Raw genomic sequence first — 144,179 nt, 5'->3', positions numbered from 1 at the left:
GTTTTTTTTTTTATTAATCAATTACCAAATTAAAATCTTTGTTTTCAAACTTTACAACTGGACTTCTTTGTCAATATACAGCCCAGTTGCCAGCAGTCACTCAAGAGCAAAATTATATGTAAATAAATGTTAAAACTAATGAAATATTACCCAGCTTTCTTATAAAAACGCTTTCATCCCTTAAAAATATGACGTAATCACCCATTTCACTTATTCGTGTTTATTTGAAAATTTCTAAATTCGACACTGATTTGTTATTTACACAGGTTTGTAAAATCTTAAAACTTAAATCGAGACTAAAAAGATAATGTTTCATGTTGGGAAACTTATTGTTAGATTTACTTCTGTTTTATGTACAACTGTAAGTTTGTGCTTCCAGCAAACTTTCATGTCTTAAAACTCCAGAACCATAAAGCTCTCAAAATGAAAATTTTTATACATTAATACTTACAGGTCAAAGCTCTGCCTGCCTTAAAAAAATAATACATTTCTGATATTTATGAATGCTTTTTTTTTCTGAATTTTGGGTTTCAAGTAGGAAGTGTAGCAAAAGCCCTGAAATGCTAAAATCACCCACAAGATGGTGACAAAAGCTGCTCAAATGAATGGCAAAGTCTTAACTGTTTATTCATTGGGGAAGTTAACGTCTGGCAAAAATAAGATGGGCTGACTGCAACAAAATCAACTTTCAGTTGCATCCCTCACTTTTGTGCACAACTTCACTGTTACAAATTGTTGTATTATGTTTTGTAGTATTTTGTAGATTTTGTAGTATTCTGAAAATTTTGTTTATTTGTATGGTGTTAACGTGCTTTATAAGCAAAATAAAATATTAATATTATTAATAATATTACATACCTGATATGAAAGGCCACATTTGTTTGCAATGAAACTGGTTTCAGGTTTGTCATGGTGACACTGGGCGTGGCTTGTGGGCTGGGTCATTAGCGCTTACATTTTTTCAAAGTTTTTAAAAATAAAGGCATTTGGACTTTCAGCAACTTTTTCAGTCATAAAAACGCTGTACAAGAAAACATCAATGTCAGAGGACTATTTTTGTATGTCTTAAAATTATAACGGAGCGTTTCTTTTAAAAAAATATATGTTTTTTTGCTTTTAGGTGTGTTGAGAATTCAACATTTTATGATGCAAATAATCAAAAAAATAAAAGTAAAACAGCTTTTTGTTTAAAAAAATTGTTTGAGTTCAAATTGTTAATCAATCTCTGCAGCATATCTCAAAATAAATTGCAGAGGAATTGGAAAATCAGCAGAAAAAAACAACTTCACAATTGCTTTCAGCTGTCTGAATATCAGCCAGAAACCAGTTTTTGATAAATGTTATCTTAACAGCGTAATAGGTACAATCAGCTGTATTATTCGCTGAAGATTCTTTATTGAAAAAGCTCACACTGGACATTTGCCATCAAATCAGCCGTGACAGCTAACTGCAAAATCAATACTACATCAATACTGAGGCTGGGGATGTTTTATCAATATGGGCAGCTTCGTTCACTCTTACAACAGAACTATATCACATTATATACAGTGCCCTCCAAAGGTATTCACCCTCTTGGTGTTTCACACATTTTAATTTGTTTATGCCATTTCAAATACAAAAGATAAATCAGGCTTCTGAATGCAAACATTTCTAAAGTTATCTTCCTTAAGATCAAACTGAAAGCAAATTTGTACAACTTCATAGAAATGAATTAGAAATATAAATGCCAATATGTTGGGTTGCATAAGTAATAAGCCCCTGTGGTATAATACCTGTAAATAAATCAGTTTTATAGTGGTATAGAGGAGGCTTGTCTTTCACCAAAACATCAAATCGAGGATTGCATCTCAGATCTACCTTCTGGCAATTTGTAGTTAAATGTTCAGGTCTTCTTTTAAGAAAATCCTCCACTATACCACTTCATCATGAAGCTGTATAACTGGGGATGCAAAATGCAAAACATGCACTGTGCACAATTTATCCAATCACAACCAGAGAAGCCTATAGCTTCTTCTGGGTTGTCTCAGTGTCTTGGTGGCTTTCCTCACCCTTCTCCTTCCTGCACAGTCACTCAGTTTTTGAGAACTGTCTACTCTACACAGATTCACCATAGAGTACCACACTGTTTGTATTTCTTCATAAATGATGTAAATAGAGTCCAAGACACACTCACAGAAATATTTAACCCTAACTTTAAGATTTATGTAATTTTATTACATGACAAATTCCCATTTACTTTTTTTTAGATAATTTTAAAACAAACCTACCAAATAAACCTTACATGATGCATATTCATTACTGTAATAAATCCTATTTATTTGAAATGCATAATCCTCAGCTTTATGTATTTAGTATTAATAAAATATAATTACTCTAAATCAATAATGATGACAGTATTTATTTAAAATACATAAAGTATATTGTTTGAACTGCATAATAATTATGTTACCTATGCCATTTATCTTGTATAGGTAACATAATTATTATGCAATTCAAACAATATACTTTATGTATTTTAAATAAATACTGTCATCATTAATGACAGAGTAATTATATTTTATTAATACTAAGTACATAAAGCTAAGGATTCAAATGAATAGAATTTATTACAGTAATGAATATGCATCATGTAAGGTTTATTTGGTAGGTTTGTATTAAAAGTATCTAAAAAAAACAAAGTAAATGGGAATCTGTCATGTAATAAAATTACATAAATCTTAAAAGTTAGGGTTAAATATTTCTGTGAGTGCATATTCAATGACTTTGAAATGTACATGTATCCATCCCCTGACTCATCTGAAGTCAACTGGCAATAAAACTGATTACTTATAGGTATTATACCGAAGGGGCCATTACTGATGCAACCCATCTTCTTAGCTTTTATATTTTTCATTAATTCATATCGTGCTCTGCTTTAAGTTTGACTTTAAGGAAGGTAATTTTACAAATTTTTATATTTTTTTGTGTTTGAAATGGCATAAACAAATTAAAATGTGTGAAATACCAATTTGCCCAATACTTTTGGGGGGCACTGTATATACAAACGTGATCTGTGTTGCACAGACAGGGGTGAGAACTGCAGTTTTTGCATTTTTACACTGAAATAGTGCAGCATGTACTGTATTACTGACAGTCCATCAGTGGTTTTGACAGGCTGGGTGGTTTTTCCGATACTGATGGTGAACACATTTTGGATGTCTGCCCCCTTGTTTGTCACATATGAAGGGCAGCATGTTAAAATTTTCTTATAGGTTCCTGAGAGACTTGTTAGGCAGCCCCATGTAATGGAGGTCTTCAATTCACGCAACGACGGCTGAGATAAGACGACTCCGCTTCATCGACGGAACGCAACACATCCCCCCCCCCCCCCCCCCCCCCCCCGCTGAACTTTGCTCCTCATTTTGTTGGTTGGATTATTAGCAGGATTGCCTCAAAGATTAATGGATTTGCACAAATTTGGTCAACAGGCAGGGTCAGGATCATAAAAACGTACGAGCCGCTAATGGATTTGCACAAATTACAAGACATTTAAAAAAAATAAATAATTAAATGCACATTAATTCATTCATTCATTCATGAATTTTATGTGACACAAAACCCTTCCACTGAGGTCAGTCCATATGGGCTCTGAACTGTTTGAGTAGAACATTTTTGAATTTTATCTTTCAAGATTAAAAGTCATGTGATCAATAGAAAGGTGATCTATTACTTCACATTGTTGTTTAATAGTCACGCTAAGTGTATTTATAACCAATTTCATTGGTGCGGTGAATATATTCAGACAGAAGATCTCATCCACTGACAAAGTCAAAATGCTAAAAATCATCATATAATCTGTCCATTACACTGACAGATGATCCGACAACCTCTATGAGGTAAGGTCTCTGTCCAAACTCATTCCCCTCTCCTTGCATCCATCTCTTGGATCTTTATGGGAAAGGACAATAACACGCGAAGAAACGTGAATGCTAGGCATAAAATCATGAAATTGGCAACATAAATATACTCCATTATCCAGTCTGTCCTCCCTTTAACAGAATATTAATCCTGTAGCAAAACTAGCAACTAGCCATGCAGACATTTCTCTGTGGGGAATGGCGTCAAACCAGAAAGTTAGGGTTGACAAACCTTGCCAGAGTTAGCAAACTTGAGTAAGCAATCTGACTTCTGCTGGCGTGTTCTTTGGTCACAAACTCCAGATCCTCACTTTCTACAGAATGCAGCATTATTTTCAAACAAGCTACATGCTAACTAACAAAGCTAGCTCACTTGCTGAGTCATTTTATTGTAAGGTGGTTAGCTTGCTTACTAGCGAAAACGGGTCAAGACAGGTAATGTGTTAACAGTACTAAGGAAACTGTTGTTTTTCTTTGTTTTTGTTTTTAAAGCTGACTTCTATCTATATGGAGCTGTGTTTGGAGCAGCTACTCTGGTTAAGCCTGAATTCATGAAACTACACCCTGTGGGGTGACTAGCTAATATAGCTCCACAATTTTGGACTTTATGTCCAACAGCTCTTAGGCACACTGGTGTAAATTCACCATTATTGAACATGATGCAAACTATTGTACTACAGTTTGATTACTCAAGCAAATATATTGCCTCCCTTTGAAACCATGTACAGTACTGTAGCCAAGACCATTAAAATGAAATTTCAAAATTAAAATGCAAGTCTGACTGCACTTTTGTCTTCTGTGCCAGGTTGTTTTATGTGTACACTCTGCTGTAATTCCATAATTGCGTTGGACATATCGTCGGACTTGTGGCATCTGGGAAAACTGCAAAGCAAGATATGATGCACATGATACACACTGCCTGTTTTTCTGCCTCTTCTACCTTTATGTATTTCTTTCTCTAAATCACTGCCTTTGTTTGTCTGTTCTTCCATTATGCTGCTTTCCCCCAGCGCCCCACTGACAGCTAGATTACCATGTATCAATGCAGCTCCAGACACTGGCTGCCAGACAAAATCATGTTTTGTCTCATCCTTGGCTACAGCTGTGTGATAAAGGCCAACAGTGTGCGACATTGGAAATCAGAGACACAAGCACAGGTGTGCCCAGTGACGCATTTTCCTTTTCTTCTTTTGGTTGCTTCCATTGGGAGCTGCCTTGTCAGATCATATATCTTCCTCTCACCCTGTTCCCTACATCTTCGTCTGGCAAGCAACCACCTACGTGTTTTCTCTCAAAACATCCATAAACCTTCTCGTTGGCCTTCCTCTTTCCTTCCTGGCTGGCCGCATCCTTCTCTTGATGTATCCTGCATCCCCCTTCTTTGCACATGCCAAAATATCCTGCACCACCCTCACATGCTTCTTCTCTGCCACTATGTCATAATTCTACAAATCTTCTAATTCATCAGCGCCTCAAAGTATACCCTCCACCTGCTCAACAGTCTCCTTCCTTGCTCTCTATTTACCTGTCACCACATTTCATTGTACTACTGTCTACTTTTTTCATCTCTCTGCCTATCCAGATCTTTTCCTCATTCCAGTGTTAAGTCTCCTTGCCTGCCTTCCTTTGTAAATGATGCCATACCAAGGTACCTTTCAAGCCATCTCTTCTGCAGTTGTTGTCCAGCATTTTTTCATTAAGACCAAGCATTTGTCTGACTGTCAGTCTTCATCCTTCAACCTCCACAAACTGATCCTTGTTTCTCTTCTTCACCTCCAAACTTGTACTACAAACCGCCATCCAGCAATAGCTAACTATGCTTGTTCCACCAATGTATTACAATCTCAAATCTCTTTCAAGTTGTATTTTCTGCATAGGACCTGTGTACACCTTCCTGCACTCATCACTGTTCACCTTCATCTTCTTAATATAACTAACTATTCATCACTACTATTCCCATCAATTTTTGTAAAATACACCATCACCTGCCCTTCCTCACTCCTCTCTTTGAGACTGTACCTAACAATCACATCCTTCCCTTTGCTAACAAGCCCATTGAAGTCTGCTTTAGTCACCACTCTTCCCACTACTTCAGTTAACTCAATTTGTCACCTGCATCTCACATCCCATTTGCAGGGCATATGTGCTGATGACATTCATCTTCACCCCTTCAATTTCCGTTTCCACACTCATCACTCTATAAGGCTACTGCTTCACATGTAACACACAAATATACTCGTCCTTCAGAATTACATTGACACCATTCCTTCTCCTATTCACACTATGGCAGAACAATTTAAAACCACTTCTGATGCTCTTAGCCTTACTCTTCTTCCAATTGGTCACTTGTGCATATGGTTCCAACTCAGTCAAGTTCTACCCTTTCTATTTTTTGCACTGCTGCCAGACAACTTCTCCTCTCCTACCTTGATTGGTGTCAATCAGTAGCATAGTTTCTACCAGTATCCTGCTGGATAAAAGCAACAGTAGGAGTCATTGTTGCCCCATGCCTGGACTGATTTATGGATGGAAATATGGAAATAAATATTTTGGCATTGCAGACTAGAAACAGGAAGGAAGGAAGGTAGCAGAACTTTTAATTTGGAAAGTCCATAAGTATTTGAACGTTTCCCTGCCCCATCCTTCGGTAGCTATGCTTGCTGTTGCTAAGCAGCAGGCCAGTCATTTGGACAAGGGCACACACAAACATACATAATCCATACATATATGCATGCATGCATGCATCTAACTTATATATAAGACTGTGTCCTACACATGTATAAATTGTTCAAATAAAACAGGAAGATAATTTGTAGTAATTTGTAAAATAATATTGACTGCTACAAATAGACTCTTTTAATGAAATTGTTAATTTATGATCAGCTAGTAGCTATTAGCTCACCATGAATGTGCTAATTCTCAACATTTACTTTACATTTTGAAATAAAAGTATAGTGTTCTTCAAAACAGATTAACATCATTTGTAGTCGAATGTTAACCAGTACTAGACAACTACATTCCTTAAAGTCATTTTAATTTAAATTCAGCATTTGTTAAGCTAGTTAGCATGTAGATAGCTCAGAAATGAGCCTGCTTGCATGCAAATAATGTATTCAAAAATGTCCATCAGGTAACGTTAGCCTGGTATCCAGTTTGTGCTTTATTAAAAGGTTTAACCTGATATATGTAACATTACATATTTATGATTCATGTCACATTAGCCACGGCACCAAACTTCCAGCCGCGCTAACTGCAATATATTATTGATCCCTAATGTGACCCCAATAATCAAACACTGAACGCACTGAAGAAATATTGTTAAAAAATGAGAAGGAAGCAGAGAAATACAACCATTTCACATTTCAGTTCTTCCCTAAGTGCTAATTTATTTGCACATTAATTCATTTCTTAGATGTCTCGGTTTGTTTCTGTCTAATCCAAATATGCACCAGCGCTCATTAAATGATCTAAAACACTTATGTGTTTTGTTTTCAACAAGCGCCCAGACCGAGATCATTTAAACGGCCTGTCAGGGTAAATATTGAGTCATCCATGATTGGCATGTACACATATGTGTGCATGTATGTGTAGCGTGCCTCTGCAAAGGATAAAAATGCTTACTGGCCCAGAGACTATTATGAAACTGCAGTGGGATGAGACAGATTCTTACTGGCTCGGAGGCTGAACGTTGGATTTTTCTGAAAAGTCAATAAAGAGCTTGATCATTAAAGTGAATAATAGTTTCTCCGTTACTGTGGCTCTTTCATTATTTACAGCATTGTGCTGACACACAAACTCTTCCTGCATGTCTCATATATATATATATATATATATATATATATATATATATATATATATATATATGCAAAAAAAAAAAGTAAGATTTCTGTCAGGATTTTGGGATATCATTGGCTTTTTGTATCAAATCTGTGTCCCAGAGGATTGGAAGAGGTTATTTTAAAGGTGGAGGAGGCGATTTGCTGAGCGGGTGAAAACGGTATCATGAGGGAATATCAAGTATAGCAGTCATTACATACTATGCATATACCAGACTCAGAGAGTTTTTACTGCTGCAGGATGCTGAGGTGAGATCGGCTCGACTCATTATCAGTTACACCGTATAGTACATGGATGCCTTGTTTGAATTAAAGTACACTGTGTTTAAAAAATATCATGCATTGCATTTCATACATCACGACTGGATGGGGGAGTTGCTTTTTCAGGGTTTATACGTTTTTTATAATAATTTCTCAAGATAATTATTGGTTAAAGGATTTTTTTTCTCTCTTTCTTTTTTCTTTGCAAAATTCAGCCCCACTTAGAATATTATTTGTGTTCTGGCAAAAATGTACAAGTTGTTTTTAGATACTGGCACTCAAAAAGATTGTTTTGGTTTTTTTAAAGGGCCCAGTATTTCTTAATGTGCCACTAAGTACAAATATATTCTCTTCATGTAATGCTTAAAGCTACAGTGTGTAGGATGTACCACCATCTAGTGATGAGATTGCAAATTGCATTATGTATTACGATTTTGGTTACCTCCATGTTTTTCACATCTTTGGAGATGGAGATTCACACTTACTTAAAAAAAAAAAAATTGTTTTTTATTTATTTATTTATTTTACATGTATATCTGCTGTACCAGCTAGCAAGTGGTAGTGTCATGTCAGGCAATCCAATTTTACAAGATTCTGTTCAACCAAAAAAAAAAACTATAAATTGTTGCAAGGTCATTCACAGTACAAGTACAATTTCTACACATAATTCTTAATTTAGAATTACAACAGCACTAGCGAGCTAGCTAGACTAGTCAGTTAATACAGCGACTCTCGATGCTAACTTGTTTACACATTTAGCTGCAAATACTACTGTATTTAACTGTCGATGCAATTGTTTTTACTCTAAATTTGAGCCAGATTGTCAGTACCCAACCATACCTCACGGGGATTTTGCGATGCCATAATGAAAAGTGACTTAATCTATTATTTTTATTATGTATGTTAATATAAATTAAACATAACGAATTCTTGTAAACTGCCTTTTTTTTCCCCCCTAAGGCTTGGCCTTTGCTTTTTTGTTTTGTTTTTACATGGATTTTAGAAGAATGCTGTCACAAAGGTCATCTTTTGCTGTTTTAAAGTTTATATATATATATATATATATATATATATATATATATATATATATATATATATATATATTTCTCACTGCAGTGTTTCATTGGTCAGGTACATGTCCTCTGGTGTTAAAATGTGTGGAATATGAAATATTTATTCAGGTAAGAGAGTGAGGGTCCAAAACACTTTGTGGCCTCAGGATGCCAGTCTGCAGTAGAGGATTAAATAAATGATCTCATTACTCTGCATTACCAAGGTATGAGAGGATTCACACGTTAGGGATTTATAGGAGGGCATCTATAACTCTACAAATGATTGATAAGTATCATTATCCCTGAAATGTTGGCATGAGGAGTGGGTTTTTGCTGATGACTAATGGTATCATGAGAGAGCACTTCCCAACTGTTCATCCCTGCAACTGGTCGTCCTCCGTGATACCTCTTCTGTTTTCTTCCAGCATATTTTCTGGTTATTTACAGAGCTGCAATCCTCTAAACCCAGACAGCAGGAGAGGGCTGATTTGTATTCCTCTGGACTTTCACCCAAAGTGATGATATGTAAGGAAGGTGGAATGAGTGCAACAATATCTAACGTCTTGCGAGTATGTCCTGATGTGTGTATGCACGCCTGTTATCGTGAGTCAGGAAAAAGGCTTGTGTAAAGTTTCTCCTCCAAACCTACCAGCGTTCGGGTTTATTGGTATTTATGAGGATGGGAGGCATCGAGAAGGAATGAGTGAAGTCTTAGTCCTCTTAGCCTGGCAGAGCAAAAAAAGGCATTTGCAAAACTGAAAACACCAATAGATGACAGTGTTCTATGCATTTTGACCCCGGTTGTCGAATCACAACTTACCCATAATCCCTTTGGGCATCTGTGTATGTTAATGTTCAAATCTTTAGAATTAGTGTGTTATTTTAAAATTAACAGATATGTGGTATATTTTCACTTTGTACATTTTAAGAGTTGACATTAATGTAGTTATTTTATCTGCATTAATTTGATTTATAAATCAAAGTCATGAGTCAAACCTGCTTTCCTTTTCAAGATGTCTGCCTCACGGTTGGACCACTGTATGATGTCACGGTAAATGACGCTTCCCAACAGCAGTGGGCAGGGCACACAAAGACAGAAGTGCTGACTCATTGGCTGTGTTTAAGTTTGTGACCGCCTTTGATTCTATCAGAAGCACTGGCGGTGTTTAGACTTAAAATGGGCTTGTTAGTAGCTGTGAATGTATGGGAGACAATACTGAAAGTTAATGGTTAGTGGTAGCTTCCGGTAAATTTTTGGTGGTTTATCGGTTCAGCATTATAAAGGATAACTTTTCAGTTAGCTGATTAGCAGTTATCGAAGCTAACTTTTTTGTTAGCTGTGCCCACCACTGGACATAATGTATAGAAATATATAATTCATGCAAGTATCAAGGTGGCTTTAGTGTTTGTCAGATCTTTTGACTTTGATCAAAAATAAGACAGCAGAAATATAAGTTACCAATAGCAAACCCAAAAGATCCCTAGTTCATGACCTAACCACTTATTAATTTAAGCTATTACATTATCATGCTGATTTAACTGGCCATAGGTGGTCAGCCTAGATCTATGGTCATGAACTTTGGGTAAACTCCAAAAATTACAATTGCGGATACAAATGAAATTCCTCCATCGGATATCTGGGCTTAAACCCCTGGACAGGGTGAGAAGTTTAACTATCATGGAGGGATTTCGAGTACAGCCACTGCTTCTTCATATCAAAAGGAGCCAGTTGAGGCAGTTCAGGCATCTGGTGAGGATGATCCCTTGTCATCTCCCTGGGGAGGTCATCCAGGCACATCCAGGGAAAGACCCAGGACCCTGTAACTCTTCCCAGGGAAGAGTTACAAGACTTGGCAGAGAATAGGGAAATATGGGAGGAGCTGCTTGATCTGCTGCCACTGCAGCTTGGACTGACACAGGACATGGCAGAAAATGAATGAAATAATTCAAATTGAGCATCGAGTTATCCGATTTAATGCAGATATGAAAAGACATGTGTAACGCTAACTTTAAATATTTAGGTTGCAATAATTCCTTATTTTTGAATGCATATTATTTTTGAGGTAATCAATTAGTTTGAATAGCGCCAAATTTTTTCAGGTTTACACTGTATGTGTGTGCGCCGGGCGGGTTTACAATTTTTACGCAGTACCACACAGGGATTATTTCAATAGGCTAAACATCACAGGACACATTTATCTTGTTTTCTTTTGCAACTCCATTGGGTTTTAAGCTAAGAAGCTCCCATTTCAAGTTAAACTTTAATTAAAATACTTCTGTTGTCAGATTACTGTAAATCATTATATAGACTTTTTTTTTTTTTTTGCTTTATTATTCAGACGTTTCTTTCCTAATCTAATTCATCCTCCGGTGGCAGGATTCTGGCTCATTTGCCGAAGTGAAAGAAAGAAAGAAAAAAAAAACATCAGCAGGCGGCATAATGTTACTATTCTCTACACTTAAGTTGTTGCAGTTAAATTCCTCAGAACCCTTGTCCCTCGAACATACAGTAACTACTCTCACATTCATAATGGCGGGTGTGCTGTCTCGTTAAGTCTTTAATTTAGACACTGTTAGATAGCCTTGTTATTTCTCTACAAATTGCCACTCTGTGTCTTGTGCTTCTTTTTATGCTTTACTGCATGTTTCTTTCATATTATAAGCTGCTGTACTGTGTCAGTTTGTTCTCCGTGTCTGTCGATCAGTAAGACCAGAAGGCTGTTTCGCTATTAATAACTTTGAGATGTAAGAATAATAAAGCTTGAGCTGCTGCCCCCGCGACCCGACTCCGGATAAAGCGGAAGAAAATGGATGGATGGATGGATGTAAGAATAATAAAGACTTCAACTGCATGAAGATCATCCAAATGCTTAAATAAACTCCAACATAAAATGCAAGCATGAGAATAAAATGGAACAAATTGTGCACATTTTGAATCACAAAGAAATAAGGAGACTACTTCAATGCCAACTTGAATTGCATTTTTGCCATCTGCACAGATTCACAGTAGTATTAATAATAAATCAAATGAGTTTTTATTTGATATTTCGGTTCAGTATCCACATTCTAAAGGGATGTGTAATGAGTGTGGATCACTAAATAGGGGTGATGGTGGTGGAGATGGTTGCAGATGCTGTTGGTGGTTTTTCTTTTAGCTGTTGGCTTGTTGTCATTGATGTTGGTTGTTGCTGGTTTAAGAAAATCTTGTAACCCTGCTAACTACTCCAGCACTCATGTGAAAGTGCAGTGTCCTCATTTTGACTGCCTGTATTTTGGTTTTAGTTATTGTTAGTGGCAGTTGGTGGTGGTGGTTGTTGTTGTTAGTGGCTGTATTTTTTTGCTGTTTTTGGCAGCAGTTGTCATGGTGATTGTCAGTGTTGCTTGTTGTTGATGGCAGTAGCGGTTTTGGTTCTTGTCAATATTGCTCACTGTTGATGATGGTGGTAGTAGTACTGGTTCTTGTCATTATCGCTTGTTGTTATTGATAGATATTGGTAGTGGCAGTTGTGGTTGTTGGTGCTTGTTGATAGGGACAGTGGTGGCAGTGGTTGTTGCTGTTGTCGGTGGTGGTGATGGTTGTTGTTGGTGGCAGTGTGACTGTCAATGTTGCTTGCTGATGTTGTCATTGGTGTTGGTGGTTGTTGTCAGTGTTGGTTATGATTGGTGGTGGTAGTGGTTGACAACATTGGTTGTTGATGTTGTCATTGGTGGAGGTGGTTATTGTCAGTGTTGGTTGCTGGTGGTGATAGCTGTCAGCATTGGTTGTTGATGGTGATGTCATTGGTGGTGTTTGTTGTTGTTGGGGGTGGTAGAGGTTGTCAACATTGGTTGTTCATGTTGTCACTGATGGTGGTTGTTGTCAGTGTTGGTTATTGTTGTTGGTGGTAGTAGTTGACAACATTTGTTGTTGATGTTGTCATTGGTGGAGGTTGTTGTTGTCAGTGTTGATTGTTGTTATTGATGGCAGTAGTGGTACTGGTTCTTGTCATTATTGCTTGTTATTGGTAGATATTGGTAGTGGCAGTTGTTGGTGCTTGTTGGTAGTGACAGTGGTTGTTGCTGTTGGTGGTTGCTGTTGTCGGTGGTGGTGATGGTTGTTGTTGGTGGTGGTGTGACTGTCAACTTTGGTTGTTGATGGTGATGTCATTGGTGGTGTTTGTTTTTATTGGTAGTGGTTGACAACATTAGTTGTTGATGTTGCCATTGGTGGTGCTGGTTGTTGTTGTTGTTGGTCGTGGTGGTGGTAGTTGTCATCAACTTTGGTTGTTGGTGGTGATGTCATTGGTGATGATGGTTGTTGTTGCTGTTGTTGGTGGTAAAGAAGCAGAAGTGGGCAAATTAGAAGAAAATGAAAAACTTGAATGAGAGGAGGAGAAGAAAGCGAAGAAGAAGAAGAAGGAGAAGAAGACACTGCTCATAAGATGACCAGATGACAGAATTTGCTGTATACATGATTAGGAGTGATTTTTGCTCATGTGCTGTTTTCAACAGAATTTTTAAAAGATCTGTGACATTTCAAAGGCTAGCTCCCCCCCCCCCACACACACACACACACACACACACAAGGTCCTTTTAATTTCCAGCCTTTATAGATTAATTCACATTGAATTCACTGTGTCAGTTTATTTACTGCTACCTTCGCAACACCTTTAGAAAAACAAAACGATGGATGGCTAACGACCAGACGTAACACTAATCCAACTTACTGCGGCGTGATTGAGTCGTTCTTTTTCTGCACCAGACAGCAGAAGTGTATTTAAACCAATGTTGCTGTTTCATTACTCAATCCGGTGAACACACTCGATAGCAGTGGCCACCGTTTGCATTTCAATCTAACCAGTAAGTCATTACGCAAACATTTTCCGAGCACTGGGTGAAATGTTTATTCATTGTGTACTTGCTCGCCACAGAAATGAAACATGTACAATTAAGATGGCAAATCTAAAATGACAAGTTTGTTCGTTTTGTCTTGAGTACAGTTTAAGTTCTGTGCTTTATTGCGCGCAAATGAGAACGCAACAACGACCGCATGGACAGTTTTAGCCAACGAGACTGGATGTAACTGCTGGACTTTGTGGTCGCTAACTTGTGTTCTACCGCTGGGCGTTGGGTTGGGTTTTGGGAACCAGCGGCTTCCCTAGTGCGCAACATGACATTGATCCAGCGTTGGTCCATGTTGGAGTCGTTCAATCAAGTTAGAAAGTATGTTGGATTTGGTAGAAATCCTAACATTGGATCAACAAAGATATTCAATATAACATCAACTATTATAAGAAATGTTAAAATCAACATATAACACACCTTCTAGTTTGTGGAAATAAATAAACACTTCCTATGGGTTATCTTAGACATTTAAAATTCATCAAAACACATGAGGAACCTAACCATATTTCGACATCGTATCATTATCATATTCAGATATTACAACATCAGGAGATTGACGATGGAGCAACACTGATATCATGTTGATTGACCTCAAAAAGGAACATAAGGCAAAAACAACGATACAAAGTTATCGTGCCCACTGGGTAGGTGCCATTGTTGGTCATTAAAGGTTAACTTTCGCAGATGATGTTGTGATCTTTAAGGACTCAATGGAGATCCCGATTACAGCACTTGGAAGCTGAGTGAGGAATCCGGAGTGTCTGGGTTTACGATTATCCCACATCAAAACTAAAATCTAGGTTTTCATGAAGATGTTGAGCAGAGGTATTTGGCAATACCACTATCTTTGCAAGAGAACGAAGGTCCACATATTGACGGTCCTGATGCTGTTTTACATTGCGACCTTGCATTATGAGGGAACCCAGCTACATTTTTCACATTTGGCACATTTCTCTGGGCATGATCCAGCACACAGGTGCCTCAAAGTTGAGGATCTCATGAACTGGAAAAGCTCAACACGATGATCCTGTTTAACCTACGTAGCTGTGGTAGATACAGATGTCTACTTTCAGGAGGTGGTGTTGGACCAGTTCTGTGAGTGGTTCGACATTGGAGCATTGCAGCAAATCCTGATATTTTGCCATTTTTCTTGAACTGTTCACTCATTTCTTTAAAAAACATTTAGAAATCTTTTTTGTTCATATTTGTAATTCATGGGTTTTACAGCAAGTGCTCGTTTGTTGGCGGTTGGGCACTCTTTTTATCCACAATCGACCATCTGTTTTGAGGAAGAAAGCCATCACAGTAGACCTACAAACATGTATGACATGGCACAAACTCTTCAATATTCCAGGCCATTGTCAGATCCCTGAAACACCTTTGCTGCAAATTGCACTACAGTTTAAGAGAATAGTTATCCTCCCACTCTATCTTGTGACGGACGTGATGCCTGACGCAAAGGATGTCGGTAATGGCATGCATAATGCACACTGTGGAGGCAAGTTAATGGACAAAATCAATTTTCTCATTTCATCCATGCTAAATTGTGGTTGCCATGGCAAGCTCGTTCGGCTGAAGACGTCTACAGTTGGAAGTGACGTGATGAGCACATCAATAAGAAACAGCAGCTCTGCCAATGTGGCGCTCATGATGAAGGTCTCCAAAGACACATCTGGCAAGACCAATTAATCGCCATATATGGTTTCTAGCCAACACTACTGAGTGGATGCTTTAGACGCCTGTAAATTGAGTGGAGAAATTAAAAAATAATAATAATGTTTGAACTCCAACGGAGGAAATCAAAATAGAGAACAAATGACAACTAGATATTTCACAAAATGCATAAATCATCCCATTGCTTTCATGTATAAATATTCTCCATCTTACTTAATTTTGGAATTTAACAGTCCGTATTGTACACACCACAAACTGAGGCCTTATTTATTTTGTCCAAACTGCATCAAATAACATCCAATATGTTGTCCATCACACATTTATTAATCTTAAGTGTTATTGGAATTTAAAAGTATTTACTATATATGGTTTCCAGCCAACACTGCTGAGTGGATGCTTTAGACGCCTGTAAATGGAGTAGAGAAATTTTTAAAAAGAATAATGTTTCAACTCCAACGGAGAAAATCAAAATAGAGAGCAAATTACAACTAGATATCTCACAAAATGCATAAATCACCCCATTGCTTTCATGTATAAATATTCTCCAGCTTGCTTATTTTTGGAATTTAACAGTCCATATTGTACACACCACAAACTGAGGCCTTATTTATTTTGTCCAAATTGCATCAAATAGCATCCAATATGTTATCCATCACACATTTATTAATCTTAAGTGTTATTGGAATTTAAAAGTATTTACTGTATATGGTTTCCAGCAAACACTGCTGAGTGGATGCTTTAGATGCCTGTAAATGTAGTGGAGAAATTAAAGAATAATACAACCCCTGGCAAAAATTATGGAATCACCGGCCTCAGAGGATGTTCATTCAGTTGTTTAATTTTGTAGAAAAAAAAGCAGATCACAGACATGACACAAAACTAAAGTCATTTCAAATGGCAACTTTCTGGCTTTACGAAACACTATAGGAAATCAAGAAAAAAAGATTGTGACAGTCAGTAACGGTTACTTTTTTAGACCAAGCAAAGGAAAAAAATATGGAATCACTCAATTCTGAGGAAAAAATTATGGAATCACCCTGTAAATTTTCATCCCCCAAATTAACACCTGCATCAAATCAGATCTGCTCATTGACACTGACCCTATGCCATGACATTGACCCTATGTGTCTTTTTGCAAGGAATGTTTTTGCAGTTTTTGCTCTATGGCAAGATGCAGTATCATCTTGAAAAATGATTTCATCATCCCCAAACATCCTTTCAATTGTCCAAAATATCAACATAAACTTGTGCATTTATTGATGATGTAATGACAACCATCTCCCCAGTGCCTTTACCTGACATGCAGCCCCATATCATCAATGACTGTGGAAATTTATATGTTCTCTTCAGGCAGTCATCTTTATAAATCTCATTGGAAAGGCACCAAACAAAAGTTCCAGCATCATCACCTTGCCCAATGCAGATTCGAGATTCATCACTGAATATGACTTTCATCCAGTCATCCACAGTCCACAATTGCTTTTCCTTAGCCCATTGTAACCTTGTTTTTTTTTCTGTTTAGGTGTTAATGATGCCTTTCATTTAGCTTTTCTGTATGTAAATCCCATTTCCTTTAGGCGGTTTCTTACAGTTCGGTCACAGACGTTGACTCCAGTTTCCTCCCATTCGTTCCTCATTTGTTTTGTTGTACATTTTTCGATTTTTGAGACATATTGCTTTAAGTTTTCTGTCTTGACGCTTTGATGTCTTCCTTGGTCTACCAGTATGTTTGCCTTTAACAACCTTCCTATGTTGTTTATATTTGGTCCAGAGTTTAGACACAGCTGACTGTGAACAACCAACATCTTTTGCAACATTGCGTGATGATTTACTCTCTTTTAAGAGTTTGATAATCCTCTCCTTTGTTTCAATTGACATCTCTCGTGTTGGAGCCATGATTCATGTCAGTCCACTTGGTGCAACAGCTCTCCAAGGTGTGTTCACTCCTTTTTAGATGCAGACTAAGGAGCAGATCTGATATGATGCAGGTGTTAGCTTTGGGGATGAAAAATTACAGGGTGATTCCATAATTTTTTCCTCAGAATTGAGTGATTCCATATTTTTTTCCTCTGCTTGGTCTAAAAAAGTAACCGCTACTGACTGCCACAAACTTTTTTTCTTGATTTCTTATAGTGTTTCTTAAAGCCAGAAAGTTGGCATTTGAAATGACTTTAGTTTTGTGTCATGTCTGTGATCTGCTTTTTTTCTACAAAATTAAACAACTGAATGAACATCCTCTGAGGCCGGTGATTCCATAATTTTTGCCAGGGGTTGTAACAATGTTTGAACTCCAACTGAGGAAATCAAAATAGAGAGCAAATTACAACTAGATATCTCACAAAAATGCATAAATCACCCCATTGCTTTCATGTATAAATATTGTTATGTGCAGACGCGAGTTGAGGAGCGCGACCAGCGTCTGACTGAACCCAGCGCTAAATAACCAGAAAGCGGTTCCAAAAACAAAACAATTTTATTTTTCTCCTGTGCAATAATTGGTGTACAACATAAATGTGCATTTGTCTGGCGAGGTGAAGGACGGCGCGCTCTCCAGCACCGAAATGGATCAAAGCTCGGCGCTTCTGGACCCAGACTCACCGCCGAACACCCCCCAGGTGGATACGACAAACTGACTCTGTGAAGGATGGAAAAGGTGAGGTAAGTCAACAGCTACAACAAATATCCTTCAAAGGCATGCACTATCAGCAACACATTCAGGTCTGAATTTAAGCTTTATGTAAATGAGCAGCTTCTCACAACAGGTGGAGGATCATCAGTCCATACGCCACAGCCGTGAGAAGCGAGCTGCACAATTCTCATCAATGTTCAAATATACTGCGTAACAAAATACCAAATTACTGTTAACACTTATTCAGACAATCAATTACCTCTGATGTGTGCTGACAGCATGTGTCCCTCACCCGTCCTCCTTCACAGGCACGATGTGTCAAACCCAGGCGCGGTCCTCAGCGTCTCACAAACGAACGTCACAAGGTCGAGTTCCTGGCAATTCTGCTTGAACCACTCATGGCTTAAATGCAGAACGCCATCTCATTATCTGCTTCAGCTGAAAGTCTTTAAGTTTACACATGAGCATCATCCACAGGTGCTGCGAGTCAGTAGGCCTGCACGTAAACATCCTCCACAGGTGCAGCTAATTATGCTGATGAGAGTGAAGGACTCTTCTGCCAGCACCTTCTCCACAGACAAAAAACCAGTTTGCATACCACCTGGAGAGCAAAGAAAAGAAAACACCAAAATGTCCAGCCAAACCCCCCAACACACAACAAATATTCTCCATCTTATTTTTGGAATTTAACAGTCCATATTGTACACACCACAAACAGAGGCCTTATTTATTTTGTCCAAACTGCACCAAACAACATCCAATATGTTGTCCATCACACATTTATTAATCTTAAGTGCTATTGGAATTTAAAAGTCCATCCATCCATCCATTTTCTTCCGCTTTATCCGGAGTCGGGTCACGGGGGGAATTTAAAAGTATTTACTGTATATGGTTTCCAGCCAACACTGCTGAGTGATGCTTGAGACGCCTGTAAATGGAGTGGAGAAATTAAAAAAATAATAATAATGTTTCAACTCCAACGGAGGAAATCAAAATAGAGAGCAAATTACAACTAGATATCTCACAAAATGCATAAATCACCCCATTGCTTTCATGTATAAATATTCTTCATCTTACATATTTTTGGAATTTAACAGTCCATATTGTACACACCACAAACTGAGGCCTTATTTATTTTGTCCAAACTGCATCAAATAGCATCCAATATGTTGTCCATCACACATTTATTAATCTTAAGTGTTAATGGAATTTAAAAGTATTTATGTTAAGTAACAGCACAGCTTGTTGTGTGCACATGTGCTACACTGAGTTCCTGTCCATTATGAAATCCACTGCCAGGGAATTGCTGTGTTAAAAACTGAGTTCCTCACACAGAAAAAAGGTCTCTCTCTCTCTCTCTCTCTCTCTCTCTCTCTCTCTCTCCTCTCTCTCTCTCTCTCTCTCTCTCTCTCTCTCTCTCTCTCTCTCTCTCTCTCTCTCTCTCTCCCTCCCCAAGAGGCATTTTTTGAGAGGTGTGACTTACAGTACTCGTGTCAGTAACTTCTTGATGTTATACAATTGCTTATGCCTAACATGGACACAAATTTATTCCATAATGTTGAACTCTCTGTTGAAAATTCGAGCAGACAACTTGAACGACACCCTACGTCGACTCCAAAGCAGATTGCGTCAAATTACACTGAAATCATTTGAAATTTGTTGTGACATTTTGCAGTCAAAATGCCAGTGCTAACAATCACCTTAAGGCTGATATCTTGCAAACCTCTGAAGGACATTATGCACAATTGATAGCAGCTTGACTCATGCATCACATTTACAGTTATGCTAGAAAAGTAGCGGTGCAGAGCTACATATCACATGGGCCATAAAATTGATTTGTATGATCACATAGAGGGGTGTAAAACTGGCTGCCTGTCACATTCCACAAATGCCTGACTTTGCCCGTCCGGTGCCACATCCAAACATATCTGTGTTTTTGTTGTTCCCAGTCACAACACATGACTACGCAAATATAACAGGAACATGCTATTTCTTTGCAGAATTGGCTACCAACTGGGAGGTACTGGCAATAAATGGTTAGTGATAATGAAATCTGGAGCAAAAAACTCTGTGGTTTTGAGCACACATGAGCTACTGCGTGCATTTATTCACTCGTGTGCTCAGGCCGACTGCCGACACATCTGACTGAAATTAATATCTAACCAGAGAAGCCCCCCGGTGGTTTCTGGGTGTGTCAGTGTCATTCACCAGAAGCAAAATGCAATCAGGGAGCACAGTAAAAAGTGACATTTCACTTAAGCTCGCCATCGTGCAGCCAGCTAATGCATGTGCACGCATTAGGTGGCACATGTCACTGCACTCTGCAGAAAGTAATATCACAGATTCGGCTCCATCCTGATAAATGGATTAGATCAGATTAGCTGGTATCCACTACAGGCGCTTCACAGCGGCACAGAAGGTTGACTGGGTTTACAGATCAGCGGGAAAGACGTCCAGATGGTCCTCGGCTGTTGGACTGAACAAAGTTTGCAATGGCAGTTGTACGTTTGAATAACACATGGTAAAGTTGCCTTGGTTATACCAGATATGAGGCATAATTACGTCCGCCAACGAAGTTGGGCAGAGGGTTTGTTTTCACCCCTGTTTGTCTGCTTGTGAACAGCCTGTACCCCACAATTTTTCATATATATCATTATGAAATATTTACAGAGGATTCATACCCTGATTGGTAAGAACAGATTCAAATTTCAAGGTCATAGTTCAAAGGTCAGTCAGGAAAAATCCCTATCCTTCAATGTTAATTTTCAAAAAGTCATAACTCTGGCAAAAAAGATCAAATTCCTTTCATATTTGACAGTGATATGTAGGATGGTGTCCTTTATTGCCTAGCAAAGTGTGACCCGGATCTGATCCAGATGACACATTTTGTGGCCATTTAAATTTAACATTGAAAACCCCATTTAATGTATATTTTACATTATATCTTTATCAAATGTGTCCCAATAACTCTCATATTTGAAAGTGAGGTGCGGACTGGCACTCACTATCGCCCGACAAAGTTTGACCCGGATCTGATCCGGATTACAGATTTTGTGGCCATTTAAATTTAACATTGAAAACCCCATTTAATGTATATTTTACATTATATCTTTACCAAACATGTCCCAATAACTCTCATATTTGAAAGTGAGGTGCGGACTGGCACTCACTATCGCCTGACAAAGTCTGATCTGGATCTGATCTGGATTACATATTTTGTTGCCATTTAAATTTAACATTGAAAACCCCATTTAATGTATATTTTACATTATATCTTTACCAAACATGTCCCAATAACTCTTATATTTGAAAGTGAGGTGCGGACTGGCACTCACTATCGCCCGACAAAGTTTGACCCGGATCTGATCCGGATTACAGATTTTGTGGCCATTTAAATTTAACTTTGAAAACCCCATTTAATGTATATTTTACATTATATCTTTATCAAACGTGTCCCAATAACTCTCATATTTGAAAATGAGGTGCAGACTGGCACTCACTCTTGCCTGACAAAGTCTGATCTGGATCTGATTCAGATTGTGTGGACATTTGAATTTAATATTGAAAAGCCCATTTGGTGGACATTTTATGTCAATAAAAAATGCCTCAGTCACTCTCATTTTTCTGTCATGGTTTTACCTATACCACCAAAATTGGATGGAGGCTCAAATTTTCTGTCTGTTTGTCCATCTCATGTGGTCTTGACGACGGAGACCATGGAGACCACACGGGCTGTGATTGGTCCACCAACTACATCATTTCTGAAATCTCACTTTTCTGGTTTCACAATCAACAAATTTCATGAACATAGACATCGTGAGATAGTAGGCCTGTCTTCACAAAAACCTTTGTGCCCCCCACTGTTCTAGAGGTGAATTGCATTGCGACACCCACCAACGCATTAACCCTGACAGAGAACTTTGAAAGGTTCACAATTGCGTCACGGTGATTACATGGCATGCACATTTCAACTTTTATAACAATGAAATGTTGCATACATGATAGGTTGCTAACAATCAGGTGTGTGCAGCTGAAATCCCAACACTCAGGAGCAATTTTTGATTGAAAAATTCCAGATGCCATGAGGTTTGATTCTCTGAGCCCAAATCCAGCTGGCTTCTCTGAGTCAGATGGCAGCACGGTGGCCAAGTGATTAGTGCACTTGATTCCAAAAAAGAAGGATTCCCGGTTCAAGACCACTCATGCCCATTCGCCATGTAATGTGGAGTCATGTCAGGAAAGACATCCTGCGCAAAACATCTGCAATGTCAACGTGTAGATCCATGTTAGATCTAATGTGGTGACCCCTGGCAAAAATGGAGAAACCAAAATAAATTACTGTTGGAAGCATGCAACATAAAGTATATCACTAGTTTGTTACCGATGAGGTATCCACAACGTTTACAAGCAAACGCTTTGTCAATAAGCACTTCCAGCGACCTTACCCTTTGACCCTCTGGTCCTAAAGTCTACAGTTAACATCAAATTGGCTAACAATCAGGTATATACAGTAAGAGTTACTGCAGTCACAAAATTAACTATTTTCAACTGGCTTCTCCTATTTTTTCCTCAGAGTGGTCACAGTTGATCTGGGATGGAACCACATATTCACTGGGCACAAGTTTTACACCAGATGCCCTACTGACACAGCTCCAGAAGTACAAGGAGGGTTTGAATCCCAGACCATCTTGCTAGCAGTCAAGCGTGTGAACTGCCGCATTGCCCTCAAAAAAATTGCTTCCTTGGTCATTACTAGATCTTTTACCTTTGCCCTTAAGGTCTTTTATTTTCGATTGTCTTCTCCTATTTTTTCCTTAGAGTGGTCACAGTTGATCTGGTATGGAACCACATATTCACTGGGCACAAGTTTTACACCAGATGCCCTACTGACACAGCTCCAGAGGTACAAGGAGGGTTTGAATCCCAGACCATCTTGCTGGGAGGCAAGAGCGTGAACTGCCGCATTGCCCTCAAAAAAATTCCTTCCTTGGTCACTCCTAGATCCTTTACCTTCTCATGTCATCGAAACATCCAGAAAATTTTGTGTCTAGTGGTCAAACCAATTTTAAATGTCAATTGTATGGAAAGTGACAGACGGCAAACATGACAACAAACACCTTCTGCGGCGTTTGCCGACTGAGAGGTAAATCTGTCATGATTAAAAGCCTTTTGCTTTCTGTCATGAAACAAACAAACTATAAATCTAGCCCACATTGTGATTGAAATTCCTTGTCTGCGGGTGACACGCGGAGTCGGTTATCATCTCCGGTCTGGTATGCAAATTGGAAACTTATCTTTGTTCACTTGTCCCGACTTTAATAATGATACCAATTAGGGATTCAGGTCAGGTACATGATTGAGCTGTTGTTATCTCCGTTGAGTAAACAAAGTTTCTTTCTTCTCATCCCTCTGCTTCATTAGCAAGCAGCGCACACGGCCGCATCCCGCCACATGGAAAGCCGCTGAGCTGCAGCATAGAGTGGACTCTGCGGCATGCACAGGTGAAAAAGCGCGCAGGAAAACATAGGCTTTTAGATGTTAAAAGTCTCTCTTAAATGCAGTTTGTCCCAGAGTGATGATTGATTTCTGCACCAGCAGAAGTATATTTAACTGCCTTAATCTCCTGCAGCTTAGCCGAATTAACTCTGTGTGTACACGTCTGAAAAGATTGGAAGGCTTTTTCCAGCCCTATCTGTAAAATTATAGAAAATGTAGCGGCGGTCGCTGAGGATGGGAAACAGTGGGGTATACATTTGTTGCACAGAAGCTTTTTCGCTCTAACTCTTATATCTTGGTTGTTTTTGCTGATGCCATTCCTTTATTTCCTTTTTCTCACCAAGAAAATAGATAGACAAGAGCCACAGTTATGAATCTATAATGGTTTCGATGCATACACATTCATTGTCAGTGCTAGCGGATCAGATTTCAAATGCATGGGGAGCAATGATGTGGTCTCTCTTTCCAATCAATAAATGCATTAATGAGGCTGAAATCGACTTGGTAGTAAATATGTGTGATTCCGAGTGGACAAGGGTTAATTTGGTTTCTAATCACAACTTGTGAAGTCATATGATTCCAATTTATTTGATGTTTATGTTCGGTCAGATAATATGAATAACTGTGTTGCTATGATTCAATGTGAATGTCAAGGTATGCAAACTAACCGGCAACAGTGGCCTGTCTGGCCACCAGGAACCTGCGATTATGAATAAAGCTCCACAAGCCTTGTGGTAAGGATATTTTACATGTTAAAAGAGGCCAACATGGCCCAAAATAGGAGGTTCACTGGTCCTCACCTCTATCTATCAGAACCCAAAATCTCAGAAATTAATATGCAGTTGTTTTTAACAAGTTGCTTCCAGAAATTTTGCAGACCCACTCACACACTGACTCGGCTAATCCTGTGCTAATTGCTGGAGGGGAGAACCTCAAGAAGGACTGCGCATTTTACTCCATACCGGCAGGTCAGTCCAGTATCCGCACCATCTTCTTCTGCAGCCATGCCTTTGTAATGCATGACTGTCTTGTTGAGAAACGCATGGAAGTCCCTTGAAAAAAATGTCGCCTTGAAGGAGGCATGTGCTTTCTAGAATCTCAAAATAGATGCAAGAATCACTGTTTTACCCACCCCCTTTTAAAGTAATATCATCATCGCTGTGTGGACTTGGTTTCGACTTCGCCCCATTTGTTTGGGTCATTGAAACACCGTAAACATGCGGGTGCTTTTCCCAAACGGTTCAACATCACTTCCTTAATCGTAGCGATTAAATTAAGGAATTTCTATTTGTGGCCGAGCATTTCACAAATAACCACAGAAGTGCTTCTGTTATTACACCCCCCCCCCCCCCCCACCCCTCCTCTCCACACACACAGCACCACTCTGCAGTTTCACCGCCTGTGTAAACTGGGAACGCTTTACACGCTTCATTAAAGCTAGCCGTGGCGTCCCATTTAAATCTATTCATTTATGAAGCTTAGCGACACGCGGCTGGGATGACGCGCTCATAACCCCACTTAAGATTTTATTGCCGCTAAAAATGAGCCCTCGTGTAATTCATGTGCAATAATGACACTTCGACCAATTCTGCACCATGTTTGCCGCCACTTTTGTGATGTTTGATGGCGCGTTTTGCTGTATACAGTCAACGGGGACGCTTCACGGAACCCTTTCCGTGTAATCTTCACAGAACTGTACAATATGTTCCTCATCAACTGCTGAGAAACACATCCAATCACATGGAGGCAGATTACGTGAAATCCATTTGGACAACCGCTGGGCTTCATCAAAGAGCGCTTAGGGAGAAGATGGCAGTAGCGTTTATTGGCAGAGATAAACCTCTTACCTGTACGTTCCCATTCCCGTTACCTCTCAGTAAACCAGTTCATGTGAACTGCAGTCGGCCACAATCAGCCGTGGTGGATTCTCGCTCTCTCTCCCTCGGGACTAAATTACTTCTCATACATCATCATTTCCTTGAGCCATAGCAGATGTTTGGAGCAGAATGGGGTTGGGACGGCTGCATTGAATTAATCTAAATAATTGGTCGGAGCTTGTTTGAGGAGTCACTGATCTCACACAACCTAATGAAGTTGCGACCTCCCTGAAGATGAGGCCGGCCAGTCAGGCCCGGCTCATGTGGAGCACGTGTCGCGTCAGCCGTGGTGATGGCGCGCTCCTGATCCCGACGCTCATAAATCATCAGCTCCGTGTTGCCTCACTGATCTTGATTATAAATAACAATCTACAATCCTGAAGCTGGTGAATTATTCATATTTTCCTAACAGAGGCATTTAAAGGCATGCGATATGGCCGTAAACAGATAAGGGGGGTACTTATCCTGTATAAAACATTTAATAATGAGTTGTGGAATGTGGGCACGCAAGCATTAGCAAAGGCTAAAGAAACTGTTTTTGTTCTGAAAGAGCAACCGAGAAAGGCCATGGCTGCTGTCAGCAGACAGCAATACACAACGCTACACAACACCAAGTGCATTATGTATCTAATTTACTAATTTACATATGGCGATGTGAAATACTCACATCAAATGGGCCACAAGGATGAAAAAAATATTAAAAATAAACAAGTAAATAGAAAAATTAATATACTAATAATGGATATTAGAAAATGTAATGAACAACAATAATCAACATTATACAGTAATTTGAAAAATGTTTGTCTTTTCCTTCCTTCATTCAACTCCTCTGTAGTGTTTGGGCTAATTTCCACTGAACTTGGTGTGTGCACAAAGTTTGCCAACAGAATTGTCCTTAAGGTCTTTGTTTTGTCAAAGGTCAAGGTCATTTGCGGCAAAGAACTTTTTTTTTTCAGTTCAATGTCCACCAACCTTGGCACAAATATGGGTGGGTGGGTTCTGCAATTGCCCATGCAAGGTCAAATTGGCCAAAGGTTAATTGTTGGGGCCAATGTCAAAGAGGCTGCAGGTCAAAATTTAAGTTCTTCACTTTAATATTTGCCAAACTTGGCACACATATGCAGGTGAGTTCTGGAATTGCACAGGTGAGGCCACATTTTCCAAAGGTCAAACATTGGGGCCAAGATGTTTGCCTGTCTGCTTGTTGACCTACTTTTCCCAGGTCCAATTCATGAGTTCTCCTAAACCTCACATGTCAACGAAGGTTGACTCTGAAATTGCCCTTGGTGAATTCATTTTGGCAAAGGTCAAGGTGAAAGAATTACATTTTCAATCGATTTGGACAAAATCTGGCATACTTCAGCAGATTTTTAAAAAGCCAGAGTTCAATCACTAATCATTTGGGTGAAGGTCAAGGTAACTGAGGTGAAATATCAGATTGCCATGACTGCTCATGGATATGATTGCCTGAAGAAGAAGAACAACAAGAAGAAGAACCAGGTTGCGGCACCAAATTGTTAAGCCAGGATCTTAAATAGTGTGGCCGTGAATAGAAAAAACTCTAAGTACAAAAGATACAGTTTATTTAAATTTCATGTGACAGACAGATCTGGGTTCTGAACGAACAGAGCTCATGCAGGAACTTGCCCAAAAGAACGCTAAACACAGAATACAGTAATGTTTTATAGACAGTTGGAGACTGCTCTCATTACAATGGATGGACCTACTCTTGTAGCCCATTTCTATTGGCTCACAGCAACAAAGGGCCAGTAAAAGCTGTATTTACAAAAGTACAGGAGCAGCTCATGTTGTCTACAAGATGAAAGTCATCACATAATCTCAAATATGCACAAACATATCAGGAGGTCCACTGTGGGCCAACAGTAGAGCCCACTGCAGTCCCAATCACCCATTGTGGGGTGGATTAGTGCCTGCGATGACCTTATGTAGTACTTTCTGAAATCACTAAGAGCCCACACCAGACCAACAACATTCCCAGCGTGACCCTACATCAGACTCAGGCCCACAGTGGATCGCAATCCTCAATAAACACTGCATATACCACGCCTGCCGTGTAAAATAAGCTACACACCCACAGTTGCCAGCCATTTAGTTCTACATTACAGTGTTACCTTCATATTTTTCCTTCAGCGGACCCCCAGCGACTGTGTTTGTGGTTGTATGCCTCTGGCTTTCACAAAACCAACTAGCACAAAAGACTGAGTGAAGCTGAAAATGAACAGCCCTCATAAATACCAAAAAAAGAAGTGTTGACACAAATGACTTCTCTCAGTTTGCGCGGATAAAAGCGTGGCGCCCTGGAAAAAAGGAAATGCCAACAAAAAGAGACCACCAGCGGAGTCTTACCAACACTAGAACGACACAGAAAACTGGATCCAAACACCCTTCGCTTGTTTTATTTTTCCACTTTTCATCACCTGAAAGTGAGCTTTATTTTCTCAACAATAACTAATTAGGGCTGATGCCTTGTCATGTCTCCTTTTTGAAATAACAAAAGCATTGTAGCTGCAAAAAAAATGTAGTTTGAATAAAGCAAAAAGGGGCGGGGGTCCAGTCACCAATTGCTATTTACACAGCACAAAATCTCTGCAATCTTGGCAGGATGCTGGGCACAAAGTCACCAAATTACTCATGGCTGTGTTGGGCACAGAACATAAAGTCAACAAATTAGAGTGGCACCTGCCCTTACCTTTAAGAGAACAGTGCACAAATTGATTGAATTGAATTTGAACTTGAATTTACAATCACATTGAAAAAGCAGGCAACAGAGATATAACGTTGGAAGTGTAGTGACTGTTATCGCAGTCGGAATAACATCTGTTGCGTCCGCTGTTGTGTATGAAGATGGTTTGACTGCCCACTGTGTGTGATCCGTTGCACCTACAGTGCAGCTGGTAGAACCTTGTACATAAATTCCTGAATGAATGGAAGTAGAGACCTGATGCCTGCAGTATGATTTAAGGTAAGTTAAAAGCTTTTCACTCTGCACTCCAGCTGAAAACATTGTGCGCTGTGATGCAGATGATTGACACACGATCTCCATACAGCTCCAACCATGGCCAATCCCAGGGAGGAAGAAAAGTAGCATAAAAATGTGATATTAACAGGAGTTAAAGGTTTTTATTTTTATTTTGTATAATTGTTGTTCTCATTTCAGTTTCGTTTTCTGTATCAGCCAGGTGTATATATATGCATTGTGAATCAGGCTTTATGCAACTTCAGTATTTACATATATTTATGTGCACCCTTTTTTTCCAATATCTATATCAAATGGATTTTTTTTAATAAATGCACCAGATCATTTATGCATTTCTTTTTATGTCATAAAGTTGTAAAATACAAACCTGTAAAATGCCAAATTACAGTGATTAAATTTGTGTACATTGTTACATATTTTATTTACTTTTAATATTATTTTCACTTCATATCCAAGTTTTATATATATATTCCATTAGATTTGCTGTTAAAAAAAAAACAACTGAAAGTCCTAAGGTCTGGGTACTTTATAGAGTACTGTCATTTTTACTAGCATGCCCATTATTCGTGATCATCTAAATGGTGACCGTGATTTCAGGTCTCCACGAAAGTGTATTTTTTGGGGGGGACTAATGGTTGTGAGAAACTAAAAGCTTTTATCCAATACTGTGCTATTTGGCTCAATTTATAAAACATAAATCTCAGCCTGTCCTCTCAACAATTTATCTCAAAATGAACATTTGGTAGATTAACTAAGAAAAACTTCAATATATCCAACATGGGCACTGGTTTTGATCATGAAAAGGAAAAGCACATTTTATCTCGTCTACATCTCTCCACTGGATTAATATGGATTGTTTCATGTCAGAAAATTTGGTTTGGACCGCTGTCAAAAATCAAAAGGTGTCCTCTGAGGAGGCTACGCATGGCTATTTTGCCTTGAGTGTCCTTGGTGAAGTGCATCCAAAATGATGATTGATTCGGAAAGGGTGAAGCAGAGGCAGAGGTGAAAACACACTCAGACAATCAGAGACACAGACGCGAGATGGAAAATAAGTCTGACATGGAAATTGCTTTTACAAATAAGACTGTGAAGCTTTTGTCACTGCCCTATAGTCATCCTCTCTGACATTTATGAATTATTAAAGAGACAGCAGAATGTCAGTCTATATTTGTTGGATTGCCCAGGGAGTGTTTGTCCACTCTGTAATTCCTCCTCACAAAACTAACACATTTTAAAACACATTCAGGAGGGTACGTGCGGAAAAAATAAATACATTTCCGTGGTCAGCAGAAATGAATTTTTACAGAGGTTCGACCACCTATTACATACTGCTATCACACTGTGTTCAGAATTTCAAAATTCTGAATCATTTTCTAAAGAAACTGTTCTTTTATAAATGTTTTGAAACAGCAACTTGTTTAATTTGGGGAAAGGTGTTTCTACAATTTACACTGAATGGTTTATCGTTTCATTTAGTGCTAAGTTGTAAATGTCAAGGATGTTTTTTAATATAATGCTTTGAGCATTCTGAACCAGTAATAAAGTTTTTTGTTGTTGTTTTTTACCATTTTGAACGTTTGAAACATTAGCCATTTTTTGAACTGGCAGCTTTTCGTTTTACTTTTTTAAATATTTTAAACACATTAAAGGTAACTTTCTGAAGCTATTGTGTTATTTTTGCATTTCTGGAATTTTGAAAAAGTGGATCATTTTCTGAAGCTGTGTTTTTTTTGTTTGTTTGTTTGTTTGTTTGTTTTGTTTTTTTTATAAAGTTTTGAATGTTTGAAACACTGGTCCTTTCTCTGAAGCAGTTTTCAATGGGTGTTTTGAATATTTGAAACTATGGCTCATTTTCTGATGAGGGTTTCATTGGCTGCTTTTAACATTTACAATAAGGGCTCATTGTCTGAAGAAACTGTTCTTTTATAAATGTTTTGAAACAGCACTTGTTTAATTTGGGGAAAGGCGTTTCCACAATTTACACTGCATATGGTTTATTGTATCATTTAGTGTTAAGTTGTAAATGTCATGAACAATGTTTTTTTTAATATAGTGCTTTGAGCATCAAGTTTTTTGTTGTTGTTGTTTATTACCATTTTGAATGTTTGAAACATTAACCATTTTTTGAGGTGGCAGCTTTTCTTTTTACTTTTTGAATATTTTAAGCACATTAAAGGTAACTTTCTGAAGCTATTGTGTTATTTTCTGAAGCTGTGATTTTTTTTATAAAGTTTTGATGTTTGAAACACTGGTCTTTTTCCGAAGCAAGTTACACTTGGTGTTTTGAATATTTGAAACATTGGCCCATTTTCTGATGTGGGTTTCATTGGTTGCTTTTAACATTTACAATAAGGGCTCGTTTTCTGAAGAAACTGTTCTTTTATAAATGTTTTGAAACAGCACTTGTTTAATTTGGGAAAAGGCCTTTCTACAATTTACACTGAATGGTTTATTGTTTAATTTAGTGATTGTAACTTTGCTGTTATAAATGTCATGAAGGATGTTTTTAATATAGTGCTTTGAGCATTCTGAACCAGTAATCATCAAGTTTTGTTTTTTTTGTTGTTGTTGTTGTTTTTGTTGTTGTTGTTTTTACTGTTTTGAATGTTTGAAACATTAGCCATTTTTTGAAGTAGCAGCTTTTCTTTTTACTTTTTTGAATATATTAAACACATTAAAGGTAATTTTCTGAAGCCATCAAGCTGTGATATATATATGTGATATATATATATATATATATATATATATATATATATATATATATATATATGTGATATATATATATATGTGATATATATATATATATATATATATATATATATATATATATATAGAAAGTTTTGAATGTTTGAGACACTGGTATTTTTTCTGAAGTGGGTTTCATTGGCTGTTTTGAACATATGAAACAAAAGGCAAATTTTCTGAAGAGTGTGTCACTGGATGTTTTGAATGTTTGAAACACTGGCCCATTTTCTGAAGCAGGTTTCACTGGGTGTTTGGAATATTTGAAAGATTGGCCCATTTTCTGATGTGGATTTCATTGGCTGTTTTTAACATTTACAATAAGGGCTCATTTTCTGAAGCAAAATTCATTGAATATTTTTGAATTATTGGACCCCTGGCTGGAGTAAGCACATGTAGAAAATGAATGAATGAGTTTCACTGGCTGTTTTAAATGTTTGAAACACTGGCCCATTTTCTGAAGTGAGTTTCATTGGATGTTGTATTGTTTGAAATAAAGACTCATTTTCTGAACTGTGTTGTTGAAATAAACAGGTTTAGAAAACGAATCAATGAGTTTTATTGGTTGTTTTGAATGCATGAAATAAAAAGGTGCATATTTTGAAGTATTTCACTATGAGTTTGGTTATTTCCAGAAGTAGGTTTCATTGGCTATTTTCAGCATTTGAAACATTGGCTTATTTTGTGACGCGGGTTTCGTTGGGTGTTTTGAATGTACGACATAAAGGTGCGGCAATTATTTAATCTCACATTTCAAGTTTAAGTTTTTTACTAAAGCAAAACTGTTCAAAGTTTCAAAAAAAAAAAAAAAGAATTACTTCCACCTTTACTTGTACGGTGTGTTTTGTGAGGAGTTTAAACCTCAAATAATCCCCCTCTGGCAACTCCTGTGATGCCCACGGTCACATGCAGAGCTCCAAACGAGGTCTCTAAATGGTGTACGTTCGATTTGTGTCATTGTGAAACAACAGTTTGTATTCAGTGTCATTTTGTCTCCAGTAGAGGTGGGCGATACCGGGAATTTTGGTATTGATCCGATACCAAGTAAATACAGGCCCAGTTTCGCCGATATCGATACCGATACTTTTTCATATTTAAGCTTCATAGATCCAAAGAATCCAAAAGACCTAGGATAGAATTTCGCCAAACATTGTACGTGAGAACAAAATACTTTATTATCACAATCAACATTTTTGTTTAAAAAAATATCACTCAACACAACTTAAAACAAAATCTCCTGAGGTAGAGGGCTAATAAACCACAATGCAAGGGTGCGCTGCTCCGTGTTGCGTGACACAGCGCAGCACTGCTCTTACAGACAGCGAGTATACTTTGATGAATCTGCGTGCGCAGCAGTCAGTGCGTGCAGGAGAGAAAAAAAAAAAAGCTTGAGTATCGATCTTTTTACACGAGGATCGTTCAGTATCAATACCGGCGTTGGTATCGATATTAGGATCGATCCGCCCACCTCTAGTCTCCAGCACTGTGGTGCTTCAGATATAGAGTTCTTGCTGTGCTTTGAGCAGGGTCATAAAAATGTACTGAACGTTCCTGTGATTTGCACCGACATTCAAACCCAAGCACAACGTGCATTCAAAGCATATTTAAAGCTGTGCCTGTGCAAGTTTAGGCGGCGAGTGCTTGTAACGCTAAATAAGTACATGCATACTGAAAGGTGCACATTTCCTGGTTTCCTGGCCAGGTGGAACCAGATGGCATCTTCTTTAAGTGACAGATGAGCCAGCAGACACCTACATACATCAAGCTTTGCGAAACTGATCTGGAGTCAGTGGCACAGAGAGCGAGAGAGAGGAGGAATCCCTGGTGCAGGGTTTTGGACTTAATCATTTCATGAGCTGCTGAACAATGGCAGAATTACACCGCGCAGACAAGAGCCGGCTTCTTTTCAGCACCGGTCGGCTGCACTCTGCCCGGCTGATGTTGGAACAGAAGCCTCCATTTTTGTGCCATCTGTTTAACACGGCACATTACGAACACAATCTGCAGAACCTGGAACTACCACACGTACACATTACAGCAAGCGCAAAACTGCCTCGCAGCTTCTACGCATAGCATATAGACAATAGAGAAAACCAGCAGAGTGTTCCCATCATCATCCACACCGCGGCTTTTCTGCTCATTTGTGTCTATAGTTAGTAAAACCTTCAGTGTAGCGGTAAAAACAAGCACCGTAGAATGAGAGGAAAACTGGGGAAAAAAAATCTTATTTCAAGCTAGAAGTAACTTCAGAGAGAATGAATATATAAGTATCTGCTTTGGCTACATTCACACAGAAATCCTTTCTGTGGGGTTGTGTGAGCTTGTGACTGTTATTTGAGCTGCAGAACCGAACAACTGTTAATCAGAAAATTCTGGTTTATTTCTCTGATTTAGTACATTTCTGTGCAAAAAAGCTCTCTCTCTCTCGGATCTCATTCACTTTATACCATGCTTGACAATCCCACTGGCTCTTTTCTTTCACAGCTACATTCAGAAAAAAAATCCTTTTCTGTGGGGCTGTGTGAGCTTGTGACTGTGGTATTGGAGTTGTAGGACTTAATAGTTGTTAAACAATTTTTAAAAAACCTATTTTATTTCTATGATTTAGCTAATTTCTGTGAAAAAAAAAAGGTCTCTCTCTCTCGGATCTCACTCACTGTGTACCTTGTTTGACAATCTCGCTGGCTCTGTTGTGTGGGCCGCTGAAGAGGAGGTACTGCTGGCCCACCACCACCAGAGGGCGCCCTGTCTGGAGTGCAAGCTCCAGGCACCAGAGGGCGCTGCCGCCTCACAGGAGCAGCCGGGGTGACAGCTGTCACTTATCGCCTACGACAGCTGTCACCAATCATCTGATCAGCGGGGGTATATCAGCAGGACGACATCTCCACCTCTTTGCCGAGATATCGCTCTACCTAGAAGGTACCGTACTCAGCCGACTGTGTTTTTTGACATTAACCCTTTGTTACTTTTGTGCATTAAATAGCAGACATTCTTCCAACGAGAGGTGGAGGTGGTTTTCCCGCCATACGGGTTGCTGGGTGCAAACGCACCCACATTTAACTGTTTTTGTTCCTCGCCAGCAGTACCAGATCCGACACGCGGAGGCAGTGGCCACCTGGGAGTTCGGGACTTGGCGGCTCCAGTATTCCCGGGGTTCGGTGGCGGAGGAAATCGTGTGGTTCCGGTTCTGCTTTGGACAGACGTCTCTTATCTTCGAGCCTGCCCACACGACACATTTTTGTGGATTTGACTTCTTTGTCTATTGTTGTTATCCGTTGTGTTTGTTGTGCTTATTCACAACAGTAAAGTGTTGTTATTTGACTTCCTCCATTGTCCGTTCATTTGCGCCCCCTGTTGTGGGTCCGTGTTCCTACACTTTCACAACAGGCTCTTTTCTTTCACAGCTACATTCATGCAAAATCCTTTCTGTGGGGTTGTGTGAGCTTGCGACTGTGTTATTTGAGTTGTAGAACTTAATGGCTGTTAATCAATGAGAGAATTGTGGTTTATTTCTCAGATTTACTACATTTCTGTACAAAAAAGGTCTCTCTCTCGGATCTCATTCACATTGTAGCTTGCTTAACAATCTCGCTGGCTCTTTTCTTTCACAGCTACATTCAGAAAAAATCCTTTCTGTGGGGTTGTGTGAGCTTGTGACTGTGTTATTTGAGTTGTAGGCATTAATAGTTGTTAAACAATTAAAAAAAAACTATTATTTCTATGATTTAGCAAATTTCTGTTCAAAAAAAAAAAGGTCTCTCTCTCTCTCTCTCGGATCTCATTTACTTTGTACCTTGCTTGACCATCTCACTGGCTCTTTTCTTTCACAGCTACATTCATACAAAATCATTTCTATACGGTTATGTGGAATTGTGATCATGTTATTTTCATTTTGGAACACAACCACTGTTAATCAAAAAAATCTGGTTAATTTCCCTGATTTAAAACATTCCTGTGCAAAAATGAACTGTCTGTCTCACTGACAACCTACCTATAATCCAGGAATTTTCAGTTTTTACATCTATGTACCAAAAGACATTATGACATAACGACAGTCACAAGACGTCCTTGGGTTTTAGCTTTCTTGTTAAAGCATCTGCTATCCGCGCCAGAGGAAGCGAGTTTGCGTCAAGTGCGGGACCGACGCAACACAGGTTACATAATGGCAAAAAAACGCTTTCATATTTTGCGCACACATTAATGTAATGTGTTGCGAGGGGATGTGCATCACATTAGAAGGTTAAGTAAAACATTTAGCAAAACTGGCGGTGACCTTTAAATGCTCAGCCAATGAGTATAGAATACAGCGGCGACTGTGGTGGCAGTGGAAGTGAAGCTAATGCTAATAGCATGTGTGGGGCAATGTTCCAAACTGCTTAACAACAAATTAGTTACATCTAAAGACTAAACAGAAACAAAATCTGCAAGTGAATGTCCACTTTCAACGGCAGCTGTCTGTTTTTTTTTTTTTTAATGTTTGAAGAATGAAGCTAATGGCGTCGAGCTAGTAACAGGCTTAGCCATGGAAGCAAAGCACAACACCTCAGGGGTGGTTTTAAAAAAACAAAATAAAAGAAGCCCACTTTGAAAATACCATCATGAAGTGGGTGACAATTTTATGAGGTTCTTTTTGGACACATCATTTTTATTTAAACTAGCTTTTCTTCAGTGTTGAGCTAATCCTCGTCACACCATTAAATGAGCCTTTGCAGCCTGCGGATGAGGACAAAGCCGTCATGAAAGAGACCGATCAGATCAGGAGAGAACTTATGATTGGTCAGAATTGCGTTGGATTGATTTGTAGCAGCTCTTTTCCTCCATGGAAGCAAGTGAGCCCAAATCAGAGCATGATAGGATGTTAATTGCATAATTACACAAAGCAGAACACTTGTGTGGAAGCATCTGTGCTGATTATTTCTCTCCACTCGTTTAGCTGATTTTTTCCTTTAATTAGTCACATTTCAATATCTGGGATAAATGTCCAGGCACTTTAGAGTCTGCTCCAGGCATATTAATGACATGAATGATGCAAATTTACTAGAGGAGCACTCAGAGTGCGCACTTGAGCGAAGGCCTAGAAAGCCAGAGTTTAAAACTGGGTGTCCAAGGTGTTTCCAAGCCAGCTGGGAATCATAATCTCTCCAGCGTGTCCTGGGTCTTCCCCAGGGCATCCTCCCAGTTGGGTGTGCTTGGAAAACCTCCCTAGGTGCCCTAGGAAGACAACTAGGGTGCATCCTCACCAAATGCCCAAACCACCTCAACTGGCTCGTTTCGATGCGAAGAAGCAGCGGCTCTACACCTTGTCTCACACGGATAGTCAAGTTTTTCACCCTGTCCAGGAGTGGAAACCCAGATACCCAACGGAGGAATCTCATTTCCACCACTTGTATCCGCGTCATCACCCAAAGTTCATGAGCATAGGTGAGGATAGGAGTGTAAATCGACTGGTAAATTCATTGTCTCGCCTTCTGGTTCAGTTCCTTCTTCACCACAATGGTCCAGTAGAGCATCCGTAAAACATCAGATGCCGCCCCAATCCGTCTATCGATCTCTCGGTCCAATTTACCCCCACTCATGAACAAGACCCCAAGATACCCCAACTGCTTTACTATGTCTTCTTCTCTTTTTGTTACTGGCAAAAAAGAAAGAAAGCTAAAACAACTCACAGTATACAGTGACAATCACCACATTTCCATTTGTAAGGCCACATCAGCTGCGTATTTTAAGATGGGTGCGATTTGTTTTCCTTGTATGTACTGTAAATGCAACTTTCTTGTCATCTGAAAACTACAAACATGCAAACCCAAGAGCTTATTATTATTACTACTACATTGCAACTTTATCTGTATTCAAGTGCAAATCAATGCCCCAATTCCCAGTTTTCAGCCCCAGTGTGTACTCTTAGTTCTCAACTAATGAACCAGCGGTACTTCAAAACAAAAACGCTGCCATGAGCCTGACAAATAGGATTATGAAGGCGTGTGTCTCCTTAAGTGTTTTATGCCAATTTATTTGGATTTTAGTGGAATACAGCAGATCAGTTCCAAAGATATGCTGGTGCTTACCAATAAAACATGTCACTCTTAATGCTCTTCCATCTTTAAGCGTAACACTGATTGCACAGCTAAAAGATTTTTGATTGCATGCAGCGGTCCATCAATTAGCATATAAGTGATTTCCACTGTGCAACTTTAGGGCACCGGCACAATATACAATAAAGATTTAAGAAATCACTAGCAACACAATCTATTGTTGAATAATTGTTGCATTTGTTTGTTTGTTTGTTTGTCATAATGGAAAAGTGTGGTCTGGTCTATCAAGTAAAACAAAAGTACAGGAGTTTGGAAGTATATTGTTTCCACACCAGAAGAAAGTCTATAAGATATTATCATGTTATTATGACATTAAAACGTGTCATAATGTGATACTGAGTATCACATTAAAATATGAAAAATGTTCATATTAAAATGAGAAATTTATTATGTTGATACATAAAACACAACATAAAAATTTGATAGTAATTACCATATTATAACACGATACTGATATTTATATTTTAAAGTAACGCTTTCCTTTTTTTACTGCTATGGCAGCAAAACACTTATGTACACGTACAAAACTGCGCTTTTACATTAAAAAATTAATAATACTAATTGCTAATGCTGTTTTTTGTTGTTACGTTACTGGCAACTTTAATTATTTATTTATTCAAATAATTATTTAAATAACTAAATTAAGAATAAACTGTGGTGTTGATGGTGCCAAAAACAAAAATTTTAACATTTTCTATGTATTTAATTGTATTTATTTGATATACTACAAATACTGGAAGGGATCAGTAAAGTGCTATCTAATCTAATGAAACAGAGTTTACATTAAATGAATGCTATTAAAAGCACAACATTGATTTTTCACATTAAAGTAATGTAAACTATACACACGTACTGTAAACAGAGTCACCAACAAAAAGAGGTAAAAATGTAAATTTCTTCCATGGGTTCTTTCAATTCCTCCCTCTTTCTCCCCATGTGACATCAACCATGTCCACGGGTAAAAACAAACAAAAAAAAACATTTGTTATGCTGCTTCTTGAAATCAAGTGGGTGTCTGTCATTACTAAGAGCATTCGTTTACAGTGGTTGGCTGCCTGTCTCTTTGCGATATCACGGTGTAGAGAAATCAGCACGACTCAGACCGTGGTCGCCCGCCTAGCACACAGAGGCCACTTCTCATATGTTGGTCTGATTTGCTCCAGTGATTTGCTGGCGAGATGCTCGGGCGGATGGAGCTCACCCCAGTGGGTTTGATTCTGCTGTCAGTCATGCTGCAGATGCTCGTGCTGCACCAGAGATAAGAAAAACAAACACTGCAAAAAAAGAAAAAAACTGAGTCTGCAAGCAGATTACACACAGGGTCCAAGTCTCCTTCGTGGGTCTCGTCCGGAACTCTAGGGCCTTGACCTGACTCACAGATTCACACAAACTATGGCCTTATCATGCCAAGTTTGGCGTAAATAGAAGTAATTTTAGTCAAGACTAATGTAGGTTTTTTAGCACATCCAATAAAGTTATCAGAATCGTATTTGTACCCTCAAGTACACATTGTTGGGTTTGTGTCTATGTTGTCTGCAGTCTGTCAATCTATGTTTGTCAAAATATGAAGAATCAAACTCATGTCTGTCTCACCAAGCGTTCAATCAAACGCCAACAACACTGACAGAAATATTCTCTCTAGTCAAAATTCCCCCAAAATAAAAATACTTACAAATATATATTTTAGTAAATTTGTTAAATAAGTACATAAAATCTCACAAATGACAATAGCTAAGTATTTTAGCTAGTTAGTTTTAGTGTTTTTAGTCATAGTATTCATAAAAAAGTGTTAATAAATATAATTTATGTTCACAGTTAATAAATTTTGCTCTAATCTTCTTAATCAATGATCTTTCCCTTGGAGCCATTGAGAAAGTTCTTCTAAATTATATATGTTTAAATTAGTTGTAGTTCATAATTGATGGTAAATGTCATTGTGTTGCAGTACTATTTCCTTATTTTAGTGAAGTTACAGTATTTATATATATTGTATAATTGGCTTGGCGCAACATTGGACCTAGCATTAGCTGAGTGTCTCCATTGTAAACGACGGGATTTATAATGTGCTTAAAAAAATACATACTTGTGGTGGCTGCGGACCTGAGCGTGGGGAGCACCTTAAACCAATGACTCGATCAATTTAATCCTTCATATGTCTTGAAAAGTAGCCAGCATCACATAATGAAATGCTAACAGGCTAATGTTAGCTTGAAAACTTGCTCGTGTCACACAATGCGCTGCTAATGATGTCACATAACGTGATGCTAATCACTAACGTTTGCATGAAAACTTGCTAGTGTAACGTAACACGATGCTAATGAGAAAATGTTAGCATAAGCTCTGTGCCTCCATTATGAGCAAACAAAGCAACAAAAAAAAATTGTTTTGCGATTTTGCTTAGAAAAATCTTACTGCACATCTTCAGGTAATTTTACATGTTGGCTGAAAAAAAAGACAATATATCTATGTGTGGTTTTTGAGTTTTTTTGCCCGACAGACTAAAGTGAGCAACCTGCCGTTAACGTCACAGCCATGCAGCTGGAGAGACAACAATGTTACAAATGTTGAAAGTGCATTTTTGAATTAATTTTTAACAAGACATATATTTACATTCTATCTACAAATAGTGACGATACCCCCACCACACATCAGCTAAAATGTGTTAGCCAAAAAGCTAACATTAGCCTAGCTCTACTGTGGTATAGGCTAAACAGGTGTAATATCAAAAATATCACTACAGACTTGCAGTTTGAACAATCTGGATGAAATACTTAAGTTAAAATCTACAACAGAAATTTTCTAGGAATTTTTGGTGGCATTTCATTGAAGAAAGAGTGAGAAATCAGTATTAATATGATTTTTCATATTTGGGATGAAAGTAGATTGGTGGATTTTTGAATAGATGTGCCCTGCTCCCAGCCAAGCAGAGTTTGGACCCCTAAAAAGCACAGCTTTCTCTCACTCCCTCTCTCACACACGGTAGCAGACACAGCACTAATAAGTGTGACCTCACAAATCGCGCTGAGGTCAGTGCAGCTGGCGCTGCCGGGACTGGAGCCTAGAGACACTGCGGGCAGTAAAACAGAAACAAGTACAGCGTGTTCCTCGTAAAAGGTCAGAGGTCCGGACATGCCTGTCCACCGTCGTGGGTACAAAGGATGGGAGGATGGTGACATCATGCAGGGCAGCTCAGACACTAATTATGGTTTCAACCTCCTGATTCGACTCGGTTTGACTCCTCTCCGCCTTCCTCCTGACATTTCCACCTGCGACATTTTGACAATCTCTCTCTCAAATCTCTTGTTCTCGCTCGCTCGACTTTTTTCACTCACCTTCCTCTGCATCTCTCCCGCGCTCTCCATCGCAGGCAATTAAACATTAGCAACATTTACATTCAGCTCAGTGGGCGATATCGCGCGCTCAGCCTCTCGTGCCGGCCTTAATGACAAACAGTTTTTAGCTATTGTACGAGCAGAGAAGCAATTCCCAAAAGCAACTTGAGGAAAAAGGATGAATGGCATAAAGAAAAACATCTTTTGTGCACATTTTGTCTGTTATTACTCACATCAAGGCTACATGATCACCAGTTTGTTTGGGGTTTTGTTGTAGCAGGATTACGGTATAAACAAATTAACCAAATTTGATGAAAGTTGGTGAAGGGGTGTAGCACGGGGCAATGAAGAACCCATTATATCTTGGTGAGGATCCAGATCAAGAAGTTGGATCCTCACTTTAATTGGTAATCTTTGAGGTAGACTGCTTCCTACCCTGATGCCTGGGAAGACTGAGTCATGAGGTTGTCAGACAGAGATGCTTGGCAATGCCAATATCTTTGCAGTACAACAAAGGTTCAAGTCTTGATTTAAGTCTTAGACTGAAGACTTGGTCAAGTCTAAGTCTTTGAGGTCCTGGTGCGTACTGCCTTACTGTACAGTTGTGAAACCTGGATGCTAGCCAGAGACCTAGTGGTTGTCTTTGATCCTGCTCAGGATCAAAGGCCAGCATCTAAGATGAGACTCTGATAGACAGATCAGCAATAGAATCAAGGTCAACACCAGGTTTTAGGATTGTCTATCAATGGGGTCCAGATAACAATAGTGAGCCAAATCTGGTGGACTCAAAACAGGGGTGATCCACAAAACTGGACCAATGATTGGAATTTGGTTTGGGATGTAATTGAAAATTAAAAAGGGACTGTTCCGAAGACCCACTTGTCCAAAGGACCATCAGGCTGGATGCAGAGATAACATAATGCCCCTGAGCGGTGGAAGAGCATGCAAGTGGACGCCTAGAGCTTTAGCACTTCCCTGCTGCCAGGCCAGAAACCGAACAAGGACGTGCCATAGAGAAACTTTCAAATCCCGAGGAAGATTAGAGAATGAAAAGGTGTCACTGCTGTTTTGAACAGTTTTTTTTCTTCAGTTTGTTTTGATTTCATTTCGCTGTTGCTGCATACGGCTATCTAACTAGTTGACCAGACTTCTTTAGGGAGTTTCGGACCAATGGGCCTCCAGAATAATGACCCATTCCAAGGTATTCACTACAAAGCACGTCCTCTGTATTGTTTGATTAATGCTTTTTTTTTTTTTTTTAACATGGTCACTGATACAGATAAACATAAAAATTTTCTTGAGCAGAGCACATTATTTGTTTAAAAAGAAGCTCAACCACATGCTAATTATCAAAGCTAGCTGAGTTAGCGCGCCATTGTATTGAGTGGGCTCATGCAGCTAACTCGTTAGCAATCTTATTGGCACTGCCAGGAGTACTAAATCAACAATTACATGAAGAAATTTAGTTTGTTTGTGCTTTTAACACTGAAAACACTTCAAGGTGACTGCAATTTTTTTGTTTTGTTTTTTTATTTTCATAGGGGAGCGCTTCATAAAATTGTACATAACTAGCTACTCAGCTAACACCTTTGGGTCTGATAATATATCTGGGGTGATTCATCCAGTCATTGTAAACTAAGTAGACAATGATGTAGGATGTACAGAAAGATGCGGTTGTGAGAAATGGGGTTACACAAGTGCTATATCTTGCAGAAAAGAGATATTTATGAATGGGGGAGAGCGAGTAATAGGGTTTAGTCTGCGGCAACAGTCAGTAGCTTTCTGTTTTTGCTCCAAGTTAGCTGATATGAACGAGCTTCTGGCAGAACAGTGAACCGGCACACCTGAGGAGTAAACATGACCGGTGCCGATAGACCCTGACACAGACTGATAAGCGCTCTCCCACAATCCTCCAGTGCTGTCCACAGCAGTGCAGAAACCTTATCGTGTGATGCGCCGCACCAAGCCCCGGCCGCTTTCCTCTACATCGCCACCATCACAGGCGCCTCAATAGGCAGGCGTCACCATGTGATCTCCTCCCAAACCGTGACGTTTGCTGCGCTCATCCAGAATCATCCACGGAGTCGCTCACTCCTGAGATTATTCGCTTCGAGTCACCAAATGCCAACTGTCTCAAACCCAACCCCCATTGCAATTAATTGAACTGAAGTATGCATGTTGTGTTCCATCAATGCTGAACAATAATTCCACTATCATGTAGATCTGTCCCAGAGTGTTATGGCTCGGTTTGCAAACCAGGCCAAATATTTCCTTTTTTGGCAACAGTGAAAGCAGCAAGGAGCAATACTATACCATTGAGGTGTTTCATCCTTCGATATCATGCAAAACCATATTCTGCACACATTACAAAAGGTACAACTACAGAAGAAGCGGGTACAGGTACTGGACTGACATGCCTCCAGTCAGAGAATATATGGAGTATTTCATCCATCCATCCATCTTCTACCGCTTAGTCCAATTAAGGGTCGCGGGGGGCTGGAGCCTATCCCAGCAGTCATAGAGCGCGAGGCGGGGTACACCCAGGACAGGATGCTAGTCTGTCGCAGGGCCACAAACAGACAAACAAACACAGACACTCCCACACACACACCTACGGACAATTTTAAAGATTCCAATCCACCTAACCCGCATGTCTTTGGATGTGGGAGGAAACCGGAGCACCCGGAGGAAACCCATGCAAACACGGAGAGAACATGCAAACTCCACACAGAAAGGCCACGGGAATTGAACCCACAACCTTCTCACTGTGAGGCAACAGTGCTAACCACTAACCCACTGTGCTGCCTATATGGAGTATTTAAAAGTTAAAAATGCAACGATGGCCCCGTACTGTCGCACAAATTAAGACAGAGTTTGATAAAAATAACACCTGACCAGTGCTGGGCACAGTTCTGCTAATCTGATACTTTTTCATTAGCAGGTTAGCTTTTCAGCTAACTCTGAAAACCATCAGCAGACCTATTGGCTTCAGCGAAATGTAGTTCCGCTAACTTTTACCCCACTAACATTTTTTTACTAGTAAAGTGAGCGAAGTTTAACGGCCAAAAATGTTTGTAAACGTTCCTGTAGCGCAGTTTACGCCACGCTCTCATAGTATAAATTGACAGTGTGTCTGCTTTAAAAACAGCATGTACATGCAAATCTTTACTTTTTAAAATTTAAAAGACACTTATCACTGTATTTTTTATGTAATGACAATACTTGCATTGGTTTTCGTCGGTGGGGAAGCTCAATGCAAGGGGTGAGGAGAAGATTTTACCAGTCGCGTTGAACGCAACATGGGTGAGCCGTTCCTGTAACAGTTTATAAATATAACACTGCGCTTTACTGCTTTTTATTAAGATGATGACCGTGTTTGGGATTTTATATTTTTATTTATTTATTTTTCGTGTTAGCGGATTAATGGTTATCAAAGCTATAACTTTTCAGTTAGCTGCGCCCACCACTTCACCTGACACACTTCATCACTGGTATCCTTGATGCCAAAACGACTTTTGAATGCTGTGAGGAGGAATGGCGACATAGCAAAGTGGTAGATGCGTCAGCGCCCCAACTTTATTTGGAATATGACCACCGCACAAAATATGCTTTCAAAATCATACAAACATGTAAAAGCCCAAATGAGTAAACAACACTCTACTGCATTTGAACGGTCAACACAATATTTAACACATTCATTTAACCTTGATGGCAAATGAGGCACCAACATTTGACTGGTGCTTATCCACAAAGGCCTTTGACTTCATTCCATTACACCCCTTAACTGTTGGTGTCGCTCTCTGGTGCTTGTTAAAACACTTAGAATTTCTATTGACGTATCTGCATTGATCTCGCTATCTGTTAACACACACACGATCAACTGAAAACTGGTTCTAACTGATCCCTTTCACTCTCAATTATGTCAATCAGCGTCTGGTCTGCTGACACCCTCTGCCTTTAAAATACGTGAAGTGTGCATTATGTTAACCGCTATCAGAGCCTCCGGTGGGCGGACGGGCTAGAATCGATGAACGTGGCGAGAATCCCACTGCAGCTTTAAACACAGCCAAGTGGGCAGGTCACGCTGCTGCAAGCAAACGGATGCTAAATCTACTGGGACAGTCTTAGCACCAAAGAATATACTATACTCCCTTCTTCTGAATGACTTCTTAATCCTGTCCATGCCACCGCTCTGGGCAGGAATCCAGTTTTCCGTCTTGAAGAGATTTAACCTCTTGGACTCCCTAAAGTGCAGCTCCATTCAAAAACAAATGTTTTTGCACTCACCCATGCACCACTGGGTGTTTGTCTAAAAGTGAGGTGTTGTCACATTCAAAGCCGGAGCATCTTGTCGTCCGTCACACGAAAGCGTTTCTAAAATCAATTCTAAATCGAGTAAATCTAGCAAAGTACCTTTGCGGCATTTTAAGAGCACAGCACTCAGACACAATTTACATGAACGGGTTCACCGCACACGTGCATATTGCAAAGCTGCATTTCTTCCTCCCTGTAGGTGGGGCTGTGTGGAGATCGAGTGGATGAACATTCATTTTCCAGATGTTAAATGCTGAAATGAAAACACATCTGCTGATAATACATCATTAATGTGCGTACCAATTTGTGCTTTCATTCAAAACCACATTGCAAATGCTAATCACATTGTCCAAACCTATAACAGACAAAGAAACCTCCAACTGCATCACAGCACACAGCCAGCCCACAGTAATTTAAGGCATCCAGGTGTAACTTGTTTTAAAAAGTACATGACACAAGTGGTCCACTTGTCTAAGTGACGGCTTCGTCAACTGCCTCTCATTGGCAATCAATTTATGACTCAGTGCCGAGCTGCACTGCCAAAACACGAGGCTAAAGTAAGAGGTTACCTGTATAATCAGTCATTGTAAAAGGTTTCTTGACATTTACTGAGGTAAACATGCACATATCTGCCCGTATAACTCATAGCCACACTGCCAGTCACTTCATTTGACATATTTACTAATTTGATGGCAACAAGATGTGGTTTACGCTGAGGATGTTAGCTTGCCCTACACCATTACATCATTTTGATATTTAGCTTGTGATGGTGTTAGCATTGAAACTAAATACTGGACAGAAAAAAAATCTGAAAACTATAAGACACTCAGAGCACATACCTCCACCAAAGCCACATACTGCTTCAAATTTCTTCCAGATTCTGGATCAAATAAAAAAAAAAAAAATCCTCCTGTTCTAGGACATTATCCATCTGCTAGCCAAATTTCAACAACATGCTTTCGTAATTTTTTTAGTTGAATGTTTCTAAATGCACATTTTTCTGGATCTCAGTTCCAGAATATACTCTGGATCACCTCCGAAGTTGAATCACTTATTTCCAGGAACATTATGTATCTGCACGCCAAATTTCATTGAAATCTGTTCATTACTTTTTGAGTTATCCTGCTAACAAGCCAATAAACAAATAGACAAATGTCAGTGAAAAGTTTAGGTCCTTGGCAGAAGTAATAAGGTGGAAGCTGGAAAAATCCTCGAGCTCCACTTTAAAGACTTAAAAGAACACTTTGGTGGCAAATTCTCAACACGGTGTTCGAAATCCTTCCACAAATTTGAAAAATATTGTGTCTGCAGACAGGTGGGCACGTAGCCTCCTCCTCCCCTCCTCCTCTGATGGTTGGCTTTGTAGGGTTATTTTCAGCCAGATGGAATGACGCGAGGATCAGACTGTATCCACTTCCTGAGAGGTTTGACCTGTTGTGGTTGTTGCCTTCTGCGGGAAGCAGGTGGAAAACGGAACATGCAATGACTCAAACTCCACGTTAGGCCTGAACCATAAAAATACCCGCTCGGTGCCATCCCCCATCTCACTCAAGAGGAAAATGAGCCACTCTGCACTGATGGCATAAGGACCGTGTTTCAGATTTAATGCCAGTCATTTCCTGACATGTAGGTGGGCCAGCGGAGATGTTGTGTGCGTTTAATAGTTGGAGGCATAATGGTTACAGTAGGTGCAAACTTAACAAAAAAAATAAGCGTACAAAGTTGGAAGTGGCGCAAGGAGAAAAGCCAGATTTTGTTTTCCCCTCAGAGCCTCTCTGGCTGTATCATCCATCTGTCACACAGTCATGTGGAAGTAAATCTGTGCCATCAGAGTTTGAATCTTTAAGGATGAAATTTGTTTAGCATCAAAATTTGAGTTTGACATTGAATTTGTTTAGCATCAAAATATTCAGCCTCAAAAATTTCAACCTAAAAAAAAAAAAAATTCTACCTCAAAAAAATTGAGAAGCAGGGAGAAGCAATCGATCCCTGTCTCAATCATTCAATGTTCAACCAATCAAATTTTGCGCCATTGGTCATGTGACACCGAGACTAAATCGAAAGAAGAAGAGAACATTCAGCCAATCACATTTTGCCTCATTAGTCATATGACACAGAGACCAAATCGAAAGAAGAAGTGATACATTGCTGAACGTTGGATGATTGAGACAGGGACTGATTGCTTCTCCCTGCTTTTCTATTTTTTTTTTTATTTTTTTTTTAAGGTTGAATTTTTTTGTTGAATTTTTTTTCAGGTTGGATTTTTTTTTTTTTTTTTAGGTTGAATATTTTGATGCTAAACAAATTCAACCTTAGAAATTCAACTTCAAACTGATTTTGAGGCAAAAAAAAAAAAAAAAAAATCAATCTTAAACATTCAAATTCAAAACTCTGATGGCACATATTTACTTCCATAAATAACCTTTAAAATACTCAAAACAAAGAGGAAAAAGTGGGTGAGAAGAGCTGCAAGGCCATTATTCTAAATCCAACATGTCCGCCACGTTCCCATGGAAACCAGCTGCGACTCGCACGTGACCGTTTACAATCACGTGCAAGCGCACAAAAGGCTGAGAGTGACATTTGGATGCAAATAAACCCGGAAAATTCACAACTGAAGGCACCGTGGGTGGAAAAAATTAGCAACTAGGACTAAGCTCAGTGGGTGGCAGCTGTGCTCTCGTTTTCACAAACATCCTTTTATCATTTCAAACTATCCTGGATTTTACTATGCAGAAAAAGAAACTCTGCATCCATGCACAAATATACTGATGTTGCAAAAACTGAAGTGGAAATGTTGATCTCTTACTTGTGCTTCTTCGCCTTACATCACTCAGGAGATGTGGCACTGCCGCGCGCTGCTCTTTAGTATGCGCTTCAGTGCAACGTTCATGCAAATCGCATTAAATATTTATTTCTACTCGGGCTCCCATGCAGATTCATAAATGAGGTGATGAAAAATCGTACAATGCAGACCAGGTGCTTTGAATTCAGAATGTAACACCCAAAACTGTGCGAAAGAGATTCACAGGCATGATGACAGGGTTTCACATTGTATGAGGAGTTACAGACATTGGCGGGGATAGGGGGTAGATTTAGGGGCTAACTCCCCCCTTCCCTACTGAAATATTTCACATATAGGAATATAAAGAATTAAGCTTTGCAATAGTTTCAACCAAACTGCTTCGGGAACAAGAGTCATCAGGAAGTGACGTATCTTTCCAGTCCCCACAAATCACTAATACAAGTTTTGGGGGATCACCTAGGTACACATTTATACTGAATATGAATGAAATTGATCAATTGGTTCTTGAGATATCGTGCTAACAAGGGAAAACGGATGGCCAGACAGACCAACAGATGGACTTCCAGGTTGTTGAGCACCACGTTCACATGTCCACACACTTCCAAGTTTAACTGCTTTGCATCTTGTATTAACGCTATCGCTGTTTCTCATAATCGCCAGATTGTATTAGGTATCACCCTGCTTTCTAGCATTCCATGTTGCAGTGTTTTTTGATCCACATCCCTGAATTTTTGGTTCTGAACTTCTGCTTTTTCTCCATTTGCAGTGCTTTTGATCCCATGATACGACTCCCGCTGTTTGTACTCTGTGGTATGAGAATTTAGGTTTATTGAATTCATTCTGTGTTATGGATAATTTTACTGCTTGATCCACCGAAACATTGTTTGTACTCATGAGCTCTGGTTTTTTAACTCTGTCTGGCTCTGGCTATTTAGGACTAATTTTCATGTACCTGAACCAAGCCACCCTAGCCAACTATTCCCACTTTTTGTTATTGTTGAATCTTTAACAATTTGTTAAAATTGTTAAAGTAAATTTGTAACATTTGTAAATAGTAAAATTTGTTCAAACTGTCCTTTGTTGTGGTTCTCTGCCTTGGGGTCCTTGACTAGATGCAGTTACAAAATGTGTGACATACTACAATGCTGACATAGTACACAACAGAACGTCCTTAGTTTCACAAACAATTCACCATTTCAAGACACTCAAAGTAAATTAAACAATTGTTTGAGCAAAGGTGTCACCATTTTCTAACACTCGAAACGTCACACTCCACAGTTAGGTGACAAAAATAAATATGTGTGTCAGAAAGACGTGAAATAGTAAATGAACCAGCTGCTTCATTAAAGATTCACCATTAAACCATTAATTAAAATAAATTTTCACAATGTGTGTAACACTATGGTGGTGATATAGTTCACAGTGGGCACCACTTAAAGTGGCAAATAAACATTTTTAAACAGTTAAAAAAAAAAAATCCTTCAATGTTACTGAAGGCTTTGACATACATAATTGAACCATTTTTTTATAATACTGACTCAATGATTCTTTAAATTGAAACATGCCAAACATTGTGATGGCAAAATTTGGTGGACACCGGGTCACCCTGAAGTGAATTTCTAGCTACGCCCCTGGTTAAAGGTCGGACAGAAGGTGAGAATGACATGAATTTAATCTGAATATTGAATTATTTCACATTCCTCATTTGGTGAGTTTATAGTGTGCATTTACAAGACTGTAATGCAGATTACATATCGGCCCCAGCGCCCATTTGTGACCACCCAACCATGACCTCTGCCAGAAATATATTTTTTGACAAAACATCACATTCTCTTTGCCTGAGGAGAGTCAAAAGATGACAGCTTCCATGACACCATTTCTCTGCAGACTGTTAAATGACACGATTTGATCCTTTCCATTAAGTAGCAATACTTTTTTTGTTGTTGTTGCCCTTCAGCGCTGCACTAAGCCATACATAATGTACAGGCGAGGAAGTCAAGCAGCGAAAAAGAAAGTGACCTCAACCGTCTGTCACATAAAGCTTCCAGGGACTCTCTGTAAATAACTTCAAACGGTCATACGGCGCAAAAATCGCTTTAATCCAATCTTTTACAGTTAAATATATTGAAGTTTCATGTGTGAGATCTTTAAAAGCCCTACTTTTCTTTGACTGATGCCCAAAATTGTTTGTTTTAAATTTCCGTGACATATGTCATGGAATTCTAGATCTGGACTTGTGACGAAATACAGGAAAACGGCAGATCCTTTCCAATTATTAATAAATGCACTGAGAAAATATTTCATTAGCATCACGCTGAGACAATAGTCACATTAGCGGACTTGAACTGGAACCCAAAACACACAACTTGGGCTGCATGCTTTGATATCCAAACAGTGTACTATATTAGCATGCTAACAAGAATCGTTTCGGTTCCCAATTGGGATGGCTGGTAGTTTTTCATGTGGAATATTTAGAGAAGGGTCTTAAAGCCAAAAATACGCCCAGCTAGCTACACCCTTGCAGCATTTCAGAAGCTATTTTAGCTCAACAGGTGTTTTGAAAACAGATATTATCATAAGAAGATGAGCTAGCGCATTAGTAGCAGTTTTGCATTTCTGCATTAAAATGTTTGCAAATTTGTTTAAACCAAAACAGGTCGTTCAAGGAAATTACAGAAGGTTGGTGAATGTTAGAGGAAGAACAAAATGATAGAATACATGACTGGTTTGTCCAAAAGGGGGTGGTATTGTACAACATATATGTGCTTTGACTGATTACCTTGAAAGCTGAGAAACACCACTTTGTTGGGAGATTTTGGTTATAAGTTAAACTAGCAAGTCAACACAATACCCATAAGGCAGTGGCTATCAATACGTAGCCGTATTCATATAGTAAAATTCTATTCGTACGTAGCATCACACTCATTGGTCAATTTAAGCCACGTGATTAATGGTACGTACATGTATTTGCTATTGATTCCTAAACTACGTTACAGAAAAAGCTACATATCCTTAACTACAATCCCTAACCATAACATGGCTGCGCTACATACGAACAGAATTTAATGCAGATACATACGGATAGCCACTTTTTGTGCTAATAGAATTTGGAATTATTAATATGGCTACGTACATGTTGCTACTTTGTAGACATAATGCAATGCAGCTATTTGCTATGGCACATGGCATTTAAATCTTCATTAAGAGTTCTAGTTTGGAGTTACTCTCTACCAACAGGTGTTTTAATGCTTTCAATTATAACACTGGAAGTGCTTTTAGTTGCATGTTCTGTAATGTAAATGCATTATCACATTTTTGACAAGTAGCATGTTCAGAAGGCGTTACTGAAATGGTAAACATGCACCATACGGTATATGTTTAGCACCAAATCAGAGTCCTTCCAACAATTTCACAAATATGTGTGCAAGATGGGTAAAGTCAAAGTAACAACTTGCGCTTATCTGCCAATTAGCACATAAGCAAGTGGTGCTTCTCAGTAGAGGTGGGCGGACCGATCCTAATATTGCTAATATCAATACCAACTCTGGTATTGAACAATCCTCGTATAAAAAGATCGATACTCAAGCTTTTTTTTTCTCTCCCGCACACTGATTCATAAAAGTCTATTCTGTCTGTAAGAGCATTGCTGCACTGTGCCGCACAACACGGAGCAGCGCATCCTCCCCCCTCTGGTCTTCTGTTGTTGTGCCGTTACGTGGCTCAGTGGCGCCAGCCAACAGCCATGCAGGTAGGTTCAGCATGGCCCGTCCACTCAGCATTCTCCTCGAGTCAGCCCTCTACCTAAGGGGATTTTGTTTTATGTTGAGTGATATTTTTTTTAAACAAAATGTTGATTGTGATAAAGTATTTTGTTGTCATGTACAATGTTTGGCAAAATTCTATCCTAGGTCTTTTGGATCCTTTGGATCTATGAAGCTTAAATATGAAAAGGTATCGGTATCAATATCGGCGATACTGGGCCTGTATTTACTTAGTATCGGATCAATACCAAAATTCCCGGTATCACCCACCTCTACTTCTCAGCTGTACACTACTGCCCCCTACTGGACAGACCATACTGCCACTATTCAAACATTCTATTCTTCATTTTGTTGCCAACCGTCATTTCCTTGGCCACTTTTACTTTTGTTGATAAACTTGCATGCTGTTTTCCATTCACGATTCTGCATGTTTGAAGAAATATCACATGTATTTAGACAGGAGAGGATGTTGAACATAAAGATCAGGGCCATCCTCTTTGAACATCTCGTGTTTACTCTTTAAGTTTTTCTGCTGGTGAAGGCCGTTCTGCTTGGCCTGCACTCTTCTGCTTCAGCTCTGCGTCGTACTTCACGTGGCACGGTGCATTCAATTACATCAGCCCTGAGATGAAAGGCTGATTTTTTTTTTTCTTTCTGCATCGCCCTCCTGCAACTGGAGAGCGAAAACCCAACATCTTCCCTCACCCCGCCTTCCAGTACTGCATGCTTTTATCTGTGCCACTATCAGCGGTGGTCCATGACTGTCCCCACAGGTACACCAGAGTGATGCAGTATCTTTTGGAAAGCACCGATTTGTTCAGGGGAAACGCTGGTGTTGTTGCACGCAAGCAACAATGTTCCTGCCAAGAGTGAATATGGAAGTACGTTCCCGCCTGGGATATACAATAACTGGATGGAATAATATGGTGAAAAGATCCCCAATAAAATTCAAAGAAAATCTCACAATGCTGACATACGAAATCTAACGTTTGAGTTCTTATGTCACAAATGGCGTCTAATGGTCAGTCAAATGGCGTTATAAATGGTCAAAAATTGTATGTCATAATTATGAGATGCTAAAGCAAAATTTTTATGAAGACAATTATAAAGGACATTTAAATTAGGTCAAAAGTATAACATCACTAAAACAAAAAGTTGTGCTTTCTAAGTTATGATTATGAGTGAGATTTGAATTAAAGCTGTACAGCCTTTGGGTTTTTTAAAATTTAAATCATGAAAACTTTCTTTAGTACCAGTATAATTTTACGTGGGCTGTCCGTAAAGTATCGGTCCTTTTTATTTTTTTTTAATAACTATATGGATTTCATTCATGTTTTTACGTCAGACACGCTTGAACCCTCATGCGCATGCGTGAGTTTTTCCACGCCTGTCAGTGACGTAATTTGCCTGTGAGCACGCCTTGGGAAGGAGTGGTCATGCCCCCTCGTCGGAATTTCATTGTCTGGAAATGGCGGAATGAAAAGGACTTTTTTTCGATCAGATTTTTTCCAGAAGCTGTTAGAAACTGGCACCTGGAAACCATTCGAAAAATTTATCTGGCTTTCGGTGAAAATTTTGCGGGCTTCACAGAGAATAAGGACTGTTAACTGTCGCTTTAAGGACCCCTTTAAGGACGCTTGGCGCACCCGACAACGCGGCACAAAACACCGTATCATTTCTAAACGGATAGCTCTGTGGATACGAGACGTCGTGTGCTCTTTCTCCGGTAATCACAAGAGCTGGACATCAGCCATTTTCTGGCAGATTTCACTTTTAACCAGAGATTTTGTCATGGAACGCCGCGCGGAGGCTTCGCGCATCACAACCGATTCGCTTGATGAGCGAGACAAAGAACGCCTCCGTTTTGGCGTGTCAGGACAAGGTTGACACTGCTGGAACATCTGGATAATCTAATAACTATATTGCAGTGACGTAGAGGCAAAATAAAAAAAATATATTAAAAAAAATAAAATAAAAAATGAATGAGAAGTGTCCTGTCCAAATGCTTAAGGACATAGCTTTCTATATTCATATTTATATTATACCAGCGAGCACAGAACGTAACTGCAACCTCCCACAAATGTTGTAGTTACGTCCAGTAGCAGCTGGGTGGTGCTGTTTCCACAGAAAAACAGTTACTGGGATGTAAATTATATATAGCTCACGGGAACACGAGCAGAAACACGAAAACAATATGGTGCAGTGACGTTTGTGGGCGTTATCGTGCTCACGGTTATATTAATTATTGAGAATATTCTTATCCTGGTGTAGAAAGAAAACGTGGGTCTCACGAACAAAGCAGCAGCTGACACCGTGACCTCCGCATCGTTCCGCGCTCTTTTCCTTCTTCTCCGGCTGTGCTTTCTTTTATTTCGGTTTTATTTCCTTAATTTGCCGTAGCTCAGTCAGCAGGGAGCCCACTCGAGTCAAAACACAAACTAGCGATGTTTTTCCCCCCTCACAGCTGCTTCAGAAATAAGAGCTTCTCGCTCTCGTGGCGGGTAAACCCGCCGCAACGTTTCCATGCCAACGGCTCAGCCGAACATTTTCAATTCGCTTATTTGCCATATAATCTTTGGAGATGGATGGCAGCAGTCTGCAGTCTGCCTGGCAGTCACTCAGAGCAGCGCTGAGTGTTTGGTTCCAGAGCCGCCGTGCAAGAACTCCCTGTAGATCTGCTCTGAACGCTACGCCGGCTTAAACTTTAAAATATAGCCGTCTCTTAAAAGCATTACACACCACCACCTTTTTAGTCAGGAATACTTCATGTTCACAAATTAAAAGTGACTGCAGTCTTAAGGCCAACGCAAAATGTGGCTCCAACTGTGGTGCCAAAACGCACTGAATCCACAGATTAGGGACCATCTAAAAAGTTAAACCTTTTTAGTCAGGAATACCTCATGTTCACAAATTAAAGGTGACTGCAATCTGAAGGCCAACACAAAATGTGGCTCTGTGGTGCCAAAATGCACTGAATTCACAAGTTAGGGACCGTCTAAAAAGTTTCAGTCAAGAATACCTCTGTTCAAAAATTAAAGAAAAAGGAATTGCAGTCTGAAGGCCAACACATAATGTGGCTCGACTAACTGTGGTGCCAAAACGCACTGAATCCACAAATTAGGGACCGTCTAAAAAGTTTCACCGTTTTAGTCAGGAATACCTCATGTTCACAAATTAAAGGTGACTGCAGTCTGAAGGCCAACACAAAATGTGGCTCTGTGGTGCCAAAATGCACTGAATCCACAAGTTAGGGACCATCTAAAAGTTTCAGGCAAGAATATCTCATGTCCAAAAATTAAAGAAAAAGGAACTGCAGTCTGAAGGCCAACGCACAATATGGCTCTAACTGCGGTGCCAAAATACAGAGTCCACAAGTTAGGGGCCATCTAAAAAGTTTCACCTTTTTAGTGAGGAAAACCTCATGTTCACAAATTTAAAAAGTGACTGCAGTCTGAAGGCCAATGCATAATATGACTCGACTAACCGTGGTGCCAAAATGCACTCAATTCACAAGTTAGGGGCCATCTAAAAAGTTTCACCTTTTTAGTGAGGAAAACCTCATGTTCACAAATTTAAAAAGTGACTGCAGTCTGAAGGCCAACGCATATGGTTCAACTAACTGTGGTGCCAAAATGCACTGACTCCACAAGTTAGGGACAGTCTAAAAAGTTTCACCTTTCATAGTATAATTATCTGTTGTATCTAGAAACCTGAAGAAAGCAACGCAACTGCAGTCTGAAAGCCGAAGCGGAATGTGGCTCTGTGGTGCCAGAATGCACTCAATCAACAAGTTAGGGACCATCTTTATCTTTCTTACATACATAGCTGGAGGAAGCAGAGCAATTGCAAATTGAATGCCAAAGCTTAGTAATGTGGCACAAAACACTGAATCTACAAGTTGGAGGCTGTCTTTAAAAAAAACGTTTTTAGACAAAATAGCCTCTCTCATGTACACAATTTAAGTAGACCAGCTGTAGTCTGAAGACCAAAGCATACAAATGCGGCTCTGTGGTGCCAGAATGCTGAAACCACCAGACAAGCAGTCTAAAGTTTCACCTTTTTAGACAAGATTACCTTTCTTGTGTATACAGAGCGACGGTGTCCAAAGTGTTCCAGAAAGTGCAGGTTTTCTTTGCAGCCACTGACTCCAGCAGGTGATTTCACTGATTAACATCACTAAGTTCAGTGAAATCAACTGCTGGAGTCAGTGGCTGCAAAGAAAACCTGCACCCCTCAGTGCTTTCTGGATTACTTTGGACACCACTGACCTAAAACGAGCCAATTTGCACAATTAAATAATGCATTGCAGACAAAATTTGCTTTTGCAAAGCCACAAGTCTTTTTAAAACTTAGATACCTATATGTGTTTTTCGCCATTCAATCTCTTAATATTCTTTCTGACAAATATTTACAATCTGTGCACAATCTCCATCTGTTTGTGTTTGCTCTTGGGGGGAGCGTTGCCAGATTTGTGCATCACAGAGCATACTTGTTTACACTTTTGCAACATTCTAATGTCCCCAAGAGGATCGTCATCGTAACTTATTAAACCAACTCAATACCTCTTGATCATAAATCAAATTAAGATGTGAATGCACACTGCAGATAAACCTGAAGGTATAGAAACACGTCCAATCCATTTTGTAAGTTAATATAAGATCCATTTGTGGTTTTTCTGCTCATGTTGAAAATCCTGTTGGTCAACCTGCAAGAACCTGCACTCAGAGGATAATAAGACAAATTTGGCTTGAATAACTCCAGGAGCACTTGGCACGTGTTGGTGCCACTGTGCAGTATTTGAAATTGCAACATGCTGCCATCTAGTGTTTATCACTTCCCACCTTTTCATACCATGCTTTAATAAACCCAAGTGATTAAGTCCGACTCTACATAAGACTCCACAGCCACCAAGTTACCCGGCCCCCACATGCATGGTGCGCTTAGTTTTTTCAAAGATTGAGCGCTAAAGTCAAAAAGCAGCAAGCAATTAGCAACACTACAGGGGACTTGTCAGATTTCATTACTTTTTAACAAAAACCAATCTCTCAGCATGTTGTTAATTATCACGAGAGCGAGGCGAGTCTTCATGTGAATGTGCACCGGCTCAGAAATTAATCTCACTGTCTGCAGATGAGCATCAGCTGCTGCTCGCTGCAGGGTCGTTAAAGAGGACGGCACCGCCTGCATGTTCATACAAGAGACAATCGGACGCAAGATGACTGAAACACCACAAGTGCTTGAAAGCGTTCAACCCCTTTTGCGCAGAAACATCCAGATATTACACATATAACACAACATTAGAAATGATATGAATAAATACACAACAGACTTCGGTTGGAGAAAAAAAAAAAAAACAGAAAATGTTTATTTGCAGTGCTGATTTATCCCATGATGTCTGGCCTTCTGAGGATCGCTGTAACCATCCGAGGACGTGACAGCACAGGACCCCTAGTCCAGCTGTATGAAAATAAAATAATCAGGGAATTGAAAAAAAAAATACATAAGCTCACACTTCTGCATCTTCTCACTCACTTGCACAAACACACAATGCGTCAATCAGGGATTTGCAACTGTATCCTAGAAAGAGCCAGCAGTCGAAAACCAGGGACCACGCCTCCGACACCAACATAACTGTTCCCCATATTATATATATATATATATATATATATATATATATATATATATAAGAAATATGGATTTACACAGATGATAATAGGGAACTCAGGCACACAAATCCTAGAACGTAGACGGCCCGCTACAACATGCTAGACTGGATCCGAGTCAAACCAAAAAGAAAAACTACGACAAAGCCGGACATATTAACTCATGCTTTTTATTCAAGTTTAAAATGATGCCAGCCATCCAGTCCAGCTCAGAAGAACAGAATTTAAAATACCATCAGAAAAACAATTAAATAATTTTGCATAAGTGAAATATTACCAGCTCAAGTTACTGATCAAGAAGAAACATTCATGTATGTATGTATGTATATATATATATATATATATATATATATATATATGTGTGTGTGTGGTAACGGAGTTACAAATTACATTCTGGCCTGATTTTGTTGCCGTAATTTTGTTACCGTAGGGTTACCCAGATATAGACGTCTATGCGAGTTACTGATGATGAATTCGTAATCGCTTTTACAGATGTTTTCTTAAGAAAAGTTAAGAGATGGACACATGAACATTCCCATCTCACAGCAACGCTCACTGAAATCACCTGATGACATAATCAGGTGGAATCAAAACCTGCTGAGTCTTGTTCTTTCAGGACACAGTTGCTCATTAAATTAAAATAAGGCACATTCTATAATCAGGAAAAGGGTTTCATCATCTTGATCCTGGCAGACTGCACTAAGTACAGTGTATAATATCTAGATCTGTTAAGTTCAGCTCAACTGGAGCCGACAGACACCAAATCTTGTGACTAACACTTGAAATACTCTGACATGCAAGACAGTAGGTATAATTCAGTTAATTAGTGTAGAGCTACTTTTAACACTACTTGCCTTGATGAATCCAATGTCTTTAGCATACTGCCTGAAGCACTGGCGGCACATGTTCAGTCCGTATTTACGGATCAGACCGTGTCTGTTCGAGCATACCCGGCTGGAGTTGACAGAAAAAAAAAATATATAAAACAAAAATTAGTTATCTCACCTCAAACATGGTTTAATAATCATTACACACATCCAAATTCCCACAAAAGTAACTGTAGTTGCACATCAGAGAACGTGGTCTGAAAAGCACAAGCAACTTTTACAAGTGCATTTAAAACAAAAACTGAGTATTTTGGAAAAAGTTTGTTTGTTTTGTTATTATCAATTTTTAAAAAAAAATGCTTGGAACATTTTAGCTTATGTGTAATAAGTCTACTAGAATGTAAAATTTTAACTTTAGAAAATAATTGACAAACTATAGAGATTTTTCCACTATACATGTTTAAGAAAAGCTTACACGACTCAGTTTGTAAAAACAAACAAAAAAGACTGACATAATGATGTAAAGCTGTTCTTTTTTTAACTTATCAAAATAGTTATTGCACACAATTTAGCAGATCTTCCACGACGGAACAATGTCCACACATGTTCAGAAAATGTTACCATACATGACACAAATTTTCAACCTGTTGAAAATAAATGTTTGTGGTTATGAGCAAGCCTTGTCATTTTGGGCATCTATAAACTGGTGCAACAAATCAAGGTTTACAGCAAATTATCAACAAGCTTTATATAGCATGAATATATTGTGCATCCGGAAAGTATTCACAGCACTTCACTTTTTCCACATTTTGTTATGTTACAGCCTCATTGCAAAATGGATTTGAGATTTTGCAAAAAAAAAAAAAAAAAAACAGTTTTACATCATGTTCATCTGCTCAGTGGGGTTTTACAGGTGAACAAGTGACGAGATTGTTAAAGCAGCTCGATGACCAGTGTCTGGAGGTGCACCAGGAAGGGAATTCTGGGTATAATTTAAGGCAGGGGTGCCCAAGTTCGGTCCTCGAGATCTACTTTCCTGACACCCTGTTGTCTCTCTGTTCCAACACACCTGAATCCAAGAAAACACTCGTTAGCAGGCTTTTAACAAGAACTTATAATTCTCCAACAACACGTGCCATTAATCATAACACGTGGTTAACAGGTTGCAACAGTTTCTGAGGACACCTGACGCCTCTGCCCCAAATCATCACATTCGCGATCAGCAGCCAAGAATGTTTACTTCGTGGCATGCGTGACTTGTCGTCGTTATGTGTAAACGCAGCATAAAGATAGGTGTGCCAAGCTTGTGGCATCATATTCACAACTTAATGTAATTGCTGCCAAAGGTGCATTAAAGTATTGAGCAAAGAGTGTGAATACTTATGTGTATGTGACTTTAGTTTCTTATTTTAGTAAGTTTGCAAAAATAAAAATAAGAATTGTGTTGTTATTATGGGGTGTTGAGAGTAGAACTGAGGGAGGGAAAAATGACTTTACTCCATTCTGGAATAAGGCTGTAACATAAAATGTGGAAAAAAAGTTTAGCGCTGTGAATACTTTCCAGATGCACCATATCTGACAATTATATATGCTCAGTATGAAAGTAAGTGTAGTTTTTGTTTTTTTCCGGCAGGCACACATTTATTTTATGCACAGTTAGCATCATTGTGTATTTTTTTTAAGGAAAAAGAATAAAGAAAAACACTATTAGCAAGTGAGCTACATTCTCCACATCCTTCTTTATCTTCATAGTTGGTGACTCACTTATTCGCTTCCTTTTGGTTATTCCTAGAATTGATCTGTAGGCAGATCGACTGTAGCAGTATTAGTGGCGAGAGATACAATCTGGTCCACAGGGTGACATGGCAGCTGAAACTGTGGATGAGATGTAGTGATGCGAGCTGGTTGCACCCCTGGAACTCCAGATGAATAAATAAAATGGAGGAAAGATGAGCTTTGAACCAGAGACCTTCTTGTTAGAAGGCAAGACCACTTCCCCCTTGCTGCTCCATGGAAATAGTAATAATTATTATTCTTATTACAGTAAAAAAACTCCAAAAATTATGTGAAAGATTCAAGACCATTAGTGATGGACTACACTCAAATACCCACAATGCATTGCCTGGCAGAAAACGTACGAGTCCAGTAACACTACATTCGTATTTTAGACGCAAATTGATCTTAAAATGGCAAAAATCTAACTTAACATCCCAAACAGCACAATTGTATTTATTACAGAAGGAACAGTTAATAAACGCAACCTGGAGGGTCGCTTTTACTTTCAAAGAAAAACATCGGCAGTTCCCACTTTAAGTAATTAAATACTAAAATAAACACCGTTTGTTGAGAACCAATAACAGGCAGTATTGGCTACCAGCACATGGCAATTTATTCGGAATACACAGTGGCAACTTTTAGATAATTAAAGTGTTGTTTTAAAAGCAGTGAGACGTGAAAATAAACAGCTAAGCGCTAACGAGTTAGTATCTTCCGCCATGTTTGTCTGCACGCGGTTCACTTTTATGGATAAACTGCTCAGAAAGGGGCGCAGGAAAAGAACATAAATCAACTCGGTATCGTACAGAAGACGGTAAATAACATATTACAAAAAGGACTAACCAGGATCGGGATCCCTGTCCGAATTTTCTAGGGTGACTCCAGTAGAGCTGCTGGTGGCCCATCGTGTCTCTTTCGCTTCAGTGTCGGAAAGGACGAAGGTAGCTCGCGCATGCGCAAATGAAACGTGGGGCTGTAGCGCCTCCTGTCGGCACGGATCCCTGCAGCGGGACAGCCGCCAGGTGGCGCCAGGGTTTGTTTAACATTGTTGCAATTTATGCGGCGTTCACTATAATTGGAAGTCTTTTAAAGTAGTGGGACCTCTGTTTTTTTTTTTTTCGAATGTCTCTACAGATAGATAGATAGATAGATAGATAGATAGATAGATAGATAGATAGATAGATAGATAGATAGATAGATAGATAGATAGATAGATAGATAGATAGATAGATAGATAGATAGATAGATAGATAGATAGATAGATAGATAGATAGATAGATAAGGGGTCCTTTCGTCCAAACCTTTACAGGAGTAATTTGAATATAACTGACGCAATCATCCAATAAGTTTCCAAATTAAAAGGGCATATAATGAGGAAAAATACATTAAATTTTGATTAACCTTAATGCACGAGGTCAACACAAAACCTATGTTTGCAGTGCTTATGTGATACTTCAGCTCTTGATGAAATTCTATAGTACTTGCATTAATGGTAAATGTCCACCAGGTGGAGATATTGCTCCATTTCAAGAACCCTGAGTACAGGCTGCGGAACTTATCGTAGTACCAAATGCCTGTTTGCAACTTGCTGGATTGTTGCAAGAAATAATCTTGCATTGCATCTTTGCGAATAGGCAAACAGAACTGTTCACAAGCATGGACTACAGAACATTTTGGTATTTGAGATGTGCATTTATATAGATTAACACACTTTAACGTGTGTAATTAGGCCAGCACTATCATGTGACATGTTGGTGGGTACAATACACTTGAAAATAACAAGCAAGAAAATAAAACACAAAGCACTGGGCTTAAATTTCTAAAACTGTGTTGTAATTATTTTATTTGATGATTTTGGAAATTTGATACAAAGACCTGTTGCTAATATTGAAATCAATATCTTAGAAATAATTAAATTGAAAGAGTAAAAATATTAATTGGCAGTGAAATAGCATGGGTAAAATGTAAATAAAGATATTTACTGAAATGTGAGGGGCAAACGTATAGATAATCTGGTTTGGGCCACCACAGTTTAATACTAGCTGGAGTTGCATGTCTCCAAATAGTCTATTCTCGGTTGCCTTGCTCAGGTTCAGATACAATTAGATAGCTTCCTTTTTACCACTATACAACAACCTTTGAGCACAATTAAACTACAAAAATGTATGTGGGGACGTGCCAAACAATGGTTTGTTTTCCCCTTTGCACTGGTTGCTATGGTGCAGAGTGGGATGCAAATTTGCATTATTTGTCGGATTTTTCCATTTCCAAACGCGTAGCTGCTTGAATAAATGTATAAAGTAAAAAAACTAAGTTTTAACTTTGTTTGTGTTTGAAATTTGAGTTTTTAAGAGTGTTAACATTTTCTCTTTGGACTTATCCAATTAGATAAAAAAAAAATCATAGCAATAATATGACTTTAAAAATAAGGGGAAAAACTTAAGTGATAAATTAACAAAAAAAAAACAAAAACATGAATTGTCGTTTGCTTGTTTGTGGGCGGGAGCATTACCGCCCCCTGTTGGTCTGGTGCATTGTGGGACAGCGGCAGGCTTTCTCAGCTAGCTGGTTGTACTGATGGGAGCTTTGTAGCCTGATGGAAACTAAAGAATGGAGGATAACGAGACGCCGCCGTGCTTTAGAGGACTGCACGCAGTTTTAGGTACGTGTCGCTAAAATGTCCACCTTTCTTTCGGGTTGTTGATGAGGTTTTCTCTCGACGGTCTCCCGCTTGGAAGTTGCTAGTTAGCCGAGCCGCTGCTAACTTACTGTTAGCATGTGCGCGACGATACAACACAGGTTGTCACTTGTGTTAAAAAAAAATAATAACCAAAGTCATCTTCGGTAAAAATGTTGCATTAATCGCTTGGGGGAAATTATTGTACTAATGAATGCACTGCAGCGCAAAGGACTGGTTTGATTTAGGGCAGGATATGCGTTTAACCATGTTGCGATGTTGATTACAGTTTCAAATTTTTCAGCCAAATGTATGTGATTTACACTACAACCGCACGGCTGTTTTTCAGAAATTATTGCTCACCTTTAAAAGGTGCAATCTCGTTTTTTTTAACCATTTAAGTCAAGAAAAAAAATTCTTAAGCACGACTACAATTTTGTTACATGGTATCCAGAAAGCCTCACAATGTTAGATCACCAATATAATCAAAGTCCGTCTTTTATTGAAACAGTTTTGACCCAGTTTCTATGGCCACAGGTTTGACCCTTAAACAACATGCTGAGGGCTGCAACTATTTTCATAATCAGTTAACCTTTTTTTTTTTGTCTTATTTTATTTGTCTATCAGTCAATCCAGTGTAAAAAAGTTGATCAGTATTATCCAGAGCCCAAGATGATGCCTTAAATGTCTGTTTTGTCCACAGGCCAAAGATTAAAGCTAGAATGCTGGCAGTCTTCAATAGATAAAATATAGTCTGAAGTTTAATATATATAAACTACATCATATTTAGAACCCATTAAAATTTTGGGGGGATTTTTAATTTGTGGGAACATACATAATTTGAGGGAAATCCATAGCGTATTTCGCCCCAGCGAACGTCAAAACCTGCAGATGAATTCAAGCCGGAAGCACGTCTGTGCTTGCGCAGATGCACTTAATAACTCAGATAATCAGATAATAACAGACTCAGATAATAACCATAACTGTACACCGTCAGACACCAGTCACCAGGCAACTCACCTGTCCAAAAGCAGCGCTACAAAAGCCTCGTGAGTTCGATCGCTAGTCTTCTAGCTAGGTGATAGCAATGGAAACCCTACCCACATGACCTGTGATGACACCCCGATGTCGTCCTGGCTTTCAAATTTTTGGCACGTGCCAATAATTCAGAATTTGTTTGGATACGGACAAATTTTAATCATGTTCAGACTAATATTTTGGGAATCCTTTATGTTCACACTAACGAACAAAATTACTTTGGTCCCCATCAAAATTCTAACAATCGTCTCAATTTCAATATGCTTCCTGGCACTCTAGCTTTAAGTTTACTGCTAGATGGGATTAAGCAGCTGATTAAATAAACCAGACAATATTCACATTTAAGAATCTGATGTCAAAGAATCTGGATTTTTTTTTATTATTATTATTTATTTATTTATTGGGTTATGACTCAAAATGACTACTCAATTTCCAAAGTAGTTGTTGATTCATTTAAGTCAAGTAATCATCAAATAATCGATTAATTGGGAAAGTATGTTGGTCTGGTGTGTTGTAATTTTTTAATACCTTGATTTAGTATGACAGTATAATTTGTAAATAAATATTGGCTAAAACAAAGAAGCTTTTTAAGAGGCCTGCTGGAAGTGGGAAACCCTCAAACATCATCACAGTGGTACATATGCTAGTGTTAGCTTCATGGAGCCAAAGAAACACGGTACATTTGTGCTCCATAACGGCGGCAATCTACATTACGAGTTGCTGCCGGCTATTATCTACAATCTTAAAAAATGAAGGTACTTTATGATAACTAGGTTTCAACTTGGGTAACTTTTTTTTTCTTCCAATTGTTTTTAAAAATCAAACAGGGTAGCACTTGATTTCAAATGTACGGTGGTCTTGTACGGACATAACATAATGAAACTTGTATTACTGTCCTCATACTTATGCACCTACAGTACATAAAATGTGCACGGATGTCAGCTGTCCAACAAAACCTCTCTGCTGTCATTGTAAAAATCTGAGCCATGGTGTATGACAATGCAAAAAGCCTGATAAAGTTTAGCAGCATCTTTAGAGCTGCTCTGTAGCTATTCAGTAAAGTTCAGACTATCAGTGTATTATCAGGTTTCAGTTCTTTTATTGTTTGTTTTTCTTACAGTTGCTTAATGCACATCTACACCCTGCTGCCTCCAAGCAACCATCATGCCTTACAGACGATTCCTCCACCGCCAATGACATTCCACGGGGGACCACATTTACAGCAATTAATGATTGGCCTCATAACATCTTCTGGTTAATCAGGCGTCTTCCCAGTTTAAAGGCCACCTTCACACAAACCTTTGCTTTCCATTTCTCTGCAACCAACGTTTCTCCCTTCGTAAGAGGCCGACTCCCTATCATGAGATTCCGAATCTACAAGAGAAAGGTGGTGATCCTGGCTGTGGTGGTTTTTCTCTGTGGTCTAGCTTTCTGGAGCAGTGGAAGGCAGAAGAAATCGGACGCTGGGTCCTTCCCCAAGGAGGTGGAGACAGTAAAGAAAGGCGGCAGCGACATCATCAGTAGCATTAATAACAACATCCAGGTGCAGGCAACACCTGCTCTTACCCGGGCACCTGTCCCACCACCGATTATACAAACCAATGGGACGCATTTGGAAAAAGAAAAGGTGGCTAAGTCTGAGGTGGACAACATGACTTTAGTCCACCGCGGCATTGTATTCCAGCTCAACTTTGATCAGACTGTAAGAAACGAGGAGAAGTTTAAGACTGCATGGCAGAAAGACGATTTGGTTGTGGTGGTTCAGGTCCACAACCGGCCAGACTACCTTAAACTGTTAGTGGACAGTTTGCGGAAGGCCAGGGGCATTGAAGGCATATTGCTGATATTCAGCCATGATTTCTGGTCCCCTGAGATCAATCAGGTGGTGGCTTCTGTGGACTTTTGTCAGGTCCTTCAGATCTTCTTCCCTTTCAGCATCCAGCTTTACCCCCAGGAGTTCCCCGGAAACGACCCCCGAGATTGCCCCAGAGACATTCCCAAAAAAGACGCCTTAAAGCTGGGATGTATCAACGCCGAGTACCCAGATTCTTTTGGTCACTACCGCGAGGCTAAGTTCTCCCAGACCAAGCACCACTGGTGGTGGAAGCTGCACTTTGTGTGGGACAGAGTTCGGGTTCTCAAGGACCATAAAGGTCTGGTTTTATTGATTGAAGAGGACCACTTTTTGTCCCCAGACTTTATCCACGTCTTAAAGCTGATGTCTGCCCTGAAAAGGGAGCAGTGCGCCGACTGTGACATCCTGTCACTGGGGAGCTACAGTCACATCGGCTACTCCAGCAAAGCCAACAAGGTGGAGGTTAAGCCCTGGAAGTCCACCGAGCACAACATGGGGATGGCTTTGAGTCGAGAAACCTACCAGAACCTCATGCAGTGCACCAACACTTTCTGCACGTACGATGACTACAACTGGGACTGGTCCCTGCAACACCTCACCGTGTCCTGCCTGCCGTCATACTGGAAGGTCATGGTGAGCGAGGCGCCACGGATTTTCCACGCTGGGGACTGCGGCATGCATCACAAGAAGGCGTCTTGCATGCCGGCCAGCCAGAAAACCAAGATCAAAAATATCCTGCAGAGCAGCGGGAACCAGCTGTTCCCAAAAAACCTCCTGATAACAAAGAGACTGCCAGCCAACGGGGCCGGAGGCGTGGCCCCACATGTCAAAAATGGCGGCTGGGGCGATATCAGGGACCATGAACTCTGCAAGAGTTATGCTCGATTACAGTGACCTTAATTGCTACTATTAAATATAATATTGTATCTTTTGCATCCTCTATAAAGAAAAAAGTCTTTTGAAAGTAAAACTTTATTGATTATTCTTCATATTGCCTGTTCCAAATAAAACTGAATGTCAGATTTTGGCCTCTTTAACACCGACATGTTTTATCTTGACTTATTTAAGTGAATCCTCTCTGTTTTGTCTTTTAATTCATAATATACTCACCAATGTGTTTTTCTTCACAGGATTTAGCAGATTAAAATGTTTGGTTAAAGGGGTTATATTGTGCAAAATCTGTTTTTAATTTAACGTTTATGATTCCAGAAGATCGGGGTCCCAAAGTCTCATAACATCCTGAATGTATTTAGAATTTTTCCTGCTTTTTTGACACATTCAGCCTTCAAAACGCCAGGTCCGTGTGGTACTTTTGTACTGTTGCCTACAAATTTAACAGGCACGATGACCTATATGAGCCTGCTGAGAAAGTATTTCATATGACACTTTCAAATCTGGAACGTCTTTAAATAGTGGTATTTTGGGACGGCTGTAAATTTGGCAAATCTGTGGACTTGGCAATCCCCGCTGTGCTTGCATAATGAATTTTGAGATATTTATATTCCATAAGATTGCTGAGATCAAAGGAGATCCTTTGAGACACCTTGTTCCATTTAAATAATCTCGCTTAGTTTCGGCCGTTTTTCTGGAACACACAGACGATTGTGTTGCTCCTTTTCTTGCAGAAACAACATCAGCGAAGGTGTGCAGCGTTTGTGTTTGAGTAGAGCACAACACCTCGGGCGAGTGTGCACACATTGTGATTTCACAGATAAATGCACACGCAGAGATCCCAGGACACTTATTCAGCTTTCTTGTTCCTGTTGTTGCAACAGAAGATGCATTTACATTTAAGTGCTCTGAGCAAAGCGCAGTATCGATAGTTTCCGCTCGGGCCAAAGATCTGTAGCTTCTGTTCCCTGACATTGATTTTTTCCTCCTCTTTCTTACGGTCCTGCACACTTAAAGCTCTGGAGCAGCCAGCTCAACTGACTGGACAACAGTGTCCTCTGGGCCAATCTGCTGGAGGAGTTTTCACAAATTCTGGGCCATGGTGTGGATTAAATATGAAAAAATTCATTGTAAAATATGTGTGTGCACCTGCTGCCTTCCCCCATGTTTGCAGTAATCTATTACTATTAAACACGAGAAATCACCTTTTGTATTGGTCACATGACCTTGCATTTGACTTATAAAAACGTACAGAACAAGCAACGCAGAGAAGTATTTTGGCTGTTGGAAATGGTGTCATTATGCAGTTTGTCCAGTAGTGAGTGCTCTGATAGTGTTGCAGCTATCAAGCATGGTTGGGACCCCCTTTGCCCTTCAGTTACATTCACTTCAAGAGACAGCTGCCTTCATTTTAAGTCTGAGTTGGCATACTGCCATCTTGGCAAGGCCAAAATCGAGAAGTTGATTTGATGCGATGGCACGCAGCAAATCGGAGTGGACGCAGCATGATGTACCTTGGTTGGTTCAACTGTGTAACACGATTTTTGTTCGTGGCAAATAAGTGTCTTTTTCCCACTACATTTATTGCAAAACAATAGAAAAAGTCAATTTTTCATGCCAAACTTTTTTTTTTTTTTTAGCTGCACAGCAATTTTATCCTCCGCAAAACAGCTATTTTTGAAAAAAAAAAAATTTACTTTTTCACAATAAAACAAATACAGAACATAACTGCAGCAAGGTTTATTTTCAAACATTTGAAAACAGTTTTACAAAGTTAAAAATGAAGTTTTTCTTGATTTGCGAATGTGCAACGAATCACTTTCCTTTATCATACCCCAAATGTAGTCCCCCATCATGTTTTCATTGTAAGATCCCTGATATGTGTTTAAAGTCCATTATGTCTTGGTGGAAGCGCTCCCCATGTTCTTCTGAGTATGCCTTATATATTATGTTCTTCTGAGTATGAAGTTGTCAAGGTGAGCATCCAGAATGTGGACCTTCAGTGACATCCTACAGCCCATTTGGCCATAGTTTCTCACCAAAGTCTCAACCAGCCTTGTGGTTGCCCAGAAACCCATGGATGACATCAACAAAACTTTTCCATGCCTCCTGTTCCTTTGCTGTCAGTTTGGAAATTCAGAGCACTATGATTTTCTTGACTCGTGATCCAATGAAAACACCAGCTTTCAGTTTTGCTTCTGACAGCTCTGGGAAAAAGTCTTGAAGATACTTGAATGCTGCCGACTCTCGGTCAAGCGCTGTGACAAATTGTTTCATGAGACCCAGTTTGATGTGCAAAGGGAACAAAAGCTTGTGAGGATCCACAAATGGCTCATGTTTAATGTTACAGCTTCCAACAGTTATCTTGGTCTCCAACTGGCATTCCAAAATAAGCTTTGTAGGCTACACAAATTTGCTGGATGCTGTCACAGAAAAGTTGTTTGCGCTTTTCTTGAAGAACTAGCCACAGCTGTAGCAGAATTTAACTGGAGAATGATTGCGGCCTCTTGATGCCATCTGTCTTCTTCTGGTGTATCTTCTCAGGTAGTCCAAGCTTGATAGAATGCTGGCCTATGAACACCTGTTTAAATATTTGTCATGTAACACCCCACAACTTTCTCACTCTTTCATGATGGCATTCTGGAATCTTCTGGAGCTCGCAAGAATATTCCTGAACTTGTTTGTCAACCATTATGGAAGATTCTAGAAAGTTCTTCACTGCTCTACAAATTTCTGGTATTTTCTAGAAAGTTCCATGAGATACTTGTGGGTTTTCTCAAAGATTCTAGAACATTCTTTGGTATTCTACATTTCTGGAATGTTCCACAAGGTTGTTTAATTTTCTTTGATTAAAGAGTGAAATATTCATGAACAAAGGAGATTCTTCAAACCTCAAATTACTCTCCTGTTCTTGAACGTTCTTGCTCAATCTGTACAAATGAGGAAGGTTTTCACAAATATAATTGCTTTGTGAACATTGTATTATTTGAAATGATGTTTGAGGGTGATTCTTAGACTACGGGCACTTATGTCCTTTGATCATATTGTATGAAAAACAGAAAAAAGGGGAAATTTCACACTTTTATAGTTATCTTTACAATGAAAGTGTGTTAAGAAATTTGTTCTCGTAGTCTATGATGACTTTTTCACCTTTTTTCAGCATCATTATATGCAAATATTGCCGTTTTGTGCTTGTCCCACACCCAGACTTTTGATCTTCAATGATAAAAATGAATGGTAAAGAAACATTTTTTCTAATGTTTTAAAATATCTCTGAATAAAGTATCAGTAAAATAATCAAAACATAATTGGGGTATTCAATGTCATACAACTGTTGTGATTTTTTTAAACAAAATAGTTGCACACTATTGCTGTAATTTCCACCACAACACTGTAATGTCCCTTTAAACAGTTTGTATGAAAGATTGTTTGGGTAGTTTCTATGGAGATAAACAGTGACATCAGAGCACATGTATATAGCACCAAATCACAACAAACAGTTGCCCCAAGGCTTTTTATATTGTAAGGCAATGGTGTGGTGGAAATTACATTTACAAGGCCAATAGTGCCCGTAGTTAAAGAATCACCCTTGAACCCTTTTGACATGATCACAAAAAGAAAATATGATGACCACAACTCTGTCAAATGAACTTAACTTTTCTAGAAATTGGTAGTGACCACTCAGTGAATGCGAAAACTGGTTAATTTGCAACTTCATTGTCCTGACCACAAAACCAACGTTTGGAGGTTAAGACCACTCTTTTCTCTTTTGATTGGTTGTGAAGAAATGGGAAATTATGGTTTTAACCCAAGGAACAAGACAAAAGTGAAAATTTGTTAAGGAATCATTGCTGTTTTTCGTGTACATATCAGCAGATACATTGGTGTCTAACTTTTTACTCCCTAATATTGGTATAATCCTTTCTCAGCAAGGATGTCCATTTTCTCATCGAAGACTTACAACAGTTCCATGGTGGAGCAGATGAAGAAATGTGCAGCACCCGTTAGGAGTCAATCAATAATGTAATCTGAACCACGGTTCTGTTGAACCAGAGGGGACAAACTACTCCAACTCGTTCTACCCGCTCATAAATGCGTATAATACAACCTCTTGAATTTACACCAGGAGACTCCTGTTTCCTGAGGGTGCGAGATGGCAACATAATGCGACTTATTTGCCCATGTGAGTGTTCTGGATGATGGGTTTGTTTAGTGAAAACCGAATGCTGAGTGTGCTGCACCCTGAGCACATAATCACACCTCTAACCCTCCATCCCTTTAATACTTCTGCCACATGCTGGTAATTTAATGGCTCTAAGAGCTTGTGTTTCGCTTTGAAAGTGACTCATAAATAATGGATGTGGAGTTTTATCCCAGACTAAAAGTATAAAATATACATGAAGTAGTGGGTTGAAGTAGTACATACAGTAGAGAGAGAGTCTGAGCTCCACATGTATCATTTCCTATATGAATTAAAGCCGTTACCAAATACAAACAAGGCAAGTTATTTGAAGTGCAACATCGCCCCCTATTGGACAAGTTATGCAAGTTAGTTTGAAGATATTTGAGATGAGCTGCATGTTTACAGTCAGATTTTATGTGAGCTCCCTTTAGTTTTAAAGATACATTTAAAGCTGATGTTACCATCAAAGTACAGTGGCTATTTTGTGACAAAAATTATTATAAATGCATTAAATATATAAATTACATGTGCAAATAATTTAAAAATGGATTTACATTTAATATTTGACATTAAGCATAACTGCATTGAATATATAATCAACTAAATGTGCAAATAATTCAATATTTTTAAGTCGTAAGTCCCTTCAGCTCCTCGCTTGTTTCACAGCAGATCAAGGTGGATTTGCATGTTGATTTGACAACTTTTACACCGGATGCCCTTTCTGACAACGCCACATGACAGAAGATGGCGCTTGAGCAGAGGAGGCTTTCAACCAAAGAACCTTCTGCACAAGAAACACTAAACTGCTTGACCACCACCCCTGCACCAAGTAATTAAATATTAAATTTATGAACAAATAAATGCAATAAATCTGTAAATCAATGTAGTGTACAAATAGAGAACAGAAAAACTGATTTCTCTGAAGATGCCAAATGTAATTACGATCAATCTTGGCAAGTACATTGAGCCTATTGCTGGGAAGTAATGACTGTTTTGGGTCGAGTCAGTGGACAATCAAGGTCAAATTCCCAGCCACAACCTAATATATAGGAATATGACCAATTGTACAGAAATTAGGTGTTTTATTGTTAGTTAATTTGACTATTTTAAAGTGCTTACACATTTTGTCGACACACCACACACTGAAATGTGGGTTTGATATCGATGTGCACGCCGCAAACAACTTGGCTGCAGGCTCATCTTTCCATTCCTGCTGCTGCTGGTGGCGGCAGCTGGGGTCACGTGCACGTCTGACCAAGTCAGCTTGCAGGTGCATCCACAAAGAAACCCACTCTATCAGAGTGTGTGTTCTTACAATGCATCATTCTGCAGGTGGAAGGAAACAAACAAGCAGACACACAGAACAGAAACGAAGAGAGATCAAAGACGGATATCATCTGTCAAAGCTCTTTTAATAGGCGTCACATGGAGGTAAAGCTCCTAGTTTTAAAATCGTTCTTCCTATGTGGGTACTTAAAAATACAAAACAAACAAAAACCCTCACCTCCAGCACTTCCGCCATCATCGAGTGCTGACAGTTTGATCCTGACAGATGCCGGACATTTCTGCGGTACATGTCAATCATCACAGTGAAATGAATTCACACGGACGACGAGTGGACCTCGTGCTAACAGGTGAGGGGAATCTAGGTCAGAGTTAGTCTTCCTGAGCTCAGAATGATGGTCGAAATACATTGCGGCGTCTGCCTGAAAATTATCTGCAGCGGCAGGCTAGCTAGCATTCAGCACCACCTGTTAGATAAAAGGATTTCATAGACATCTCCTATACAAACAATAATAAAAAAATACACCCGATTTCTCTTTTCTGTACACTGAAAAAACAATTTCACCTGCATAATCAAAATTAGGTATAGCTTTCTCTATTAGAAATATCACTATATTCTGAAATGAGGGTCTTTGAACAATTGTTTCACCCATAAATCATTCAATATTTACACATACGACAGAGGCAATCTGAAACAATATAAAATGTTCCGTACATAAAAAAGACCTTGTGGAGGAGTCCTCACACACTAAAGCAACTCTCCTCTAACAAATTAAGTGCAAACTATGTTTTCATATTTTAAAAAATGGATTGCAGCATCCAGCATTGAGACGTACGGCAAAAAGCCGTTTCCCTAAGTGCTTCTAAAATAGGCTTAAAAAGTTTCTGTTCCGTCATGATGAGGTCAAAATGGGACAAACGGTAAAGAAAAAAAATGTGGAAGATATACTTAATAGGGTAAAAATATTTAGGGGGGGGCACTCCCATCATTCTTCACAGTTTAAAAAAAAAAATGGCATCACTGCTACTTAAAAATTATTCAACATCCTTCAAAAGCGTGTGAATTAAACCCACACAAAAAAGTTAACCACAGTGTTTCGCGACTTGTCGAGTCTTTGAAGATCTACGGACATGAAGTTATCGCTCGCACGATGGACATGCTTTGATGTGACCGTAGTTGGAATCGTGCAAGCCTCCTGGATCGTCTAAATACCTACAGCGCCCTCGGGAAAAGAAAAATTTTTAAAAAGGGGGAAAAGGACAGGGGGTTGAGCTTTAACGCTGGCTTCAAAGTGAGCAGTAACGCACAAAGCGCAGGCGGGTGAGTGTAGTGGTGAGAAGCACTGCACGGCCGTCGCCCCCGTGATTAGCGGCACCAGCACTGTGGCTGTGCTGCAGATCCACTGGGGAAGTTGGCCGGGTTGGTTTTAAGAGAGACCACGCCCACTGATAAACATCACAGGCAGACAGGTGACACCAATGAGGTTGACCGTCTGAAACGATGCACTATGACCCCGCTAAATTAGTGTATTTGTATCAGTCCCACTTGACATAAACCAAACTCTTTGGCTACAAACAGTGGGGTTAACAGTGACTAAAGACGTGTGCTGTGGGGTTTGGAGGTGTCACATGACAGTGTTCTCAACGGGCCTATCACTCACCACTTTCCCAGGCCTGGCCCATGTGCAAACAAAACCCTCCTGACACGCCGTTACCAGACAGTCCTCCAGGAAGATTAGCACAGTGAGTCTCTCGTGAGCAATTTTTTTGCACACCAGCGGCTCGAGCAGCGGCACGTCCTGCATGCGTGGGCACAGCGTCGTGCCCAGAGCCTTGGTGTTGTCGGCCTTGGCCGTCCGCGAGTAGTTCAGCTGGTTGATGAGCTTGTCGCTGCTCTTGCTGCTCATGTGACCGATGCTGTGGTTCCGCTTATGGTCCTTCTCATGGCGCTCCTTGCGCGAGTCATGTATCGACAGCGTTGCGAATTTGCTGACACCGGTAGCAATAAGAGTGCCATCTATGATGCTGCCACTGCCCTTTGTGCTGCCACTGTTGTTGCCTGTGTGGCTGTTAGGGGTGCTGCCCCCTCCTGGGTTGGAGGTGTGTGGCAAGCTGTTGGAACGAGGCAAAGCACTGGAGATGGAGTTTGGGGGGTTGCCACTGGTACTGCTATTGCTCATGCTGTTGTTACCATTAACACCACTGGAATTAGTGGTGGTGGTTAAAGTTGTAGAGTGTCCAGTGGCACTCATGATGTTGGTGTGAGTCCTGGTTCGGGATAAAGGGAGGTGCGGGAAGAGAATGTCCTCTGTAAGATCCCACAAACACAGTTGTGTATCTTGACCCACTGAGCCAAATCTGTAGGTTACGCTAACCGGCCTGCTATCTGTTGAGTTTCTCTGAGAAAGCCGCGAGTGAGCGCTGTTAGCTCTGTCTCTGCCCCTGCCAAAGTGAATCTGCTCATTGAAGTCCTCATCACTGCCACTGAACTCAGCAGGAGGGTCGCCCTCTTCCACGCTGGTGGTACTGTGGTCAAAAGCTACCACGCTCACCCAGGACTTGTGTCCGTGCCCGCGTGCGATCACGCGGCAGTCTGAGAACGACCACACTGACACCAGGTCGTCCTCTCCTCCTGCCACGATGTACCGTCCGTCTGGGCTCCAGCACACACACAGTAACCCGCCGAAGTAGCTCTTCATGGTTCCGTGGAGCTCTGCAGCGTCAAAGCCGAACACCCGCAGAAAGCCATCCTGGCTGGCACAAGCAAGAAACTTCCCGTCCGGGGAGAAGGCAAACTCATTCAGCGCCCCTTCGCCCACTGTCCAGCAGAGTAATGGGTTCCGTGGGGACTTGCTCTTACAGGTGTGCACAGCGTAGTTTTCGCCCTGCTTAAGTAGCTGGTAATGAGGTGCTGTCGTGCCGCAGGTGTGTTCCACATTGTACAAGTACATGCTCCCACTGGCGTGAGCCACCAAAAACAGGTTCTCGGAAGCAGGAACCCATCGTACGCATGTTACCCGTGATTTGTCTATAAGCCTCTGTGGGAGTACAGGAGAAGAAAAACAGGGACAAATAGACAAAGTGACCATCTTACTCGAGAATTCAACATGTTGCCACAAATAAAAACAACAATCCGGAGTGGAACCCACCTCTTCATTGAAGAGCTTGCTGGTTTCCTTCTTTACTGGATCTATGAGCTGCACTTGTCCTGCTGAGAAGCCCACCAGCAGGGAGACACTCTCCGCTGTGGCCGTGAGGGGGTTGAAGTCATGACATGTGGGCTGCGTTCCTTTGTATATTCTCTTATCCACAGGTTTACTGAGGTCAGCAGCCTAAAACCATCAATCGTACACAGAAACTGGTCAAATAACAACACACAACAGCCGGGTTAACCGTTTTCCCACAAGACATTAATCATTCCAGTTGTGCATTTTGGGAAATTGATGTCAATCCCAGTAATTCTGCAATTTTACATACAGTATTGCAATAATGCCACAAATAGTAAAGCAATCAAAAAAAAAAAAAAGTAACGCATTGTGTCCCTCAAGTCTGTAAATGTATTATTTTAATGACATTGTGAATCACTGGTTGTAAAGTCTCAATTTTTTGGCATCAAATTACTACTTTCTGAGTCTTTCTGCCTCCAGTTTTGTCTTCATTCAGTGAAAGCAAGCTGTGTTGCACTGAGGTCAGCTGACTTGGCCACTGAAGAACATTCTAGCACTTCAGCTGCTTTGGCAGTATATTTTGGGTCATTATCTGTCTGCACTGTGAAGCGCAGTCATGCGTGAGAACACCATAACACTGCCTCCTCCATGTTTTCCTTGTGATACTTTGGATCATGAACCGCCGTTCCTTTCCTTCTCCATATTCTTCCAGTCTGGCACAAGTTAAACTTGTGTGAATCTGTCCAGGAAATTTTATTCCAGAACTCGGCAGGCTTCTTTTTTTTTATGTTTTCTGGCAAAGTCTGATGTTGCCTTCCTGTGATTTGCACCTCATCTTAATGTAATCTGAATCTGTCAATCATACTTTGCAATCTGAATGTGGCTGCCAAAGTTTATTCCTGCCCATGTTTACGGTTCTGTTGCCTAACTGGTAATTAGCAGCAGATTCGTCTGATATGCCTTGTTATGGTTCTGTGTAGGCTCTCAGTTGTCCAGGTGGTTTCCATAGTAGAGAAGCTAGAATCTTCGACTGGACTGGGTTGCTTGACACGAGGACGTTTCGCTCTACAAGAGTCAGACAGAAGTCAGACTTCCAGAGCAAGAATTTTAGCTGAGGAAGCTTCTGCGATTTGAAGCGAAACGTCCTCGCGTCAAGCAACCCAGTCCAGTTGAAGATTCCAGCTTCTCTACTATGCCTCGTTATGCATCTATTCGACTGCAGAGCAACTTGAAATCACTTGAATCCTGCATGATATCACGGGATTTGACCACTTATGGGGACTAGTCGGTCCTTTTGTGCAATATATACCCAACATAACTTCACATGGAAAAATTATGGACTGTTTTGTTTTCGGCTGCAATCACCAAAGCAGTCACGAAAAGTGGGGGTTTTTCCCAGTGGAGAAGGGAAGATGAGGGGAGTGGGAGATGTCGTGTCAGTAAGTGTTAGCCTACACAGCTAACCAGAGTAGCTGCATTCTCTCGCCTGCAAAACCGCCTCGACACGTTTGTGCTCTGGGTCACAAACAAACCGCAACACATGTCCACTTTCCACCGCATCGTCACTTTTTCTTTGCATTTTCACTTTGTTTGCGTGGAATTTGGACAAAAACTCAGACAAAATGCTGTGTTTTTTCCCTCAGAAGTGGAGAAATTACATCATGCATCATGTTTTACCCCTTTAGCACCCACCCTCAAACGAGGCTGCACTGCCCAATTCTTAACCATGCTCCTCAATGACCACCTAACCTTCACATTTTTACACACCTTTTAGCACTTGATTGACTGAGCACACATGAATGAGCTAATCATCTAAGACATTTGGAAATGTGAACAATAAATCCACTTCCTGACCACAGTTTCCACACTCCTGGAAGTCTTGCGCATTAGCAGAATTAATCCAGGAACTTGGTGGTTCAGTCACCAGTGGTTGGCAATCATTGTAAAGTACAAACAACATGAATGCAACAGACGCATCACAATGTCATACCACTATTATGAAGAAGTCCAAAGCAATCCAAGGTCAGGTATGACTAGAAACACGATATTAGTAATCTAGACAAATGCCCCTACCATATCTCAGCCTGGTACTGCTGGGGTGCAGCAAGCTCAGTCAAATGACAGCTGGGAAAGACAGGGCGCCAGACTCCCTACAGAGGTTCCGATCCCACCTCCCCACCCCGCCTCACCATTGAGGACACACCCTGCCGGGTGCTGCGATCAAAGGGCATGCCGGTTGGGAAGAGCCAATTGCCAAACACCAGCAATGGACAGTGGGGTAGCTCCTTCTGGGAAAGGTCGCAGTCACGTAATCGGTGACATCAGCATAGACAGGTGAATAAGGTCCACATCCGATTCCGGAATATTTCCGATTCATCTACTGCATAGAATACATGCTGGCCAACATTATGAACTGGATTACTCAACTTTTGCCCGTGTCTAGTGATGGAAAAAAGTCAGTTAAAACCGCAATATGTGTACAACTGTAATTCATAAGATTCGCAATATGAATCAAATCGGCAACCAAGTGTCATGACAGTACAGAATCAAGAGACAAGTTGTAGTGTAATACCTCATTAATGCACACTTCTGAAAATGTAACACTTCTACAAACTCATCATTACCAGGCATAACAGACAGAGACCACATTTGGCACTTTTGAATCATTATTACAGTTCTCACGGAGTGAGACGTGAAAACTAAAAACAGCTTTTTAAAAAATCAAAACACTGTGACAGTGTTAGCTTAGAGTGCTAGTTAGGTCACTGAGTTAGCTGACGGTGCTACGTGTTTAGCTTTCACGCTGCTGGGAAAAAAAAAAAAGAGACTTTGACACGTCTGAAGACAATAGAGTCCGCTCTCTTTACCTTTCTCACGCCTTTGTAGATGTAAAAGTAGAGCTCTCGGCCCACGTTGAAACAAATCCTGTCGCCGTTGCCGGACTGGTCGTTTACATTGACGAAGGAAACCTTGACGGGATGCGAACCTTGCGAGTTAAAAGGCACCCTGTTGGGGCGGCTGTATTCGGAGTGGCTGAGGAGTTTGTAGACGCCTTCTCGTGTGGTGAACTGAGTTTTAATTTCGTTCATCTCCTTCCCTCCTCCCTCCGCCGCCATCTTGGAAATTGGCGTGCATCCTTATCTTGAGAGAAAAAAAAAAAAAAAACACAACGCACGCGCAGGACGGCTCTCGCGCGTATCTGTCTATGGAGGAGTGGTGCCGCGGGGTCGCCATCTTACTACTCCCTTAGTGTGTGGCTGGTGGATGAAGAAAAGTGAAAATTCATGTTCAAAAACAAATGTTAACTTTGTCAGCTTAGAGTAGTCTACTGTGTACAGCATGACCAACAATTCAGAATTAGAAAGTCTTAGTAACCTGCTTTATTTTATGCTTTACTTGTAACCTAGACTGTAACTGGGATGGCGTCACCCGCCATCAATAGTGCAGCGGATAAGAAAATATTTCGAGGTGAATCCTGCAAATGTGATAAAAGCATCCAATTCGGCAGAAATACTCCTCAGACAATCCTCTTTTGAAAAAAAAAAAAAACGATTGGCCACTTGAATTTTTAATCGGTGGTCAGGTAGGGGTCAATTGAAGAATTACACAGAGGTCAAAATTAAAAGATGCTCCAATCATATTGAAAAATATTCCACATTATTTGCCTGATCATAAAGATTCCAAAAAGGTATAGTTTGGACTATATGTAACTGAATTCCATGGAGTTATGCGATTAAAAACAGCAAGAATGGTGACAAAGGTCAGTAACATATGTCACATGTCATAGAATCCAATAGACATAGACCTTGTTTGAGCTTTACTTTGGAGACCAAGCATTCAACACTGTCAACACTATTCCATTTATTAATCCTATTAGCCATTTTGACCTCTGTGTAATTCTTCAATTGACCCCTACCTGACCACCGATTGAAAAGTCAAGTGGCCAATCTTTTTTTTTTTTTCAAAGAAGGAGTGTCTAAGGAGTATTTCTGCCAAATTTGATGGTTTTATCACCATTTGCATGACTGTTTCACTTATCTGTTGCATTAGATGGACAGGATTGGGAATAAACATAGGACAGCTCAGGTGGGGCAGTTTGGAAACAAAGTCAGAGAGGTGATATTGAGATGGTTTGGACATGTGCAGAGGAGGGACCCAGGGTATATAGGGAGAAGGATGGAGCCACCAGGCAGGAGGAGAAGAGGGCAATGCCAATTTGTAACTAAGTGAAATATGTCTGTGGGTATTTAGTCCATTTGCACACCTGGTTTTTGATACCACGTAAGGGGCCAAAACAACAGTTACACTCCAGTCTCATACCATGGCCAACAGTAAAGTGTACAGTAACAGGGTTGTAGCCAATATTGACTTGTTGCCCACCTTATTTTCAGAAGATCCATTAATCCAAAGGCCCGGTAGTTGTAAAAATCAGTCGGTTTCAGTCGATAAAACCTCTGAACAATAACAGTGAAAAGTAGAAAATGTCTTCAGCTTTATTTAAAATCTAATTCAAAAATAATATAAATACCAGCCCGAATAAATAGCATGCATATGAAGATGTACTTATCTCAACACTGCAAGCAGAGAAATTGCACAGACGTCTACAAACAAACCATGAACAACAGCTACATCACCCAACAAAACATATCCTGTAACACCTTTTGTATGACATTATTACTGTAAATTGTTTCACAATGTTCTGTGGCAAAAATAAAGTCTCTGAAAAACACATACATGTATGAACAAAGTATGGAATGCCACAAAAGACATGTTTTTCTGACAACTGGGCCTTCTGAAAACAAGGTAGACCAAAATTTAAAAATGCACCAGTCATCTTGAACCGTATACCACATTATTTGTCTGATCATAAAGATTCAAAAAGGCATAGGTTGGACTATTTATGAGTGAATATTACGGAGTTATGCAGTAAAAACAGCAAAATTGTGACAAAGGTCAATTTCAGTTTTGTTGTATTCCACAGAGAAAGATGGTCTTCAACAAGAAATGCTTTATTAACAAATCCTTAGCTATTTAGAAGAAAGGTTCAAATTACAAGTGCTGGGTAAAACATTGCCAGAGGCCTGCCTGTCTGCCTTATATACTGTTGAAGTTGTTTACTTAGAATACCATGGAATATTCTGTTACTTTGTGGAAAAGCACAGTACTAAGTGCAACATTACAGAACATGCAGGAAAGCTCCAGAAGGCCACTGAACAGTCTAGACTAATCAAGAAATAAGCGTGTTTTAGGTTATCTGTAAACAGATGACTCATTCTAGGCTGTTCCACAAGTTTCTGCAAGAGTGAAAAGTTAAAGTTTCTCCAATTTTGGTAAAAAGTGATGCAAATTATTGGTTGAGCTAATAGGGTTTTAAAAAGGTGTCACATTACTGGGTAACATACAACATCATATGTTGTAGAATCCAGTGGACATCAATCACTTTCAGACGAAGGCTTGATGCCAAAATGCATCAAAGTGCTTGATTTTAACATGTTTGCCCATTGAAATAAAGGGATTTCAAACATTTTTAAAGATGAGTGCCTCGGTACACATAAATTCTTGTTAGGACATTGATTGTGTTTGACCATTACTTTGGAGACAGAGCATTCAATACAGTCAGCATTATTCCATTTATTAATCCTATTAACTCAGCCAATAATTATGACAAACTAGCTTTGAGCTCATGGAAAAATTCAAACATCAGACTTCTCACTCTGAAGACCAATGTTCTAGTCAATGGGGTATGCCCATTAGCCAAGATAGTAGGAACATATTTCTATACTGTATTTTTCAAACACATTTTGACTTCATCCCTAAGGCCCTTGGTGCATTTGAGCTTTAGCAAACTTCTGCTATATCTGAGACAACATTGTGGTCATCTTCCATATCTTGTCAACAAGCAACCAATGCAACTGAGGCTTCTGATGGTATTCAAATCCAACACTTTCAAATAATCTCAGTGACATTAAGCGTTGCAAAGTAATATTTTATGTAAACTCGTTTAAGCTTCCGTCCTGTTAACATTGCTTCTTGCACACACAACAAACAAAGATGTATGCAGGTAAACACAAGCCTCACCCTTATTCCTTGTACAGGAGTAACGGGAAATCAGGGAAGCCTTGTCAGTGGATTTGTCTCCCTTTAGGGGAAAATTAATGTGGCCTAGTCTTCTCTGAGGACTCACGTCTTTTAGGTTCACTGCTGCCGATGGACTGTTTAGCTTAGATCCGCTGAGCTGTGGTCTGTTCAACAACACAGGCCTATTGTCCCGAAAAACCTCATGGTCTCAGTGGGGGAAGCAACATGACAGCAGGTGATAGCAAAGACAAGGCGCAGCTGTGACGCTGACCAGAGGGTGTGGGGTTTACAGCCAGACAAGCTATCAGGAAAGCTCTTGTCTTGAGTGACAGGCATTCCCTGTGACTCCACAGCCCTATAAGGGCATCTCAACTTTTGGGGCTCCAGAGCCACTGACCCACCTCCCCCTATTACACCAGTACTTCTCGAAGCTTCTCAATGGGACCTTTGAGAACCACCCCTTGAGTATAAAAAGACATCGGCACATTGTGGAAGTTCGCACAGAGTAAAACGACACTCACATGAACACCAGGAGTCAAACTACTCACAGGAACAGCAGTGAGAAATTGATTTGAAAGATCTGCAAGAGCAAAAGACACCGTCAGGGATTTACTACGTCGAAGTAGTGACCGGAAAAAGAAACCATACTCAAGGTAAGATTGAGAAACTGTCTTCGTTATAGTTGATCAACTGCAACATGCGATGAGCACATGGCAAACAGGGTGACCCTGAGTATTAGAGCAATTGAGGATGAACAGGGAAACCGATTGGCAGATTCACATCCCCAAGTAGAGTTAAACATTATCGATGGGGTATTGTTTGAAACCAGTTGTATCAAGGAACCATTTTAATTATTACACACGACTTGAAGAAAGTTTACACAAGTCTAATGTCACACGTGTCCTGCTCGTGAAAATTAGTCGTAACTGGTGTGTAATATGACCGTCAAAATCAGATTTTCCTTCCATTTTTGTTTCGTTACGCTCCATTTCTGCCTTTAGAATAAAAGTGTTATATGACACGTTAAAGCATTTGCAGTGGGGTTGGGAAGGGGTGGGGGAGATCCACTCGTTTTGCAAGTCCTTGATTGACAGAAGGAACATGTGTTCATGTACCACCAGCAGTCACTGTTCCCCCCCCCGCGGTTCCATGTAGCTGTCTTTGCAAATGTCCCAAATGCAGAAAGAGGTGAAGTCCATTCTTCTTCTTTTTTTGTGTTGAAATGTCTGTAGTTAAAATTAGATGCCGCAGAGTCCTGAACACACAATGGAGGAAGAAGTGGAAACCTTTGCCTTCCAGGCTGAGATTGCTCAGTTGATGTCTTTGATTATCAACACCTTCTACTCAAATAAAGAGATCTTCCTCAGGGAGCTCATCTCCAACTCCTCAGATGTAAGTCCAATGAGTACTTAGAGTCAGGTCCACATGTATTTCCTTGACTATGTCTCTAATATTATTTATTTCCATCAATATCTAAGAAATGCAACAGCATGGTGCTCTGTGAGAGAAGCCACCAAGATGCCCAAACAGCTTTGAAGGAGTTACAGGCATCTGTAGCTGTGACTGGAGAATTTGTGCAAAGTTAAACCAGTCGGATATTCATGGTGGATTGGCACAAGCAAGGATGTTCATCCAAGAATACAGACCAAAACAAGAGCAATCTAAGATTTCTGACATCTGTTAAGGATTGACGGGGACTCAAAATAAAAGATATGTGATTCACATAGTGACCCGGACTTCATCTGGATCCGGATTCCACAACACAATGCAATAACTGCATACTGATCCAAAATAGTCAGACTGATCAAGATTTAATTCACAAAATGGTAAACCATGAGTTATCCATCTGTGGTGCAAATTTGGTGAGAATCTGTAAATTAGTTTTTACGTAATCCTTAAAAGCCTATAAAGAATAATCCTGAGCCAGAATCTGGATCTGGATCACCTCCAAAACTCAGTGGAGTGTTCCATGCCCTAATATCTATCTGTTGTGCAAATTTGGTGAGAATCCGTGAAGTAGTTTTAACGTAATCCTTCAAAGCCTATATAAAGTGAAATCTTGATCCAAAATCTGGATCTGGATCCAGTAGTTTCAGTACTTTTGACATAATCCTGCCGACAGACAGACAGATAAATAAGCGCTGATGTGTTTTTTTTTTTTACGTTCTTGGTGGACGTAACTGTACGTTACGTCTATTCTGATGTGCTGAGTTGCAAACTTTAGCTAAAATTTCGCATCTTATTTTTAAGAAAATCATTATCTGTGCCACTGCACCTTTAAGTTATAGAACTGGTGATGCAACAGACAGTTGTACAATGCATATTTTATCTAATCATAGTCACAGAAGCCTGGAACTCTTGCTGTGGTGTCTAGGTAGCTTTCCTCACTAGGCTCTTTGAATTGAAGCTGAAAATCAGTCTTGATTATTTCATTTCAACTCCATTTGTGATGGTGTACAGAGGCAATTTTTTTTAAAGTCACATTCTGAATACTTGTGGACCTGTTAGTTATTCACTTACACATGTGTAAAGCATCTTATTCTTTCGATTTATTTATTTATTGGCAGGCTCTGGACAAAATCAGATATGAAAGCTTGACAGACCCCAGTAGACTTGAGTCTTGCAAGGAGCTAAAAATTGAAATCAGGCCTGACCTGCACGATCGCTCCCTAACCATCATCGACACGGGTATCGGCATGACCAAGGCTGACCTGATCAACAATCTGGGAACTATTGCCAAGTCTGGCACCAAGGCGTTCATGGAGGCCTTGCAGGCTGGAGCTGACATCTCCATGATCGGTCAGTTTGGTGTTGGTTTCTACTCTGCATACCTGGTGGCGGAGAAAGTAACGGTCATCACAAAGCATAATGATGATGAACAGTACATGTGGGAGTCTGCAGCAGGAGGTTCCTTCACAGTCAGGCCTGATAATGGTAAATTCTCATCCATCTTGTGTCACCCTGTTGAGTAATTTGCATAATTAAAATAGTCTGACTCTTGACCTCTCATTAACTTATTTACTGCTTGTAGGAGAACCCATTGGGCGTGGCACAAAAGTCATCCTACATCTTAAAGAAGACCAGACAGAATATTGTGAGGAGAAGCGCATCAAGGACGTCGTGAAGAAACACTCCCAGTTCATTGGCTACCCCATTACACTTTATGTAAGATGTTAATGAGGATCAGCATCTACGAACTGAGAAATGACTTGTCTTGCAGTCTAATAAATGAGCGAAAGTAATGATAATGACATGATAATGCAACAATGTCTGCTTTTTTGTTCAAGGTGGAGAAGACACGAGAGAAAGAGGTGGAACTCGACGAGGAAGACAAGGAAGAAGAAGTTGCTAACGATGCCGCTGAGAACACAGACAAACCGAAAATTGAAGATGTGGGCTCTGATGAGGATGAGGATACAAAAGATGGCAAGAACAAACGGAAGAAGAAGGTGAAGGAAAAGTATATGGATGCCCAGGAGCTGAACAAAACCAAGCCAATCTGGACCCGTAACCCTGATGACATCACCAATGAAGAGTATGGAGAGTTCTACAAGAGCCTTACCAATGACTGGGAGGACCACCTTGCTGTCAAGGTAGAGGAATGGGGAAAAAAGTACCACAAAGTACTAAAAACTAGAACCCAACCAATATGGATTTTTTTAAGGGGGGGGGGGGGGGGTACTGACATATTGTCTGATATATACATAAAAAATGGCAATGATTCCTAATATTTTGCTATCAAGCCCTTATGACAAAGAAATGTAATTGAAATTTGATATTTTACTGCTTAAACATGAACTTTATTGTAAATAACTCTTAATATAACCAACAACCAACCATCACAATGCCTTCAATCAGATTGGCCGTCAGTGTGTTGCATCACTCAGCATTTGCATAAAATAGACTTCTTGTCTATTTTGGCCTTGCCTTGTGGGCAGTACAGTGACCACTTGTCTCTTGTCACTGTAAAATGCCCACTCTGTTTGAAAATGAATGGCAGGTGGTCACTTTGCATCTGTCTCTTGTAGCTAACATGGCCAAGGGATGATGGGGATCCAGCCATGCTTCACAGTATTGTAATTAATGGAATTGCTGGACATATGTAATAAGACCATTCCCAACTGCCAAAGTGTTTGTTTGCATTATTTATTCAATAAAATAAAAGTTTTCATATTGCCAAATTACTGCAAACAACATGAAAGGCTCATATTGGCCAATATTATCAACCAAATGATTATTCGGCTTTTAGGAAAAACCTTTTAGAAAATCTGATTTTGATGTCATACTACTTTTTCTGATCTCCACAGCATTTCTCAGTGGAGGGTCAGTTGGAGTTCCGCGCTTTGCTTTTTGTACCCAGAAGAGCTGCTTTTGACCTTTTTGAAAATAAGAGAAAGAGGAACAACATTAAATTGTATGTGCGTCGGGTCTTCATCATGGACAATTGTGAGGAGCTGATACCAGAGTACCTCAGTGAGTATCCCCCTGCAGAATTGAAATGCTCAATATTACAATGCATTTTTGGATAACAAGTAACTGTGTTCTCTATTTAGATTTTATCAAAGGTGTGGTGGACTCAGAAGATCTGCCCCTTAACATCTCCAGGGAGATGCTGCAGCAGAGCAAGATCTTAAAAGTTATCCGCAAGAACCTAGTCAAAAAGTGCTTGGAACTTTTTACTGAAATGGCCGAGGACAAGGACAACTACAAAAAGTTCTACGAACAGTTCTCAAAGAATATCAAGGTAGGTCAACATTCAGGTGTTTTTTTTTTTGTTTGTTTGTTTTTCCTCAAACCTGCAACTGAAACGTTTCAAGGTCTTATTTGCATCTGTATTTGGTGATATTTCATATTGTAGCTTGGCATTCATGAGGACTCCCAGAATAGAAAGAAGCTGTCTGAGCTGTTGCGTTACTATACCTCGGTCTCTGGAGATGAGATGGTTTCCATGAAAGACTATGTGTCTCGAATGAAAGACAACCAGAAACACATCTACTACATCACAGGTTAGTTTTGCAATGCTTCAGTTTTTATTTCATCCAACAATCTGTTTCCCATTACACATATGAGGGGGGTGATAGAGGCCAAAGGTTAAGAAAGGTAGCCAAGGTATCCTTGTCCCCATCCAAGTCCTTCAACAACTCGTATGATATTCCACTGGTAGATGGATAAGATAATCCCTTTTTGGTATTGTAGAGCCATACCAACCCGACCATGCCCACATTGGTGTGTCCACCACCACACAATGGAACTACCCAAGCAAACTGGTCCATCCCAACCTCTTGAAAGTAGTCATCTATTTGCTGTGGCCAGGTGAAATGTGGGTTTTCCAGTTACTGCGGTCCTCAACACTGAGGCAACTCCATGTCGGATCATGCACAGAGAAGCATGCCACATGGCCAAACTTTTGAAGCTGTTATACACAACAATACTCCTTACTTCAGTCTCCCTAAGTAAACCATTTGACACAAAGCCTTCCAGTAATTCCAAGGATTCTACAAAGAGTCCTTGTCCCAAAGAGTTTGAATTGTTGCCTTAGGTCAGAGGAATGTTTCAAAATCATACAGTGAGACAACAAAACTCAAAACCCTAAAGAGTATTCAAGAGTATACTCACTGAGTGGTTCTTCACTTGGTTTATTCATGAGCATTGTCTTTTCAGTGCTACAGAAGGATTATAACTGTGGGTGAGTCGAAAAAGTATATTGATGGGTAATTCACAGATTTACCTTCTGGTTCAGTTCATTTTTACGCATGTTCTCTTCAAAAGACATCATGTGGCATCTTAATTCTCTAGCTTTTAAATAACATTCACAGGTGAGACCAAAGAGCAGGTGGCTAACTCTGCTTTTGTGGAGCGTCTTCGTAAGGCCAACCTAGAGGTCATTTACATGATCGAGCCCATCGATGAATACTGCGTGCAGCAGCTGAAGGAATACGATGGCAAGAACCTGATTTCTGTTACCAAAGAAGGCTTGGAGCTTCCCGAAGATGAGGAGGACAAGAAGAAGCAGGAGGAACTCAAAACTAAATTTGAGAACCTCTGCAAAATCATGAAGGACATCCTTGACAAGAAGATTGAAAAGGTAATACCCTATTGAGGTAGCTAAAATATCATTTATTGATGTTTTTATTCTGACTTTGTTTGATCATGGTGTTTGTGACAGGTTGTAATCTCCAATCGGTTGGTGTCTTCCCCTTGCTGCATCGTCACCAGCACCTATGGCTGGACAGCTAACATGGAAAGAATCATGAAGTCTCAGGCCCTGAGAGATAACTCCACCATGGGCTACATGACAGCCAAGAAGCACCTTGAGATCAACCCCCAACATCCAGTAATTGACACCTTGAGGGAGAAGGCAGAGGCTGACAAGAATGATAAGGCTGTGAAGGATTTGGTCATCCTTCTCTTCGAGACTGCCCTGCTTTCGTCAGGATTCACACTGGAGGACCCTCAGACACACGCAAACCGGATCTACAGAATGATCAAGCTCGGTCTGGGTAGGCAGTCTTTTTCTTGTTGACATTAGACACCAGAGATTGCCTTATTCTGCAATGATAAAGGAGTTTTGTTGCTTATGGATGCTGTCTTTCCCCTCTGTTAGGGATTGATGATGATGATTCTGTAGTCGATGACCTCATACAGCCTGCTGATGAAGATATGCCTGTTTTGGAAGGAGACGATGACACATCAAGAATGGAGGAAGTTGACTAAAAAAACAACAAATAGTAAATGCTTTTCTGCTTTTTTTTTACTTTTATTTTTAGTTGTAGTCCCTGTTCAGAATTACTTTTCACACTTTTTCTTAAACAGAGCTTATTTTAAACAATGTAACAAGGACATCCGTAAGACGAATATGAATCCACCAACAATTTCTGTCTCCTTTCATAACAATAACATTTTCTATGAAGAGCATGCAGATTTTTAATAAAACAAAAAAAGAGAAATATGATATGCACACTGTTGTACGGAGTCTGCTTATTTCTTGCATGTTACTGATTTTTTTAATTAATGCCTATAAACTCAGCATGGTTGAAGAAAAGAATGTGCATGAAATAATTTTTTTATTACCACAGAGGTTATCTGCTACTGTAAGTAACAGGTTGGTCGTCATTGTGTCCCAGGGTTCTTGAAATGGAGCAATAGCTCCACCTGGTGGACATTTATTATTCATGCAGGTACAATAAAATTTCACCAAGAGCTCAAGATTTGATATGCAAAGTTAAAACAATGATGCGGCTACAGATTAATGCACATACAAATGAATTAGGTGTTATATATTTTTGAGTATTGTTGTCGAACTCGAGCCCTTTCTTGGTCTTGACTCAGTCTCACCCACTCCAAAATCCCTAGGTTTAGCTTGATTTTCTACAAGAGTATCATTGGGGCTTTATTTATTTATGTTAAACAAAATATTTCATAATTTCAACCTGTTAAAATTTTAAAAATTCTGGAGTACAGTCACATAATTGTGTGACATTTTAATGATGTTATCATGACGTAATGCCTTGTGACAAATTCTGTCACTAATACCATTTGATTATAAATATTTTTCTTCATTTATATAAACTTCTGAGCTCTGCAGTAGTAACATTTATGAGAAATTCTCTAAATTGTAATGACACGTTGAATACATAGCAATAGCTTTTTGTGGGAAAGGTATTTTTTGAGTACTAATAATTTATGACAGCTATTTCCATGGAACTAATGTCTTAATGATAAAACAAAGTTTTACAAAATAAGTTAGACATTGCAACACTTCAAACCTGGACCAAAACCCTTATGATTCGAAGCAAGTATCATAACTGTGTTTCGAAATACCAGTCACGTGGTTGTTTTCGAAACGCCTCAAAAACTAAGGAGTTGCTGTCTTTTATGAAAAGAATCCAGTTTAACGTGGATACTGCGTCATTCTTTACCATTCTACTATAAAATGTTTAAAACGTGCGCCATCACTGAGCTGAATGAATCATTTGGATCAGTCACACCTTTCTGGCTCGACACAATCACTACTTCAAGCGTCAGAAAACGGTGTGATTGACAGTCCATTGAGCCAATTAACAGCCCGGCAACTGAGAGGAAGATTCCAGATAGTTTCTGAGCCAATCAAAACCCAGCACTGAGAGGAAGATTCCAGATGGTTCTGGTCGGGATTTCTCCGCGAGTTGAAAAAGCCTCACATCCTTTTCTGCCGCTCATTCTGCACTGACCTGCTTTGTATCCGTGACCATCACAGTTCTTACTGGACTCCACGTACACCGCGGACCAACAAGGTAATAATCAAATAGCACGATGCTATAATGGCGGTCTTAGGTGTTGCTTTTGTGGTTTCATTTTGGTATAGTGTTGTAGTTGGGGTTAGCATGAAGAGGCCTGTGAATATTCATGTATATTGCCGTCGAATCCGGTAAATTTCGTTGTTGTGTGCGTTAACAGTTTTCAATTTCCACAGTTTGTAATCTCTGCTTTGGGCAAAGGAAATGCATATCGACCACATGGTGTACTGGTCTGGCTGGAATTATAGTGAAGTGGTTTACAGCAGGCTAACACAAGGAGGAAGATTCATTTATTTATTTATTTTGGCTTCTTCCTCATTCAGATTTTCCCAACTACTGGCGATGTAAACTTATTAAAAAAAACCCTACAATTCCGATGTCTCATTCATAGTGCTTCCGTCCCACGCTAAAGGAGGAGGAGCTCTGTTCCTGTAGAAATTACTAGAGAATTCTGTTTAGCTCTTTAGTACCTTCTAGAAATGTGCAGTTCTCACTGACAACCAGCAGGTGTCGTGTCCACAACCGTATGCGATTCTGACCATGTGCTTTGGTACAGTTCCCGGAAAAAAAAATCTTTATAGTAGTTATGCTGAAACAAAATAAATCCACATTATTGTCAATGTGTATATCAGATCCTTTTCTTAATTTGGTGACTTAACGGATTTAAGCTTTAAAGAAATAACACAAATTGTCACAGAAAACTACATTGATTTATCAAAGGGGGAAGATGCTGCCTTCACTTGGCTTAAAATGATCAAATGTGCTATTTAATGTTAAATTGCATACATCTGTGTGTACTTATAACCTGTTTAGCATTGTTTTAGAGTGGTGTAGTGTCAGATAATAAGATAGGCATTCACATTGACAAAATGTGGCGGAGGGAAAAATACAAAAACTTTGCAATATTATATGTATGCTGACGTGTAGCGATTTACAGAAACATGAGGTTTTACAGCATTGCTGAAATTATATAGCCATGTTCAGGATGTGCAAACTGTAGATCGTTAAGATGGTTGTTGAACACTTCAGGTGATACTACTGTCTACTTTTGTACAAATCTTTTGCTCGACACCTGTATGAGGAAACCTGACAGGAATGTCCTGCGATGCCTACTGAACCATGACCTTGAAACTTGATTCAATGGTACCATTTCACCCTTAATATATTTGCTTTTGCTTGTGGTCTGTGTTGGAGCAAATCATGGTGTATTGGTTATTCCTCTAACACTTATTTCTGCACTGCATACAGCTATTTGTCCAATACTTCATCATTCAAGACCAGAAAAAAAAGCCAGGGTAACTCATCTGGCGAAGTTGCTATTGAGTCAGGCCAACCTCGATTCCATCTTTAATCCATGTTGGCACCCAAGCTAAGACACCCCGTTTTTAAACTTCTAGATGTTTAGACTGAAACTGCACATACATGCCCAAAAGTACTGTCGATGTGGATTGGAATTGAGTTGCATCATGAGTTCAAATGTGATCTGAAACTTTGAAAACCTGTGTGCCTCGTCTTTTACCCACATGCACAACTTTTATCAGGAAACAATAAGGGAATTGGAACCGGTAGGGAGAATTGATAATGGCAATGTCAACACTCAACTCACACTCTTAACCCTTCAGCTCTAGACTTGTGACAGTCACAAGTCTAGAGCTGAAGCTGTGTCTTGTTGTGCCTCATTTATTGATGAAAGTAAGGGTCCCTTTTTTTTTTTTCCCCCCCTTCAGATGCCAGAGTCACACGAGCAACAAATGGAGGAGGAAGCTGAGACCTTCGCATTCCAAGCTGAGATTGCTCAGTTGATGTCCCTGATCATCAATACATTCTACTCCAACAAAGAGATATTCCTTAGGGAGATAATCTCCAACTCCTCAGATGTAAGTATCATCCTGGTGCATTGCTACGTCATCATTCTGCTGTATTGGCAGTCTTTAAACTGGGGGGGTATTTAGAGTACGTATTACTGTTGGCAATAAGGCAGGCTGAGACTATTGGCTGCACCTTTAAAATTAGACTCTTAAAAAAATCCCAGATGTTACTTTCTTATTCTGTATGTTGCCCTGATTTTTTCCCCCTCTGGACTCAATAGACTATTGATCCACCCTCTGTCTGCTGTTCAGAATGTGGGTCCACACTGTTATTTGTGCAAGTTGGCACTATCTGTCCTTGCATTATTTTGGGCTAATTTATTTAACAGTAATGACATGGAGTTTTCAGTAGTTCTAGGCTGATGCTACTTTTAACGTATTGTGCTGCATCTGTTAGTACTCCACTAGCCTAAAAACCACATGTACAAGTTTAAATATAATAATGTAGCATTAACTAAGCTTTCCTTCTTTTAGGCTCTGGACAAAATCCGATATGAAAGTCTTACAGATCCTTCAAAGCTAGACACGGGCAAGGACCTTAAAATTGAAATCATTCCCAACAAAGATGAGCGCACACTGACAATCATCGACACTGGTATTGGCATGACCAAGGCTGATCTGATCAACAATCTTGGAACCATTGCCAAGTCTGGCACAAAGGCTTTCATGGAAGCCCTGCAGGCGGGTGCTGATATCTCCATGATCGGACAGTTTGGTGTAGGATTCTATTCTGCCTACTTGGTAGCTGAGAAAGTGACTGTCGTCACAAAGCACAACGATGATGAGCAGTATGCTTGGGAATCTTCTGCTGGAGGCTCGTTTACAGTTAAAGTGGACAACTGTAAGTGGTTATAAGGCTAGTGTGAATTTTTTAAAAGAAAACTTATTACGAAACTGAAACCAAACCGTCTTTATTCTCTGCAGCTGAGCCTATGGGGCGTGGTTCCAAAGTGATCCTGCACTTGAAAGAGGACCAGACAGAGTATCTTGAAGAACGTAGGATTAAAGAGATTGTGAAGAAACACTCTCAGTTCATTGGCTACCCTATCACCCTGTTTGTAAGTTTGAGTAAATCACAATGGTTTACAGCATGTCAAGTCGTTATTGAAATTATTGTGACAATTCCTGCTGTCCTAGTCAAGCAGATGTAATGTATTGATTGTTATAATCCCACACAAAAGACATGACACTTCTATAAAGGCTCCTGAAAAGGAAATAATAATGTTGCCTTTTTCATTTAGGTGGAAAAAGAACGTGACAAGGAGGTGAGTGATGATGAAGCAGAGGAGGAAGACAAGGAGAAGGAAAAGGATGAAGATGAGGAAAAGGATGAGGACAAGCCTGAAATTGAAGATGTTGGCTCGGATGATGAGCACGACCATGACAAGTCTTCAGACAAGAAGAAGAAAAAGAAGATCAAGGAGAAGTACATCGATCAGGAGGAGCTCAACAAGACCAAACCTTTGTGGACCCGTAACCCAGATGACATCACCAATGAAGAGTATGGAGAGTTTTACAAGAGCCTGACCAATGACTGGGAGGACCACCTGGCTGTCAAGGTTGGTAGAATTATTTGCTGAGCAGTCATATAGCCTTATTTTGTCACTATGTGGCATTGTAGAGTAATCTGGCAACAACTGCCTTGTTTTATGAAACAGCACTTCTCAGTGGAAGGACAGCTGGAATTCCGCGCCTTGCTTTTTGTGCCTCGCCGTGCTCCTTTCGATCTCTTTGAGAACAAGAAAAAGAAGAACAACATTAAGTTATACGTGCGCAGAGTCTTCATCATGGACAACTGTGACGAGCTCATCCCAGAGTACCTCAGTGAGTTTGACTCATTGATTTCTATTTACTCACTAGATGAAGGACCGTGGCGATCCGCTCATTCACTGGCTGTTGCCAGCGCTCTGCAATCTCGGTTAGCGTCAGACACCCAAACATAAATGGAAATCAATGTTTTCAAGAGTTTCACCATGAGTGCTGTTACATTTATTCAAACTCAGTCCCACACTTGTACAGCCACTATTTGTCAAAGAAAATACAGAAGCGGATCAGACTATTTATATAATAAACTGGAACTGTTCATCTCCCAGTCCAGGTAGAAAATAATACCATTAGTTTGTCAAACACATTGTTATGACTAGATACTAGTCTGATCCTTAATTTCATTATGAAGTTAAGTTAAAGATGGGAAATAATCAGGGGTGAAGTAAGAGCTTTGCATGCACACATCATATTAAAGATATTAGACTGCTCTTAACCCACCTCCACTTTAACGCAGTGCTTCTTTGAAAAAAATATCAAATAAAATTAACAGCTGCCAGCCAGGGTAAAAGTAAGATTATTCAATCATTTGTGGACCAAGTTGAAAGAAATCTGCACTTCCCTGTTTACAGGGAGTGTATCATAGAATATACAATGTCAAAGTGACTGTCATGTGACCCACCAAATTGAGAGAAAGATTTCCAATCTATGAATTTGCTGTTACGGAATATCTCAGGATGGAAAACGTGATTCTAATTAAAAAGGGATAAATTGAGATAAATTTCAAATTGGATTGCTGAACAAATGGTGAGATTTATCACGCCAAAGCAGGCAGTAAAACTGAAGTCACTACATTACAGAATACAGGTGGACACAAAAAATAATTTTCTAACCTGTATTCAGTAATTTGTCATTTTCCCCGCATGATTAATATAATACACTTATGAAAGCTCACTCCACAACTTGCTTTTTATTTAACCAGCTGATACTCCTTTGTCAGCTTGTCGCAGCACCTGAACGCTGCACATAACAGCATTTTCAGATCGCTTTAACCCAAGTTTAAGTCAGCAAATTGATTTCTTTCATTTAATGCCTAACGACGTATCACGCTAAGCAAGATGGCAGCTGCTGGCAACAGCTCATATGCTGCATCCGCCACCTAGTGGATTAAATGGAAATTGACGAAATAAATGCTGACTTGGATTTATTTTCCAACTTAAGTTCTACTCCCCCCACCCCCCGTGTTACCAGTGCTTTAATTTGGGACTTTTGCGTATTGTTGTAGTGTACTTTTTATGACATTTCTTTTACTGTTGGCGATTGAGTTCCTTTGAAAGCCCTATACAGTGTGATTCTTAGACTACGGGCACTTATGTCCTTTGATCATATTGTATAAAACAGAAAAAAGGGGAAAATTCACACTTTTATAGTTAACTTTACAACGATAGTGTTAAATTTGTTCTAGTAGTCTATGATGACTTTTTCACCTTTTTTCAGCATCATTATATGCAAATTGTCGTTTTGTGCTTGTCCCACACCCAGACTTTTGATCTTCAATGATAAAAATGAATGGTAAAGAAATGTTTTTTCTAATGTTTTAAAATATCTCTGAATAAAATATCAGTAAAATAATCAAAACATAATTGGGGTATTCAATGTCATAAACTGTTTTTTTTTTTTTTTTTTTTTTTTTTAACAAAATGTAGTTGTCCCACACTACTGCCGTAATTTCCGCCACAACACTAATGTCCCTTTAAACAGTTTGGGTAGTTTCTGTGGAGATAAACAGTGACATCAGAGCACATGTATATAGCGCCAAATCACAACAGTTGCCCCAAGGCACTTTATATTGTAAGGCAATGGTGTGGTGGAAATTACATTTACAAGGCCAATAGTGCCCGTAGTTAAAGAATCACCCTATAACTTGATAACAAACATGAACGTTCTGTATATAAATCGCAGGACCTCCCACAGAGGTAAAAATTCTGGGACGTATGATATTCATATGTTACGAAGTCAATGGAGAAACATTGCTGACCATGTTGCACTTATCCATCCTGTCAGACTTCATCAAGGGTGTGGTGGACTCAGAAGATCTGCCCCTGAACATCTCCAGAGAGATGCTGCAACAGAGCAAGATCCTGAAGGTCATTCGTAAGAACCTGGTCAAAAAATGCCTGGAACTTTTTACCGAGCTGTCTGAGGATAAGGACAACTATAAGAAGTACTATGAGCAGTTCTCAAAGAATATCAAGGTATGTGGTCTCTTTCCGCACAAAGCAGCTTCAAACCTAGTCAGTATTGTGTAAAGAGGGTTAGAGGTGTTAACTGGCACAGTCATAAATCCCAAACTAATCAAGGGCTTCAAATTTTAGTTTCTGTGGCATTTTCAAACATAGTCTGGCTCATTACTGTAGCTATGTAAGATGGGAATGTTATAGGTTGGTACATGTCTAGTAGATGAGTGGCATGCTGTTGTGGGTTGACATTTAATTTTTCCTCTCTAGCTCGGCATTCATGAAGACTCTCAGAACAGGAAGAAGCTGTCTGAGCTCCTGCGTTATTACACCTCTGCTTCTGGAGATGAGATGGTTTCCTTAAAAGACTATGTCACACGTATGAAAGACAACCAGAAACACATCTACTACATCACCGGTGAGGATGAACATCACTTGGTTACAAAGAAGTCAATTGTAAATATTTGGTGCTGAGTTTCATGTATGACATGGCTACATGTGTCTGCCTGCATTTCAGGTGAGACCAAAGACCAGGTGGCTAACTCTGCCTTTGTGGAGCGCCTCCGTAAGGCCGGCCTTGAGGTCATATACATGATCGAACCCATTGACGAGTACTGTGTGCAGCAGCTGAAGGAGTTTGAGGGCAAGAACCTGGTTTCAGTGACCAAAGAAGGCTTGGAACTTCCTGAAGATGAGGATGAGAAGAAAAAGCAGGAGGAGAAAAAGGCTCAGTTTGAGAACCTTTGCAAAATTATGAAGGACATCTTGGAGAAAAAGGTGGAGAAGGTGAGGCAAAGAGCTGCTGCTACTACTATTAGAGTTTATCTATAGCATTTTAGCCAAATGCCTGGAAGCTACACTTTCATTTGCCATCACAGGTCACGGTCTCCAACCGCCTGGTTTCTTCTCCTTGCTGCATTGTCACAAGCACTTATGGCTGGACGGCCAACATGGAGAGGATCATGAAGGCTCAGGCCCTGAGAGATAACTCCACTATGGGCTATATGGCTGCCAAAAAGCACCTGGAGATCAATCCTGACCATCCTGTTGTGGAGACCCTGAGGCAGAAGGCTGAAGCTGACAAGAACGACAAGTCTGTTAAGGACCTGGTCATCCTCTTGTTTGAGACTGCTCTGCTGTCATCAGGGTTTACCTTGGATGACCCCCAGACCCATTCCAATCGCATCTACAGAATGATCAAACTGGGTCTTGGTAAGTAGGAGCGATGTGCTCATAACTGTTTAGAAAACCCAAACGTTTATGTATGTAATACGACACCAATGTCGCATTTAAGGGCTAATAATCTGCCTGTTCTTGTAGGCATTGATGACGATGATCTAGCGTCAGGTGATGCCACCCCTGCTCCCGTTGAGGACATGCCTCCTCTTGAAGGGGATGATGATGACACATCCAGGATGGAGGAGGTGGATTAAGTCTACACAGGTTCTGTTGCCTGCTCATATCTGGAAGTAGTGATGTACAAAAACAAATGAAAAGTTAAATGTTGTAAATGAGTTTGGAATGTTCTCCTTCCTGAACCACTATACATACAGTCTTCATCCAGTTTCACTTTTGTTGAATTAGAAAAATATTTTAAGTCTTTTTGGTTGGTTACCACAGCATATTAAAGCTGAAAACAAATGATGCTGTAAAAGTTGATGCAGTGTGCTTTAATTATAAGTTATGTTGGATTCTGAGCTGTGTCACAGCCAGGTGTTTTATCCTCATAATGAAAGTGGGCAAGATTGTTTGAAGTTCACCCAAATGTCCTGTTTGGAGTCAACTTCTGACTTGCAGATGACCCCTTGTGAAGAAACTCTCTACAACTTGTGTTTGTACAGATAGTACTGTAGTTCCTACAGTGTACTCAAGTGTGACTAAACTCACCCACTGACTTTCAGTTCCAAGATATTATGGTTGCTGGCTCTGAGAAGTTTGGTCATTACTTAAAAATAGACAGGCCAAACTACAGTAAGAGTTTAACAACTTTTTTTTTTCTCTATTCTTTTTGTATTTTGAGTTGACATTTCTTGTATTTATTGACATTCCAATGTTCTGTGTGGGTTTTTTTTTCATTAATACTGTAATTTGAAATGTTGAGACCATAAATAAAAGTTTACCTTGTATGCAAGCTCTCATTTTGTTTAACTTTTTTACTCATGACTCTCAGATAAACACTTATCACAATGCAGCCTCAAGTTACCTGATGACCTCAGGATTAGAGCTACGGGTGTCCTGGTCAGATGTTATGCCCTTGACTTAATAGTATTACAATGCAACATAACCAAGACTCAGTTTCTTGTTCCGCTATATGTGCATATGACTGCACTGTTGAATTTGTAATCTTTTGATTTGGGCATAAGGAAATGAATGGAAGAGCAAATGCGGATTGTTTGATGGACTGGCTTTAAACTAGCAGCCATAATTCCAGAAGGTGGCAGTAGTGAAGCACAAGCTGCTCCCGATTACACTGAACAATACCATATGATTTTTAGATTCTGCAAAATGACTGGAAATCTTAAGGCTTGATCATTTATGGTCATTCATAAATTTATGGCTTTTGTTTGACTACACTAAAAACCTCAATTTTGTAAAACTTGTGCACATGCATTTACAGGATAGAATTTATGGAACTTTAAATGTCCCACACATATCCCTGTCTTTGAGGGGTAACCCAGTTTCTTTCCAGAGTAAATCGGGAAGTACAAAAGTAAGGATGAAGAGGAGAAAGGTAGTTGGTCCAGATGACATTCCAATAGAGGCATGGAAATGTCTTGGGAGAGATGGCAGTGGAATTTCTAATCAGATTGTTTAATAAAATCTTGTAAAAGAGGATGCCTGAGGAGTGGACACAATTTACCAAAATTGGAGCAACTTGACTGTACAAAATGAAACTGACCTTTGTCACCATTCTTTGTTTTTATCCTGTAACTCCATAGAATTCAGTCACAGATAGTCCAAACTATACCTTTTTGGAATCTTTATGATCAGGCAAATAATGTGGAATATTTTTCAATATGATTGGAGCATCTTTTAATTTTGACCTCTGTGTAATTCTTCAATTGACCCCTACCTGACCACCGATTGAAAAGTCAAGCGGCCAATCTCTTGGAAAAAAACAAAACGGAGTGTCTAAGGAGTATTTCTGCCGAATTTGATGCTTTTATCACATTTGCATAATTGTTTCAGTTATCTGCTGCACTAAATGGACAGGATTGGGAGTAAACGTAGGACAGCTCAGGTGGGGCAGTTTGGAAACAAAGTCAGAGAGGTGATATTGAGATGGTTTGGACATGTGCAGAGGAGGGACCCAGGGTATATAGGGAGAAGGATGGAGCCACCAGGCAGGAGAAGAGGGAGACCAAAGAGGAGGTTTATGGTAGAGGTGGGCAGATCGATCCTAATATCGATACCAACACTGGTATTGATATTGAACGATCCTAGTGTAAAAAGATCGATAGTCAAGCTTTTTTTCTCTCCCGCATGCGCTGATTCATCAAAGTCTACTCTCTGTAAGAGCAGCACTGCGCTGTGTCACACAATACGGAGCAGCGCACCCTTGTATTGTGGTTTGTCAGCCCTCTACCTCAGGAGATTTTGTTTTGTGTTGAGTGATATTTTTTTAAACAAAAATGTTGATTGTGATAAAGTATTTTGTTGTCGCGTACAATGTTTGGTGAAATTCTATCCTAGGTCTTTTGGATCCTTTGGCTCTATGAAGCTTAAATATGAAAAAGTATCGGTATCGATATCGGCGATACTGGGCCTGTATTTACTATTGGATCAATACCAAAATTCCCAGTATCGCCCACCTCTGGTTTATGGATGTGCTGAGGGAGAACATGTCGATGGTTGGGAAGATACAAAGGAAAGATTGATCTGCTGTTTGCTCATCCTGTGATGGGGACACAGAATTCATTGTAGCGCTCGACGAGTCACACCGATCCGTTAGAGTCAGCTGACCCGCAACAGCCAATCACACACTGAGGGACAGGCTGACCCACCCCGCTCCGCCCCGCCCGCCGTCTGAGTGCGTTGCCCAGAGAGTTTGTGGAGGGGAGCGAGGACGGCAACCGTTCATACCATGCCGAATAAAGCCAAAAAAGAGAAGGTGAGTCAGAAAATTAGAGACAGAAGTGGTGGTGAATGCAGCTGAATTTCGTTATATTTACTGACGAGACGGCCTCGTTAGTAGATATTCGCCGCAGTGTCCCATCACATTATGCTCCCACACCAGCTAGCCGCTATCCCAGGCAACATGTTAGCATCGCATCCGTCGCGCTGCCTCATTTAAACACCGCTCCGTTATCCAGAAGTGGAGTCAGAGTCACACTTATAATTTCTCACACACTCCCTGTTTATTTGTCAGGAGATTTTAGCAGGCCGCATCTTTTATGAAGCTACAAACTCGACTTGTGAATGCTACGAACTATGGAGCAGCTAAGCTAGTAGCAAACCTGGGTGGGCAGGCTGAGATTTGTGCTGCATTCAAAACCACACTGATAAAATTTCTTAACCTGTTAAAGACTTAACCTAACCTTTTTTTTTTTCCCTTCCAGGAGTCTTCAAAATCGAGTAAAATGGCAAAGAGTGGGCAGGAGAACTCTGATCATGAGGTAACTCAGAACCTTTTCCACAGAAGCTTCTTGGATCTGTACGTGTTGTGCAAAAAAAGGAAGAATTATGTCACCTAAAATTTGAACAGAATTGGAATGTTTTTCCAAAATAAGCAGCCAATGTTGTAGCTGGATCGGTCTGCCTGTAAACTAGTCTCTGGGACCTTTCCTACCCCATGAGCAAGCACATTGGGGCGTCTTCAGCAGTTTTTGGATGACCGGATGAAACCTCAGCCAGAGCCGACTCAATGGATTGACCATCTGCTATGGTTTTATGAACAAGACAAAACACAAGGCACAGCATATATTTAACAGAACATGCATGAACAAAAACAACAAAAAAATGCTGTGACTGAACAGACTATGAATTATTCATTATTTGCAGTAGTAGGACATAGGTGAGAATTAGAAGCCTGTAGAAAGCAGGGTGTGTTAGTGGGTCAGTCCCCGTGGTGTTTCCACGCCAGTCGCCAAAGGCAAGAGAGTTTCCAAAGCCCACTCTGTAAAAGCAGGACTCCAGATTGTGCAGATGGACCGGTCCGATTGGGGTTGTATTATTCCGATTGGACACTGGATATGTGGGATGACGTAACCAAAGAGAATGACGGTTACCTAACTTCAGATGAACATTATTTATCACTCCTGTTTGTCATACTTTGATAATGATAAAATGCTCTTTGTGATTGTGGATAACTGTTTAAGGTTGCTTTCTTCAGGTGACGCTGTGTTCTTAAAATGATTTTGAGTGCATGCGTGCGAGTGTGAGAGAGATGCACTCATACAACATGGAGGGATCGGAATTGGGAGGCCGGCATTGTCGAGATTAATAGGGATATAGTGTGGTCCAGAAGGGATTTTTCATTTCAGATGAGGACATATCTGCCATCAACAACGTAGTTTAAGCTAATTGAGAAGGATACTTTCTACTCAAGTATTTTAATTCCTGACTTCAGTTTGTGTTTCAGCACGCTGAATACACTCGGCTAACAGACTTGTTTTTTTTTTTCATATACCTATCCCTTGTAGATAAAGATTTTGGGAGTATATATGAATCACCCCGTTTGTCTGACCATGATATTTGTTGATGCGGCTCCTCTTCATCCAGTTTTAATGAAAAGCCACTAAACAATTGCCACTATGAAGATGTGCATGATGGAAAATGTCGGTTTGCCTGGCATCTTCATTTTTCCGTTACGTTTTCCAGTTGCTTGTCCTGAGATTGACCAGGTTGTTAATTCAGCTATTTCATCAGATTTATGACCACTAATGCAGGTTAAGGTACTTGTCAGAACAGGGGTAGGAGGGCACATTTTGGAATCTTCCTCACAGACCTCTAATTTGTTTTGTTTTTATAATCTCAAAATTAAAATGTTTGGTGTCAAGCTCATGGACCTATGGGCCATCTGATCCTTCTGTTTTTTTTTTTGTTTTTTTTAATTAAGCTAATACATCACAAGCATATGTCTTGCAGTGGTTTAATATTATTGCCATCATATACAAATATTACTTGTTGCCTCAGGGGTCATTGTTCTTATTATCATAAAATAGAAGTTGGCAAACAGTGCTGACTCACTGAGCTCTTAGAACACCGTGAGCAGCAGTCTGTTTTACTGATGCCCTGTGGTTACATAAAAGGAAATGCAGGTTGATGCATTTGATTTATTGATAAAGCAACAGCGGCTTTGTGATTGAATGACTACTTCGATCTGGATAGCTCAACATGGAGTGCAGTAACCCCCCCACCCCCAGTCATGTTTCATATCTCATATTTGTTGATAAACTGGTGTGAAAATATGTGGATGATTTCAGTTTTGGGCACCAGCCAATGAGTTCATTTCTCAAAGGAATGTCTCTTGACTCACTGACTTGGTCCCACTGATGTAATCCATAATAATACATATGTTCAAAAAATTCCAAGTCCAGACTGGGAGCATGAGCCTTTAGAGTGTCGCCACATCCACCATACGATGGAACCATCCAGGCAAACAGCCGCCCCACCCTAACTTCCTGAGTGTAGCCATCTGCCTGTTGTAGCCAGGCAGTATGTAGATTTACCGCTTGGCCTTCTCAAGTTGCCTGGGTTTTCAGCTCTGAAACACCTGTGCACTACATCATGCACAGTGAAGTGCAGCATGGCTTTAGTTTTATAGCTGACATTCCCTCACAATGCATGTAGACCACCTCATCTGAATCTCCAGAAGTGACTAGTCCTTTGACGCTACGGAATTCCCCTAGTGCCCAAGTATTCTCTGTACAGACATGGTACCAAAGACATGCAGTTGTTGGCTCCGATCAATGGTTAGAGGTCACTTCTAGCAATCATAAAGTAAGACCAGAACCCAGAAGTCTTGGACTTTGCCAAGCAACTTCCACCATCATTGTGACTGTATAAGCTCATGCCAGATGACTCTTGATCTCAAAGGCCAAGGACCCAAAGACATGAATGTGACTACTGAAATAAGTGAATTTGTTTACAGGTTCATCACTTAAACCATAAATAGATACATTTTTGTGGATGAGCCCAGGAGGGTATTTAAAGCCTGGATGTTTGGTCTTGATCCCAGACACTCTGACTCCTCACTCAGCTTCTCAAGAGATGCAGTCAGGGTATCCATAGATTCAACAAAGATCACATCATCATCATCATCATCTGATAAGTCAAGGTTGGAGACCTTTCCTCTCCAACAAAGACACTTCAGCTACCTTATTCAGTATCCAGTTCATGCAACATTGAACAGATTATAATTGCAACACATCCCTGATGAACACCAGAATTCACCAAGTCGTATAGCATGTCAGGAAAGTATTCACAGCACTTCACTTTTTCCATATTTTATGTTACAGCCTTATTCCAAAATGGAGTAAATTCATTTTTCCCTCAAAAATTCTACTCACAATACCCCATAATGACAACATGAAAAAAACTTTTGAAATTTTTGCAAATTCATATATATATATATATATATATATATATATATATATATGGGGGGGGGTGCAGCCTTAAGTCTTCTTGTATATGATGCCACAAGTTTGGTGCACTTATCTTTGGGCATTTTTGCTCATTCCTCTTTGCAGCACCGTTTCATCAGGTTGCGGGGGGGGGGCTGCGTCGGTGCAGCCATTTTCAAATCACAGGATGTCCCACAGGGCAGCTCAATCACCTGAATCCTTTACATTTATACTGAAATGAAACTTCACATTATTCATTGGTGACGGTGTAGGAAGTGCACACTTTTGCATAATTGTGTACTTTGCTGCTCACCCATGAAAAGCAACACAAAGCAAATTAAACTTGTATTCTGACTTTGTCATACATAATAAATGTCTGACTCACTCTGAGACAACACCAGAACTTAGTTAGCGCTGTGCTATCGGTGTTGATGAATGAATCTCAGCCTGTGTGCAACCAGCCTGTCACCTTTCATAAACTTACATTGGAGCCCTTTTTTTTAGCTCTCTTTCTGCAACAAAAATGTCATTAGGTTAACATGCTGTTTGCACTTCATGCATGCACTGTGACAAACCGCTGTCTCGTAGAGGACTTTTTCCTAAGAAGAGAGAATAACTCTCTTCTTGCCACCACTTTAGTCCTGTTTGACTCGTGTTCTCTTTCCCTCAGTGTAACCAACACAGGATTTGTCTCTCTGTTCATCAGAACTCAAACAGGAAGTCTGGCAATAATGTTCCTCCAACCACTCAGCTGCTGAAGGGGAAGCAGCCAGGTTCTCAGACACCTGTCAAAAAGGACAAGAGACAGAGCTCATCTCGGTTCAGCTTGAGCAACAACAGGGAGCTGCAGAAACTCCCAGCTTTCAAAGGTAAAGCTGCCAGAGTTTTGACCCTGTGACATACACATACAGTATTTCTAAAGCGGTTGGAGGGTAATGTTTTGCACCAAACATAATAGAGAAACTAGCACATTGGGTAGTGTTTGTAAAATAGGTAGCTGACAGTTTTCAAGGGTGGTAATGGATTTTACAAATGTTGTTGTTATCTGATATCTGTAATTTCTCCAAAATGTGGATTCCATCTCTTATCATTCGCTTTGGGATGAATTTATTGTGCAGCGCATCAAGTTTTTGTTTTTTGTCCCCCACTAGCTTAAGGCCAAAAGGGGGATTATGTCGTGGCTCTGTTTGTCACTCACTCAAAGGGTATAAGCGTTCTAAAATCAACTCCCCTCACCATTTTGGGATTATTTTTGTGAAATTTGGCACAAGTAATTATAAAGGTTGATAATACATATATTATCACATCATTTGAGTTGGGTCCGTTTTATCAGAGTTATGCTCCTTGATTAATAATTCTAGACACCTGCCAGTTTCATGAGTGGGGGGTCTGCATTCTGAAATCAACTCCTTTCTCATTTGATCAAACTTGGTACAAGTCCTTGTTATAGGTTGGTAATATGCATATTTTAATATTGTACCAGATTGACATATTATGGCCTTTGATTAATAAACCTAGTCACCTGCCAGTTTCATGAGTTGGTGTCTGCATTTTGAAATCAACTGTCAAGTATCTTGAAATGCAGGTACTTGTACCAAAGCAGCATTTGCCAGAGGGGGATATTGTGCACTCAGAGCACTCTTGTTTGTTTTTTCTTTGTTTTTATGTCACACGGTGTGTGGAACCAGACTGCCTTCAAAATTTAGTAAATTTTAGTTTTTATTTTTGCACAAATGATGGCATCTCATACATCCTCACTCTGTGCAGATTTGAAATCATTGTACACATTATGGCTATTCGGCAAACATTATCTGTGAAAACATCAACTTTTGTCATAAGTTGGTGGCGTTTTCTGTCTAAACGTAAAAGCAGACTGACCTCATACGGGGACAGTGACTCGAATACATATCAGTACTCTCACTTTTAGGTTCAGGTTTCTGAAGAAAATGAGCAATTAATTCCATTAATGCTTCCAAAGTTTCTGAGTTAAATAATCCCATCACTGGCTTCAACAGGCTGTTTCCTCCGTTTCATTTAGACACAGCACGCTGGAGCGTGTGGCCACGCCTCCTCCTGTATTGAAGGGGAGAAAGACCCCGCCTTCCTGCACAAATCATCAAATTGGTGGAACACAGTCTGTGGAAATTAGATGAAATGTCGATGATTTATGGAAACAAATACACGTGTGCATCATTGTGCTGTGTATTCTGCATGCAGTACTGCACACCAAACCATCACGCACATACCGTACGGTTCAATACAAATGGATGCGTTGTGACACGCCTACTCCAGACAGATTTGCCATACTGTTCGCGTTTCTTAAAGATTGATATAAATGAAGTCCACTTTATATTTAGTTACTTCGAAATGGTTGCATATCCATTCCCCGACTTGTTAAATAAAGTCTGTAAAAGCGATGATTGTTTTTACTAATTCTGCAAGTGTTTGTTTTTGCATTATTATTCTGTTTAATTCATGTCATATTGTAGAGATTTGTTTTTAGAGTTCAAAGGGCATGCATTTATAGATTTTAATACCACAAATCTGAATTCTTGTTTTTCTTAAATTTGATGTCATGAAACAAAACGTGCAAAAGCGCATGAGTGCACAATCCTTTTCAGAGCAGTGCATTTGAATGCTCCCTGAGCACTGAAATGTCTATGAACGTCTCCTGCTGGAGTCGCTCTCATTTTAATACTAAGCCGAGCACGTCATTATGTAGTACGTGGAAACAAAAGGAGGATGTACATGGACTTTGCACTGGATTTAACACAAGGGTCTATATTTAGTGGTAATCCAGAGATAAAGCTTTAATTCCACAGCCCTTGTATTTCAGAATGTTGTCTGTGATAAGCAATGTGTGGCATCTGTGCTGCAGCTTCCCTCACCACTTGCACAGAAATCTGGCACATCCTGACAGACACATGACGACATTTGTTGTAATGAATAATACTAATAGTGGAATATTACCAGATGGAACAGGGAGTATGTGGGGCAGAAACTGCTGCCAGGATTACTCCTCTGAATATATATGCATTAATGTGCACCATGATCCTGCCTCAGATTTATTCTTGGGCTTTGGGGAACTTGTACTTAATGAAAATTAACAAATCTGTAGCTGTTAAGATTTTTTAAAGGTGCCAACATTATAACTGATAGTGGAAGTGAGTCATTGACTGTACAATGTAATAAAAGGCTGCTTATCGGTGCAATACAAAGTTGTAAACAAGGATTGTTTCACCCTGATATGTTTGGGAACTTGCCAAATCATACGAAAAATGGACAAAACTGATCCAGAGTGGTGAGATTTTTATTTTTTTAATTGTAATCATACCATTAGTGTCCTTGAGCAAGAAAACTGCTTAACCTTGTTGCATGTTGACCCAACATAAAACATGCAGAAAAGATCTTGAGAAACAAAAATGGCAATTGCATAAAGTAGCCAAACAATTCTTTGTGTGGGTAATTACTGAGTAATCGGACAAAACAGTCTTATCGGGTGGACTTTATTCAACTTTCAGCATGTTCTGTATTCAGTCTGTCTCGGCGTTGCCATTAGGTTCGCCATCTGTCAAGAAACCAATAAGCATAACTTGATATCTCACGAAAACGTCAGGCTTCCCACAAGCCGAGAGCTGCGATAGCTTTGTGCAAATGCTCTCCCACAGTGGCACGGTCTATGTTATCAGTTGGTCCTGTCCAAACAGGTTCCCCGCTTGGCCTGTTTTCATTCCGTTCCTGTTCATCACACATGTCCAGGAGCCTTTTCCTTCAGAGTCACAAGGCCGAAGCACGTCCAGAGAGAACCGTGACTCGGGGCACGCTGTCCCACATAATTACCACCAAAACCAGAGTGTTGTTGGCATGTAGAATTTAAGTCTTCTAAATCCTGCAACAGTTTGATTGCTGTGGACGTTCTGGCATGGTTGGTGAGCTGCTGCTTGTCTGTGGTGTTTTGGCAGAAGTACACACAGAAGTTGTTTAGGTTTGTGAATGTTTGAATGTGGTTGCTCTGTAAGTGTCAAAAAGCACAGAACATTTGTTTTCTATCTCTATTTGCTACTCTCTAGCTTTGACATATCTGTCCCATAGGGTTTGTCTCCATCTGCTGGTGAGAGTATTAAGTGCAAGTCTTATGGGCTACCTGATATATTATTAAGCCATGCATTTGCAGCAATGTGGGAATTACAGTGGATGATAATTAAATGTCTTAGCTTGTTAGTAATTACTCTGTGTCCAGAAATTAAGACCGCTAGTACTGTAAATTACTTTTAAAATATGCGCAATTTTAAAACATCTGTCAGAGTTGTTGCATAAAACATTAGCTAGGTTTTGATAGCCATAGATAACATCATTATTTATTGTGGCTCATATCAGTAAAGTGACAGTCAGTGTTTTTCCTCAATTTCTTGCACTGTGATATGTGAGGGGAAAGTTTACATTTTGGAATGTATTCACTTTCCCACTGTTGCCAAGTGCTTGCTCACAGGGGGTCGTTTTGACTGTTGGGGTTTTTCCGTAATTATTGTATGGCCTTGCCTTACAATATAAAGCGCCTTGGGGCAACTGTTTGTTGTGATTTGGCGCTATATAAATAAAACTGATTTATCAACTAAGTTGTTGATATTGCAAGACAGAATCTCTGTTCTGTCACAGGATAACACGCAGAGATTAGTAATTTACTTTACTTAAATTAAACTATTTTGGGACAACTTTGATAATATAACTGTTGAAATTATTCATCAACATACTGTTTTTCTAACATCAAGATTTTCAGTGTTACAATGGTTGGACAAAACACAATATGAAAGCTGTGAATGCAATTTTCAGGCACATTGTGGTAGTTCAGGTCTGAATGAAGTTTCAGAGATGCTTTTTCTTTGTATGTTAGCAATTATTTGCCTGTTACAGATCAATACACAAGGTAATACTGCAATTGATGGTCTGAACTAAGGGAATGATTGTTGGAATTGTATTTAAGAAAAACATAGATTCTAAGATGTGATTGTAAGTATTATAAGTATTTTTGTTGGACAATATTAGTCCAATTGTACAATTATTTCCCAGAAATAATTGAAATCAGTGACTTTTTTGTCTTTTTTTTGTCACTGATAATGCAAGTAACGATAAAGTATTATTATAATTATAAGAAACTTCACATGCTGGAATTGGAATGTGTAAATGTATGGTAATATCCAAAATAAATATAAAACAAAAATAATAAATAACATGACTCTCTTACTCTGTTTAAAAAAAAAACAACAAAAAAAAACAGCAACAAGAATTTCAGTAAACGGAGACTATAAACGTTTTGACATACTGGCTCATTTGCGTTAATAGACTTGCTTCTGTCGTTTGGCCTCAACCCAAAAGTTTCGACACCAGTGCTGTGGAGTATAACTTTGAAACAAGTCCTTTTAGATTTATTGTTCCAAACTGTTGTGTAGTTTTTGGGGTAAATCAGCCTTGATGAGTATGTTAGCTTGGTGTATGTGTTCATGTAATAGAAATTATTTTTGTTCACTAGCACTGAGAAGGTTGTTATTGTTAAAGTGCATTGAGGTTGTCAGCCTTTACCGTGCAAATTCTGCAGCAGGTCTTAATAAAATACAGTGACAGGAAGTGATCTATTTGGTGCTGTTCAGTTTTTGTAACATTTTGCACATATCTAAATCCAGCTGGGGTGTTCGTGGCCTTGGCAGAGGTGTGCGCTCTGAGTGTCCCTCTAGTTTCTGTTACACTCCTCCCTTTGTTTTTTTTCCCCATGTAACCCTGCACAACACAGGCATACCGATTTTCTGTCGCCTCTTTTGCTCTATGACTGCATTGTTTACCGCTCCAGATTCTGTCGGAACGCGGCACGCCACATATGCACATCCTGTGTTTCTTGTATAGCGACTTCCTGTTTCTCTGCCGCATGCGCCTGTGCTCAGGCTGTGTCTCGGAGAGCCATCTGTCACGCAAGCACTCGCTCATGCACATGCATGCACAGTTGACTGTGTATTGTCTCATGCACTCCTCCGCTGAGCTGCTTTTGTTGGTGCATTGTTGCGTCGCTGCCTGTATGAGCTACAGCCTGTGGTGTTGCGATTTCTTATGTGTCCCATCAGGTGTGTTGTTGGGGTTTTCTCAGCTGTTGTCACCCCATGAGGAGTGAGAATGTGTGTTTTCTAACTCTCTTCTCTAGTTATGCGGTGCGCTTTAAACTGTTGACAGACGTAGCCCGTCGTTGCTCCAATCACAGTAAAAGTCCCGCCCCTCCCCCCGTCGTCCCACCAGCCAATCCCTGCCTTCGTGTTTATTTATTCTGAGTGCGAGCTCATGTGATTGCAGCCAGCCAACCGGGCGGCCGCTGTCTGGAATGACATCACTAACTAGCTGGTTCCCTCCAGCAGCAGGGGAGCTTCATTTTCTGCTCCGAGTGTTCATGTTAAAATGGAGGCTGGCTCCTCGCCTTAGCCCAGGCTGCCCTCTCCTCCCCCGTCTCCTACCTCAGCTCCCTGATGTTGGCATGTGCCGGAGCTACCAGTGAGATGGTTCTGGATGCACCAAGTTCCAACGGGCCTTTCCAGCCTATGGCCCTCATGCATTTTAGAGGTGAGGGTAAGAATTTTGTGTCTTCTTCTGCTGTATGTATCAAAGGGGAGGTTGGGCATAAAATACTGTTGCCATTTAGCAGCAGCTGCTCAGCTGAATTTTGCAGGAAAAAATGTTGAGGGTTTTGATTTTTTTTTTTTTTTCTTTTCTCATCCCCAAGAAGTTGCTGGAAGATAGTGGGTGTTTGTCCTCTTTATTGCTGGAGGCACGAGTATTTTTGGAAGAGGAAGCAGGAGATTTTTGTTTGCATGATGAAGGCTCCTGCCAGAGCATTTCATAGCTTCAGGAAGGGAGAGGGAGGTTACAGTGAGAAGGGGTTGCTAGGTTTGAACCTCCCATCCCCCCCATCCAGACTTGTGATGTCATAGGAAGTGAGGTCAGAGCTCGCTGTTGCTGTTTACATGTCCATATGGTGTTAATATACAGAAAATTGCAAGTGGAAATGCTTTATTTCCATTCTAGCTTGAAGCTAAGTGAACCCGTAAAGCAAAACTCGCAAATGATAACAAGCATTTCACTTGTATGTTGTTTCACATGCATGTTTTATAAATTGGCATAATTACAGCCACATTTAGGGCAAATTTGTTTTAAATAGCTTTTTTTTTTTTTTTCTTTGTCTTTTCTTTTGACCCAACTACTGATTCATGTGGACTAGTAAACACCGTGCTAGCTGATTTGCCGTTAGGAGCGATGTGTGTGTGTTGCTGGTTTCCTGTGCGTGCGCTTTAGCCTTTAGATAAGTAAAGGTTAGTTGCCCAGTCATGCGGCGAAGTCCGCCAGTGAAGCCTGCAGTTGCACAGCGTGTCTCTTAATATTCCAGGGCTGTTCAGAAACCTTAGTGCCGTTGTGTAACAAGAGCTGGTTAGGCCTCGGCGGAATGATATGTCCGCACAGGTGGACCTCCTCCTCCCCACCTGCCAGTTACTGACCATTTCTGTCTAGGTGTGCTGGCTAAAACTACTTGCTGATGATCCACAGATCATTTCCATCATTCTTCCATTCTTCCATTATTTAATTATAAAGTCATAAAGTCCTTCACTTGTACCACTCAGCATATTCAGTGTTTTGTTTAAAGCCCTTAATGTATGTAGAAGCTGCAGCACTGATGTCTCACCTTTGAATTTTATTTTATTTTTATTTGCTTGCTAAAATAATTTCTTAAGTTGCACGAGGACGACCGAGCACATCATCTGGTTTTGCAGTTTTTTGTGTAGTGCGAGACACTGAAGTCCACTATGAAAGAAACTTGAGTTGTCATTTGTGACTATATCACGGTGTTGTTGTTTATCTGTGCTTTCTGGCACGACCGGTGTAGCTGGGGTTGTGTGTTGCGCACTTTAGTTTTGTGCATTGGCCCAGTTCCGTGTCAGTTCTTAAATAGTTTTGATTATTCTGGTTTGACATCCTGTCACTCACTTTCATCTTGTTGTACACCTAACCAAGGCGTCGCTATCTGTTCATCTGAGGATTTATATTGTTACAAATGTGGCTGTTGGTCAGATAAAACAACGGCATGCTGTGAGAAATTGTATTGTACATTTTTTCAAGATTTCTTGCCGTTTTTAGAGAATGCAAATGACATATTTCTTTCATGAGACTAATCATCAGCAGCAGCCTGACTGTTAATTATTTTCCCCTTTTATTTTTGCAAGTATAATGACTCTAAATGGATTTTTTGTACTCTTTGCATTTTGCCACCTCCACCGAATGAACTGTGAATGCGGTGCTGTCCAAAAGCCATTCATTAATTTTTATTTAGAATCTGCAGTGTGTTCTCTCTGCTCTTAAACTGCTATCATCCAGCTTTTACGAGGTCGGACTAACACAGATTTGTTGGCCGCAGCTGATGAAGTGACACATCAGCAGCATATGATTCCAGTGTAACAATACAACAGCAGGCTGCCTGCATCTGTCTCTGTGTCGGTGTCCATGGTGATGTCCACACGAGGCCGTTTAAAGGAAAGTCAACACTTATTCATAAACCATAGGCTGATATATAATTGAACACTGGCCTACTTATCGAGCAGGTGGATCTGTAGTGTAGGAATTGGACCGCCAACCTGTAGACAGGGGTTCAACTCCAGGTTTGTTCAGTGGGAGTCCTAAAGTCTCATCCACTTCACGGTCCGGTATCCAGTAGAGCCCGACCGATATGGATTTTTTTTGAGGCCGATAACAATATTTGGATGAAAAAAATGCAGATAATCAATAAATCGGCTGATTTGCTGATATATCAGCTGATATATATATTTTTTTTTTAATGAATAAAATGTTCTTTTTTGGACTCTTAACAAAAAAGGTATGAGCTAAAAGCTGAAGCTTTGTCCTCATATTGATTAACTTTATAACAGAAGAATTTTCAAGTTCAAAAAATGCAATCAAGAATTAAACCTTTGTGAAATTAGCAAATACATATCCTTAAAGTTGTGAAATACATCTGATCTTACAACATAAACTGAGCAATCAAACTGAGTTGAACTGAAACGGGAAAAATGTGGGGTGAATGTAATCGCAAAGTTATTACAAACAACATCCTTATAAACTTACTTGTATGCTTTTGTCAGCCAATCAGTGCAGTGTGACAGCGAACTACTGGGGCCGGTGATGAACACATTTAAGCAGGGGTGTAAGCAGCTCTCAGTTGAATGGAGTCAGAGCTCCATCTACTGGACAAAGGGTGCAAGGACATTTTACATTGCAGACACAAACATTATTTCAGTAACTGTTCTGTTTATGAGAAATTATCGGCGTTCTATCGGCAAAATTTCGGCCGATAGTGTGTACCTTGAAAAGGGCTTATATCGGCCGATAATATCGGCCCGCCGATATATCGGTCGGGCTCTAGTATCCAGGGATAAGCACCATCCTGGTCGGACTTGGGGCCTTTCCTTTGCTTCATAAGTACATCCATCATGATATTCTTCCAACAGGCATTCTTATATCTGTGGACTGTTCCATATACCAGGTCAGCAGAGCTGAGGAAGTGACTTCATTGATGACTTTACTCTTAAGCTAGCTACGCTCGCAGCCACTTTATTAGGTACACCTGTTCAATTGCTTGTTAACACAAATAGATAAATAGCCAGTCACATGGCAGCAACTCAGTACATTTAGGCATCTAGATGTAGTGAAGATGAGAAGATCTAGGCTTGCTGAAGTTCAAACCGAGCATCAGAATAGGGAAGAAAGTGGATATGAGGTTGAACGTGGAATGGTTGTTCGTGCCAGGCGGGCTGCTCTCAGTATTTCAGAAACTGCTGATCTACTGTGATTTTCACTCACAACCATCTCTAGGGTTTACAGAAAATGAGCTGAAAAAGAGAAGATATCCAGTGAGCAGCAGTTGTGTGGACGAAAATGCCTCGTTGAGGTCAGGTGAGAGGAGACTGGGCGACTGCATGATGCTGTCATGACCATATGGACCAACATCTCTGAGGAATGTTTCCAACACCTTGCTGAATCTATGCCGCAAAGAATTAAGGCAGTTCTGAAGGCAAAAGTGGGTCCAACTTGGTACTAGCAAGGTGTACCTAATGAAGTGGTCGGCAACAGCATTATCAAATAAAATGTTTGCACGTGGTGTAGGTTATATTTGTTTGAATACAACTACCGGTGTCGCTGACTGAACGGTCCCCCCTAAAAATCGGTCCGCCCTGCCTTCACTGCGCATGTCATTAGCCGCGGTTCACGGATTATCACTTAGTTTCTGCTTCAAACTGCGCTCCAGTCATCATCTATCTCAGCGAAAGATATCTGAAGCTTTTGTACAACTATCATTTCCACATAAATTCAGCATTATTTCATCATAAAAGACAGGATGTGATCAGAGCGCTGAGGTTACACAAGCTGCTAGCTGCTGCGCTTCAGTCATTTCAAAGCTTTAGAGTATCGCCTTGTTTCTGCTTAAAACTGACTTTAGAATGATTTAAGAGGTTTTACCTTTATCATCTGATGAAGCAGTTAATCCATTTGATTGCTTTGGGTGAAGAGACTCTGTCTTAGATGAAAAGAAAAAAAAAATCTGCCAGTGGTGTAAGAAAAATTTACTTGGTTAGAATTTTCAAAACTAGTAACATGTCTAGGCACTGAATAATCAAAATGTGCCTTAAAACTAGACAATTCTTATTTTATGATTAGCCTCTGTCTTAAAATAAGGAAAATAATCTTGTTCCTTTGCTTGGATTATTTGAAGTCCATTGCTTTTCCTTGTTACTGGTTAAATACAGCTTGATTTTAGGTGGAAAAAAACTTAAGAAAAAGATACATTTTCCCAAAATTTCTTAAAAAAATGCTTGACAAGATTTTCTATTTAGACAAAAATGTAGTCATTTTTACTTAGATATCAATTTTTTTTCCAGTGTAATATTGTGTAAATGTTCTACTTTATGTAGAAATTGCTGGTTTTTATCAATTGTATTTTATACTGATTGTTTTCATGCATTGAATCGATGTGTTGGATGATTTGTAGGTATACGAGGTCTGTCAATAAAGTAAAGGTCCTTTTTATTTTTTTCAAAAACTATATGGATTTCATTCATGTTTTTACGTCAGACATGCTTGAACCCTCGTGCGCATGCGTGAGTTTTTCCACGCCTGTCGGTGACGTCATTCGCCTGTGAGCACGCCTTGGGAAGGAGTGGTCTCGCCCCCTCGTCGGATTTTCATTGTCTGGAAATGGCGGAATGAAAAGGACTTTTTTTCCATCAGAATTTTTTCAGAAGCTGTTAGACTGGCACCTGGAAACCATTCGAAACATTTATCTGGCTTTCGGTGAAAATTGTACGGGCTTCACAGAGAATAAGGTCATGGGATAATAAGAGGACACGTTTGGACATGTCTATCTCGGCTTTCAATGCTTACCAGTCCAGTAAGTGTCAGAGAAATTGTGGAGAGCTGGACATGTCCAAACTTGTCCTCTGACACGCCAAAACGGATGTGTTCCTTTGTCTCGCTTCCAAAGCGAATTGGTCATGACGCGCGAAGCCTCCGTGCGGCTTTCCATGACAAAATCTCTTGTTAAAAGTGAAATCTGCTGGAAAATGGCTAATGTCCAGCTCTTGTGATAACCAGAGAAAGAGCACACAACGGTCTCCTATCCACAGAACCATCCCTTTAGAAATGGTCCGGTGGCTTGTGCTGCGTCGTTGCAGCTCGGAGCATGGCGCACCGAGCGTCCTTAAAGGGGTCCTTAAAGCTGTACTAACAGACCTTATTCTCTGTGAAGCCTGTAAAATTTTCACCGAAAGCCAGATAAATGTTTCGAATGGTTTCCAGGTGCCAGTCTCTAACAGCTTCTGAAAAAATTCTGATGGAAAAAAAGTCCTTTTCATTCCGCCATTTCCAGACAATGAAAATCCGACGAGGGGGCGGGACCACTCCTTCCCAAGGCGTGCTCACAGGCGAATGACGTCACCGACAGGCGTGGAAAAACTCACGCATGCGCACGAGGGTTCAAGCATGTCTGACGTTAAAACATATGAATGAAATCCATATTGTTTTTGAAAAAATAAAAAAGGACCGTTACTTTATTGACAGACCTCGTAGTTTTTTTTCCAGGCAGGTCTTGTGGAGCGGTAAATGTATGCAGAGCATTGTGTTGACAGATTTGCTGCAGGCAGTGTGACACACTGTCACGGTTGTTGCCGGAGGCAGCGACAGACCTTTCTTCATCAGTGATCTGGCAGTGACACGGGCTTTATAAGGTCAAATTCGTGCTTTGTGAGGATTTAAGCGGCTGCATGCTACCACATAAACTCCACAGCTGTACGCTGCAGCTGTGCAAAAAACCTGTAGCTACATGAAATGTATGTTGGAGCTTTTTGATTTATCACTGCGTGGGTTTCTGTATGACTTGCTTTAGGTAACATTCTTGATCAGTTATTGCTTGTTTTTCTCACTGTGAGAGGAGGATATTCTGTATTCACTGCTGTTATTGTGTGGAACAGTTTTCTCTGTCTTGTCGCAGAAGTGGTTCCACTTTGCTGTAAGAAAAGAACCACCTTTCACCCACGTCATTGTCAGAATCATTAACTCCCATCTTCTCCCTCGGTCTCGCAGATGTTCCCCCCGCAGAGCAGGAGAAGCTGTTTATCCAGAAGCTCCGGCAGTGCTGCGTCCTCTTTGATTTTGTCTCGGACCCGCTCAGTGACCTAAAATGGAAGGAAGTGAAACGGGCCGCGCTGAGCGAGATGGTGGAGTACATCACTCACAACAGGAACGTCATCACCGAGCCAATCTACCCAGAGGTGGTTCACATGGTCAGTATAAATGCAGTGGGCTTCAACACACGTTCACATGGCAACAAGTGCTGGAGCGTTTGCAGAATTGCTCAGAACCTATTAATCAATTGAAACTTGATATAAAAATTGAGGTTAGGAGTCAAGAGTGTCTGGGTTTGTGATACTTCTGCAGGAGCGCATAGGTCAGAGTCTTGAGGATCCTGGGGCCTGCTGTCTTTCTAGATGGTTTTAAGACTTGGATGCTAGCCTGTGACCTAAGGAGATGACTAGAAGTCCTTGTGTACTGCGCAATAACTTGTGTGTCAATCGGTTACTTGTGGAGACTCAGATGATGTGTGCTACTTGTTTCGTTCCTACCACATATGCGTGTGTGTCCATTTTTCAGTTGTGAGATAAAAATAAAACAGCCCGTGCAGTACACGATGACAAAAGGCTTCTGAGAGTCTGCCTGGTGTCCCAAAACTGTAAAATATTAAACCATACTAAAGACTCAACAGCTTCCTGATTTGCCAAGAAAGTGCAGCATTTGCAGCATTCCACAGCTGAACACATATCTGATAGCATTAGTATCATGCTGTGCTTTTTTTTTTTTTTTTTTTTAATGAATCCTTATTGCCACAGGCAGAGCCGGTCTAGGAATTACTCGAGTATGTGTTCATGTGGTCGACATGTGCATGATATCTTGAAAAATACTTTGTGTATCAAGCTGGAACTTGGTGCATAATGTCACTTTGCAAAGATCTCTGGGAAGTTTGATGTTGTACTCTTGATGCAGGTGTGCGTTTTTATCTGCTGATATACACTGCAGGCAATATCGAGGTCAGGCCCCTATTTTGTCTATGAAGTTGGTATAGTAATTATTGTGACAGGCTGAGCAATAGGCAGGTTTTGAAATTTGGAATTCTATTTAATTTGATTGAATGAACATCACTTTTTGGGGTAATGGGTGGGGGGTGCACAGCATTTACACAGCGTGTCTCAATATTTCAGGGCTGTTCGTGTTTTGTAAGTATATTTGCTCTACAAAACACTTATGCAGCGGTTAATATGACAGTTGTGATTACTTGTTGAATTTGTACACTGCAAAACCTGTCCCTCTCAAAATAAGACAAATAATCCCAAATTTAGCCAAATGGTCTTTTATTGAGCAAAAATAAAAATCTGCCAGTGGGGTAAGAAAAATTTACTTGGTTAGAATTCTCAAAACTAGCAAAATGTCTCCGCAGTAAGTAATCAACATGTGCCTTAAAACTAGACAGAATTCTTATTTTAAAATTAGACTTTGTCTTAAAATAAGGAAAATAAGCTTGTGCATTGCTTTTCCTTGTTACTGGTCAAATACAGCTTGATTTTAGCTGGAAAAACTTATGTATATAATATAATACAAATATAAATTTCTTATGTAAAAATGACAAGATTTTCTATTTAGACAAAATTTGGTCACATTTCTTTTAAGAAGTCTTTTTTTTTTCACTTAGATGGTGCATTTTGATTCTAATTGTGGCCATCAGAGGGCAGAGTGTTTGAAAACCTGTCTTTATGTTTAATATTGAATTTTTGTCCACAAGTTTAGCTTTTATAGACCTCTCAGTTTTTGTTCATTGGATGTTGGGTGGATTATGGAAAATTCGGAGCAGTTGTGGTTGAATTTACAAGTGATTTCAAACGTTAGGTGAAGAAGAGCGAAACAGGCCCTGCTCTACGCGATGATACAATACTGGCGTATCATAGATATCAAGTGCAGCACACACAGTACGCGCTTTGCAGCAGAATATGACCTCATCTATAGTGTGGGGTGCTAAAACATTTATATGAAGCTAAATTTTGATATGTATAGCGCTGGAAATGCTACTGTGTGTGTGTGAACAAGATTGAATTTATTTGCACATTTGATTAATTAGGCCCCACTTTTGATTGCTGTTAGTGCGCTGGTTTCCAAAACAAGAAGGTTCCTGGTTTAAGACCACCTGTGCCACATTCTCCTTGCACATCTAATGACGGGCATCCAGCATCAGACTTGTGCCAAATTGATCAGCATACGGTTACAAGAAAAAAGGAAGAAGCCTGGTGGGGCAGAACAGTGAACAGTGGATACGAAGATCCCAGTTTGACTCCGACTGGGGACTTTCTCTGCTTCCATCTCCTAGTCTAATGATATACAGATTGGGTATAAAGTAGAGCCCGACCGATATATTGGCCGGACGAAATTATCAGCCGATATAAGCCCTTTTCATAGTACTTGCCATCAGCCGAAATTTTGCCGATAGAACACCGATAATTTCTCATAAACAGAACAGTTACTGAAATAATGTTTGTCGGCAATGTAAAATGTCCTTGCACCGTTTGTCCAGTAGATGGAGCTCTGACTCCATTCAACTGAGAGCTGCTTACACCCGCTTAAATGTGTTCATCACCGGCCCCCGTAGTTCGGCGTCACACTGCACTGATCGGCTGACAAAAGCATACAAGTAAGTTTATAAGGATCTATATCCTTATCCTGAACCTATATCTAAGTTGCAGCAACAAGAGGTACAAGATCAGATGTATTTCACAACTCTTTTTAAGGATATGTATTTGCTAATTTCATTGCATTTGATTGCATGCAAAATTCATCTCTGTTATAAAGTTAACCAATATGAGGACAAAGCTTCAGCTTTTAGCTCATACCTTTTTTGTTAAGGGTCCAAAAAAGAACATTTTATTAATTTAAAATAAATAAATATCGGCTGATTTATCGACTATCGTCAAATCAGCCGATTTATTGCTTATCTGCATTTTTTTTCATCCAAATATCGTTATCGGCATCGGCCTCAAAAAATCCATATCAGTCGGGCTCTAGTATAAAGTCAGTGTGAATGTGACAGTGATGCAGGAGCTCGGAAACGCACTCCCACCGACCATTTCTCCCAAAGAGAAAAGACCAGGAAAATAAATTGAAACTGGTGTTTACGTGCTTAGTAGATACCACATACTTGGCCTTGAAGAAAGGGACTAATGGAATAACCACTGTCTTCTTATCCTGATGTTTGACAAACACTGTGCTAAAGCTCGAACAGCGTGGCATCAAACATGCCTCGGATAAAAAAAAAAAGGGCTGGTGTGGGAAAATCGCATGTACGGTAACCCTTAACATGAGAAAACGTCGCCACTCTTTGATGATGAAAGCTGCCAGGGAGACATCAAAGAGTCCTTGCCTTTAAGGGGGCAGGCGAAAAGGTCTGCCAGGAAGAAGAGTATATTTTCATGCTGATTTGGCAGCTCTGTTGCATTTTCCGCTGCGCTGCTCAAATAGAACCACGACAAGGAGGATGAGGGGTAAATTTGCACCTTGATAGTCTGCAGTTTACTGCGTGGCATGAGTGAGGGGCTTTAAGATCAAAGATGTTTTAATTTGGCTTGGCAATGGCAACTTGCCACATCCAGGCCTGAACCTTTGGTGTTAGAATAAACACAGATACAGCAGGAGTGGATCAACAGACCCAGAACTGGAGCAGTAGGCACGTCAGATGATTTGGGCTCAGTGATCATATATGGAGCAATAATCTTCAGGGCAACAGCGCTCAGTTGGCACTTGAGAAGGAAAAAAAAAAAAAAAAAGAAACAGATGAAAAATAATTATCTAATTTAATTGCTTACCAGAGATTTTATTGGTAATATGTGTTTGGTTTATGAGATACGCCTCCCAGAGTTCAAAGTGATGTTCATGTGAGTTTCCCATGACTTACCGAGCCACAAAAAAATAAAAACTGAGTGGTCTGAAACCATTAAGTAAAAAGAAAAAAAAAAATCAAGTAATTCAATTTTGCCTCCATCTGTTATTATTCTGTTCTTGTTGACTATAATGTTACTAATCTTAGATTTAGAGTCTGTTTCTTTGTTGTTGACCTTTTGACTTCTGTCCTACAGTTTGCCGTGAACATGTTTAGGACGTTGCCGCCGTCATCCAACCCAACAGGTGCCGAGTTTGACCCAGAGGAAGATGAGCCCACGCTAGAGGCTGCGTGGCCACATTTACAGGTGCACGTCGACAAGCGGCTGCATTCGCCATAAAACGCTGAGCACCCCCTATCTTTGATTCCAAACACCCTCTGCTTTTCTTTCTACAGCTCGTCTATGAATTCTTCCTTCGTTTTTTAGAGTCGCCCGACTTTCAACCAAACATTGCCAAAAAATATATTGACCAGAGGTTTGTAATGCAGGTGAGTACATTTTATTTTAGTTTATTTTAGTGGTCAGTTGAAACTGTTTTTAATTTGTGTTGCACTTTTTTTTCTGCACAGCTCTTAGAACTGTTTGATAGTGAAGACCCCAGGGAAAGAGACTTTTTAAAGACCACTTTGCATCGCATCTACGGCAAGTTCCTGGGTCTGCGAGCGTACATTAGGAAACAGATTAATAACATATTTTATAGGTGAGTGGGTAGACTGCAGGAGAGACAGCAGGGAATTCATTTTGCTTGATGGTGCAGCCTCTAATTGATCATTTCACTGCTGTTTTTTCAGGTTCATTTATGAGACTGAACATCATAATGGAATAGCAGAATTACTGGAAATTTTAGGCAGGTAAGTGTCACGAAGCAGCTGTTTGTATTGTATCTGACAAAGAAGTTGTTTCTTGTCAAGTCAGAAGCCAATTTTTTTTTTTGTTTATGGATTTTCTTATTTAAAGCCTTTGTTACCAAAACTAGTGCAGGTCTTGGAAGTGGTTCATTCCATGTGTGCGTCTGTTGCTCCATATGGTTGATGTGTACATGATAGCGTGAAAAAGACTTGGTGTATCAAGGTGAAAGTTGCCATACATGGTCACCTCTTGAAGACCTCAGACAGGTTTGTTGTTGGGAGTGTTTTGATTTAAATTGTGGCCACCAGTGGCCCAAGTCTGTGAAATGCATAAAGCTACAAGGACTTAATGGATCATGATGAGACTTGCTACTTCTGTAGACTATACCTTGTTAAGGTCTTGCACAAGTTTGAGGTTGGGCTTGACATCGCACGATCGTTGCATAGAAAAGTTTAGTTTCAATAATAATGTAATAATACACACTTGTTTGCAGATCTCCAGGCTTCTTGTACTCATCCAGATATCTTTTGGTTCCAACATTCAAGTTTTCTGCAGATAGACTATTTTTTTCTTTAGAATTTTCCTTTCAGCTTTTTGTGCAGCTCTTAACACACATTTCCCTCGTGGTTGTGTCTTACTCTTCTTGCAGCATTATCAATGGGTTTGCGTTACCGTTAAAAGAAGAGCACAAGATATTCCTGCTGAAGGTTCTGCTCCCTTTACACAAAGTCAAGTCTCTCAGTGTTTATCACCCGCAGGTGACCGTTTTATCCGTCATATCTTTGTGAAAACGTTGCATTTGTAAGACCTGAGTACATTACGTTGTGTCTTTGTCTGTTAGCTGGCCTACTGTGTGGTACAGTTTCTAGAGAAGGATAGCACCCTCACAGAACCGGTACGTGCTGAATACTTAACATCTAATCTAGTGTTTGAGTTAATCTGTCTGCTCAAGCTCTGTAATGTCTGTCAAAAATAAAATAACAAAAGTTTTGATTTGATTTTGACCAAAATTGGTAGAAAGTTTTAAGCTCAAACAACATCAAAGGGATGTGGTTTTGAGGGGGAAAAAAGGTTAAGTCAATCTCAACATTGTTGCCCAAGAGTGTTTAATTCCAAACTACGTATTTGGAGTTTATACGGATTTGAGGAGGTGGTCGTGTTAATGATTAGATATAGATTGTCTCAAGGTAATGTCAAATACAACACTATTACAATGTTTTGTCCCAGACCTCAAGAGTTTGGAAGTGTAGTTGTTGCTTTTTAATCTGTAGGTTATTGTAAAAATAAGAATTTAATTGTCTTAATATTCCTACAAAAATTTCCGTTTTTGTTACACAGGTCAGTTACCAAGTTATGAGCTTTATTTTCAAAAATTAAACTTAATTTTTTTCTTTAGGTTTCCTATTTGGTACATGACAACTCAAAAATACTGTCTGTTTGTCAAACAAAATGATTAAAGACAACAACAACAAAACCTGATTAATTCCAGTTCATTTATCTAAAAGTTGCTTAGTTGATAAAATTGGTCTATAACCACATACCAGTCTTTTACTGTTCAGATGACTTCTTTTGCGTTAGTATGTGCTCACAGCATTCTTATTCCTATGATGTGTGCGCATGTGCGTGCAGACTGTGATGGCGTTGTTGAAGTATTGGCCAAAGACTCACAGTCCAAAGGAGGTGATGTTCCTCAATGAGCTGGAGGAGATCCTGGACGTCATCGAACCCTCCGAGTTTGTCAAAGTCATGGAGCCCCTCTTCAGACAACTGGCCAAGTGTGTGTCCAGCCCACACTTTCAGGTTTGACATTCACTCCTGTGCATGAGCATTTTCTGACAACTGAAGCCGTTTTCACCCGTTTGCACAACTTGCTGCTGAACAAATGAAACATTGACGTTACAGTGTGACATTTTTCAAACAGACTCCTGGAGCCAAAGCAACATTCATCATTGTCTGACTGTAATGTTTGCGCATCAGCTTGAGTCCTTTTAAATGTTATTTTGGATTGAATTAATCAAGCCTTGCAGTCATATTGTTTGCACAAAAACCATATTAGCTCAAATTTAGTTAAGAATGTAGTTTCCCGTCTCGGGATGGGAGCTATGTTTAGATGGGTCAGAATAAACAGAATGATTAAGAATCAGAAGACAGACGTCTCCAAACTCCTCAGTATGGACCTGCTTAAAATTTCACTGGATGGCTAGCGTGGTGTAATCCACTAGTAATCTGTTAGAGAATATTTGCGTTGCCCTCTAAAGGTGTAATTTCCTGCTCATGGACATGGTTTACACAGTGACCTAAGAGATGATTCTCATGTTTAAGTGCCCTCAGAGTGTTTACAGATTTTCCCGTGGAGGGACGAGGGAAGAAATAAACGTTATCGCAGGAGATTTTTAAGACACTTTCATTGGCTGGGGTGTAAAAATGGAACAGAGTTGTTCTGTAAAGTACTTGAACAGTCAGCCCATTGCAGACTCTTATCCACATGATTTTGTTCTGAGGTAGATGTGTGTTGGGGGGTGGGCTAAAGGGCACAGAGTGAGCGTGTGTTTGTCTGCATCTCTCCTGCTGCAGTTTGAGCTCCACAAATGGAATAATTCCAGGTCGCGTTGGGCAATTAAAGGAAAGTGTATTACAGTAAAAAACAAAAAAAACAGTAAGCTTTGGACATTTGTGCTCTATGGACAGATTGAACGGCCCATTATGCTGTGTACATAATTGTGAGAATAACAGCGATGCCTGCAGCTTTTGGCGTGCATGACCAAGCGTTTGAGCCACTGGAGAGGGAACGGGAGAGAGAGAGGAATCAATGTGTAACTGTGAAAGCGAACATGTATCACCCTTTAAAACTGAGGAAATTGACAAACAAGATAAACAAACGGAGGATAACAAAGTAAAGACCCAAATGCTTTCACTATGTGAACAGATTGCTAAACATTTCTGCAATAAAGCAGCTTGCAAGGAGAAATACACTCCCATCCTGACCTTTCACAATAAAAGTACTGGATATGCAATGCTGTGTCGATATATTACTAATAGCATTTATTTGTGTAGCTCTAAACATTATATATAAGGTGCTTAATGAAATATAATCCAATGAATGTTTTAACTTCCTCTAATTTCTTTGGGTTTCAGTCATTATGTGGATACTCTTCAAAATTGCAGCATTATTAATTTCAATTTCAATTTATTTTCATTTATATAGCGTCAAATCACAACAGAGTTGCCTCAAAGCGCGTCACACAGGTAAGGTCTAACCTTACCAACCCCCAGAGCAACAGTGGTAAGGAAAAACTCTGAGGAAGAAACCTCAAGCAGACCAGACTCAAAGGAGTGACCCTCTGCTTGGGCCATGCTACAAACATAAATTACAGAACAGTTCATGGAAGAATATACAAGAAATGCTATTGGTGCACAGGACAGGAGGGTCGCCAACACAAATACAACTCCCATCTCTGGATGGAGCTGCACCTTAAACAGAGAAAAAAAACAGAATCAGGCATCAGAAAGACAAAAAATACTGTATAATTTGCCAGCATTAAACAACAAGAAAAACAGAAGAAATACTAAGGTGATCGCCGGCCACTAGCCCTAAACTTCACTAAAAGACCCAGAATTTAGGTAAAGTTGAGGCCGCAGCCCGCTCCAATTACTAATAAATGAATTAAAAGAGTAAAAAGCGTAAAACAAAACTGTACCAGTATGCTAGCCATATGAAAGGGAAAATAAGTGCATCTTAAGTCTGGACTTGAAAATCTCCACAGAATCTGACTGTTTTATTGACGCAGGGAGATCATTCCAGAGAACAGGGGCACGATAAGAGAAAGCTCTGTGACCCACAGACTTCTTATTCACCTTAGGGACACAAAGTAGTCCTGCACCCTGAGAACGTAAAGCCCGGGGCGGTACGTAAGGTTTAATTAGGTCAGCTAGGTAGGGAGGTGCCAGTCCATGAATAATTTTATAGGTTAGTAGCAGAATGTATGAAATTATACATTCTGCTAAATATGGTCGGTATGATTAAAAAATAATGACATTTTTGCCATATCGGCAAGCTCTAATTCTTGTCAGGTTTACGACACGTGGGTACGCTGGTGAACGAAATTACGCGGGGCAGCAGATTTTTATTAAAGATTTTTATTTAAAGTTTTTATTACACATATGGAAACAAAACATGTAGATTCCTGAATAAATATGATTCCGTTCCGACTGGATTACGTACCAATTGGAACTCTTCATGTAAATGTCAGCACTCTTACATATCGGTGTGTTGTTAGGTGGCGGAGCGAGCGCTGTACTACTGGAACAACGAGTACATCATGAGCCTGATCAGCGACAACGCCGCCAAGATCCTGCCTATCATGTTCCCAGCACTCTACCGAAACTCCAAGACACACTGGAACAAGTGAGTCACCACATGAGCTCACCTTAGTGTCTCTGCGACGGCCTGTTTAAGTTGACGGTTAATCTGTGTGCGTTTTGTAGGACCATCCACGGGTTGATTTATAATGCTCTGAAACTCTTCATGGAGATGAACCAGAAGCTGTTTGACGACTGCACGCAGCAGTTCAGGGCAGAGAAAAGCAAGTAAGCCACAGTTCTATGGATGCGAACATCTTGTTTTAAATGTGTGTGTGTGTGTGTGTTTCTTCTGAACATTCATTTATTGTGAGGTTTGTCATGGTTTTATCTGGTGTTTCAGAGAGAGAGCCAAATGGAAAGAGAGAGAAGAAGCCTGGCTCAAGATCGAGAATCTGGCAAAGTCCAACCCACAGGTGAGCAAAACGCTTTTGGCCCTATCGCTAGCTTACAGTGGACGACCACGTAACCTAGCCTCCTCTTTTCTTTGAACAGTTTGTGATGTATGTTGATTCGTTAAGTTCCGCCAGTCCCATGGACATGGAGACAGATGGGCCGCTGCTAGATGATGTTAACATGCTAAAGAAAATGGTCGAGGAAGAAGCCACACAGGTAAAAACAGAAATCGCTAGTGTAGCTGTGTGTATTTAATTTTATCAGGATTAAGTGCTTGTAGTCGGTCAGACTGTAACACGGCACAGGGAGGAAAAGTGAAAGGTCAAGTTAGTAGACTAGGACCTAGCTTAGACATGTATGCACAGCATTTAGGAGAGGATAACTAACATGACCCCAATGAACAATTTGGTATATGTGCCAAAATCTATATCCAGGACGAACAGCCCGACCATGACCACACCCGTTTAAAAAATCACCACGCCCCTTTTCGTCCCGAGTGTTACTTCAAACACACCTGTATTTTCGGGTAGCTGGGATCCGTTGCTGCAAGTACTGCAAATGCAAGGGAGGTGATTGCTGCAGAAGCCCATGAGCATAATCTTCATATTTGCAAAAATTTCCCTGATAATCTATTAAACATTTAAGATCTCTAGATACAGCTGTCTGCTAAAGAAACCAGTTTTGTTTTGTATTTCTCACTTTAAATCAATATTCCATTGATAACAGTATGATTGACAAAATTGTATTTGACAAATGTTTGTTTTCTTTCAATGTACGATAATAAGTTGACCTTATTTTAGCCATTTTCTTTTAAAATGTCAAAATAGAAATTTTACACTTTTCTATGACCTTCCCAGACATGTACAGTAAAACTCGCATGTAAAGGATTCAGGTGGACCCAGGAATTTTGTCTGTTACAATCGAAATCCACTACATGTATAAAACGGACAAAATCCGCTACATGTATGTAACGGATTAGTTACTTACCGTCAGGAGGTGCCGAATGATCTACAGAGAATCCCCAGCACCAATTAGGCTTATGAATTTCCTTTATTATTTATTATTTAGCAAGGTAGCGTAGACTCTGCTTTGTGATTGCTTTTCACAGCCCACTTTATTTTATTTTCTACCCAATGCCAAAATATGGCCATCGTGTATTGTGAAGACTTTGTCTGTCTGTGCTCAGCATAACTCGAGTCCTATTACTGCCAGGGTCTTCAAATTCACAGGGAGCATTCTTGGGACACGGACCTTGGACAGGTTCAAAGATGGCTAATGTTGACCTATTTTAAGAGGTCAAAAGGTCACATTCCATCTCCTATTTTTATGCTCATGCGGCCGAGGGTATTTTAGCATTATTTTTTTTCTCCTTTCACAGCTTCATTCCAGTCATCCTTTCTGAATGAATGAGTGCACACATACTGTGACGGTGAACTATAAAGGAAAAAAGAGTGAAAATCTATCTGTTTGGTGTCCAAGTGTGGCCAGAAGCAGTTGGTGTGCAGTCAGAAGGTCCCCGGTTCAAGGCCACCTAATAATTCATAGAAGACATAGGTGTTATTGTTAACATGAATGCATATGTCACCATTAACATACAACGGCATATGGCTGCATCTATCTGCAGTTTGGTTTTTGTTTTTTTTTTTTGTTTTAACACGGCCCATCAGTCGTAAAAACCGACATGTCTCTGTGACAATATCCATTCTAAACGCTAAACGCATGCTACATCTAACAATTCTCTCAAAATATTCTAAATTGTCATGTCATTTGGCCATAACATTAGCGTACAAACAGTTCAAAACCAAAACTTTCAGCAGACCGACTCATGGAAGCGAAGAAGAAATCTGATCTGAAACACAGTTTGACGTGAAGCATTTTTAATTATCCGCATGAATCAACTGCATTAGTTAATGCAGTTATGTGAGTTTTTCTTATTTGTGTCTTTTTTTTTTTGATATTTCATTTTTATTTGTTTTTGTTTAACATGGACGTAAGGCAGAGCACTGGTTGTGGTTTTTTTTTTTTTTTTTTTTTTTTTTTTTTGTCTGGATTTTGGATTGACCATGAATTTTGGTGTATTAATGTTGTTCTCATTGCGTTTCCAGATCCAGAACGACCAGCGCAGGGAGCGCCCCATGATGCGCAGGAAATCAGAACTCCCCAAGGACATGTCCACCGTCACAGCTTTGGAGCTGCACCGACGAGCCGAGGACATGTTGACGACGCACGACGGCCACTAAGGGGTGCCGCCGTGGATCACGTGAAACCAGCAGCGTCCACAGAGGAACCACCACAGGCCCGCGGAGGCCAGCACAACAGAACTATGGTATCTCGGTCCAGTCCGCCACAATACAGAACTGAAAAGTCCCGACTCCACCCGACACAGAAAAAATGTCCACAAGCCACACAGCGGCGTCTCATTTGGCCATTGGGACAAGTGGTGCTCGGTCCTTCTCGACTCCTCCCCTTCTTATCACCCGGTGGTTGTCCAGCAGACATGTCTGTGTTGCTGGACGGTCCTGCATGACCTCAACATGCACTGTACCCCGAAGCTCACCTGAGATGCAGGCGTGAGGTTTGCACCGAGATTGGCGTTCTGCCGCAAGTATGGCCATTGATACGGGGGAGCGGCGTGGCATTTTCCGCTGCTGGATAAGATGCAGAATTGACTGGTTGACGCAGTTAGCTAGACTGTGACGTTACGAGAGATGGTTGTTACAGTTATGCGGATTGGCCGAAAGCTAACTGGGTTGGCCAGTAAGATTGCTCGTCTTATGCAGCGCTGGAAAAGGCGACACTGATCGGCCGTCGTAGTCCACAGATGGTCTTTGCCATCTCTCCTTCCTCAATTTCTCTTTCCCGCCCTTTTAACTTGGTGTTTATTTTATTTTGGGGTGCTTTACCGCCCCCTTATGGTCATTTCTCTCAGGTGTTCTGTGTATGAGCCATCGTGGTTTTCTTCATAGATGTCAGGTGCTTGTACGAATGATGCCCCTCTAAGTGTAACCTCCACAGAGGACATCGAGGACATGTTCGCTTTCATTGAACTGATATAATCTCATTTTCTGTGTTGAATATTGTTTTCCTCATTTCATCCAAACTAGGCGGTGTAATAGGAGCTCTTTCTGATCTCTGTGAGGAGCATAAATCAGACTTTGTGTTCGTGGAACGGTTGTTTTTGGAACGTTGTCGCTTTCTGTGACGGTTCGAGTCATTTGGGACTCGACCTGTTGGCTCTGTTCCTGATTTTTCTTACATCCTGCAGGTCTTGGTTCCTGTATACAAATGTAGTTTGGTACCAATGTCACACGTTTAACCCCTTAACGCCCATCGTCGCATATATGCTACAATCTCCGACTCAAATATGCAACTTACCAAATTGACCTGTATGCCCGTTGTCGCAAATTTGCAACATACCATCATTATTATAACAGTCATTACCAGAATACCCAATATTACTATCTAGTTTTTGTGCAAAAGTGAAATTAATAATCTCAACATTATTTACCATCTACCTAAAGGCAAAAACACACACAAAACATTTTTTTATATACAGCTATATAAATTTGGGCGTTAAGGGGTTAATTTGGTTCCCTCAAACAGTCACCCTTGTGATTGTGTAGTTAATGCGGTGCGCGTCAGTGGCTCAAACAGTGAACTCGACCTGACTCGTGTTGAGTGCTGCATAGTTTCACACGTTCATTTCCAGTCATTTCAAGTGTGTGTTTTGTTTTTTGTTTTTTTAACCAATGCCATTATCAACCAGTAGATGTCACTGTGGTTCACAAGCGGAAGCTTATAAAAGGTCTAAGATCAGGTACTAGTCTCCACTTTAGTGTCACCTGTCAAGATAAATTGTGGGGACGAGTGATGGAGAGTTGTGATGACAACCAGTTTTTCTACTCTTCTTGGGCACAAACCTTTTATTTGTAATACGCGGAGATTAGTGTGTTTCATAAGTGAGTTCTGACACATGCCTTTCTTTCATAGTGCCTTTTACACTCTGGAGATTAATAGTTGCTCAACTGAGAATAGAGTAGCAGCACAAACCAAACGCAAGACCGTTTAAAATATATATATGTATAACACGGCACTCCCGCCCCACCCCAAGGAAAGATGCGCCGCCACCTTGTTGGCATTCAGTGCGTCTGAGTCGCTTGCACCGAAGCGCATACCTTGTTGTTTAAGCTACGGAGACAAATTAACAGTGAAGTCGGAGAGGAGAAGCAGAGTGGTAGCCCCGCCCACTTCCGCAACGAAGCACTTCCTGATAAAACTTGAAAGATGATGGAAACGCGAGAGAAAACAAGCGAGTATCGAGTTGAAATCCTTGATGCTGTTTGTCTGTGTGTCTGTCTGTCTGCAAGGCCGCCTGCCGATAAGAGCTAGCCTCGCTGTCCCCTTTCACAATTGTGTTCCAGCATGGCCGTATCATCGTTTGCCCTTCCCCGGACATTGATTATCCTCCCCTACCTGAGCTCCTCCCCACACCCCAGTAAAAGCCGCCAAACTTCTGGCAGTGAACATTTTTTGGGGAATTTCCGGGTTTCCGCATGTGAAGTGTATCGTCGTTTATTCTGAATGTCATTACGTTGATGTGGCACGTTTAACAATTGGCAGGCTTAAAGTTGATGTTAGCATTAGCATATACGATAGCGCTAATGGAAAAAGTTACTGTCAATTGTTGGTTCACGTTTTCTTTAAGATGTCCAGACAGTCGTCAGACACGCTGTGCCCAGTTAACGATGACGGCTATCAATAGATTGGCACACCACATTGGGAAATCCGGTTATTTCTGGAAAACCTGAATCTCTGATCTGGAAGTCTGGTTGAAAATTGCGTCTGGATGCTAGCGACTTCTTTTGCCTGCAAACTTTTTTTAACTGAATGTGCAAATTGTAAATATTTTCCTGCAATTCCATTTCTTTTTCTTCTATTTCTCTCCATCTTTGTGTTGAAGAACCGCATTTGCCAAAGACTTTAACCTGAACGTCATGCTCCGTGCTGCCGTCACAGCGACACTTCTGATCCGAGGAAAGTTGTTGGCGATGGTTGTTCTTCTTGAAATGCCTTTTAATAGTGCTTCTTTGCAGCTCTCTTCAATTTACATAGGTTTTTTCTTTTGGAAAAAAATAAGGTAATTGCAAGTGTCCTTTAGTATAAGTCTCATACTAAACGGCTTCATCTAATGTACATATATTGTACTTTTATGTTATAACTATTATTAAATGGTAGATTTCATATTTTGTACAAAATACCCATGTACAGAAAAGACTGAGGTTATTAGCAAATGCAGACAGTTGGTATGTGACGTAAACATCAACACGTGACTATTTCCATTTAAGTGTTACAGAATTTGGATAGGTTTGTTTTCCCTTTAAAAAAAAAAAAAAAAATCTGCGCATAACGAGACATCTTTCCGTTTGTTTCAGCCACCAGACGTGTTGAGATTCTACATACATGAACTTTGTGTGCTTTTAACCGAATCTCCAGTGGTGTACATCTATCTATATACAGCAAATAAAGAGAACATGTGAATTTTATATTTTCATCCTAAAAAAAAAAAAATCTGGTCTTTACTCGTTTCACTGAAGTTGTTTTCCATTTTCTGTTGGTACATCAAACATACAAAATTACTTGTAATTTGTTACACCTACAATTTATTTATTTTTTCCTCAAAGTAAATTTATAATTTAAGGTTTCAACATATTATAAATATACTGAGGAAAAAATAATTTAGGTGTAACAAGTCAAATGTTCAAATTTTTCAGTATTGGACACAAGTCTTGAAATGGGATCTTTCTAATTTTATATATTTTAAATCAAGTAGTTTGGAGTGATTCCACAATTTTTGAAGGGACTTCATCAAAATGTTGCCTTTTTGTCAGGTTATGTCGTATATCACTTTCAATATAAAACAGTTAATAACTTAGTGTAGAAAAGGAGACACATCAATTGGGAGTTTTGAAAGTTGGAATAAAAATTTAAAGAGTAATTGATCACTTTCTTGTGGCTATTGGCTTAAATAATTGTTTACTTTCTACAGTGTCTAAAAATTGAAAGGGTTTGCTTTCTTGTGTAAAATTTCTATTTTGGGGGGGGGGGGGGGCAGCCAAATGAACATGCAGTCCTTTGGCGCCACCTTGTGGGGGAAGTAGAGAAAGTGGTGTGAAGGATACCACGCCAGGTGAGTAATCGGCTTTCTGATTCCAAAAGAGTTGCACAGCGCACTTCTAGAAGTGGCTGAATGTGGTCAAACTCAGAACCTGGGGTTACAAAGGTGAGTGATCAAATTTTACTTATTTGTTTTGTTTTACATGCACTGGTGACTGTGCATTACAACCTGAACTACACTTCCCATAATGCACTTCACCCCCCATATATATTTCAGTAAGCCCGTCACACCTGGCTCTAAGGGGCCTTGCGGTGTCTCGGCAGAGGTGTGCACTCCGAGTGCGCGTTTAATTAAATGTGTGCAGAGATATTGGGACTTCACACTGTGATTATTGCACAGATCACAACAGCATTACATAAAGTGTTGTTTTCTTTTGCAGACGTTATCCTCAATCAACCATTCAGTTGGCACCCGCCCACCTTCCCGTGTCTGGCGCCCCTGCTGTGATCTGCTCCCCACAGGTTTTCCACCTGAAACACCAAACTTGCAGCAGCCAGTGTGAGAGACAAATCAATGCATCGATCGCTGATCCGTCTGAGGAGATGGATAACAGATAAAAGCGTGCATTTTTCCGCTAAATAAGGGAGATGCCGTTTGGGAACAGCCTCTTGTGGAATGAGAGGCCTAATGAGTATCTGACAAAAAAAAAAATAATTTGCTGGTAATCAACACATTGTACCCCAATTATCTGAGAGAGCATCTTCCTCCGGGCTCGGTGCGTCACTCATAATCGAAGTGCGTCACTTTTTTTTTTTAGGTGGGGGGGGGTGAGTGCCTATTGCTCTGAGATGAGGTATTTTGGGTTCATCTTTGAGTGCACAACGTGTTGCCCCCCAATCAGACTGATCTGACAGTCCTTTGACAGGCAGCTAAAATCTGCAGCATCACTGCCCCCCCCACCCCAAAATAAAGATGTTGGAACTATCACCATGGAACCAGGTCTCCAAACTTTTGGCATCGCATCCAATGTGATTTCAGGGAAAGCTTTTGACCTTGCATTACTTTGATTGGGTACATGTGTGTTTTGGTAGATTTAATTTTTTTTTATTCTCTCTTTTAAAGGGGTGGGCACTGGGTGCAAGGAAATGACTCAATTATCATGCCGCTCAGGGCGTCTTGAGAGTCACAGCTTCTCCTACGTGGTCCTACGGGTGATTATGGGCCCTTGGACATGGTCCTCAATGCTCTTGTTGCTCCCGGTGTGTACTGAGCACCTTGTATGGCAGCACCCTGACATCGGGGTGAATGTGAGGCATTATTGTAAAGCACTTTGAGCATCTGATGCAGATGGAAAAGCGCTATATAAAATGCAGCGCTTTTTCCATTTACACCATATGAATATGTGCATGAAAGAATAATTCTAGCATGACATCTTCAAGGGGAGGTTTCTAGGACATGTTCCTGGTTTCTATGACAGGTGATGCAGCTTAGTCACCATTGGATATGTTGGTGGGAGGCCTTTGAGCGAGGTTGGTGACCTTGTGGTCCACCATCGTGTTCTTGCATGGCGTAACACTGGAGGATGCACAACAATAAATTATTGCAACAGCCAGTTAATTAGGAAAATTTTGCGTGGACACACAGTCACTTATGGTGAGCAGGTCTTTTATCTCCTGGAAATTCCGTGATAAAACGATGCCTCAGAACCATCCAGGATGTTTTTTGAGAAAATCCCAATTCAGGAGATCCACAAACATGACCTTCTGATGTCGTCCTTCATTTCGTTTTATCTGATTGTACAAAGAAAGCAGGTCAGCTTAATTTAGTCAAATAAAGATGAGTATTTTTATTATATAGCACAACAGAGACCACCTACCTCAGTCAGATCCTTCAATGAATGAAGACTATATGTATTTTCTGTGGAATATTGTAGTCGTTTTGGGAGCAGAACTCTTGGGTGTGGATGTGTGCAGCTTTTTTTTTTTTTTAATTGACTGTAGTGGATGTTAATCATGTTTTGGATATAATTCACCATACCGAGTGCAACACGCCCAGATGTTTGGGTTGCAGACAGTGTGTCCCATGTTCTCTGTTTCGGCTCCTGTGTCGGCAATCAGTAATACTCATTCCTATCTCACCAGTGTGCATCTGTGTATGCATACGACAACCTGTCGCTGACAAACTGTCTCACATGTTGACGTGCCTGATGACCCCTGGATGGGTGACGGGCGACTGTTCTATTCTGTGCATATAAAGCGGTTTCCTGTAATTGCAAATGTTTATTCCTGCTGGCTCGGCCCCCTTGTGTTGCTTTTTCTGGCATGACTCCTGTGAGCTTCATAGGGCCGAGCCGCTATACAGTAGTGTTCAGAATAATAGTGACTAAAAAGATTGATCCAGGTTTTGAGTATATTTCTTATTGTTACATGGGAAACAAGGTACCAGTAGATTCAGTAGATTCTCACAAATCCAACAAGACCAAGCATTCATGATATACACACTCTTAAGGCTATGAAATTGGGCTATTAGTAAAAAAAAAAAAAGTAAAAGGGGGTGTTCACAATAATAGTGTGGCACTTCATCAATTTTGTGGAACTAACGGGTGTGAATCAGGTGTCCCCTATGTAAGGATGAAGCCAGCACCTGCTGAACATGCTTTTCTCTTTGAAAGCCTGAGGAAAATGGGACGTTCAAGACATTGTTCAGAAGAACAGTGTAATTTGATTAAAAAGTTGATTGGAGAGGGGAAAACTTATACGCAGGTGCAAAAAATTATAGGCTGTTCATCTACAATGATCTCCAATACTTTAAAATGGACAAAAAAACCAGAGACGCTTGGAAGAAAATGGAAAACAACCATCAAAATGGATAGAAGAATAACCAGAATGGCAAAGGCTCACCCATTGATCAGTTCCAGGATGATCAAAGACAGGCTGGAGTTACCTGTGAGTGCTGTGACGGTTAGAAGACGCCTGTGTGAAGCTAATTTATTTGCAAGAATCTCCCGCAAAGTTCCTCTGTTAAATAAAAGACGTGCAGAAGAGGTTACAATTTGCCAAAAAACACATCAACTGGCCTAAAGAGAAATGGAGGAATATTTTGTAGACTGATGAGAGTAAAATTGTTCTTTTTGGGTCCAAGGGCTGCAGACAGTTTGTGAGACAACACCCAAACTCTGAATTCAAGCCACAGTTCACAGTGAAGCATGGTGGTGCAAGCATCATGATATGGGCATGTTTCTCCTACTATGGTGTTGGGCCTATATATTGCATACCAGGTATCATGGATTAGTTTGGATATGTCAAAATACTTGAAGAGGTCATGTTGCCTTATGCTGAAGAGGACATGCCCTTGAAATGGGTGTTTCAACAAGACAATGACCCCAAGCACACTAGTAAACAAGCAAAATCTTGGTTCCAAACCAACAAAATTAATGCCTCGCAGATGTGTAGAAATCATGAAAAACTGGTTATATAACTAAATACTAGTTTAGTGATTTACAGGATTGCTAAAAAAGCAGTTTGAACATAATAGTTTTGAGTTTGTAGCGTCAACAGCAGATGCTACTATTATTGTGAACACCCCCTTTTCTACTTTTTTTTACTAATAGCCCAATTTCATAGCCTTAAGAGTGTGCATATCATGAATGCTTGGTCTTGCTGGATTTGTGAGAATCTACTGAATCTACTGGTACCTTGTTTCCTATGTAGCAATAAGAAATATACTCGAAACCTGGATTAATCTTTTTAGTCACATAGCACTACTATTATTCTGACCACTACTGTAAATGTCTGTGACTTGTGTGAATAAGGAGATGATGCGAAAGATGAACATGTAGAATAACAAGAGAACTAAATGGCGTGCACTTGCATTGCCAAAATGGGAAATTGTATCTTCATCACAATTTCTACCATACCTCTCAAAAAACACAAAGTACCATTAGCTGCTGCACACTGATTTGGTACCCTCAAGAAAGGAAGTACAGAGAGCACCTCCAAAACACTTAGAAATGTAACACTGACATTGAAATAAAGGCCAGATAGTCTTTTTCCAGATCTAACATACAATTGAATCTAACCTTCCTTGACCCAAGGCTGACATCTCCAATAAATTTAATTGAAATCTGTGTATTTATTTATTTTTTGCTATATCCCGCTGACAGTCATCGTAAAGTTGGTTTCCCAATGCCGATTTCTGCCCAGATTGTCAACCCCATTTGCAAAATTGAAGAACTCAGACTTGATTGTCCACAACAGCTGTATAAAGTTGTCATAATATACATGATTATACACCAGATTACGAATGATTACAAGTAACATTGAACGCTATGCTAATCTTTCTGTGTTGCTCCACGCACAGCTTCTGCACACCACTGTGCACAATCACACCACACTCCAGTCAAAATCTCCATGTTCCAAAACAGTACTGTATTGTACCAGTAATTTCAGCCTTTAAGTATGTGGGTACCCACGATGGTCCCTGGACAAAGTGCAGAAGTCCCAGAGAACAAAGACCAGATAGACAGGAGATGGAGACAAGACGTGTCTCTCCCTTATTTAGCAGGAGTAGGGGAAAAACTACAGAGGATCTTCAGACAGCACAAAATCACCTTGAGACAGAAATTAGTTCACCCTAAGGACATGATCCCTAGTTACAAACAGAGCAATGTAGTGTATTCTATCAGATGTCAGGAAAACTGTAATGAACACTACATAGATGAGACCAACGTTTACACAAGACTATACCAGCACCGCAGAGAGGGCGCCAGTGGACCTCAGTCTGCAGTTCATCTCCACCTTAAAGACAATAATCACACGTTTGAGGACAAGGAAGTTAAAATATTAGCCAGAGAGAAGAAATGGTTTGAGAGAGGGGTCAAGGAGGCATTCTTTGTGAAACGTTTGAAACCCAGCCTTAACCGGGGAGGAGGTCTGAGACACGCTTTGTCCCCTGTTTACAATGGGGTACTCAGGTCAAAGGAGTTTCAGTCTTTTGTTCATGGTAATGAGTCATTCACATCATCAGGAGAGTCAAGGGAGCCATCAAGAAAGGCATCCATCCCATCATTAGGAGGGACAGCTGCCCTGTCATTAGGAGAGTGCTAACTAGAGCACAATAGTTGCTAATTAGAGCTATTGTTTAGTCACTAGCCTATAGCAGTCTGCCTCTCAGTAGGAGGGGTCTGGTTAGGTTTAAAACTCCAGCTTTTGTTGGCTTCTGTTCATTCAACTCTACAAGAGTCAGACAGAAGTCAGACTTCCAGAGCAAGAATTTTAGCTGAGGAAGCTTCTGCGATTTGAAGCGAAACGTCCTCGCGTCAAGCAACCCAGTCCAGTCGAAGATTCAAGCTTCTCTACTTCAGCCTTTAATTGTAACCTGGTATTAAAATGACTGAGCAGCCACATACACATTCAGGCACAAACAATTTGTTTCAAGATGCAATGAAATAAATACCAATGTCATCTGTAAATAAATGCACATTACTCACCATCTGCACAAATTACATCCGATTATTCACTTTTACAGTGGCAGTAACAAAGCTAGCAATAGTTTTGTCACTGTCATTGAGGTTAAACAAAAGTTTTGTTTTAAAATTAAAATATATTTCTCATATGTAGTTCTCGTCGAACATTAAAGCACTATACTACAATCAAAACTGGCGATGTTTGCTCTCAGAAGACACTGATCACTGGAGCATGTTGCTTGTATGTACTTTAACGTGATCTTGTTTAGCAGCAGAACATTATTCTCTTTAAATGATTCTACACTAGAGTCAGCTGTCTGATTCATCTTCACAGCAGCTCTTGTACATTATATTTATCTGGTTAGGGGTGATGTCTATTTCCAAAGTCATCGTAGCACCGCCAGCCCAAATGTGACTTGTATGTTATACCTCACAGAGGACAGGGTTTTCAGGGCGTTCCAGCCAAAAGAAGGCCGCTTACTTTTCTTTGATACTCGGAACTCTTCTTCAAAGTGTTCAGCATCAAAGACGGGAATTGGGTTTCAAATCTAGCAGCAGCCAAAGCATCTTGCCTGACACAACAGGCACAGGATGGAGCCTCTCCCTTTGGATTTATCCACCTTGAAAGCAAATGTCTATTTTTGTTTTGCACTTATTTTGTAGAGGTTTCTCTTGTATTTCAAACCCCATCCACTACTACGTTTTGACAATCTGGGGTTTTACTCCGTTTTCAGGTCAGTCCGTGTGCTATACCTTTGAACTAGGGATAGACCGAACATCAGCTCTGTCGATATTGGCTGTGTATCAGCCATGCCAATTATCAGCATCGGCTGATAATCGCGCAACGGCCAATTATCGGTCTATCCCTACAAAGCACCCAGAGGGATTATCGGCCAATGACGATTATCGGCCCAACTGATTACCAGTCTATCCCTACAGAGCACCCAGAAGAATGATCGGCTCATGACGATTATCGGACCAACCGATTATAGTCTATCCCTACAGAGCACCCAGAGGGATGATCGGCCGATACAGATTATCGCTCCATCCCTACTTTGAACACTCATACCAAGGTTAGGTGTTAGGATTTCAGATTCTCCGTAAAGTATCTTACTTGAATCTAGTCCGCTTACTGGATCTTCCTCGTTAAACTCCAAAAAACACACTTTTTTCCCCCCTATCATTTGTCAATTTTTGGGTAGACTCCCTGGCTCTCTCTGACCCCCACAGAATTTATGCAACAGACTGCCTGACTTGCACACCTTTCTGTTGTGACCATCAGAGGGTGCTGTGATCTACCTGAAACAGCAATGTAACTGCTGTGTAACAAAATGCTCTAAACATTTGAATTGTATTTGTTTAAATTATGTCTTATTGATGGAATCTTTTTTTTTTTTTTTGATGGGCAAAATGATTCTGACTTCACTGTACTTGTGTGACAACTAGAGTCTGATGATGATGATGTAGGAGCTCTTTGCCAATCAGCACCTAATATTTATGTTAAGAAACCAGTGGTTTGGTCAGTGGCACCTCACAGTCCATAAACATGCTTGGGTCCAGTACTTCGTTTTAGAAGATGGAGTTGGAAAGTGGCTGGATGATCAAGACTAGATTTGGGGGCAGCATTATTTTAAAGGCAACCCATCGCCAGACAAACATACCATGTTGGAGTAACAGTTTCCGATACATCGTGGTTGACTTCAAACATGGAAATGTGGTAATGTCCAAGGAAACACTCTGCAATAGAATGAAGGTCCAAGTATTTCGGCTCCTGTTGCTTCCTGTGACCGAATGCCACAATCACTGGTGGGGAATCCTTTGGTGCCACTGGGATGACTGTGCCAAATGAATGGTTACTTGAAGAGATCCAGATGAGATGGATCACTGGCATTGTAATGAACATCAACTGTGACATTTTGAGCACATGGTGCATCTCTCTGGGCATGGTCCAACACACTGCTGTCTCAGTGTTGAGAACCTAAGCAGCTGGAGATGGCAAAGAGGATGCCCACATTTCACCTGGCTGCAACAGATATCTCCACTATCTTGAAGATAGTGGAGATGGACCAGTTGTCTATCTGGGGGTGGTTGCCATCCAAAATCCAAGGCTTTTCCATAATATGGAGGATCTGATGACAAGATCTGATGGACTTGCCCAAAGTAGTCACAGTTTTAAATATATTCCTACACCCATGGGGGGGACATAGGGACAAATTGCAAAGTCTGCCAAGAAGTCACGTTGAAAGCTGAACAATGTACCAATAAATGATGCTGTGAGCCCTTTCACTGCTAATCACTCGCGCAAATAACATGTGCCAAAGTGCCCTACACGTGCTCAGGTTCTTGCATGTGTGAGACAAAGCTGTGGCAGCCTCTTCAGCAGTAATCCTGCTGTCTGTTGGCGTTACGCTGCCATGCTCTTCCACTGAGACTGTCTGGAACAGACACAAAACCTTCATTATCTTCTGATATCTGGGGCACCTGGGGACTTCCCCATTGTCTGCTGAAGACTTGCGTACTCATAAGCTCCATCTGTATGGGGGCACGGGTATCTGCCGCGCCATATGTGGGACAGGCTATCCGGAACAGTGTGGGGATGGTGGCCTCGCCTGACCGTCTGGAGTGGGCCTCTCAAGATCAGAACACATTAAATGGATATGAAGGTGGGGTTGTGGAGGTCTTTGCCGTCTTGCTGCTTTTTCATTTGGTTGGTTGAGATTTAAATGTGCAGAAAGCGATGAAGATGACATTTAGCAGACAACAATGTTCACAACGTCACTTGATTTTGACATATGTTGGTGTATTTGTTGTCAATTTTTACACTTACACTCAACAAAAATATAAATGCAGCACTTTTGGTTTTGCTCTCATTTTGTATGAGATGAACTCAAAGATCTAAAACTTTTTCCACATACACAATATCACCATTCCCCTCAAATATTGTTCACAAACCAGTCTAAATCTGTGATAGTGAGCACTTCTCCTTTTCTGAGATAATCCATCCCACCTCACAGGTGTGCCATAACAAGATGCTGATTAGACACCACGATTAGTGCACAGGTGTGCCTTAGACTGCCCACAATAAAAGGCCACTCTGAAAGGTGCAGTTTTGTTTTATTGGGGGGGATACCAGTCAGTATCTGGTGTGACCACCATTTGCCTCATGCAGTGCAACACATCTCCTTCGCATAGAGTTGATCAGGTTGGCAATTGTGGAATGTTGGTCCACTCCTCTTCAATGGCTGTGCGAAGTTGCTGGATATTGGCAGGAACTGGTACACGCTGTCGTATACGCCGGTCCAGAGCATCCCAAACATGCTCAATGGGTGACATGTCCGGTGAGTATGCCGGCCATGCAAGAAGTGAGACATTTTCAGCTTCCAAGAATTGTGTACAGATCCTTGCAACATGGGGCCGTGCATTATCCTGCTGCAAGATGAGGTGATGTTCTTGGATGTATGGCACAACAATGGGCCTCAGGATCTCGTCATGGTATCTCTGTGCATTCAAAATGTCATCAATAAAATGCACCTGTGTTCTTCGTCCATAACAGACGCCTGCCCATACCATAACCCCACCGCCACCATGGGCCACTCGATCCACAACATTAACATCAGAAAACCGCTCACCCACACTACGCCACACACGCTGTCTGCCATCTGCCCTGGACAGTGTGAACCGGGATTCATCCGTGAAGAGAACACCTCTCCAACGTGCCAAACGCCAGCGAATGTGAGCATTTGCCCACTCAAGTCGGTTACGACGACGAACTGGTGTCAGGTCGAGACCCCGATGAGGACGACGAGCATGCAGATGAGCTTCCCTGAGACGGTTTCTGACAGTTTGTGCAGAAATTCTTTGGTTATGCAAACCGATTGTTTCAGCAGCTGTCCGAGTGGCTGGTCTCAGACGATCTTGGAGGTGAACATGCTGGATGTGGAGGTCCTGGGCTGGTGTGGTTACACGTGGTCTGTGGTTGTGAGGCTGGTTGGATGTACTGCCAAATTCTCTGAAACGCCTTTGGAGACGGCTTATGGTAGAGAAATGAACATTCAATACACGAGCAACAGCTCTGGTTGACATTCCTGCTGTCAGCATGCCAATTGCACGCTCCCTCAAATCTTGCAACATCTGTGGCATTGTGCTGTGTGATAAAACTGCACCTTTCAGAGTGGCCTTTTATTGTGGGCAGTCTAAGGCACACCTGTGCACTAATCATGGTGTCTAATCAGCATCTTGATATGGCACAACTGTGAGGTGGGATGGATTATCTCAGAAAAGGAGAAGTGCTCACTATCACAGATTTAGACTGGTTTGTGAACAATATTTGAGGGAAATGGTGATATTGTGTATGTGGAAAAAGTTTTAGATCTTTGAGTTCATCTCATACAAAATGGGAGCAAAACCAAAAGTGTTGCGTTTATATTTTTGTTGAGTATAGTTGTAGTTGGGCTGTTTATCATAGAGTTTGTCAGTTGCAGTATCTTTTATATTCTGGTTTATTTTTGGGTAGTGTTTAAACTATAGATTAAGACAACTACACTTGGTTTAGGTTTGGTAAACCTAGGTTTAGTTAGGCTTTCAGTCACAGCAACTTTATATATATATATATATATATATATATATATATATATATATATATATATATATATATATATATATATATATATATATAATATAATATAATATAATTAATTTGTTGTTATTGTATTATTATTCTACACTTTATTCAGTTTGACTTCAAGTTAGGGTTTGAATTTGTTAGGTGAAGTGTCAGTTAAATTTAATTTATAATAACTTTGTTGTGTTCACTTTTTGTTTTATTTTTACGTTATAATGCATTGGTATTCAGATGGTTTCATACTCAGTTTACTTCAGTTAACTTGTTTTCACTTGGTACCTTTTATTATTCTGTTAGATTTTGTAATCAAGTTTTTGCTGAGTTAGTTCTGTGTTCAGTTAGCTGTTCAGTAGCTTATTGCTAACATAACTTAAAACTATCTAAACACAAAGAATATAAAGTTAACAAACTAATATTTAAATTGAATTAATTACATTTGGCTAAGGTTTGATAAAGCTTTCAATTGGCTCTTCAGCCATGGTACCTTTCTATTCGTAAAATTAAGATTTTGGTTTTTGTTAAGTTAGCTAGTTGTTAACTTTACAGCAGGTTTAGCATTTGATATTGTTAGCTGAAGTTAAATTTTTAGTTAACTTTGTATTCTCTTTATTTTTATTACATTAGAACTTTACAGCGGGTTTAACACTTGATATTGTTAGCTGAAGTTAAATTTTAAGTTAACTTTGTATTCTGTTTATTTTAATTACATTAGTTTTATGTTATCTTAGATTTATATTAATTTTATGTTCAGTTTACTATTTGGTTTAGGTTTGAAGCTTTCACTTTTGTTAGCTTTTCAGTCAAATTAGCTTTACTCTTGTGCACCAGCATGGACTCCCAAAATTTCCTGTATAATTTCCTGTATTGTCTATTGTCAGCAGCATGACCTAAGCAGAGGGTCACCCCTTTGAGTCTGGTCTGCTTGAGGTTTCTTCTTCAAATCATCAGATGGAGTTTTCCTTACCACTGTTGCCTGTGTGCTTGCTCTAGGGGTTGGTAAGGTTAGACCTTACTTGTGTGAAGCGCTTTTTCAGCGCTATATAAAGGAAAATAAAATAAATAAATTGAAAATTCTGCTTTGTATTAATTTCCTGAGCTGCAGGTTATAGAAGAGGTTTTTTTTTTTTTAAATGACATTGAACAAACATACATTTTAATTGAATTTTGAATTTAACCTTTATTTAACCAGGTTAATCCCATTGAGATCGAGAGCTCTTTTATAAGGGAGACCTGGACAAATTGCAAAGTTTCCAATCCACCTAACCTGGATGTCTTTTAAATGTGGGAGGAAGCCGGAGCACCCGGAGGAAACCCACACGAGCACAGGGAGAACACGCAAACTCCACACAGAAAGGCCACAGACAGGTGGGAATTGATCCTATGAGCTTCTTGCTGTGAGACAACAGTGCTAACCACTAATCCACTGTACTGCCCATGGACACACGACAAAATTTACCTTGTGCACTTACCCCATCCTAATTACAGTTTGGCACAATCTAATCACAATGAGCAGTGGGCAACTTCCAGATTACAAGACCCTACCTTGGTCGAGCGCAGACCCTCATGTACACGTTTTCAGTACTTGTGCCTCAGAACCAGTAACAGCCGTTACTGATTCATGCAGAAAGGAACAAGTGGAGATGATTTGAGCATCTAATTAGGATTCCTCCTTGACATCTCCATCTGGAGGATGTCAGGACGATCCGACTTTGACGAGATCCCGGGTACGCGAAGCACACTTGAGGGATTAGGTACCATCTGGCTTTAGTGGATGAAGGATAGATTGATGGATTTACTCTTTCAGCTGCACCTACTAACTCCAATACTAATCCAAAAGTAGTCAGAATTGTAATAGGAATGAACTATTACTCAATTACTTAATTATTAAATCTTAATGCCTGCAATGCTTTGAAAAACGTTGGTATTGTGGTGTCTGACTTGTGAAGTTTAGGGTGCAGCTTCATAAATGACATACTGATTTTCAGAAGCTACTGAGAAGTATTGAGTGATGCAAAACAAGTCAGTGCTATTTCCTCTTCTGCAGGGACTCGTATGTCATGTAGAGGCCAAAATGAACATGGCTACAAAACATGCAGCAGAGATGCATGGAAGAGAAGTGCAGGGTTTAGAGGGTGTAACTTTTTCTTCTTGCACGTTGGATTTATTGTGTTTGATGGGGTGAATAACAGCCAGATCATGACAATAATCTGGAAACTGTATTATTTGCTGCATCTAAATCATCTGAAACCTCTGCTATTCTCTTTCTGTCACACTCAGTCAGAATAAGAAATGAGACTGAGCCACAATTCGGCTGAAATTTGCTTAGGGTGTCAAATCGGTGGCCACTGTGTTCTGAAAATCAAATTGCAGTATAGATAGTTTGAAATGTGGCTGAGTAGATGTGATCACAAGAAAAATAAATCCCAAAACGGCAGAGCCTCTGCATTCTCCAATAGATGCTGTTGAATAAAGGTACTAGATGAGCAAATCCCTTAAATCAAATAAAATATAGTATTGTGGAATTCAAGGTTTTACTAATTAAAGGCAGTAATATAGTATTTAGTATATGTATATAATTTAGTATTGTGGAATTCAAGGATTTGTTCATTAAAGGCGGCAATATAGCATTTAGTATATGTATATAATAAAATATAGTATTGTGGAATTCAAGGATTTGTTAATTAAAGGCGGCAATATAGCATTTAGTATATGTATATAATAAAATATAGTATTGTGGAATTCAAGGATTTGTTAATTAAAGGCGGCAATATAGCATTTAGTATATGTATATAATAAAATAGAGTATTGTGGAATTCAAGGATTTGTTAATTAACGGTGCCAATATAGCATTTAGTATATGTATATAATAAAATATAGTATTGTGGAATTCAAGGATTTGTTAATTAAAGGCGGCAATATAGCATTTAGTATATGTATATAATAAAATATAGTATTGTGGAATTCAAGGATTTGTTAATTAAAGGCGGCAATATAGCATTTAGTATATGTATATAATAAAATAGAGT

At 40.1% G+C, this 144,179-nt stretch overlaps 6 protein-coding genes across 10 annotated transcripts; 4 read left to right on the top strand and 2 right to left on the bottom strand.

Annotated features, from left to right (window-relative positions):
- Positions 1 to 56,985: 56,985 nt before the first annotated feature.
- Positions 56,986 to 60,871, bottom strand: rps29 (ribosomal protein S29). The gene is made up of 3 exons (XM_034162601.1): positions 60,763 to 60,871; positions 58,171 to 58,270; positions 56,986 to 57,110 (listed from the first exon to the last, which is right to left on the bottom strand). Exons 1-3 carry the CDS (start codon positions 60,822 to 60,824, stop codon positions 57,102 to 57,104), a joined length of 171 nt encoding a protein of 56 aa, XP_034018492.1. The 5' UTR covers positions 60,825 to 60,871; the 3' UTR covers positions 56,986 to 57,101.
- A 1,556-nt stretch (positions 60,872 to 62,427) lies between these two features.
- mgat2 (alpha-1,6-mannosyl-glycoprotein 2-beta-N-acetylglucosaminyltransferase) lies at positions 62,428 to 66,532 on the top strand. The gene is made up of 2 exons (XM_034162174.1): positions 62,428 to 62,581; positions 64,755 to 66,532. The coding sequence occupies exon 2, from the start codon at positions 64,995 to 64,997 to the stop codon at positions 66,381 to 66,383; it is 1,389 nt and encodes a 462-aa protein (XP_034018065.1). The 5' UTR covers positions 62,428 to 62,581; positions 64,755 to 64,994; the 3' UTR covers positions 66,384 to 66,532.
- Positions 66,533 to 73,462: 6,930 nt separating this feature from the next.
- Positions 73,463 to 78,171, bottom strand: wdr20b (WD repeat domain 20b). The gene is made up of 3 exons (XM_034161736.1): positions 77,882 to 78,171; positions 74,997 to 75,179; positions 73,463 to 74,885 (listed from the first exon to the last, which is right to left on the bottom strand). The coding sequence occupies exons 1-3, from the start codon at positions 78,128 to 78,130 to the stop codon at positions 73,473 to 73,475; spliced, it is 1,845 nt and encodes a 614-aa protein (XP_034017627.1). The 5' UTR covers positions 78,131 to 78,171; the 3' UTR covers positions 73,463 to 73,472.
- A 3,409-nt stretch (positions 78,172 to 81,580) lies between these two features.
- Positions 81,581 to 88,056, top strand: hsp90aa1.1 (heat shock protein 90, alpha (cytosolic), class A member 1, tandem duplicate 1). Of its 2 annotated transcripts, none has more exons than XM_034161735.1 (11): positions 81,581 to 81,745; positions 82,335 to 82,484; positions 83,660 to 84,026; positions 84,124 to 84,257; positions 84,380 to 84,685; positions 85,400 to 85,565; positions 85,646 to 85,836; positions 85,951 to 86,098; positions 86,909 to 87,177; positions 87,259 to 87,592; positions 87,697 to 88,056. In XM_034161735.1, the coding sequence occupies exons 2-11, from the start codon at positions 82,335 to 82,337 to the stop codon at positions 87,804 to 87,806; spliced, it is 2,175 nt and encodes a 724-aa protein (XP_034017626.1). In that variant the 5' UTR covers positions 81,581 to 81,745; the 3' UTR covers positions 87,807 to 88,056. The 2 variants fall into 2 exon arrangements, with proteins under 2 accessions (XP_034017626.1, XP_034017625.1); XM_034161734.1 differs by having other exon boundaries at positions 82,325 to 82,484.
- Positions 88,057 to 89,209: 1,153 nt separating this feature from the next.
- On the top strand, positions 89,210 to 96,723 carry hsp90aa1.2 (heat shock protein 90, alpha (cytosolic), class A member 1, tandem duplicate 2). The gene is made up of 11 exons (XM_034161733.1): positions 89,210 to 89,365; positions 91,096 to 91,245; positions 91,711 to 92,077; positions 92,161 to 92,294; positions 92,478 to 92,795; positions 92,895 to 93,060; positions 95,065 to 95,255; positions 95,508 to 95,655; positions 95,755 to 96,023; positions 96,116 to 96,449; positions 96,558 to 96,723. The coding sequence occupies exons 2-11, from the start codon at positions 91,096 to 91,098 to the stop codon at positions 96,668 to 96,670; spliced, it is 2,190 nt and encodes a 729-aa protein (XP_034017624.1). The 5' UTR covers positions 89,210 to 89,365; the 3' UTR covers positions 96,671 to 96,723.
- Positions 96,724 to 99,252: 2,529 nt separating this feature from the next.
- On the top strand, positions 99,253 to 127,743 carry ppp2r5cb (protein phosphatase 2, regulatory subunit B', gamma b). 4 transcript variants are annotated; one of them, XM_034161737.1, is made up of 16 exons: positions 99,322 to 99,348; positions 99,797 to 99,853; positions 103,509 to 103,671; positions 115,457 to 115,656; positions 119,545 to 119,655; positions 119,745 to 119,837; positions 119,919 to 120,049; positions 120,141 to 120,200; positions 120,848 to 120,956; positions 121,040 to 121,093; positions 121,828 to 121,998; positions 124,476 to 124,603; positions 124,684 to 124,785; positions 124,901 to 124,973; positions 125,053 to 125,169; positions 127,059 to 127,743. In XM_034161737.1, exons 1-16 carry the CDS (start codon positions 99,322 to 99,324, stop codon positions 127,191 to 127,193), a joined length of 1,731 nt encoding a protein of 576 aa, XP_034017628.1. In that variant the 3' UTR covers positions 127,194 to 127,743. The 4 variants fall into 4 exon arrangements, with proteins under 4 accessions (XP_034017629.1, XP_034017628.1, XP_034017630.1 ...); XM_034161738.1 differs by lacking the exon at positions 125,053 to 125,169 and having other exon boundaries at positions 99,253 to 99,348; XM_034161739.1 differs by lacking the exons at positions 99,322 to 99,348; positions 99,797 to 99,853; positions 103,509 to 103,671 and adding an exon at positions 109,157 to 109,399 and having other exon boundaries at positions 127,059 to 127,193.
- The last annotated feature ends 16,436 nt before the right edge of the window (positions 127,744 to 144,179 follow it).

The sequence above is a fragment of the Thalassophryne amazonica genome, chromosome 21 (assembly GCF_902500255.1).
Source record: "Thalassophryne amazonica chromosome 21, fThaAma1.1, whole genome shotgun sequence".
Lineage (NCBI taxonomy): Eukaryota > Metazoa > Chordata > Actinopteri > Batrachoidiformes > Batrachoididae > Thalassophryne > Thalassophryne amazonica.
The sequence above is the reverse complement of the archived record's forward strand: the minus strand, read 5'-3'. Positions and strand labels throughout refer to the sequence as shown.

Bases quoted from the DNA above. Each gene is read 5' to 3' on its own strand.
- rps29 (XM_034162601.1), bottom strand. From the start codon at position 60,824: ATGGGCCACCAGCAGCTCTACTGGAGTCACCCTAGAAAATTCGGACAG. The intron at 58,271-60,762 runs GTTAGTCCTTTT...TGTCAACTCCAG, and splicing joins GGACAGGGATCCCGATCCTG to CCGGGTATGCTCGAACAGAC.
- hsp90aa1.1 (XM_034161735.1), top strand. From the start codon at position 82,335: ATGCCGCAGAGTCCTGAACACACAATGGAGGAAGAAGTGGAAACCTTT. The intron at 87,178-87,258 runs GTAATACCCTAT...TGTTTGTGACAG, and splicing joins TTGACAAGAAGATTGAAAAG to GTTGTAATCTCCAATCGGTT. The intron at 87,593-87,696 runs GTAGGCAGTCTT...CCCCTCTGTTAG, and splicing joins AATGATCAAGCTCGGTCTGG to GGATTGATGATGATGATTCT.
- wdr20b (XM_034161736.1), bottom strand. From the start codon at position 78,130: ATGGCGGCGGAGGGAGGAGGGAAGGAGATGAACGAAATTAAAACTCAG. The intron at 75,180-77,881 runs GTAAAGAGAGCG...TGATGGTTTTAG, and splicing joins TCTACAAAGGCGTGAGAAAG to GCTGCTGACCTCAGTAAACC. The intron at 74,886-74,996 runs GTGGGTTCCACT...GTACTCCCACAG, and splicing joins GCAAGCTCTTCAATGAAGAG to AGGCTTATAGACAAATCACG.
- mgat2 (XM_034162174.1), top strand. From the start codon at position 64,995: ATGAGATTCCGAATCTACAAGAGAAAGGTGGTGATCCTGGCTGTGGTG.
- ppp2r5cb (XM_034161737.1), top strand. From the start codon at position 99,322: ATGCCGAATAAAGCCAAAAAAGAGAAG. The intron at 120,050-120,140 runs GTGAGTGGGTAG...CTGTTTTTTCAG, and splicing joins ATTAATAACATATTTTATAG to GTTCATTTATGAGACTGAAC. The intron at 121,999-124,475 runs GTTTGACATTCA...GTGTGTTGTTAG, and splicing joins TGTCCAGCCCACACTTTCAG to GTGGCGGAGCGAGCGCTGTA.
- hsp90aa1.2 (XM_034161733.1), top strand. From the start codon at position 91,096: ATGCCAGAGTCACACGAGCAACAAATGGAGGAGGAAGCTGAGACCTTC. The intron at 92,796-92,894 runs GTTGGTAGAATT...TTTATGAAACAG, and splicing joins AGGACCACCTGGCTGTCAAG to CACTTCTCAGTGGAAGGACA. The intron at 95,656-95,754 runs GTGAGGATGAAC...CCTGCATTTCAG, and splicing joins ACACATCTACTACATCACCG to GTGAGACCAAAGACCAGGTG.